The sequence below is a fragment of the Bos indicus x Bos taurus genome, chromosome 20 (genome assembly GCF_003369695.1).
Source record: "Bos indicus x Bos taurus breed Angus x Brahman F1 hybrid chromosome 20, Bos_hybrid_MaternalHap_v2.0, whole genome shotgun sequence".
Lineage (NCBI taxonomy): Eukaryota > Metazoa > Chordata > Mammalia > Artiodactyla > Bovidae > Bos > Bos indicus x Bos taurus.
In genome coordinates, this window is record NC_040095.1 from 22827834 (window position 1) to 22972012 (window position 144179).

The 144179-nt window shown below is 41.7% G+C and overlaps 1 protein-coding gene and 2 long non-coding RNA genes across 8 annotated transcripts; 2 read left to right on the plus strand and 1 right to left on the minus strand.

Moving 5' to 3' along the window:
- The first annotated feature begins 6928 nt into the window (after positions 1-6928).
- On the plus strand, positions 6929-120137 carry ANKRD55 (ankyrin repeat domain 55). Of its 6 annotated transcripts, none has more exons than XM_027520275.1 (12): positions 6929-7124; positions 7394-7484; positions 43739-43861; positions 50759-50889; positions 53941-54050; positions 66518-66578; positions 76633-76761; positions 90326-90510; positions 99034-99201; positions 105593-106254; positions 117372-117464; positions 119568-120137. In XM_027520275.1, the coding sequence occupies exons 2-12, from the start codon at positions 7427-7429 to the stop codon at positions 119687-119689; spliced, it is 1842 nt and encodes a 613-aa protein (XP_027376076.1). In that variant the 5' UTR covers positions 6929-7124; positions 7394-7426; the 3' UTR covers positions 119690-120137. The 6 variants fall into 6 exon arrangements, with proteins under 6 accessions (XP_027376076.1, XP_027376075.1, XP_027376080.1 ...); XM_027520274.1 differs by having other exon boundaries at positions 6929-7091; XM_027520279.1 differs by having other exon boundaries at positions 6929-7091; positions 105593-105819.
- On the minus strand, positions 64318-67701 carry LOC113879026. Its single transcript, XR_003507180.1, has 2 exons — positions 67426-67701; positions 64318-64614 (listed from the first exon to the last, which is right to left on the minus strand). It is a non-coding gene; the product is annotated as an uncharacterized LOC113879026 (long non-coding RNA).
- Positions 120138-127986: 7849 nt separating the features above from the next.
- LOC113879189 lies at positions 127987-137078 on the plus strand. The gene is made up of 3 exons (XR_003507233.1): positions 127987-128078; positions 128377-128515; positions 136588-137078. It is a non-coding gene; the product is annotated as an uncharacterized LOC113879189 (long non-coding RNA).
- Positions 137079-144179: the final 7101 nt, after the last annotated feature.

Sequence of the window (144179 nt, forward strand, 5' to 3'; positions counted from 1 at the left end):
TTTGCAAGTATCTTCTCCCATACAGTGGGATAACCTTTTCCTTTTTTGATAGTTTCCTTCACTGTGCAAAAGATTTTTAGTTTGGATAGTCCCATTTGTTTGATTTTACTTTGGTTTCCTTTGCCTGAAGAGAGAGAGCTAAAAAAGTATTACTATGACCTTTATCAAAGAGAGTACTACCTATGTTTTCTTCACACTTATTTATTTTTAAACTTGCTATTTTCATTCATTTTAATTTTTTCAAGGGTGTTTTAAAACATTTTAGGATAACATTATTATTTAAATTACAGAAATGTATTTTATATTGCTTATTCTTTGAGGTTTGTTGAGATATGATTTAGCAATATTCACCCTATTGAAATGTTTATTTCTCTGAGTTTGTGAAGTGAATAGAGATTGTATAACCATCACCATAATTAAGATAGAGAGTATTCTATCACTGCAGAAGTTCTTTCTGGTCCCTTTGTACTTTTTTCCCTCCCCTATGGAAAACACTCCTCTGATTTCTATTTTCTTTGTATCTTTTACAAGGATTCCTTATAAGTGGAGATATGCAGAATGTAGTGTTTTGAATCAGGCTTCATTCACTCAGTCAAGTGCGTTTTTAATATTCCATCATTCTTTGATGTATAAGGACTCAATTCCTTTTCATTGCTGAGTAGTATTCCAGGATATAGGTGTACCACAGCTTGTTCATTCATTTACTGGTTGTTGAATGTTTGAGCTGTTTCCAGTTTGGGGTGAAAATAAAATGCTATTAACATTCACATATAGGTATTTGTGAAAACATATGTTTTCATTTTTCTTAAGTAAATGCCAGGGACTTGAATTTCTGGGCCATATTTATCTTTACTTTTTAAGAAACAGTCAAACTTTTCTAAAATGGCTGGGTTATTTTGCATTCCCATCAGCAATGTGTCACAGTTCTAGCATCCTCACCAGCAAACAGTATGTTTTTAGCTTTTCAAAGACATTCCAGTAAGTGTGTAGTAGTATTTCATTGTGATTTTGATTTAGCCTTTCCTAATGAGCAATATGAATTGTGAACTTCCTGATTTTAGAAAACGCAGAGGAACCAGAGATCAAATTGCCAACATCCGTTGGATCATAGAAAAAGCAAGAGAGTTCCAGAAAAACATCTATTTCTGCTTTCTTGACTATTCCAAAGCCTTTGACTCTGTGGATCACAATAAACTGTGGAAAATTCTGAAAGAGATGGGAATACCAGACCACCTGATCTGCCTCTTGAGAAATCTGTATGCAGGTCAGGAAGCAACAGTTAGAACTGGACATGGAACAACAGACTGGTTCCAAATAGGAAAAGGAGTACGTCAAGGCTGTATATTGTCACCCCCGTTTATTTAACTTATATGCAGAGTACATCATGAAAAACGCTGGACTGGAAGAAACACAAGCTGGAATCAAGATTGCCGGGAGAAATATCAATAACCTCAGATATGCAGATGACACCACCCTTATGGCAGAAAGTGAAGAGGAACTCAAAAGCCTCTTGATGAAAGTGAAAGTGGAGAGTGAAAAAGTTGGCTTGAAGCTCAACATTCAGAAAACAAAGATCATGGCATCTGGTCCCATCACTTCATGGGAAATAGATTGGAAAACAGTGGGGGCTCCAAAATCACTGCAGATGGTGATTGCAGCCATGAAATTAAAAAATGCTTACTCCTTGGAAGGAAAGTTATGACCAACCTAGATAGCATATTCAAAAGCAGAGACATTACTTTGCCAACAAAGGTCTGTCTAGTCAAGGCTATGGTTTTTCCAGTGGTCATGTATGGATGTAAGAGTTGGACTGTGAAGAAGGCTGAGCACCAAAGAATTGATGCTTTTGAACTGTGGTGTTGGAGAAGACTCTTGAGAGTCCCTTGGACTGCAAGGAGATCCAACCAGTCCATTGTGAAGGAGATCAGCCCTGGGATTTCTTTGGAAGGAATGATGCTAAAGCTGAAACTCCAGTACTTTGGCCACCTCATGCGAAGAGTTGACTCATTGGAAAAGACTCTGATGTTGGGAGGGATTGGGGGCAGGAGGAGAAGGGGACGACAGAGGATGAGATGGCTGGATGGCATCACTGACTCGATGGACATGAGTCTGTGTGAACTCCAGGAGTTGGTGATAGACAGGGAGGCCTGGCGTGCTGCGATTCATGAGGTCGCAGAGTCGGACACGACTGAGTGACTGAACTGAACTGAACTGAATGAGCAATAAGGCTGAGCATGTTTTCATATACTTACTTGCCATTTATATATTTTCTCTGGTGACATCTTTGTTCACATCTTTGTTCTTGAAAATTCTTTGTATATTCTGGATGAAGTGAAGTGAAGTGTTAGTTGTTCAGTCTTGTCTGACTCTTTGCAACTGCATTGAGTGTAGCCCACCAGGCTCCTCCGTCCATGGGATTCTCCAGGCAAGAATACTAGAGTGGGTTGCCATTCCATTCTCCATGGAATCTTCCTGACCCAATAATTGAACCCAAGTATCCTGCATTTCAGGAAGATTCTTTATCCACTGAGCCACTATGGAAGCCCATATTCTGGACACAAATCCTTTATTAGATATGTTTTATAAATATTTTCTTCCTGTTTGTGTTTTGTCTTTTCATTTTCTGACCTGCATCTTTTAAAGAACAAAAGTTTTTAATTATGACAAAATTTAATCACAGTGGCTGCTGTGATTGAGGAAATGATTTTTTAAAATTTCATTTAATTTTAATCAAACTTAAAAAGTCATATGCAGCTAGTGACTACCATATTGGATGGCACAGCATATTAATGACTAACTGAACTTTCAGTGAACAATGTGTACATTTTAAAAGTTCTTTTATTATTCCTTGTTTGGATTACATTTATTGATATAACTTAATGCCTGTTGAATCTAATAATAAAGATTGGGTCTTGCCTTCTATAAATCATTTTTTCTTTTTAAATTATTTTTATCATATTTTATTAATGCATTAGTTTCATGATGGTTTGAAAATTTTAAAAACCTGGTTCTTTACCACACCCCTTCATAGCTCACAGCCTTATCATGGTGAAGGGGCTTGAGTAACTCAGTGAAGCTATAAGCCATGCTATGTAGGACCACCCAAGACAGACGGGTCATAGTGAAGAGTTCTGACCAAAAAAAGTCCCTTTGACTGCAAGGAGATCAAACAGTCAATCCTAAAGGAAATTAACCCTGAATATTCATTGGAAGGACTGATGCTCAAGCTGAAGCACTTTTGGCCACCTAATGCAAAGAGCCAACTCCTCTGAAAAGACTCTGATGCTAGGAAAGATTGAAGGCAAAAGGAGAAGGGGGAAATAGAGGATAAGATGGTTAGACAGCATCTCTGACTCACTGGGCATGAGTTTGGGCAAACTCTGGAAGATAGTGAAGAGAGACTGGCGTGCGGCCGTCCATGGGATAGCAAAGTTGGACATGACTTAGCTACTGAACAACAGCAACCTTTACCATAGGTAGTCAGAGAAGCTCTGGACTAGAGAGATATCATACATGGGCAAAGGCCTGTCTTCCTGGGGAGGGTATTCCTCATTGTTAATCCGCCGTGGCATGCTGAAGAAGGAAGTGACAAATGGGGTGAAGGAATGAAAGACTATTTTAGAAAATGTGGTCAGAGAAAGCCTTGATGTAACAGCGACATTTGAACTGGGGAACAAGCATTCCAAGGGAAGGGAAAAAATAGCAAATTTTGGGAGTTTGGGAAAGGGCATGGCATGACCCAGGAACAGAAAGGAGACCAGTGTGGCCGGATGTGAGAACAGAGGGAGGGTGGTGAGAGATGATCTGGAGAGGGGGCGCAGAGCCAGATTTTGCACAGTCACACAGACCTCCTCTTTTCCCTCCTACGTTACAGATAAGGGTTAGTGAATCACAGGCACCCGATATCTGTGAAAAGTGTGTGAATATGTCTGAATAATGGCCTTATTCAAAACACACTTGACAAAAAACAACCAAATGTTATCTTACACTTGGCTCTGGTTGTACAGAAAAAAATCATCTCTATGTCTGCAGCCTGAGAAGTGGACTGAGCAATAAGAACTCTCACAGGAAGCTAGGGGGTAGGGTACCCATACCACAGATTACGACAGGCTCAAAAAGTTATGTAATTTGCCCAAATCACACAGCTAAAAAAAAACAAACTCGTGTCCTTTATACTCTGACACTTTTCTTTAAAATGAGCCCCAAGTAGCCCTTTTACAAACATGGAATTCTCTGTATTTTCTTTTGGTTTTGGTAATGATATAAATGGGCACAGAAATATCACATTATAGAGACTTGCACCCATTTTGGGAAGTCCCCTTCTGTGTTAGTTTCTTGAAGCTGCTGCAACAAATTGGCACAAACTTGGTGGCTGAGAATATAGAAATTTATTTTCCCACAGGTCTAGAGACCAGAAGTTCAAAATCAAGGTGTCAACAGCACCATACTATCTCTGAAGTCTCTAGCAGGCAATCTGTTCCTGCCTCTTTCAGCTTTTAGTGGCTTCAACTGTACCTTCTTGGCCTGTGGCTGCATCACTGCAATCGCTGGTCACTTGACTTCACTACGTTTGTCTCTTCTAGGGACAACTGTCGTCGAATTCAGGGCCCACTCAGATAATCTAGGAGTTCCCAGGTGGTGCTAGTGGTAAAGAACCCACCTGCCAATGCAGGAGATGTAAGAGACAAGGGTTCGATCCCAGGGTTGGGAAGATTCCCTGGAGGAAGTCTCAGCAACCCACTCCAGTATTCTTGCCTGAAGAATCTCATGGACAGAGGAGCCTGGCAGACTGCAATCCATAGGGTCACAAAGAGTTGGACACAACTGAAGTGACTCAGCACACACAGATAATCTAAGATGAGTTCACCTTGAGCTCCTTAACTTGATTACATAGGCAAAGACCCCTTTTTCAAATAAGGTCACATTCACAGCTTCTGAAAATTAAGAAGCAAATGCATCTTTGTGGTGGGGGCACCATTGAACCCACCACACCCTCCCTGTGCCTCAGCCTGAAAATTCTCGCCAAGCAGCCAGCGAGACTCATCAGACTCAGTTCACTTCTCTTCTCCCAGGGATCTCTGGTCTACATTGCCTGCTGTCTGAAAAATATCATTTCAAATATTTTGCTTAGTTTTCTAATTCTTTGAACTGGAGAGTAAATCCAATCCCTATTCCTGCAGTGTAGCCAGAAGCAGAAGCTACACCCAAAGTGAAGTTCATTGAGCCTGGAAAACTTTCCTATCTTGCTTACAGCTGCATCATTAGTGCCTGTCAAAATAACTGGAGCATAGTAATCTTTCCATAAACATTGATGAGTTAATGAACAAATGAATTAAAAGGAAGTTAATCTAAGTCCTTAATCTTTCTAGTGTTTGGGACCAAGCAGCCACAACTCCTTTTACCTCAGTCAGTTGGGTGAGTTTAGGCCATCTCTCCTTAGCAGAATATCCACTAGCTTATGCCAAAATGTCTTCACCAATTCACTCTTCAGTCCCCAAAGTCTGACTTTCACATTTAATGCAAAAAAAAAAAAAAAAACCACACAGCACTGGGAAATTTAAGAAGTGCATCTATGGAGCACATTTTGGGTAATGATTTATAAGAAGTAGGTTTTGCCTGCTTTTTAAGTAAGATGAACACAGGGCATTTGCGGGGGGAAGACTGATATGAGGACGGTGAGTAAGTCATAGTATTGTCACAGGGAACTGAGGCCAGACACTGTGTTGATGGGGAAAATGTGAGAGGCAAGAGATAAGAAAGAAGTTTGTGTATTGAAGAAAACTGTTGGTTTCTGCTTTTATTTTTATAGTCACACACTAATTAAAATTTTTAAATTATTATCATTATCAACAGCATTTACGAGAGTATCTTCTATGTGACTGTTGGACTTCTCCAAATATCTGATTGTCTTGAATGTAGAGCTTTATTTGTTTTGAATTTATTATATCAGATTTTTAATAACAAATATAAAATAATAGGCTTATTATGATAAGCCTAAAAATACAGAGGTAGAAAAAGAACAAGTTAGAAATCTCCTACTGCAATTGCAATCCCCTGAAAGTGAAATTCACTCACTCGTGTCTGACTCTTTGTGACCCTATGGACTATATAGTCCATGGAATTCTCCAGGCCAGGATACTGGAGTGAATATCTGTTGCCTTCTCCAGGAGATCTTCCCAACCCAGGGATCAAACCCAGGTCTCCCACATTGCAGGCAGATTCCTTACCAGCTGAGCCACCAGGGAAGCCCAAGAATACTGCAGTGGGTAGCCTATCCCTTCTCCAGGGGATCTTCCTGACCCAGGAATTGAACCAGGGTCTCCTACATTGCAGGTGGATTCTTTACCAGCTAAGCTACCCGGGAAGCCCCTGAGGGAACCAATGTTAACAGTATATCTTCATACACCTTCCTCTGTTCCTATGAACATACATAAACATATTTATATATACAGTAGGTGGTTTCTGGTTTAATAAAAATGTAAATAAATGAAATATATAACTTTTTCCATTTGTTAATAGAATCATCCTACCAAATAAATTCACATAGATTTACTTCAGAGTTTTAAATCTAGAGTATGAATTTGCTACCATTTATTCAAGCTGCTCCTCAATTGATACACATTCAGGTGATTTTGAGGCTTTTTTCCCCACCGCGTATAATACTGCTCTAAACACCCTTGCGATTGCACACTGTTTTAATTTTATCGTTATGGATATCTGAGCCCTGAAATGCAACCTTTCAAACGCCGCTTCCTTCCCCCATCCTTCCTGTCATTTGGAGAACAGAATTGAAGGGAGACTAGAGATGAGTGGGGAAAGCCTGTAACGACTCCATACAGCACATGGGCAGCAGCCTCCTGCTACAATATTTACGTGCTATTCCATTGAGATGGCACTCTGCTCACATGACCCAAATGCAGTTCTCACTCCCCCAAGAACACAGCCGAATCCAGACTGCATTGGCAGCTCTGCACATGCTCTGTTTGGCCCTGTGAATCCTCACTCACCCATTGAGATTTCTTTTGGTTTAAAGCAACACACCAGCTGCTGAATCTCCGTGACCTCCAGTATTTTCCTGGCCCAGATCCAAGGCAGGTGGCCCTCCATGAACACCATTTTTCAGGGTTTGAGCTTTTTTTCTCTCTCTCTTTGTTGGGGGCTGGAGAGTGTTTAATAACTTACACACGGGGATAGCTGATGAGTGAGACCATAAGTAAGTCTTTTTCCTGTCAGGTATTAGAGGAATAACATTTACCTATTTTCATTGTTTGCCTTGACAACGACCTGCAGCTCTAATGCACACTGAATTCTCAAACAGAGGGCTTGGCAGGGGCTGCTGTATCTGACTGTTGTGTTGACTGTAACGTGTGAGACGGTGTGTTTTCCTCTCTAGAGACCTGGATCCTTTTTGCCATTCTGATGGTAGATGATGAGACAGGCAACCATGGATTTCAGTACTCCATCTGTGTTTGATCAACAAAAAGGTAAAAACGCTGCTTTAACTCATCCTTTGGTTCTTTGCATCTTTAGTTCAATGTAGGGATTTGCAGTTTACAGGGAGAGTGTGTGTGTGTGTGTGTGTGTGAGATGTGGAAAGAGGATTTCACATAGGAAACAAACCTGTTCTAAATGTTCACTTCTCATTTGATCAGCATTTGCAAGGGAAAAACAAGCTTATGGTCTGTTAGTCTTGTTAAAGTGCTCCTACCTACAAATTTTAAAAATTGGGTTTCAAGAGCACCAGTTATTTCAGATGGTACCATCTTTATTCTCATTAGCTTTTTGTTCAGATCTTTAAAAATACATACATTTAATAAGTAACATAAAAGAAAAAATCATATATATATTTCAATCTACTAACCCAATATCGCATTGCTGTAGTTTTGTAAATATCTCTTAATTCCCTCCAGGAATAGATGTTGCCCAAATTTATCTTGCTGCTGATACATTATCTCCTCTGAGGTTGTGTAATGACTTATCACTATGTTATTATTTGCAGTGAAAGGATATATTTTTCTGATTCCCAATTTCCAATGTGGAGGTAATTTTCCACAGGAAAAAAATTACTGTGAAATTCACCTATTCTTATAAAAAAAAAACATGTATTCAGCCATACAGTTTATGCATGTACATTCTGCATATGAAGTTTGTGTGTGTGTGTGTATGTATATATATATATATATACACACACACCTATGTGTAATCATGCACCTTCTCTCTGTAAGTACAGGAAATTTCCATTCTCTAAGTGTAATAAATATTTTTAGAAGATTTTTTAAAAATATCTGATACCTAAACCACTTGCAATAACATCTGAGTATTCCTCAGAATGCTAAGATCCTTTGATTATTTAATTGTTTTGGCTATACAGTGAAAATGGTGGTCCATGAAAGACTCATTAAGAAAATTCTTTTTTCCCCCCTTTTCCTGCTCTAGGCCATAGTGTATTTACTACCTATTCTTCAAGCTACATCTGGTTTCATGGGTGAATTCTTTTAGTTCAGTGCTTTGTCAAGTTACAGATTTACATTTAGATTTCTGAGTAATTACCTTATGCATATGCTTGTGTGTATCTTCAGAATGTGCCGATTCACACAGAATTTGGATATGAGCACTGTAGACAAAGTGATTGTTACAGCTGTGCCCACTGCAGCCTTTCCCTTTCTTTGTACTACTGATGGCAATCAGCAAGAGTGAAAATACGCTGAAATCCAAAGACCTCAAACTGGCTAAAAAATGGCATTATTGAATTACGTAATCCAAACAGGAACACAATAGGTTTATTTATTAAGACTAATTTGAGGGAGCTAGAACTGAGTATGAAGAACTAACCCTTCATAATGAATTCATCTATTCCAGTATTGTGGCTCCTAACAAGTCTGAGCCCAGAACACAGTTAAAATGTTAATTTATAATATTTATTTTCTTATAGCACCTTTCATGTGAGCAACTCGTGACTATTTCCCCACCGTAGACCTGATTCTCCCCCTTGTAAGCTAACTCTTTCCCTGGGACTTCCATCTTTATTTCTCAATCATTTCTCTCCAGAGGTGTTGTGGTATGGTGGAAAGAGCACGGGCAGAATAGGTTGGAATTGTAGAACTACTTCTTACTGTGTGACCTTAGCAAGTTACCTGACCTCTCTGGGCCTTAATTGCCTCAGCAGTAAAATAGAAGAAATGATGCTTACCTAGCAAGGTTGTTGTGAGAATCTAAAATAACGTATAAAAAGCATCTGTCACTTTGCCTGATGTACATTAGGAAAAAATTGAAGTTGCTCATTCATGTCTGACTCTTTGCAACCCCATGTAGTGTAGCCCACCAGGCTCCTCCGTCCATGGGAATTTCCAGGCAAGAGTACTGAAGTAGGGTGCCATTTCCTTCTCCAGGTGATGTGCATTAAGTACTTTCAAATTGTGGCTGTTTTTGTTATTATTATTAATATTAATATTTATAATTATTAAACCCTGAACTCACCTCTCTAACTCTGGCTCAAATTTAGCAGTCTTCAGGACAAATGAGGATTTAGTTAAGACCAGTTGACTAGATTACATTAATTTTTTATTTTTTTTTAGAACTCCAGGGTACCATTTACAGCAACCCGCAGAATTACAGTTAACTGAATGATAGCTGAATAGTTCTGTTATCATGTTAATCCTGTTATCATGTTAAAAATATATATCCTGTTATAAAAATATATATCCTGTTATCATATAATTCTGTTATCATGTTAAAAACATGAAAGGTCATAACAGATTTAGACAATTGCATAGATTCTAAATATTATATTGTTGGGTAAAACCAGGGTGAAATGATTTTCTCTTGAAAAGCTGAGTGTGGTTGGTGCTTTAGTAGAGGATTTTCCTGGAATTCCTGATATCTGGGGAATCAAAACGCTAGTGGCCACTGGCTTTACATGCAGATATGGACAAAAGACATTACATCTGGAAAGATCTTAGAAGTCGTGTAAGACTGCTGCAACAGCAGTGCCTTTATGGAACTGGCATTTATGTATAACTTTTTGTCCTGTTTTATTTTACCTTCAAAAGAAAAACATATTAAAAACCAAGGAAATCCATGGTGTTCTCCACAAGTGGTTGACATTTGACTGTTTGTTTGAATTACATATGGAAACTCATTGACAGTGTGGGTTGTTCCTGGGGTTGGCTTGATTTTTTATTTTGTTTTTATTTTTGATTTTGAGTCATTGCATCTTCTTTCAGCTGTTAACCATCAACGGGGCAAGGAGCTGGGGAGGAAATAGTGCATTGCTGTTTGTAAGCTTTTTTATTATTTTTTATTATGATTATTAAAGACCTGACTTTCTTTTCTCATTACAATGAGATTATCAGATCAGATCAGTCACTCAGTCGTGTCTGACTCTTTGCGACCACATGAATCGCATCACGCTAGGCCTCTCTGTCCATCACCAACTCCCAGAGTTCACTGAGACTCACGTCCATGGAGTCAGTGATGCCATCCAGCCATCTCATCCTCTGTCGTCCCCTTCTCCTCCTGCCCCCAATCCCTCCCAGCATCAGAGTCTTTTCCAATGAGTCAATTCTTCGCATGAGGTGGCCAAAGTACTGGAGTTTCAGCTTTAGCATCATTCCTTCCAAAGAAATCCCAGGGCTGATCTCCTTCAGAATGGACTGGTTGGATCTCCTTGTAGTCCAAGGGACTCTCAAGAGTCTTCTCCAACACCACAGTTCAAAAGCATCAATTCTTTGGCGCTCAGCCTTCTTCACAGTCCAACTCTCACATCCATACATGACCACTGGAAAAACCATAGCCTTGACTAGATGGACCTTTGTTGGCAAAGTAATGTCTCTGCTTTTGAATATGCTATCTAGGTTGGTCATAACTTTCCTTCCAAGGAGTAAGCGTCTTTTAATTTCATGGCTGCAGGCACCATCTGCAGTGATTTTGGAGCCCAGAAAAATAGTCTGACACTGTTTCCACTGTTACCCCATCTATTTCCCATGAAGTGGTGGGACCAGATGCCATGATCTTCGTTTTCTGAATGTTGAGCTTCAAGCCAACTTTTTCACTCTCCACTTTCACTCTCATCAAGAGGCTTTTGAGTTCCTCTTCACTTTCTGCCATAAGGGTGGTGTCATCTGCATATCTGAGGTTATTGATATTTCTCCCGGCAATCTTGATTCCAGTTTGTGTTTCTTCCAGCCCAGCGTTTCTCATGATGTACTCTGCATATAAGTTAAATAAACAGGGTGACAATATACAGCCTTGACGAACTCCTTTTCCTATTTGGAACCAGTCTGTTGTTCCATGTCCAGTTGGAACTGTTGCTTCCTGACCTGCATACAAATTTCTCAAGAGGCAGATCAGGTGGTCTGGTATTCCCATCTCTTTCAGAATTTCCCACAGTTTATTGTGATCCACAGAGTCAAAGGCTTTGGCATAGTCAAGAAAGCAGAAATAGATGTTTTTCTGGAACTCTCTTGCTTTTTCTATGATCCAGCAGATGTTGGCAATTTGATCTCTGGTTCCTCTGCCTTTTCTAAAACCAGCTTGATCTATCTAAATGAAATGTAACATTGAAAAAAAAAAAAACTTGGTCACATATAAAAATCACCTAGCCAGTTTTTGAAAATGCTTATGCCTGGATCCCATCACTGGATATTCCAGTTTAACTGGTGAGGGACATGGCCTGACAAAGCCCCCCAGGAAGTTCTAATGTACAAAAAATATGGAGAAGCACTCATTCCATCTATCCTCCTAACTTCTCAGATGGGAAAAGTGAAGCACAGAGAGGTTAAAATGTGGGCCCGCTTATGAGAATGGCACACAGCTAAGTAGTAATAGGGGGCTTGCCCGGTGGATCAATCGTAAAGATTCCCCCTGCGTGTTGGAGATGCAGGAGACACAGGTCAATCCCTGGGTCAGGAAGATCCCCGGAGGAGAAAATGGCAACCCACTCCAGTATTCTTGCCTGGAGAGTCCCATGGATAGAGGAGCCTGGCAGGCGACAGTCTATAGGGTTGCAAAGAGTTGGACATGACTAAGTGAGTGAGTGATAGTCACTCAGTCATGTCCAACTCTTTGCGACCCCATGGACTGTCACCCTCCAGGCTCCTTTGTCCATGGAATTCTCCAGGCAAGAATACTGGAGTGGGTTTCCATTGGCTTCTCCAGGACACAACTGAGCACCTGAACAATTAGTAACAGAGGGGACTGAGACCCAGGTGTTCACTATCCAGACAACAGACTACAAGGTTTCTTTTCCAGGCAATCTCTGGTCTTAATAGCTACTTTGAGGTGGGGGTTGGGCTCGGGTAGCTTTGGCCTATGGTTGCCCAGCGAATGGTCAGCAATGAGCACCTGGAATATACTAATGCATAATGACCTTTGGGCTTTCCAGTTGGCTCTCGTGGTAAAGAACCTGACCGCCAGTGCAGGAGACGTAAGAGACCTGGGTTTGATCCCTCACTGGGGAAGATCCCCTGGAGAAGGAAATGGCAACCTACTTCAGTATTCCTGCCTGGAGAATCCCATGGACAAAGGAGCCGGGCAGGTTACAGTCCATAGGGTCACAAAGAGTTGAACATGACTGGAGCGACTTAGCACGCACACATGCACAATGACCTTCAGAGCTCAAATCAAAATCAGGTAGATTTGGAGTCCGTCCAACTGCATTTTTCTATTTTTCTCGTTGGTAGAGGTAAATAAGACAACCCTATGCCAGGGTCTTGGGAACAGATGGATATTTGCTCTAGTCCAGTCTCAATCCTCATCCCAGTTGCGTGAACTTGGACACACTGATGATCTTCTGGTCTGTAAAATGTGGGTAGTGTTCTACATTCACAGGGTAACTGAGAAGCTCAAAGATTGTGTTATCTGTCTGACCAAGGGGGTTCAGGCCACATCTCTGGCTTTCTCTGTGAAGCTGTGAGGAGGAAGCCTGGGTCTTCACAGCTCTCCACTCTGGCTTTGTGCTTCTTGCTCTCACCATGGCAACATCTCTCTGGTCCCACATGCTCCCAGCTGTCTTCCCTCTCAGAGCCCACACGCAGGAAGGACCTGTAGTAAATCATTTACTACAGAACGCAGAGGCTCCTACTGAAGCTGAGACTTCAGTTAAGTAACTGAAGACGTTTGCATGAGGAGGAACCCAGGGCTCCGAGAGAAAATCAAATTGAGAAGGGTGCTCCCAAGGGCCTCACCCAGCACAGCCCAGCCCAGCCCAGCCCAGCCCTTCCTGGCTCTATGAGAAATGTCTGAGCACGGTGTTCACAGGGGCCTGTCGGGGCAGTGCCCCACCCTCACAGGTTTCTCTCTGGTAGGGTTGCTGAGAGAATGTGGGGAGGAGCTCAGCCCTGCAGCCCAGATTAGTGCAGAGTGTCCATGTTCTAGGGCTGCTGTAACAAATTACCACAAATTGGGTGGCTCCAAACAATTGGCATGTAATCTCTCCCAGTCCTGGAGGCCAGAAGTGTGAAATCAAGATGTCAGCAGGCGGTGTGCTCCTTCTGGAGTCTCCAGGGAAGAATCCTTCCCTGCCCCTTCCAGCTTCTAACTGTTTGTGGCTTCATCACTGCAGCCACAGTGATGGCTTCATCACAGTGTGGCTGAAGTGATGCAGCCACGTTACTTATCACTTCTGCCTCTGGTCTTCACGTGGCCTTTTCCTCTGTGTGTGTGTCTCAGAGCTCTCTCTGCCTGGTTCTTATAACAACACATGTGATTGCATTTAGGGCCTACCCAGATATGCCAGGATAAATATCTACTCTCAAGATCCTGAACTCAGGCTTTCGACATGTGAGGTCATAGCCCCCCTTTTGCCTTCTGAGGTAATAATATTCACTGGTCCCAGGGACTGAGACATGGAGATACCTTTAGGGCCCCCAATCAGCCTGCTTTATGGCATGAAAAGAGGTCAGATTTCAAGTTCCTTCTCAGATGTATGCAGCCTCCTCGCTGGGTTTTTGGTAAAATCCACTCCTATTTAAGCTAGAAGGAAGTTTGGCATTTGGGAGATGGGGTGGAAAGAGTATGAGATAAAGTGGCAAAATTGAGATCCAAACCTAAACCTGCATACTTCAAAACCCATCTTCTTTCTACTGCAGTACTCTTCCTTTATCAACCATATATTTTAAGGAAGACATAAGACATTAACAAAAATGAAAATGAATGAAGCCTATGTTTTTACAAGCAAGCTATTATCCCATTGTTTTGTGGAATTTTATGCTCCCACGTACAGATGTCTGGTTTTAATTTCCAACTTTTCATCCAAAATGGGAACTCTAAACAAAATGAACTTAGAGTGCCTAGATAATGCGCTTTGCTGGAAAAGCAAAAGTTAAAATTCTGCTGTGACAATCAGATGCCTCCAAAGGAAGAATAAGCAAATTTTCCCAGGGACTTGGGGAGGGAGTAGAGAAAAGGCAGTCAGAGGAGACTGGAGAGAGAGGGGACAGTTTGGGCTCATCACAGACCTTGAACGAGATGAAACTGGGAACAGTGAGCTGAATTTTGTGATAGATTTTCAGATTGATGGTCCAGACAAAGGAAGATTTGATGGCAAATGACCATTCCAGAGTTTTAAAAGGAGATTATCTGTCATCTTTGGGAAAATACTCAACCTTCTCCCTCTCTTGGTCAAGAAAGAGGAGCCTAAGGAAGAAGAGATGGAAGAAGAATCCTTTTTCCAATCTTCTTGCCCATTCAAGACCTAATCCAGGCAAACGTATTAACAGGAGGCCTGCCCCTCTCCCTCCTCTGCCTCCTTTGTGCGGTCTCTCTGCAGTACGCAGGAGCCTCTTTCCCACCCACCAGCTCCTGGGAAATGATGTGATACATCAGTTCACTCCTGGCTCCTTTGCTGGACCGAGCTAGAGGGAAAGTGAAAGTTGCTCAGTCATGTCTGACTCTTTGCGACCCCATGAACTATACAGTCCATGGAATTCTCCAGGCCAGAATACTGGAGTGGGTAGCCATTCCCTTCTCCAGAGGATCTTCCCAACCCAGGGATAAAACCCAGGTCTCCCACACTGCAGGCAGATTCTTTACCAGCTGAGCCACCAAGGAATCCCAGCTGGAGGGAAGCCCCTGACTGATCTTATCCAAACAATTACTATTCACAGCCTTAGAGAGCCAGGAAACCGACAGTGATTCAGTGAGTGAGGGGTGTGTTGTCATTGTCAGCATTCTCTACCACAGGACAGCCGCAGTGTCCTCCAGAATAGGGCCTCTGGCCTGAGTATGCATCGAAAGAAGGAGAATCTGGGACTGGTATGCAGAGGGAATAAAGGCCCCCCTGGTGAGCCAGATCTCCTGAATCAACCCTGATATGGTGTCCCACAGCTTGGCTAGATCAGCTTCAGAAGGCAAACCCTCAACTTAGCCCCTTGTCTGGAAGTCAGCTGGGTCACCACACTGAGCTTTTCCTACTATTCATTAACATTCATTATATTATTCAAAATCTTCATCATCTCTGTTCATTAACTTCACATTTCATTAGTTACAGCTGTGTTGAGCAACTGATTTCGTGGATTTTCCCGCTGAGGTAACCATTTGGATGCAAGGATATTTTAAAGGAAACTGAAGGAAAATCCACCAAAGTTGTAACTAGTTTTATTACAAAAATAATAGAATAATGAACATTTCAGTCATCCCCAAATATGGGATAAGGTGAGAAGGTAAGGGTCTAGATACACTGAGACCCAAGATTGGTGTAAAAAATGGGTGTGGGCTCTCTACTGTCTTGCACAAAGACCACATCCAACCATACTTATCAGCCTAATATATCCCTGAAAGGGCATGGCAACCCACTCCAGTATTCTTGTCTGGAGAATCTCCATGGACAGAGGAGCCTGGTGGGCTACATCCTTGGGGTCTCAAAGAGTCGGACACGACTGAGTGACTAAGTACACACAAGCCTAATACACAGGTTCGTGTTTTTAGTAAGGGCCCTCAAGTTTGTTTTCTCTATGTAAAAACTTTAAATATCATTTGCTTGTTGATGAGGCCACTCTTATTTTATTGGGTTCATTGGGGGAGGAAATGAAGAGAAATGTTCCAGTCTACATGGGAAATATTTCCATTTCTAAAAGTAGCCTCAGAATTTAAAAATATACACATGTAATATTTAATAACATTCTGATGCTTTTCTAACCTTTTGTTTGAAAACAGTTTTAAACTTAAACATTGTAAGAATGGTAGAAAGAAAACTGTATATCTTTTAACCAGATTCACCTAATATTAACATCGTACCCCATTTACTTTATTGTTAGCTCTTTCTCTGTCTGTCTCTACATCTCTCAGTCTTTGTGTGTTTCTCTCTCTGTTTCTGACTCTCTCTCTGCCTCTTTCTCTATATGTATGTATGAATATGAGAATTTGTGTGTGTACATGAATGTATGCTCTTTTGTCTCATCTGCCTGCATTCCAATTTTGTCTATTGATCCAATAATGTCTTTTACAGCATGCCCCCCTCCCAGCCCCAACCCAGTGCCAGATCCAGTCTAGAATACTGCTATAGACTTTGTCTTTTATGACATTGACATTTTTGACTTACAGTCTCTCTCTCTTTCTTCATACCAAGTTCCTTCTTGTGGGTTTGTCAACACTTCCTCACAACTAGATTAGATTATGCATCTGCAGACAGAACACCACATGGGTGATTTAAATTCTTTTAGAAGGTTATTTGAGGTTACTGGTGTTGCACTGTTAGATATCAGCTGGTTCTTATGGAATTCTTTAAATACTCAAGTTTCTTTCTATATGTAAAACTAGTGTCACCTTCTTCAAAATATTCCAACAATACAAAAAAGAATTCAGTATACAAAGTGTTGTATTCTCTTAACTAGCACAGAGCTCTGTTCTTCCGAGGTTCTCTTGGCCCCAGCCTGTTCCCAGCTTCTCAGCTGCCAGTATGGACCCTAGCAATTCATCTTCCATGTGGGTATGGAGAATAGCTTCTATAGGGAAACAGAGATCAGGACAAGAATATTAACCAGTAGCAATAATCAGAAGAAGAACAATAACTCTGGCTTATTAAGCAGCTCCCATTTATTCATCCAGATACTGTGTGAAACTTTCATGCCTATCATCTTGCTTGATCCTCAACACAGCCCTTGAGAGAGATTCAATTTCTAGTCCACCTGAGGTTATATGATTTATCCAAGGCCACATATGACAAAAACAAAGTTGCGATTTTAACTCTAGTTTCTGACCCTCAAGCCCTCTTCACACTCTTACTTGCCATGAAGTTATACTCTCTGCATTCTTATAACGCACCCCATCAACCCCTTCATGACTCTTAGTACGAAGGAAAATAAAGGTGATGGTGGCTAAATTTGCTCAAGTTTCCCCAGGGCTGGGCTTTCATTTGAAATGAGCTCTGCACAGTGAGTTCAGCTTAGTGACAGGTTGACGTCCTCCATGGTAAGAGTGGATCCATGGCAATCTGCCCTTAGAGCAAAGAAAGATACCAGCCTCCTAGGACGAGGAGGCTGAAAGGGGAGAATTACCCTGGAATATGAGCTGTGGAACTCATGTGATAAGAATTGGGAATTTGCAAGGTCAGGGCTTGGCTTGCATCACAGAAACTTTTGAAATCAGGTTCTTTATCATTTTCCTACTCAATATGTTGATTCTGTGCAAAACAGATTAACATTTCTCCAAGACATAGTTCAGTAAACCCTCATCCTATAATCAAGGTCACAGACAGCAGTTGATAAAGAGGAAAAATAATTATTTTAACCTTGACATCTTAAGCTTTGATCCTGGGTGACACTGAGATCATTTCTCTGTTCTCTAATTCACAACAGTAAATCAGAACACAATCTGGTGTTTGTTCTTAAAAAAACAACTCCCCAAACAACTTTGGGGAACAAAGAGCCTTATTTTTTTAAGAACCGTGAGATGTATATCTGAAATTCATACTTGAAAGTGAAAGTGAAGTCAGTCAATCGTGTCCAACTCTTTTCGACCCCATGGACTGTAGCCTATCAGGCTCCTCCATCCATGGGATTTTCCAGGCAAGAGTGCTGCAGTGGATTGCCATTTCCTCCTCCAGGGGATCTTCCCGACCCAGGAATCAAACCGGGGTCTCCCGCATTGCAGGCAGACGCTTTACCGTCTGAGCCACCAGGGAAGTGCTATTCAAAAATGATGTCCTAGAGTTTTGGCAGCAAGTCGGCTGACTCAGCATGACCACTATGGAGAGGCCTAGAGGTGGGCTTAGACGTGTCTACTTTCAGGCGGTCACTGCCAAAACCAGTTGAAGAAAGGATCCTGGAAGTGTTTTGTCTTAGAATAGCAGTCACTTGTAGAACTGAAAGAAACTCAATGAACGTATAATTCTATGTGAAAACAGAAACAGAAGGATTAGCTATGGTGCAGTAGAGTGAACTGTAATGGCCACTGGGGTCAAACCAAACAGTTCAAATCCCAGTGTTGCCACTCTTGTTACCGACCCTTTCCTGTCAGGCTCCAGCAAGGGTCCTTCTGACCAGTGCCATTGGAGCCAACAGAATGGGACTAACTTTAGTTCAGAAGTAAAGGAGAATTTTATTTTTTGATCAAAGAATGGAGAGGTGCAAGCTCAGGCTCTAGAGCAGCAGTCCCAACATTTTTGGCGCCAGGGACCAATGTCACAGAAGACAGTTTTTCCACCCACAGAAGACAGGGGACAGTTTGGGGATGATTCAAGGGCATTACATTTATTGTGCACTTTATTTCTATTATCATTAATCAGCTCCACGTCGAATCATCAGGCATTAGATTCCAGAGGTTGGGGACCCCTGCTCTGGAGGACATGTTCTCCCCACAGGCCATAGGCAGGGCTGCTTTATAGGGATCTCAGCATCGGGCAGCGGGCAGAGCTCTCACAGGGGAGCCACACAGCTGCGTGGCTCAGGCTCCAGATCACAGTGCCGGGAGTGTCTCTCTGCACAGGGCCCACTGCTGCCATCTTGAATTGAGATGTTGTGCTCAGGGGCGGGAGGAAGAACTCTGAAGTGCCAAGTACCAGTATGAGGCCTCTGTGCAAGGCCCACTGTGATCAAGTGAAAACAGACTAAGCACAAAGGAAAAATAAAAACAGTTAGACTTTATTACCCAAATTCTATCCTTCTGTAAATTGGTAATGGGCACGGCTGCTGCTGCTGCTTACCGCATGACCTAGCGGCTTTAACATCTCTATATCTCACTTTCCTACTTGTAGATTAAGATAGTGCTACCACAAAGGACTGTTTATAGAGACAGGATTAATGAGTACATGCAAGGCTCCTGCAACCACTGCTGGCCCATAGTAATCACTCAGCAACTGCTAGAAGTGGTTATAGGGTTGTTATAAAGATGGTTATAACAATCTTCAGAGCATGGTTATACAGATTTAATGGCATAGTACATACAAAGCACTTGGAGCCATGCCTGGTCCAGAGTAATCATTTAGTGAATGCTAGTGATTCTTACAAATGATCTCCCTAAGGTCACATGGACAACTGGTCTTCCCTGTTCAAGAGACCATCCATCAGTCAAGTTATCTTCCCCTCTATAATGAAGTCATAGCCTAGTACTCCTTTCTAAAAATTATTTTTTAATTTTTATACAATTTTAAAGGTTAATTTCCATGGTGGCTCAGACAGTAAAGAATCTGCCTGCAATGCAGGAGACCTGTGTTCAAACCCTGAGTCAAGAAGATGTGCTGGAGAAGGGAATGGCTACCCACTCCAATATTCTTGCCTGGAGAATTCCGTGAACAGAGGAGCCTTACGTGCTATAGTTCACGGAGTCACAAAGAGTCGGACGTGACTGAAAAACTAACACACCATTATTACAAAATATTGGCAATATTCCCCATGTTGTATAGTACATCCTTGAGCCTGCTGCTGCTGCTGCTGCTGCTAAGTTGCTTCAGTCGTGTCCGACCCTGTGCGACCCCATAGACGGCAGCCCACCAGGCTCCCCCATCCCTGGGATTCTCCAGGCAAGAACACTGGAGTGGGTTGCCATTTCCTTCTCCAATGCATTAAAATGAAAAGTGAAAATGAAGTCGCTCAGTGGTGTCCGACTCAGCGACCCGATGGACTGCAGCCCACCAGGCTCCTCCGTCCATGGGATTCTCCAGGCAAGAGTACTGGAGTGGGGTGCCATTGCCTTCTCCATCCTTGAGCCTATCATATATGTAATAGTTTGTACCTCCGACTCCCCTATTTCTCCTGCCTCACACTGGTAACCACTGGTTTGCTCTCTGTATCTACGAGTCTGCTGCTTTTTCATTATACTCACTAGTTTGTTGTGTCTTTTAGATCCCGCGCGTAAATGATATCGTACACTATTTGTCTTTCTCTGTCTGACTTATTTCATTTAGCCTAATGCCCTCCAAGTCCATCCATGTTGCCACAAATGGCAAAGTTTCATTCCTTTTTGTGGCTGAGTAGTATTCCATTGAATGTATACACCACATCTTTTTATCCATTCATTTGTTGATGGACACTTAGATTGCTTTCAGGTCTTCGAAATCGTAAATAATGCTGCTATGACTATTTCAGTACATGTATCTTTTTGAATTAGTGTTTTTGTTATATTTGAATATAAACTCAGGAGTGGGATTCCTGGATCGTATGGCTCTGTTTTTAGGTTTTTGAGAAACTTCCATATTGTTTTCCACAGTGGCTGCACCAATTTACATTCCCACCAACAGTGTAGGAGGGTTCCCTTTTCTCTACATCCCTGACAACATTTGTTACTTGTGTGCTTTTTGATGATGGCCATTGTGATGGGTGTGAAGTGATACCTCATTGTGGTTCTAGTTTGGATTTCTCTGATGATTAATGATACTGAATATCTTTTCTTTTGTGTGTTTATGTGTGTGATTGCTTTTATAAACAAATTTTAGGCTGGAGTAAGGGGCTCCTAGTTCATCATGTTGGCAATTGTCCTCACTCTGACAGACTCTTGAAGTGTGCCTCCCTTAACATCTGGTTGATGTGGGAGTAATGATCTTGGCATAGTGCATCCATCTCATATAAGGACTGAGGGGTACTCATGCTTGGCTCAACAATGATCTGGTTTAAGCTGGACACGACTGAGCGACTTCCCTTTCACTTTTCACTTTCATACATTGGAGAAGGAAATGGCAACCCACTCCAGTGTTCTTGCCTGGAGAATCCCAAGGACGGGGGAGCCTGGTGGGCTTCCATCTCTGTGGTCGCACAGAGTTGGACACGACTGAAGTGACTGTACTCACTCACTCAAGCTGCTTTCTGGACCAATTATTCTGTCTGGGGAACTAACACTGCTGCTCCTGTTACTGGCACTGCTTGAATATGCACACACTTTGGTTCTTCTTAGTTGGCCTTCCTTTTGTTTTTCATTGCATACTGAGATTCCTGGAAGATAGTTTCTCTTACACTTTTTGGGCTGGAGAGAATGGTGATTATCTTCTTTATTATCATTCCTTTTTCTTTCCTTCTTATTGTGCACTGACTATGTTCCTAATTCCAATAGCATGTTGGTAATTGGGCCCTACATTCCTATTTAGGATAAGAGAATGCATTAGTACTAACTGAAGTGGCCCTGGCAACATTGGTTGAAGAAGCAAAATGGGATGGTGAGGACCAGAGATGGGCCAGTTACAGGCCGAAGTGACTCTGAAAAACCGTCCTGGCATGGCAGACTTCCTTTAATCCTGGCCCAGAATTACAGAAATCTTCATGTACCTTCATGCATCTTTTCATGTACTTGTTGGCCATCTGCATTTCTTCTTTGGAAAAATGTCTACTCAGTTTTTCAGCCCATTTTTTAACCAGTTTTTTGTTTTGTTTTTCTTTGACGATGAATTGTATGAACTGTTGTATATGTTTATATATGTTGGATACAAATCCCTCATCAACCATGTCATTTTCAAATATTTTCTCCCATTCAGTAGGTTGTTTTCACTTTGTTGATGGTTTCCTTTGCTGTGCAAAAGCTTTTAAGTTTAATTAGGTCCCATTTGTTTAATTTTTGCTCTTATTTCCTTTACTTTAGGAGACAGACCCAAAAAATTATTGCTGCGATTTATGCAAAGAGTGTTCTGCCTATATTTTCTGCTAGAAATTTTATAGTATCCGGTCTTACATTCAGATCTTTAATTCACTTTGAGCGTTTTTTGTTTGTTTGTTGTTTTTTGTATATGGTGTTAGAGAAAGTTCCAATTTCACTATTTTACATGTATCTGTCCAGTTTTCCCAGCACCACTTATTGAAGACTGTCTTTTCCCCAATGTATTTTCTTTCCTCCTTTGTCATGGATTAACTGACTGAAAGTGAGTGGGTTTATTTCTGGGCTTTCTATTCTATTCCAGTGGTCTAAGAGTCTATTTTTGATAGCACCCCTTTTTACTTGGAAATTGGAAAAGGCAGAATTTGCCTAGCAGGAAAACCACATCAGAGGGAAAATAATTCACCAGGAAAGCTCACAGGTCTTGGAGTACTTCTACTTTCCCTTTCCTCTTTTTATGGGATTCTATCTTCTCAATCTAAGACTTGCCTTTTAGACATAACTCATTCCATTGCTTACAAGCCAGTCTATATGTGAGCTTCTACTTTCCATGCTGGTGACAGGCAGGTTTCTAGACTTTCTATGTTGTTCTAGGGACTGATCTAGTCTTAAAGCATAATCTTACTTTTTAAACTATTACAGTTTCATAACATTTCTTTATTTGATAAGAAGAATCCTCCCTCAATACTTTTTTCAAAAAATTTTGTTGGTTTTTTACAATTTGATGAGGGTGGTTCCTCTTTTTGCTTGTTTCTTCTTTTGGTATAATAATACATTCACATGATTTCAAGGTATAAAACAATATATAGCGAAAAATCTCCCCTCACACCAACCCCTCCAGCCATCCAGATGCCCTACTGGAAGCAAAACATTGTAAGCAGTTTCTTTTTTTTTTTTTTTTTTTACCATGTTCTCAAGCAGTTTATTTATTTTTTTTTTTTGATAAATTTAACGCCTTTTATTGCCATACCTCATTTTACTGTGCTTTGCTTTAGTGAACTTTATAGATACATGTTTTTTTTTTTTTTTTTCCCTTGTTAATTTTCTGTTTAGTTGATCTATCCATAGGTGTGAGTGGGGTATTAAAGTCTCCCACTATTATTGTGTTATTGTTAATTTCTCCTTTCATACTTGTTAGCATTTGTCTTACATACTGCCGTGCTCCCATGTTGGGTGGATATATATTTATAATTGTTGTATCTTCTTCTTGGATTGATCCTTTGATCATTATGTAGTGACCTTCTTTGTCTCTTTTCACAGGCTTTGTTTTAAAGTCTAATTTATCTGATACGAGTATTGTGACTCCTGCTTTCTTTTGGTCCCAATTTGCATGGAAAATCTTTTTCCAGCCCTTCACTTTCAGTCTGTATGTGTCCCCTGTTTTGAGGTGGGTCTCTTGTAGACAACATATGTAGGGATCTTGTTTTTGTATCCATTCAGCCAGTCTTTGTCTTTTGGTTGGGGCATTCAACCCATTTACGTTTAAGGTAATTACTGATAAGTATGATCCCGTTGCCATTTACTTTATTGTTTTGGGTTCGAGTTTATACACCATTTTTGTGTTTCCTGTCTAGAGAATATCCTTTAGTATTTGTTGGAGAGCTGGTTTGGTGGTGCAGAATTCTCTCAGCTTTTGCTTGTCTGAAAAGCTTTTGATTTCTCCTTCATACTTGAATGAGATCCTTGCTGGGTACAATAATCTGGGCTGTAGGTTATTTTCTTTCATCATTTTAAGTATGTCTTGCCATTCCCTCCTGGCTTGAAGAGTTTCTATTGAAAGATCAGCTGTTATCCTTATGGGAATTCCCTTGTGTGTTATTTGTTGTTTTTCCCTTGCTGCTTTTAATATTTGTTCTTTGTGTTTGATCTTTGTTAATTTGATTAATATGTGTCTTGGGGTGTTTCTCCTTGGGTTTATCCTGTTTGGGACTCTCTGGGTTTCTTGGACTTGGGTGATTATTTCCTTCCCCATTTTAGGGAAGTTTTCAACTATTATCTCCTCAAGTATTTTCTCATGGTCTTTCTTTTTGTCTTCTTCTTCTGGAACCCCTATGATTCGAATGTTGTAGCGTTTAATATTGTCCTGGAGGTCTCTGAGATTGTCCTCATTTCTTTTAATTCGTTTTTCTTTTATCCTCTCTGATTCATTTATTTCTACCATTCTATCTTCTAATTCACTAATCCTATCTTCTGCCTCTGTTATTCTACTATTTGTTGCCTCCAGAGTGTTTTTAATTTCATTTATTGCATTATTCATTATATATTGACTCTTTTTTATTTCTTCTAGGTCCTTGTTAAACCTTTCTTGCATCTTCTCAATGCTTGTCTCCAGGCTATTTATCTGTGATTCCATTTTAATTTCAAGATTTGGGATCAATTTCACTATCATTATTTGGAATTCTTTATCAGGTAGATTCCCTATCTCTTCCTCTTTTGTTTGGTTTGGTGGGCATTTATCCTGTTCCTTTATCTGCTGGGTATTCCTCTGTCTCTTCATCTTGTTTAAATTGCTGAGTTTGGGAGTCCTTTCTGTATTCTGGCAGTTTGTGGAGTTCTCTTTATTGTGGCGTTTCCTCACTGTGTGTGGGTATGTAGAGGTGGCTTGTCAAGGTTTCCTGGTTAGGGAAGCTTGTGTCGGTGTTCTGGTGGGTGGAGCTGTATTTCTTCTCTTTGTTCAGTCGCGCTGTGGGGAGGGAGGGAGGGATGCTGCAAACAAATGACACTGGCGTGCGCTCGTAGTGCCTCAGCCACACTGGGTCTGCCCCCGCTCATGGCGCGTGTAGCCTCCCTGCCCACACTGCTCAGGCTCTAGGTTGTTCCGCCGGGAACAATCCGAGGCTGGCCCTGGGTTGCATGCACCTCCCAGGTCCAAGCCGCTCAGGTTCAGGCACTCAGGTAGTCCTCAGAGGCGCAGACTCAGTTGGGGCTGCGTTTTGTGCTCTTCCCAGGTCCGAGCAGCTCAGGTGATGAGGTGTTTGGCGAGCGCCAATGCTGCGACTTATCGCCTCCCCGCCACTCGGTTATCTGGATGTAAAACCGGCGCACCTTCTCAGGCAGATGTTGACCGTCCAGACCCCCAATAAGTTTTAGTTAGCAAAGAAGCCAGTTTTATAGATAATGTCTCTCTGGGGCTGCGATTGCCCCCTTCCGGCTCTGGCTGCCTGTCACCGGAGGGGGAAGGTCTGCAGCCGGCTACCTCTGTTTAGTCCTTTGTTCCGTGCGCGGGCTGGCGGTGTCTTAGGTTAGGGCTGGCTTTTCCCATGGTAGATATCCCACAGTCTGGTTTGCTAGCCCAAATTATTTCGCTCAGATAGTGCTCAGGGTATTCAGGCCAGATTCTTACTCTCAGTGATGCAGCCCGCGCCGCGCCTCCCTGCCCAGCCCCCGCTTGCTAATGGCGGATGCAGGCGTCTGCGCTGCTTCTCCGCTGGGGGAGTTACCATAGGGCTCGCAATCTGCGAATTTTAATTGTTTATTTATTTTTTCTCCCTGTTATGTTGCCCTCTGTGCTTCCAAAGCTCGGCACGGATTCGGCAGTGAGAAGGTTTCCTGGTGTTTGGAAACTTCTCTCTTTTTAAGACTCCCTTCCCGGGACGGAACTCCGTCCCTCCCTCTTTTGTCTCTTTTATTGTCTTTAATATTTTTTCCTACCTCCTTTCGAGGAGTTGGGTTGCTTTTCTGGGTGCCTGATGTCCTCTGCCGGCATTCAGAAGTTGTTTTGTGGAATTTACTCGACGTTTAAATGCTCTTTTGATGAATTTGTGGGGGAGAAAGTGTTTTCCCCGTCCTACTCCTCCGCCATCTTGGCGCCTTCCCCCCTGTAAGCAGTTTCTTATGCATCCTGACAGAGAGATTCTGTAAGGTGAGCAAATACTTAAGTATATTGTTTTTTCCCTTCTTTAAAATACAACGTTATCCATTTGTTTTCACAAATGAAAGTTAATATCATTTTTCTGCACCTGCCCCCCACCAAGAACTGTTGGAACTTTTATTGAAATGACAGTAAACTTAAAAATGGATCTGTGTAAAAATTAAAATTGGTTATGCTATTTAGATCACCTGTCTGGAAGCATGGCATGTATCTTCATGAATCCAACTCTTTTCTTAGTTCTGTAGTTTTCCTTATTTAGATTCTGAATATTTATTAATGGGCATTTTATATTTTCATTTTAATGAGTTATTTTCAATGAAAGGAGTTAGTTTCCTCATATTTAATAGAGGAGAACTATTTAGTTTCATATTTATTTTAAAATCTGGCTAACATTAATTCTAAACATGATGAAACCAGATTGACTGGTTTCAAATCCTGCTCTGACATTTAATAGTGGTACAACTTTGGGGAAATTATTAAATTTCTCTCTGCTTCAGTACTCTCATCTGTTAACAGGGGTAAAGATACTACCTACATCATAAAGTTGTTGAAACAAATAATAATTTAAAGGAAGCTGTTAGGACAGTGCACAGAACATGAGTCATCTTTAAAAGTTAGCCTTGATTAAATTCTGATAATTGTCTTCTTTCTTTATGACTGTCATCTCATTTCTTTTTGTTTCATATATTACTGAGTTTTCCAGGTGGCTCAGTGGTAAAAAATCCACCTGCCAATGCAGGAGATGTGAGTTTGATCCCTGGAGAAGGAAATAGCAACCCACTCCAATATTTTTGCCTGAGAAGTCTCATGGACAGAGCTTGGCAACCTATTGTTCATGGGGTCACAAAAGAATCAGACACAACTGAGAAACTGAACAACAACATTACTGCATTAGATAAAGCTTGTCTTCTTTCTTTCTCTATTGTTTCACTCTTAGGGGTGATGTTTGTAATTGGTTAGAAATAGATGTAATCATATTGAGAATGAAATCTTTTATTCCTAGTTGTTAAGCAGTTTTAAAGAAGATATCAAATTTTATTAAATGCCTTTCTATTCTTTATTTATGTAATCCTGTATTTCCCCTTTGTTCTACTGATGTGATATAACTTATTAATAGGCACTGGAAAACTTAAAACATCTATATTCTAGAATAAACTCTGTCCAGTCATGGTGTATTATTCTTTCAACATCCAACTGAATCTAATCTGACAGAATTTAATTTAAACCCTAGAATTCAGAATTTACAAATTGGGTCCACATAGGTGCCTGTATGCATGTGTCTTGAGCAGTGTATATTAGCCTTAGAAAATAAATTAGAAAAATTTCACTCTCTTTCTGAGTTTCAGTATGTTATTTGTTCCTTGGTCATATGACATTTATCTTAATGTTTTAAAAGAATTCGCTAATCCCCATTTTAGAATCTTTATGCTATTATCACTAATGTCAATTCTCTCTCTCTCGGGTGTAGAAGCAGCTCTTTGTAGATGCATTACCAATTTTCAGTTAATGTGTAGATTTTATTTAAGTATAAACTCCAGCACAATAATGCCTGTCAAGGAGATTGCTGAGCTACACAGCTTGTGAACAGTTTGGTATAGGCTGCTGTGAGTAAGAGAGAATGGCATGTGGAATATTGTCCAGTGCCAGGGAAGATCATGAGTTCACTGAAACACGTGAAGGTTTGCCTCCTGAGCCAACAGGCAGTGACAGACAATAGTGCACATTGGTCAGAGGGTCCAGTCTCAGGCCTGACAGCCTGCAGGCTTATCTGAGCTTCACTGCTCACTACTACCTGTGTGACTTTGGGGAAGTTACTTTCCTGCTTGGTGCCTCAGTTTCCTCATCCATAAAATGGGAATCATTCTCATAAGTGAAAGTGAAAATCTCTGAGTTGTGTCTGACTCTTTGCTACCCCATGGACTATACAGTCCATGGAATTCTCTAGGCCAGAATACTGGAGTGGGTAGCCTTTCCCTTCTCCAGGGGATCTTCCCAACCCAGGGATCAAACCCAGGTCTCTTGCATTGCAGGTGACCCATGCAGCTGGGCCACAAAGCATTAAATGAGTTGATTTCTACAAAAGGCTTAGTACAGAGCCTGGTAATAATAAGCATGGTATAATCATTGACCATCATTATGATTGCTCTTCAGACAATGACAGAGGCCCCTTGGGGACAGGCAAATAACAGTGGATGCTTTCACAGTTGCTGGGGACATTGTTGTGCCATGGAAGTGATTGTATCAATGTTTTTGCTAACTTTAGGATTGTTCTGAGTTTAATTCCTTCAAATAGGCTAGCAAAAATTCTAGAACTCAAAACCGTACAGGAAACACTAAACAAGCTAAGAACCTTGACTATGGGCAGACGACAAGACTGTATGGAATGGGAGTGAGGTGCACTTTGGCCACTTTTCCACATTCATGCGTGTACCACTGCAGAGAAATGGTTCTTGGATCCCTGCGTTCCAGGCTTCAGTTCCAATGAGTGGGCTGTAGGAGGCACCTCCTCCAAGGTGTTAATTATGTGTTAACTAGATGTAAGGTTGCCCTTACAAACAACTGAGGAAAAGGAGAATTATCTGATATTGGGGGAAAAGGTAATTATGGCACACAAAAATAAAGTTTAAAAGTTCCATATGTAAAAATAAATAAATTTTTTAAAACTTAAAAAATATAAAACACTTGAGGATTAAAAAAAAGGTTTCATATCAATTATACTTAAATGTTAACAGAGGGTTTCCCTGATAGCTCAGTTGGTATAGAATCCGCCTGCAATGCAGGAGAGCCCGGTTTGATTCCTGGGTCAGGAAGATCTGCTGGAGAAGGGATATGTTATCCTCTCCAGTTTTCTGGGGCTTCCCTTGTGGCTCAGCTGATAAAGAATCTGCCTGCAATGTGGGATACCTGGGCTTGATCCCTGGGTTGGGGAGATCCCCTGGAGAAGGGAAAGGCTACCTATTCCAATATTCTGGCCTAGAAAATTCCATGGACTGTATAATCCATGGGGTCGCAAAGAGTCAGACACGACTGAATGTTAACACTTAAGTATAAGGTTCCATGGGTTATGACCTTTCTAATCATAAAAACAATGAATCATCAATGCAATATCCATAGGTTTTGACAATGTATTTTTCAAAATCCAACAAAACAAACTGAGGACTTAAGTGGCAAACAGGGAAAAGTAACTGCAGCCTAGATAACAGATGAAGAGTTAATATCCTTACTGAAAACAGAGCTCTTTCAAATCAATCAGATAAAGACAAATGCCTTAAAATAATATATAAAGGACACCTATGAGTAATTCATGCAATGGCCATAAATATATGAAAAACTTCTCTCTCAGGAACAGTAAAAGAAATGACCTTTGGAAATTATGTACTCGTTTCCTTCTGTCAGACCAGCATTGAAAAAAAAGAAAATAAAATAATGCAGTGTCAAGAATGAGGCGAGGGCTTCCCTGGTGGTCCAGAGATTAAGAATCTTGCAATGCAGAGGATGCTGTTTCAATCCCTGCTGGTCCAGGAAGATCCCACATATTGCTGGGCCACTAAGCTTGAGTGCTTAAACTACTGAGCCCGCTTGCAGCAACCACTGAAGCCCACGCCCTAGAGTCTGTGCCCTGCAAAAAAGAAGCTCCGGTGATGAAAAGCCTGCATACCACAACGAGAGAGTGGCCCGGATTCTCCACAGCTAAAGCACACATACAGAAATGAAGGCCCGTGCAGTTAAAAAAATAAATAGTAAAAAAAGAATGAAGTGAAATGTTTGCTGTCAGGCCCTGCTTGGGGAGGGTGAGTTGGGCCAACCTTTCAGGAGGGCAATTTGACAAAGAGTCAAAAATTCATTGCTTCATAAGTTCACTTCTAGAAATGTGTCCAAAGAAAATAATCAAAGATTCACAGAAAGACATATGTGCAAGAATGTAATAGTATTATTTGGAATAGCCACAGAATTAATAATTCCCTCCAAAAGTGAAAGGATTTAAATGTTTAATATTAAGAGAATGATTAAATCAATAGTGTTAAGTCCAGTCAATGGAATTTTATGCCACATTTTACAAATAACATTTTCAAATCTTACCTTATGGCATGGGAAAATATTTACGATCCAATAATTAAATGTTTGGGCTTCCTACGTAGCACTAGTGGTAAAAAAAAAAATCTGCCAGCCAACACAGTTAACACAAGAGACACAGGTTCAATCCCTAGGTCAGGACGATCCCCTAAAATGGGAAATGGCACCCCACTCCAGCATTCTTGCCTGGAAAATTCCATGGGCAGAGAAGTCTGGTGGACTATGGTCCATGGGGCCACAAATAGTCAGACACGTCTGAGCGAGCAACTGAGCACACATTAAATGTTTAAAAAAGAGAAAACATCAAATGAAAAATCAGCATGATCTCTATTTTCTTTGTAAAATGTAACTCTGGCACTATGCTAAGGACTATTAGTCACTGGGTGTTACAATCTTAATATATCTCTATATCCTCAGATCAATAGAGATTATATTAATCATTCCCCAGAAATACACACAAGCCACCATACAGCAGCTTAAAAAGTTATCAACCCTTCTTCAGCTGTTAGGCCTGCCTCCAGTCTGATATGGGACCTGACAAGCCAGTCATTGCATCCTTTTAATATTACTCTTGATCTGGTCCCTTTTTGATTCTTTATTTTGTTGTTGTTGAGTTGTATAAACTGTTTGTTTATTTTGGAAATGAAACCCTTGCCAGTTGCATCATTTGCAAACATTTTCTCCCTTTCCATAGGTTGTGTTTTTGTTTTGTTTATGGTTTCCTTTGCTGTGGTGTCACTTTTTTTAGACTTCACAATATTATATACTAACAGCTAGATGGCACAGTTTGAATCAGCCTTAGGTAATCATATGCCCATAATATATGAGAGCTGAAGAAAGCTACTTATTTAGTTCAACTCTACCTGAAATGCTAGTGATATGCTTTATACAATTATTTAAAGGAGCAGAAGACTCTTTTCCTAATTCTATTTCTAAGGATTGGGAAGGATGAGACTTCATTTCCTATATCTACTTCTCTTCAATTTGTCAATTGGAAAATAATATGATAATTAAATCAATTTATCAATATATACAATATTGGAGAAGGGTATGGCAACCCACTCCAGTATACTTGCCTGGAGAATTCCAACAGAGGAGCCTGGCAGGCTAGAGTTCATGGAGTCACAAAGCGTCAGGCACAAGTGAGTGACTAACCCATTAACACAGACTCAGTGTATCCAGCACTTTCTATCTACTTCTACTATCTAACGTTCAAGATAATTTTTTCTGCAATAAGAGGAAAGCCATACTGACAATATTCTAGTGAGGTCACATGAAGGGTGATTATTCACCAGTTTGGGTTTTATTCTGTGCCTTTTATAAAGCGACAAGCCCAATATAGTGAGTGATTCTTGATTCCATTTCAACTACATTAAGGAATCCATGAGATTATTGTGAGGAGGGAGAAAGCAGAGTCCAGACAATGAAGACAGCCACAGGAGCCCAGATGACAGAAGGGAACTGTATCAGGGCTTCAGGAGCCATGGAATCTCAAGGACTGCAGAGAGATTGATTCAATCTCTAAACTTGGACCAATCACCCAAACTGCATTTGTTTTCTTAAAATATTTTCAGGCTATCAAGGCTCTTGGGGCAGTTTTACAAGTGACCACAGTGGAAGGCCAATAGGAGGATGCATTTTAAAGAACCCAAGGAAGACCCACTTCTCCAAATCCTTTTCAGCCTAATTGTCACTGTCCGTCAAGAGTAAGTGATTCATTATTTGGTTCTACACAGATGTGAGAAAGACACATAGAATCTCAATCACAGAGGGAACCTTAGAGCTCAACCTTCTAGTCAATACAGACATCTCCTCAAGTGCATCCCAAGATATGCTTGATAAGAATCTCCTTAGACATGGGTAGTGAGAAAGAACACATACAGCACAAGATAATCCTTTCCAATTATGAACAGCTCTAGTCATTAAAAGTCTTGATTTTGCCAATTTCTATCCACCATAACTAGCTCTGCCCTCTGGGCTTCCATGGTGGCTCAGCTGTTAAAGAATCCACCTGCAATGCCAGAGACCCTGGGTCAAGAAGATCCTATGGAGAAGGGAATGGCTATCCACCAGTATTCTTGACTGGAGAAGTTCATGGACAGAGGAACCTGGCAGGCTACAGTCCATGAGGTCACAAAGAGTCAGACACAACTCAGTGACTGGATCAACTTTCACTGGATCTGCAGAACACAAATCTAAACTCTCCTCTAGCTTTTCCGATGTTTGAAAACAGCTCTCTTGTCCAACTGAGTCTTCTCTTCCCCAAACTGAACAAACTCTGCTTCTTCACCTATTCCTCACCTTTCAAAGTCCCAGGTTAAAATGGCAAATTCCTGACATGAACATCTCCCATTTCTTGAAAGTAAGAGAGGTGAGTGGTGTCATACGTTTGATCCAGGCGAAAATGAGGAAGACTGAAAGTACAGTGGTCAAAGTAACATGTGGATTATTCCGTTTCCAAAAACCAGCTAGGCTAACACAATCCTTCATAAAAGTCATTTAAGACTTATACTTGCCTACTTACAAAGAACTTCTTGACACAACATTGTTGACATCAGTGAGATTTACACAAGGCTCTAATGGGTGAGAAAGCCCATTGAACATGAAAACTATACCAATCAATCAATTCATTCATTGTACATACACTAAAGGTCCTATGTGTTAAAAGTTGAGATCTTTTTAAGAACTAGTATTATTAAAATGGGGTCTTCCCAAGTGGTGCTAGTGGTAAAGATCTCACCTGCCAATGCAAGAGACATAAGAGACCCAGGTTCAATCCTTAGGTTGGGAAGACTCCCCTGGAGAAGGAAATGGCAACCCACTGCATATTTTGCCTGGAGAACCCCATGGGCAGAGCGGCTTGGTAGGCTACAGTCCATGGGGTTGCAAAGAGTCGGACACGATTGGACTAATTGAGCACATTATTAAAACGAAGTTCCTTTTATGAAAATGCTTTCTAGATATTCATCATTACTGAAGTTCAACACAGACATGCTTCTTAGAACAGCAAATTCCATTTCCCAGCACTACTCCCCACCCCATGTCCAATAGAGATGCTAACTGTGGAATGGAATTCGCAGGTCAGAGGAATCACCCAGAGAAACACAGTGATTTTGAGATTCACAACATGTGTTGCATCACAAGTTTGGTTATGAAGAAAGGTCTGATTGTGGCCAGATATTTACCCTTGAGATAATATTGTTGCAAGACTTCCTTCCCACAGAATGAAATCCCTTCTTTTCCACTCCCACAGCAAGAAGGTTGCTTTGAATATCTTTTCTCAGCTGGTACATGCAGAAAGCTTGGAGCTATTTTTCTCTTTAAAATGTTAGAAAGAAACTCTTTTTTTATACTCCCATATGACTGGCACTTTATAAAACACTCTTAAAACCTCAGCCAATACACCCTGAGGGACTAAAGGAGAAAACAGGCAAAATAGCAAAGTGTTTCAGCTGACAAAATCTCTACAGTCTGTTGAGCAAGACTCATTATGGGGAAAGAAGACAGAGGTTCCTATCCCTATCAAAGTAGCAATAGTGAGGGCTTCCTTGGTGGCTCAGTGATTAAGAATTCGCCTGCTAATGCAGGAGACATGAGTTTGATCCCTGGTCTGGGAAGGTCCCATGTGCTGTAGGGCAACTAAGCCTATGTGCCACAACTACTGAGCCCACACACCCTAGACCCTGTGCTCTGCAGCGAGAGAAGCCACCACAAGGGGAAACACGCGCACCCCAGCTAGAGAAAGCCCCTGCTCCCTGCAGCCAGAGAAAGCCTGCACAGCAGCAAAGACCCACCACAGTCAAATGAGTAAACACATACTTTTTAAAGTAGTAATAGTGATAGCACATGATTATCGACATAATTTGAATACTTTGTGCCAGGCATTGTTCTTTATGTGGATGAACCCATTTAGCTCCCCAAAACAACCCTGTGAAGTAAATACTGTTTTTACCCATTTGACAAATGAAGAACGGGAATAAAAGAAGTTAAGTAACTCACCCAAGATCATACAGCTAGCAGGAAACTGGCAGTGCTAGGATTCAAAATCTGGAGGCTGGGTTCTTACTATTTTTCTATATCACTTCCATATCTGTATGCTGTGTGTCACATGAGGTATAAGATGAGTCACATGAAACTCATTTGAGTTCAATGCCAGCAACTGTATCAGTGACCTTAAACTTGTTCCTGCATGGCCAGAGTATTCCCAGCTGGCTTTTAATTCTATCCAGCAGAACTGGCACCATCCTGGCTCAGAGCCCAGGTCAAGGCCCAGAGAGACTCTTATCACCAGTGGGTGGCAATATTGTTACATGGAGCCATTGGGGTGTGATGAAGGCCTGACATCTTCCCTGAAAGTGGAAAGGCCTCACCACTTTATGGACAGATCACTCCAGGTAGCCCCCCAAAGACAATGTCTCAACTGTCCCCAAAGCACCTAGGACAATCCTCCAGGAGGATAGATGGGTCTGGATTATGAGAAGGCCCAGGAAACTATTCATTCAAATCATTTTTCCTCAGTCCTGCCATAATATGCCTGGTGTATCTCAATAATAAACGACACACTCCTTTTCGCATTAGAGCATGTCTTCCTCCTGCTTCCTTAGGAGCAGTGACTCTCCAATCTGTGTACCTGCAATTTCACTAACCTAGGGTAGATGTTAAGTAAATGGATGAATTAATAACTCTCAGTTCTTCAGATGCAATCAATTCCACTCTAAAAAAACAATCTAAGAAATAACTGTGGAAGCCTCTATAGTTGCCTAAAATGAAGCCTGACTTCACTGGTGACTCTAGGCTTGGTTTAGCCATCCAGGGATCTTCAGAATAGAATGAACCCAAGAAATCCTCCCAACGCCCTCTGGTCTGGACATTTGAAACTGCAGTACCTGATCTGTCTTTACATTGACCTTGTTCCACAAAACAGTCTCAATTTAAGCAGAACAAATGCCAAGCTGACCTTGGGGTAATTCCAACAAAGTAGGTTCAGTAACTGATGCCATCAAGGACTTTTCCAAGGAAGTCCACAAGAAACCAGGAACAGAGCCTTTATGTGAAAGAACCCACATTTGTGTAAAATCTGAGAAGCTTTGACTTTTTGTTTTTTCCCCCTAATCCAAAACATTTCTAGCAGACTGTCATATGTCTACAATCCTATTATTAAAAAGCTGGGCCCTTGAAATTCGGTAGATAATGTATGACACATGCAAAAAACTGTTACAAGGTTTTTAACCATGAAAAATGAGGGAAACAGATGACTTTTTTTTTAAATCTACCCTTTTAATTTTAAGTAAAAATTAATAAAATTTAAAATATTTTCCTATTTTTTAAAAAATTTGCTAGGGTATTTATAAAGGTTGGAATTTTTAAAATACGTGTATGTCTTTCCTTTCTCAGCACTTTGTCAAATATCAAGGACTTGTTTTCTCACTCAGGCGGTCACTCAGGCCATGTCTACCCTTCTAGTAGTAACACACTAATATAAATATAATATATTTATAATCTAATTAATATAAATATTAATATAAAGCTAGTAAGACTCTCTTCTCTCTCATCATTTAAAATTTGGTTTATTTTGATGATTATTAAAAATATCTAAGGGCTTCCCAGGTGGCTTGAGGGTTAAGAATCAACCTGCCAATACCTGCCAATTCAAGAGATCTGGGTTCGATCCCTGGCTCAGGAAGACCCACTGGAGAAGGAAATGGCAACCCAATCCAGTATTCTTGCCTGAAAAATCCCACAGACAGAGGAGACTGGAGGGCTACAGTCCATGGGATCTCAAAAGAATCAGACATGACTTAACGACTAAACAACAACAAAATATATAAATTCATTGTGGAGAATTGGTAAAATATAGAAAGTACTGAATAATATGTAAGAAATTATCTCTATTTTTGATGCATAGTCTTCTTGTCTTATATTTTTCATTTATATACACATATACAGATAATTTTTTATAAATATATAATCTACATCTGTTCATGGTAGCTCAGTTGGTAAAGAATCTGCCTGCAGCGCAGAAGACCCGGGTTTGATCCCTGGGTCAGGAAGACCCCCTGGAGAAGGAAATGGTAGCTACTCCAGTATTCCTGCCTGGAAAATCCTATGGACAGAGGAACTTGGTGGGCTACAGTCCATGGGGTCACAAGAGTCAAACACGACTTAGCGACTAAACCACATCTGTTCACATACTTCATTCTTTCTATTCTTTAATGTCTGTTTTCCATTTTCTCTATTTCAGTCTCTTTCCCTCTGTGAATTATAGAGTTTTTATTCATGCATCTATATATACGTCTATCTGTTTAACTCTTACACAGTTGGAGAGACAAAAGCCATTCAAACCATGCTCCTCCTCTAAAGTTAAATGGAAAAAAAGATAAACAGATGATAAATAGCTGATTGATAGATAAACAGACAAAAAAATAGATAGTAGATAACAAGAGGATAAAGAAAGAAGGAAAGAGAGAAGGAAGAATGTATGTATCGTTTGTTTATGTAGATCTTCTGCATATCTTAAATGGCTTTGTGACTTCTGAAAAGAATTTTTCTTGCCTCTATTTTAGATTCCATCAGGACCATCAGTTGTTCTTGTCATACTTGTTATTTCTAAATCACCCTTCCTCATATCTACAGAAATTCTTTGTACTATCTCAGGTTTAGGCATAATTATTTGCATTGACTGCAATTTAAATTGACTGTTTCTACACAATTTCCTTGGAAGTTCGTTCCTTTCCTATTTCCTAATCATTTTGTAATTTAGTACATTATCTTATGAGCCAGTGGTAAAGAATCCACCTGCCAAGCAGGAGATTCAAGAGGCACAGTTTCAATCCCTGGGTCGGGAAGATCCCTTGGAAGAGGAAATGGCAACCCACTCCAGTATACTTGCCTAAAATATCCCATGGACAGAGGAGCCTGGTGGGCTGTAGTATGTGAGGTCATAAGAGTTAGACATGACTGAGCACACACACATAGGACTAGAAGAAATTCTGAAATACATTCTGTTTTGCCTCACACGTCTTCCCTTCCCCATACCTTGTGCATCTCTCTGTGTCTGAATTCCTTCTGAAACACACCCCCTTGGTGAACACCTAGCCAAGATAGACATCTTTAACAACAAAAGTTCACAACTACCTCTTGAGGTGACCCAGGACATTTTTACAGTGCTCTGACAATTAAAATACCCTCTGTCATTCTCACCATTGCTATTTCTAACTGCTGGAATTTCACAGGAAAGTTTAACCATAAACTTCTCTGCCTAAAAGCTCTTTGAAAAATAATTCTGTTTATAGTAGCATCAAGCAGAATAAAACACTTAGGAAAAAAGTCAGGAAGGCAAAAGACTTACCCATTGAAAACTATAAAACCCTGTTGAAAGAAATTAGACACCAATAAATGGAAACATGTCTTGTGTTTCATGGATTAAAAGACAATGTTGTTAAGATGTCAATACTACCCAGAGATTTACAGATTTGATGCAGTCCCAAACCAAATCCTGGTGATGTTTTTGTAGAAATATAAAAATCCATCTTAAAATTCATGTGGAATTTCAAAGGACCCCAAATGACCAAAAAGAAAAAAAAAAAAAACTTACAAATGCAAAGCAAAGTTGGAGGTCTCACACCTCCTGATTTCAAACCATACTGTAAAGCTGCAGCAATCAAAACAGTATAGTACTGGCATGGAGACAGACATACGGATCCGTGGAATAGAACTGAGTCTAGAAATAATCTCATACATCTGCGATCAACTTAGGAGGCAACAGGAGTCAACACGGGTGCCAAGACCATTCAGTGGAGGGAAGAATTGTCTTTTCAACAAATAATTCAGAAACAACTGGACAGACAAGTGCAAAAGGATGAAGTCAGACCCTTAACACCATCTACAACAAATACCTTAAAATGGATCAAAGACCTAAACATGAGACCTAAACCTATAAAACTCTTAGAAGAAAATGTAGAGGGAAAATGATATTGAATTTGGCAATAATCTCTCAGATGTAATGACAAAAGCACAGACAATGAAAGACAGACAATTTGAACTACATTAAAGTTAAATGCTTTAATTAAGACACTGTCAACAGTGGTAAGGCAACCCACACAATAGGAGAAAATGTATACAAATTATATATCTGATAAGGAGTTAATATCAAGAACATAAAAAAGAATTTCTACAACTGAACAGAAAAAAAAACAATGAAAAATGGACAAAGGACTTAGATATTACTCCAGAGAAGATATACAAACACCAAAAAAACATGAAAAAAAAAAAGAAAAGATGCTCCGCATCACTAATCATAGGGAAATGCAAATCAAAACCACAAAACATTACTTCACACCCATCAGGCTAGCTATTATTAAAACAAACCAACACAAGAAGCAAAAAACAGGAAATAACAAGTGTTGGTAAAGACGAGGGAAACTGGAACCTTTGAGCACTGTTGGTAAGAATATAAACTGTAGGAGCCACATTGGAAAACAGTATGGTGTTTCCTTAAAAAAATTAAAAATAGAATTACCATGTAATCCTGCAATTTCACTTCTAAGTATATACTTGAAAGAATTGAAAGCAGAATCTAAAAAAATTATTTGTATACCAATGTTTGCAGCAGCATTACTCACAATAGCCAAAAGGTGGAAACAACCCAAGTGCCCACCAATAGATGAATGAATAAACAGAATGTGTTACATACACACAACAGATTATTCAGCCTTTAAAAAGAAGGAAATTCTGAGACATGCCACAATGTGAGTGAATCTCCAGGACATTCTGTTAAGTGAAATAAGCCAGTAACAAAAGGACAGACAATGTTGATTCCACTTAAATGAGATATCTAGATTGATCAAATTCATAGAGACAGAAAATGGAATGGTTTCCAGGAGACGGAGGGGAAGGAAGAGTGGAGAGTTTTTGTCTAATGAATACAGAATTTGAGTTTTGGAAGATTAAAAGAATTGTGGAGATGGATAGTGGTAATATACATCATCCTGCTGAACTCTACACTTAAAAATGGTTAAAATGCAAACTTTATGTTATAAATATTTACCACAATTTTTTTACTTGAAAAAAATCCTCAAATAAATGAAGGCCACCAACATGGCCTCACAAAGGAATCTCACAGCCATCGCCTTCTGCTGTTCATCCTATTACATAAAGTCCAGTCATCCTCAGGTCACTCTCCTCTGAATATCCTTCAACTACCTGCCTATAACCCATTTAGTCCATGGGCCATAGACCTCGGCATGACAATGACCAGTTGGCTAAGAAGAGAAAAAGCCAAGACTTCCCTGGTGGTCCAGTGGTTAAGACTCTGTGCTCCCAGTGAAGAGGGGCTGGGTTTGACCCCAGTCTAGGAACTAGGTCCCACATACCACAGAAAAGATCCCGCATGCAGCAACGAAGATTCTGAGTGCTACAAGTAAGGCTCAGCACGGTGAAAAAAAAGGAAAAAACCCATTAGCTCCTACACTTCTGTTACTAGACTATTATTACTACAGCCAGAGACCTACTAGTTGATTGTCACGTTGTTAATTCCTATAGCGTTAACTGCCCAACTACTAAAGTCTATGTGCTTTTCTAATGTGCCACCACTAAAAACCTTTTGTCAGTTAAACTCTTTCAGTGATTAAAAAGAAAAACAAATACATGAAATCTGTGCAAAAAACTTAAGCAAAAACAAGATATGTATTGGTTCATGTAAATGTTCCCAAAATGGTGCTGGCTTAAGGTATGGCTTGATTCAGGGATTTAAACAATGTCACCAGGTATCAATTATTTTCTTCTCTTAGAGCTCTGCTCTTCTCTTGTCTTCATTCTTAGGCCCTCCATCCATGAGATGTCCCCCATAACTCCTGGCTTCAGGGGTGGTAGAACAAAACTTGCTCCCAGCAATCCCAAAATATCCCACGGGCTTTCATGGGCTCTGATTGGGGCACATCCCTGAACCAGTCTCTGTGGCCAGGATAGTGCTGGTGTTGATTGGCTTAGTTCAGTCCCATGTGCCAGCCCTGAGCAACTGGTTAACTCCATGGGCTGAAAGAGGAGAGGAGATAGTCCATAGAGGATAATAAGGTTAAGGTCACCAGCAGGGTATGTTGAGGAACAAAAACTACAAGTTCGGGCTTCCCTTGCAGTCTGCTGCTTAAGAATCCCCCTTGGAATACAGGGAAGACGGATTTGTTCCCTTGTCTGGGAAGATACCACATGCTTTGGGACAACTGGGCCCATGTGCCACAACTACCGAACCTGCACTCTAGAACCCACAAGCTGCAAATGCTGAGCCCCAAGGCAGCAACTAACTGAAACCCGCATGGCTAGAGCCCGTGCTGTACAACAAGAGAATCCACTGCAATGAGAAGCCTGCGCACTACAACTGGAGAGTAGCCCCTGCTCTCTGCAGCTAGAGAAAGCCCTCGCACGGCAGTGAAGACCCAGGGCAGCCGAAAATTAACAACAACAACAAAAAAAACACTACAGGCTCAAAGTGAAAGTGTTAGTCACTCAGTAGTGTCAGACTCTTTGCAACCCCATGGACTGTAGCCCACCAGGCTCCTCCATCCTTGGGATTTTCCAGGCAAGGAATACTGAAGCGGGTTGCCATTTCCTTCTCCCGGGTATCTTCCCGACCCAGGGATCGAACCTGGGTCTCCCAAATTGCAGGCAGATTCTTTACCATCTGAACCACCAGACAGGTTCAACCACCATTCAGTTAGTTCAACCAAATATTTTATGGACTAAAAGATATTACCTTTAGTTTATCTCTATTAAATACAATGTTGTTAGAATCCTTCTGGTAAATTATTTGGAATTCTATCAGGCAATGCATTCCTTGTTTCTCTCAGCTATGTGTACATAACAGTGTGATGAATGTGCCTTTCAGATTTCATTACACTCAGTGATGAGTATATATTTATGTATCACATTTATACATGTGATATAAACAGGTTATAAACACCATGTATCTCAGGCCACCACCACGACCTTCCTTTTGAAGTGACATCTCCAGCATCTTTGGTATCAAGTTGTACAAGCTGACACCAGGCCCATCTTTATGCTTAAGTGTTGGCCCTGTTTCTTGTGTCCAGAGATATTATGAACGATCCTCACATAATGTCTGTGCTCCTGGGAGGGCTTCTAGTAGAGAGTGAATGTTCTATGCAATCTATGCATCCTTCATCTAGCCATCATCAGAAAGACCTTTTTCTTTACATCCCCCAGATTCCAAATGTTCTTGAAATATTCACACTCTCAAGAAAAAGCAGTAACAGTAGTAGTAGCCGAGTATATACAGCATTTACAACACACTATGCCCTGTTCTTGGAGAAGGCAATGGCAACCCACTCCAGTACTCTTGCCCGGAAAATCCCATGGACAGAGGAGCCTCGTAGGCTGCAATCCATGGGGTCACGACTTCACTTTCACTTTTCACTTTCATGCATTGGAGGAGGAAATGGCAACCCACTCCAGTGTTCTTGCCTGGAGAATCCCAGGGATGGGGGAGCCTGGTGGGCTGCAGTCTATGGGGTCACACAGAGTTGGACACGACTGAAGTGACTTAGCAGCATGCCCTGTTCTAAAAGCATATAGGGTTAAATATTAACTCATTTATTCCTCACAGCAACCTTATGAGGTACATGGTTATTATCATCATCATCTCCATCTTGAAGACAAGGAAACTAAGACCCAGAGAGTGTAACTGGCCCAAATTTACACAGCTGGTTAGTACAAACCAGGAATTGAACCCCACTGTTGCAGATCCAGAGTCCTTACACTTACACAGAAGTGGCACTTGCCTTTCACATCCGTCACCACTCAGTCCTAGGCTTCAGTCAAATGTGAGTTGGCTTTGAAAGCAGCTCCTTCAGTAACAAATCTGCCGTGGTTAAATTAGGGAGCAGCTACTCACTTCACAAGGCAGTTTGTTGTCGCAAGCGAATCATTTTTAGTGACAAGCTTCTCCTGGAACAGGTCAGCTGGTTAAAAAGTCATTAGTGACTTCCCAGAAGTACTGGGACAAGGAAACCAAGCCAAAGGTTTAGGACCACTGCCAGCTAAAGATCCATTAGAACTATAAAGTGTCTCTAGCATAACGTCCACATTAGTAGAAAAACACAATTTTAAGAACTTTTCTAATACATGTATATTTTCCCTGAACCATGACCACGTGTGGGAGATATGAAGTAGGGGGCCTCGGCACAGCACTTCACAAGAGGTGTCCTCATAAACAAAACTTCTCTCTCAGCCCTTCCATTGCTTCCCTGGGGTCACGACCCACAGTTCTCTTGTCACTTTTGGCAATACTATTAGTTGGTTCAAACATGCAAAAAGGTATAATCCAAGTGGCTAAGAAGAGGAGGAGAAAGAGATGGGGCATTTCCTCTTGCCCTCCCCTAGTACAGAGTCTAGCAGCAGCTGCTTCTCTTTCAGCAGGAGGGTCCTTTCCCCAGAACCAGACTTCACTGGGCTCACAGGTAAAGAATCTGCCTGCTAGCTCAGGGGATGCAAGAGATGAGGTTCAGTCCCTGAATCAGGAAGATCCTTTGGAGGACGAAGTGACAACCTACTCCAGTATTCTTGCCTGGAAAACTCCCTGGAGAGAGGAGCCTGGCGGGCTACAGTCCATGGGACCACAAAGAATTGGACACAACCGGGTAACTGAGCACACATCAAATTCAAAGGAGATGCATATAGCTCTGTTTCTGTTAATTAAAAAACTTTTATTAGAATACAATTGCTTTACAATATTGTGTAAGTTTCTTCTATACAGCAGAGTGAATCAGCTATATGCATACATATATCCCCTCTTTTGTGGATTCCCTCCCCATTTAGGTCACCACAGAGCACTGAGTACAGTTCCCTGTGCTCTACAGTAGGTTCTCATCTCATTAGTTATCCATTTTATACATAGCATCAATAGTGTATATGTGTGAATCTCAATCTCCCCATTCATCCTCCACCCCCCCTCCCCATTGGTGTCTGTACATTTGCTCCCTATGTTTGTGTGATGTAGCTCTGTTTCTTTTGGATTCACCATGTCATGAAACCCCAGATGGTTCAAATGAAGGGCTTTTGTGAAGGGACTGCATGCAGAGATGAGGCAGGATAGAAAGGACAATGTTTGTTACCACTGGGAGCCCAGTGAGGTCTGGTTCTGGGGAAAGGACCCTCCTGCGGAAAGAGAAGCAGCTGCTGCCAAACTCTGTACTAGGGGAAGGCAAGAGGAGATGCCCGATCTCTTTCTCCTCCTCTTCTCCTGCCATTGCCGCCCCTGGACACTGAGGGCCAGGAGGCCTGGGTGATGTGCTCATTAATGTTAGCTCGCAGGATTCAGAGCAAGAAGAAAGGGTAGAGAGCCCATCTAGAGGGCAGAGAATAAGGAGCACATTATCTCCTTCAAAGGTGGGTAAACTGAATCACTGAAAAGGAAAGTAACATATTTCAGATCAAAAAGGGAAACCCAGACCCAAGATAAAGGCTCCACTTTCCAATCTGTTCTCACTGGTTTCAAGTAGTCTGAATGCTTGGAGAGAATCATTAAATCTCAGAGGACAGCTATTCCCTCAAGCTCCTTCCCCATATATGATGACGTTACAAGGCAGCCCACTGGGGCCCACCATTCTTCAGAAGTAGTGAAGTTGTGTGTGATCAGTATGACTCAGCCTTCTGCCTAGATTCGCCAGAGAGATTTTCATGAATCACTTGTGTGGGTGACCCCCTGGGTGCTGTTACTCTTTCAGTGAATTCTCTTCACATACTAAGTTTGTCTCTGTTTGATTCATGAAGGTGATTCATCTGAAGAAGTTGACCTGACCATGGTTTATCAGGCAGCGTCTAATGGAGATGTCAGTGCTCTGACTGCTGTGATTCGGGAAGACCCTTCCATCCTAGAATGCTGTGACAGTGAAGGTGAGCTATTTATTCACTTTGGATCCTACAGAATATCCTGATCTGTCCCTTCAGAAATGGCCTCCAGAGGTGAGCAATGTTAATAAAATGATATTTGAAAGGCTACTTTGATACTGAAGGGTCAAGGAATATCCTGCCTGTAACCATGTACAGTTCCCTCAGTATTACATTTAATGAGAATCATGAACACAAATCTTCAAACTCTTTTATATCACCTCTTCTCATAAAGCTGTTCAGTCTGAGTTTGTTTTCAACTTCTTTGTATGAGTGACAAAAGTAGATAGGCCAAGTAGATGACATTAGAAGAAGTATATGAAAAGAAGAGGCTATTTTTGGTAGCAGTGGATGTTAGGGAAAGTGTGATTATTAAAGCCAGAGAGCTAGGACTTCTGCTTCTGGGAAGACGGGGCAGAAGTAGGACTTTTTTTTTTTTATTCTTTCTGCTAAATACAACTAAAAATCCTGAATATTGTATATAGCATAAACATAAGAACACTCTGGAAGGTAGAGAGAAAATGACAAACTAGCTAGGACCTTGAGACCCAAGGAATGACACAGTGATGAGTTTCCTGGGCTTCCTTTTGCCCCAAATTTCCAAGACTTAGAACTGAAGAAGCTGACAATGTAGAAATGTCAATGGACAGAGAGCAAAAAAGCCCCCAACAAAAGCCTGCCCTCTAGTCAAAGAACCAAGAAAGGGATCACATAGCAAGACAGAAAACTTTTAGACAATAATGAGTCTACTCCACCAAACACTCCCACCAACCTCAACCCCATTCATTCTAGCAAAGACCAAGCTGGGAGCCTGCACCTCCACCTTCACCTGGTAATGAAGTCCCCACGTCGCCAACACTGAGGCAGTGTCAGGGGATTCCTTCTTCAGAATTAGGACTCTCACCACCACCCAGTAATGAAGAGTCTTCTCCCTTAGATGTCAATTAAGGCTAAGTAAGGGACTTAGACCTCTAATCTTACCTGGCACTGCTGAGGTGGTGTCCCCCCTTCATTTCCCCTCTGGAGCAGTATCAGGAAAAAACAGCTAAAATAGAGGATTTAAGCAAGACTTAGGCAACTCATAATGCAATACTCCAAATGTCCAAGTTTCAAAGAAAATCACTTGACATACCAAGTATCAATAAGACCTCAAACTAAATGGAAAAAAACAATCAATAGATGCCAACACTAAGATGACAGATGTTAGAATTATCTGGCAAAGATTTTCAAGTAACCACGGAAAAGTGCTTTAACAAGCAATTACAAGTATGCTTGAAACAAACAAACAAACAAAAAATAGAAAGGCTCAGCAAAGAAATAACAGATATAAAGAAGAATCAAATGGAAAATTTTTAAACTGAAAAATACAATAATTACAATTAAAAAGTCAACGGCTAAGCTCAGCAGCAGAATGAGGAAGCAGAGGAAAGGATCAGTGAAGTTGAAAATAGAACAATAGCAATGAGGCAATCTGAACAACTGAAAGAAAAAAGAGTTAAAAGATGAAGAGGAAGACTAAGAAGAAGAAAGAGGAAGAGAAGAAAAACAAAAAGGAGGAGAGGAAGAGGTGGCAGCCTCAAGGACCTATAGAACTATAACAAAGAATTTATCATTGGTTTCTCTATCCTAGTATTTCTGCGAAGTAATTAATCCTTTTTAACCAGTTGACTTGTCCTAAGAGGAGCTTAGAATTCCCTTATCATGACAAAAAAATGTTTTGTAAAGTGTGTGGTTGCTCCCTAATTTATCCATGGTAGTTTTTTCATTCATTTGTTTTTTAAAGAAGAATTACTTATACATCTGCTTTGGGGTTAGAAGTTGGAAATGAGAGAAAATAGAGAAAATCAATGAATCAAGAAACTAATTCTTTGAAGAGGTCAATAAAGCTTATAAACCTCTACCAATAAGGACAAAAAAGAAAATGAAAGAGATCCAAGTTATCACTATCAGGAATAACCCTGCAAAAAAAAAAAAGAATAACCCTGCAGACATTTAAAGGATAATAAGAAAATATAGCAAACAGCTCTATACATGTAATTTGACTATTTAGATGAAATGGAGCAATTCCTCAAAAAAGATAAATGACCACAGTTCGCCCAATAGGACATTATTTGAATAGTTCTATAACTATGAAGGAACTTAAATTCATAATTTTAAAATTCCCAGAAAAAGACATCATCAGGCCTAGATGATTTCACTGGGGACTTCGAGAAACTTTTAAGTAAAATTAACACCAACTCTACACAGTCTCTTTCAGAAGAGGAGGAAACTTTTCTGAGTTATGATTATGAAACTAATATTACTCTGATATCAACAAATGACAAAGATGATATAAAAAATAAACCTATAGACCAATACTCCACATGAATACAGATATAGACAGACATCCTTAGCAAAATATCAGCAAATAGGGATTTTTCTAATGGTCCAGTGGTTAAGACTCTGCACTTCCAATGCAGGGGGCACAAGTTCAATCCCTGATTGGGGAACTAAGATTCTACATGCAGTGAGGTACAGCCAAAAAATAAAAAGTAAATAAAAAATTTTAAAAACCAGCAAACAGAATCCAGTAATATATAAAAAAGAATTATATACCATGACCAAATGTGGCTTGTTCTAGGAATGTAAGTCCATTTCAACCCTTGAAAATTTAGGCTTTCCTGGTGGCTCAGTAGTAAAGAATCTGCCTGCCAGTGCAGGAGACATGGGTTCGATCCCTGGTCCAAGAAGATCCCACATCCTATGGAACAACTAAGCCCATGCACCACAACTATTGAGCCTGTGCTCTAGAGCAGCAGCAAGAGAAGCCACTGCAATGAGAAGCCAGTGCACTCCACCTAGAGAATAGCCCCCTCTTGCCACAACTGGAGAAAAGCCCATGCAGCAGTGAAGACCCAGCATAGTCAAAAATCAGTTCAGTTCAGTCGCTCAGTCGTGTCCGACTCTTTGCGACCCCATGAATCACAGCACACCAGGCCTCCCTGTTCATCACCAACTCCCGGAGTTCACTCAGACTCAAGTCCATTGAGTCAGTGATGCCATCCAGCCATCTCATCCTCTGTCATCCCCTTCTCCTTCTGCCCTCTATCCCTCCCAGCATCAGAGTCTTTTCCAATGAGTCAACTCTTCACATGAGGTGGCCAAAGTACTGGAGTTTCAGCTTTAGCATCATTCCTTCCAAAGAAATCCCAGGGCTTATCTCCTTCAGAATGGACTGGTTGGATCTCCTTGCAGTCCAAGGGACTCTCAAGAGTCTTCTCCAACACCACAGTTCAAAAGCATCAATTCTTCGGTGCTCAGCCTTCTTCACAGTCCAACTCTCACATCCATACATGACCACAGGAAAAACCATAGCCTTGACTAGATGGACCTTTGCTGGCAAAGTAATGTCTCTGCTTTTGAATATGCTATCTAGGTTGGTCATAACTTTTCTTCCAGAGTAAGCGTCTCTTAATTTTATGGCTGCAATCACCATCTGCAGTGATTCTGGAGCCCAAAAAAATAAAGTCTGACATTGTTTCCACTGTTTCCCCATCTATTTCCCATGAAGTGATGGGACCAGATGCCATGATCTTCGTTTTCTGAGTGTTGAGCTTTAAGCCAACTTTTTCACTCTCCACTTTCACTTTCATCAAGAGGCTTTTTAGTTCCTCTTCACTTTCTGCCATAAGAGGGGTGTCATCTGCATATCTGAGGTTATTGATATTTCTCCCGGCAATCTTGATTCCAGCTTGTGCTTCTTCCAGCCCAGCATTTCTCATGATGTACTCTGCATATAAGTTAAATAAGCAGGGTGACAATATACAGCCTTGATGTACTCCTTTTCCTATTTGGAACCAGTCTGTTGTTCCATGTCCAGTTCTAACTGTTACTTCCTGACCTTGAAAAAAAAAAAAACTTGAAAAATTAAGCAATGTATCATTTTAACCAGCTAAGAAGAAAACCCACGTGATCATATCAATTGATGCAGAAAAAGCATTTGACAAAATTTAGCACACATTCATTATTAAAAACTCTCAGAAAGATAGGAGTGGAGGGGATCTTCCTCAATTTGATAGATAGTATCTACAAAAAACACTAGAGCTAACGTTTTACTTACTGGTGAAAGACTGAATGCTTTACCCCTGAGATGGGCAACAAAGCAAAAAAGTTCATTCTTTCTCATATTCAACATAGCCCTGGGAGTTCTAGCCAGTGCAAAAAGGCAAGAAAAGAAAAAAAAAAAAAAGCATACATATTGAAAAAGAAAACTGTTCCTTTCTTTGCACAACTTGATTGTCTACATAGAAAATACTAAAAAACCTATCAAAAACTCAAACTAATGAGTTGAGCAAGGTCCCAGGATACAAAATCAATATACAAAACCAAATTTATTTCTATTAATATATACTAGAAATGAACACATGGACATCAACATTAAAACCACAATACCAAGTAAAACCACTCAATAAAAAATATTTTAGGTGTGAATAAAACAAAATACATTCAAGACTTACATACTCTAAACTATAAAATGCTTATGAAAGAAATCAAAGATCTAAAATAAATGGAGAGATCATGTTCATGGATTAGAAGATTCAATATAGTAAACATGAAATGCTCCCCAAATTCATATACAAGTTTAATGCAATTTCTATCAAACTCAAGTAAGACATCTTTTGTGGATATAGACAAAATTATCTAAAATTTATATAGAAAGCAAAGAAACTAAGAGAGTTAAAACAATTTTGAAAAAGAAGAATGAAGTAGGGGAGTATTCAGTTCAGTCGCTCAGTTGTGTCTGACTCTTTGCGACTCCGTGGACTGCAGCACGCCAGGCTTCCCTGTCCATCACCAACTCCTGGAGCTTACTCAGACTCATGTCCATTGAGTCGGTGATGCCATCCAACCATCTCATCTTCTGTCGTCCCCTTCTCCTCCTGCCCTCAATCTTTCCCAGCATCAGAGTATTTTCAAATAAGTCAGTTCTTTGCATCAGGTGGCCAAAGCTTTGGAGTTTCAGCTTCAGTATCAGTCCTTCCAATGAACACCCAGGACTGATCTCCTTTAGAATGGACTGGTTGGATCTCCTTTCATCCAAGGGATGCTCAAGAGTCTTCTCCAACACCACAGTTCAAAGGCATCAATTCTTCGGTGCTCAGCTTTCTTTATAGTCCAACTCTCTCATCCATACATGACCACTGGAAAAACCTTGTCTTTGACTAGACGGACCTTTGTTGGAGAAGTAATGTCTCTGCTTTTTAATATGCTGCCTAAGTTCATCATAACTTTTCTTCCAAGGAGTGAGCATCTTTTAATTTCGTGACTTCAGTCACCATCTGCAGTGATTTTGTATCACTAATCACCTCCAATAAGTGTGTGCTGTACCTGTCTGCCTAGTTGGCATTGCTTTCTAAAGATACTTCCAGATTCTGCATTGTTCAAACCAACTCAGGCTTAACCCTGCCTGTTATGTCCCAAATTATGCTGATTCCCAAGGTAGTAATAAACAAACTTTATCATCTGCACAAAATGTTTTAATCAAGCAATTACAGCAAGATTACAAAAGATTTAATAGGGTCTAAAAATACATAATTTATATTAGGCTGGCTAAAAAGTTCCTTCAGTTTTTAAATAAAAACTCTCTTATGTATTTTCTGCTGACTAATTCCAGACACTTTTCATCAAGTGCTGTTTTCAGTCGGTCTATTGGAGAGCAATAGAAAGTGAAAGTCAAGTCACTCAATCATGTCCAACTCTTTGCAACCCCATGGACTGTAGCCTACCAGGCTCCTCAGTCCATGGAATTTTCCAGGCAAGAGTACTGGAGTGGGTTGCCATTTCCTTCTCCAGGAGATCTTGCCGACCCAGGGATCAAACCCAGATCTCCCATATTGCAGGCAGACACTTTACCATCTGAGCCACCAGGGAAACCCTGGGAGCATTAGTTGGAATTAATTGTTTGGTTTTTCCAGGAGCTCATAATAGAGGACGTCCTTCCTATCCCACCATATACATGTCACCTTCTTTGGATGAAGACTGGCCTGTGGTGTGGTTGGTGGTGGTTCATTTCACTTGTCCCATAATCTTTTATGTTCCCACATTATTGTACAGAATCCACTTGTCATTACCCATCACAATTTGCTTCAAAAACAAAATGTTTTTGTTATGTTTAAGTAGAGAATCACATGCAGAAATATGGTCAAAAGAGTTTTTTTGCTTAACTTATGTGGAATCCAAACATCAAAGTGATTAACATAACCAAGCAGGTGCAAATGATTTTCCATACTTGATTTGGATATTTTGATATATCAGCTACCTTCTGTGTGGTATAATGTTGATAGTTCTCAGTTAATGTCTTGGTTTGATCGTTATCAGCTTCAACTGGTCTACCCAACTGTGGAACATCATACAGCAAGAAATCTCCAGCATGAAACTTCACAAAATACTTTTGACATGTTTGATCAGTCACAGCACCTTTCCCATACACTGCACAAATCTTTTTTTGAGTTTCAGTTGAGCTTTTATCTTTGTTGAAATAATAAAGCATAATATGCTGAAAATGTTTTTTTCTTCCATCTTCAATATTAAAATAGCTACAAAAATTCACCAATTTTGATAATTTTTTTTAAATGCACACTGATGTGACAGCTATCACAGTACAACCAAACAATTTGTTTAGAATGAAGTTAGAAACAAGTAAGCACTACTAGAGACGGCTTATAGAAAAAAAAAAAAAAAAAACTTTTGGCCAACCCAATATAAATGCAGCAAGAATCATCATCTCTCTTCAACTCAACAGCTGAATTTGTGTTGAGGGTAGTTCATCTGCAAAGAGCATAATAAATGAACAGGCAAATAAAGTTGACTTATAAATTTCACAAGCCAAACATTTTTAAAAGCTGTTGAAATGTCTCATTCCAGGATGTACACCCTTAATGCATGCGGTTTCTGGACGTCAAGTGGACACAGTGAAGCTGCTGTTGAAGATGGGAGCCAATATTAACACACAGGACGCTTATGGCCGCACGAGTCTCTGCCTGGCAACCTACCTGGTACCAACTGTATCTGTGGCGGGTGTGAAGGAGTGGGGTGGACTAGATGTGTTGTTACGGGGCCCCCACTTGCAGAAGAGTGATCTTCAATTTGTGCAGCTGGTCAATAGAAATAGAAGTTAAGAAATTTTGCCTTAATCATCTCCAGCATTTATATAATCACTTAGAATTGGTAACATGGATTTAAGTCATTTTGGATCTTCCTAATAAGCCTCTAGGAGCTTCCCTGGTGGCTCAGTGATAAAAAAAAAAAAAAAAAAAAAAATCCGCCTGTCAATGCAGGAGATGCAGGATTGATCCATGGGTAGGGAAGATCCCCTGGAGAAGCAAATGGCAACCCACTCCAGTATTCTTGCCTAGAGAATCCCATGGACAGAGGAGCCTGACGGGTGACAGGCTATAGTCCATGGGGTTGCAAAAGAGTCAGACGTGACTAAGCAACTAAACAACGACAACAAGCAAACAGAATACACTGAAATCAAGGCACACGTCTTCTAAAATTCAAAATTTCACATTTCTTGGGCTAGATAGCCACTTAAGAGACAGGGAAGAAGTTCTCTAGATCACGGTGAGGTTAGCAGTGAGCTTAGTGAGTTGCCACCGTTGCATACTACTCTTTCTGGGAACGCATTCTACAGGGTTGCATAGGAAAGTATGCATGCATGACAGCATGGCATTACCCTCTACTGTTGACACCACCTCTGTTGGAAGCCCAAGGCAGGGCCCCTCACTGGCTCTTCTGAGTTTCCCTGGAGGTGAGAATAGACAGCGTCTTAGCGATTACACTGTGAAGCCCGCCACTCTCTCTGGCAATGTTTGAATTAAAGTATTAAAGAGAAATTTGACAAAGGGAACATTCAGAAATTGTCTCAGTCACAGAGTCAAACTCAATATACAAATAAACTTACCATAGAGGTGTAGTCCTAGGCAAATTTATTCACCTCTTTACACCTCTTTCCTCATTTGTAAAATGTAGTAAAAATAATACCCTAAGTTGGTCACAACTGAAGGAGAACCACATGCAGTCACCCAGCACATAGTAGTACAAAACCCAGTTTTTTGGTTCTAAATAATGACTGTGAGATTCAGATGTAGTCAATAGTTCTCTGATTTCTTTTCTGAGGAAGAAAAAAAGAAAACCACATACATAGTTCCACGGACTGTTGCAAAATGATAAAAATGCTTAAAATCCTCCTCCATCAGAAGATTTGTTTTTCAAAAGCTATAAAACTTTGGCAACTCTAAAATTTGGCAACCCTGAAATTTGTCCAGTATGCTTTTCTTTTGGTCTCCTGCTCATATTTTTCCTTTTAATCAGAGAACTTGATGATTTAGGCATTAGGAATTAAAACCAGATTTAATATCTTAGTAAACTATGACTCAAGACTGAAAACTATTTGCCTCTATTTAACACTCAGATATTATTGGTCAGCTCTACAAAGCCATATTCAATCTTAGAACCTATGAATTTTACTGTGTTTTGTTGAAAGTTTTTTTTTCTAGACTTTTCAGAACTGAAAGGTCTTATCATTAGCTTTCTTTCTTTTCCATGCATTTAGTAACATTTTTATTACTACCAGTATTGCAAGGGAAAATATTCAGTAATCTTTCTCTTGTTACTGGGTAATCTTGAAGCTTAACTATACAAGAATGGAATAAAGCAGGGAAAGAAATAGAGTTTTATTATATTATTATTCATAATCATAACTGAATTTACTTATAAACGTATTTATAATTAGGTGGGAAACCCAAGTGATTCTGGATGAATGTTGGAGGTAGTCTCCTTGGCATGTGAGCCAAGCTCAGTTATCAGCAGGGTTGGGACAGTTACTTAAAGTATTAATGAACAGAAAGGAAGGACTAGCCTGCAGTTATATTTTCCCTTTGAAATCAGAGGGAGAGTGGAGAAATGACCCAATTTTAAGTGCTAACCAAGGAGGAGTCAAGCATCAAGATGTGGCAATATCAGGTCTCAATCCGGTGAATTTGTAGGCAACAGAGAGTTCACAGGAGAGGTCTTGGGGAATTCAGAGGTGGATAAAACAACATTGGGAACACATAAGAGGGTGCTGGTAATAGATCCATATTCGAGAGCAGAAAGGGCAGTCAGTGGCTGACAGGGCCCCAGCCGTTGGAGTAGAGCTCAGTTTAGAATCCTAGGGATCAGAAAAGAGACTGACTAGAGTAACAAAGATATTATCTTTGGGGTTTCTAGAAAGAGAACTCGCAAAAGAGGATGAAGGGCCATATTTCAGATGTAGGTGAACTGAGGCATAGAGTGAAGTCTGGGACATAAAGACTTAGGGACTTCTGTGGTGGTCCAGTGGTTAAGAATCCTCCTGCCAAATCAGGGGACACAGATTCAATCCCTGGTGTGGGAAGATTCCACGTGCTGATGGGCAACTAAGCCCATGCACCACAACTGCTGAGTCCAAGCTCCACCACTGCTGAAGCCCTCCCACTCTGGACCCCATGCTCCACAGCAAGAGAAGCCACCTCACTGAGAAGCCTGCACACTGTAGCTAGAGAGTAGCCCCACTCGCTGCAACTAGAGAAGCCCTTGTGCAGCAACAGAGACCCAGGGAAGCCAAAAATAAATACATTAAATTAAATAATGACGTAGGAGCCCAGTTTTGAAATCGGACAATGGCATCCAGTTTTGGAATTAGCATGATTTGAAGTTAAGCCCAAAAGGGTCTAGAGTTGACTAATCATCCTCATCACTTGCCACCTTTGGCTCTGGAAACTGAGTATAAAAGGGGAATGAATCTCAGCGAGTGGCCCTAGAATTGGGGAGACAGAGGCAGAAGACTCTAGGGTCCATCTGCCCCAGATGTCCTCCAGAAAACTCAAGAATCCACATCTCAAGACCTTCAGTCCTCTGCTGTCTGAATGGGAGGTATGGGCCTTAACCAACCACTTCAGGTCAAATAGAATATGTTTTTAGCCAAACCAAAAGAAGAGAGGGAAAGAAAACTGGAGAAAGTTTGTTGGACTCTGTTACTATGTCATGCGGGATTGTGTTATATAACATTGCTTTTGCTCTTCCAGGGATGGCTGGAAGGCTGTGTGAGTCTACTCAGAAATGGTGCCAAGCACAATATCCCAGATAAAAATGGCCGTCTGCCACTGCACGCCGCCACCGCTGAGCCCGACGTGAGGTACGTCTGTAGCCAGGTTCACGCGACATTCAAACCGGGATGCATCCAAGTTGGATTAGAGGCTCACCTAATCCAACCCTTGTAGCAAATAAAAACAAAATCTATCCATTTCTTTGGCATTTGCAGCACACAGGACCACATCTCAGTGAATCAAAATAGCCTGGAATAATCTCAACTCTAATATCACTCTCAATTTGACTTCGATAAAACCCTTTTCTCCTAGTCTCTGATTTAATAAGAAATGCTATGTGTCACCATCTGAATTTGTATATTCATTCACTCAGTCAGCCAATGATTAATTGAATATTTATTGCATGCTTAGAGTGATTATTATGGACCAAGCATTGCTCTAGGCCCTAGATTCCCACTTGAGCAAGACAGTGGCTCTGACTTCACAGATCTTACTTTTGGGTGAAGGAGTTAAGTGACACACTAGCAAACAAATAAATAGTATAATTTCAAGTAGTGATGAGGGCTATGACGGAAATCAAACAAGGTAAGAGAACATTACTGCCTGAACTCAGAGTCATGCCAACATTTAAGGGCGGTGTCAGCTACAAATTGGCACTTGTCACTGGCACTTGCCATCTATCTCTGGGTATTTCCCAACTGGCACTAGTGATAAAGAATCCACCTGCCAATGTAGGAGATGCAAAAGATGAGGGTTTTATCCTTAGGTCAGGAATATCCCCTGGAGTAGGAAATGGCAACTCGCTTCAGTATTCTTGCCTAGAAAATTCCATGGACAGAGGAGCCTGGTGGGCTACAATCCATGGGGTCACAAAGAGTTGGACATGACTGAGTAACTGAGCACACATCTACCTCTATAAAGATTAAATCATGTGCTGCTATAGCTGCTGATTTTCAAATCCCAACCCCACCCCTCTCCCACCCACCCCTTACCTCCCCACAACCAGGAAAGGAGTTCAGGAGTCCAGAGCAGAAATGAGACATGTTGTGCTCAGGGGAAAACTGGCAGAACAGGTCTTCAGATGGTTAGATATTTTCAGGAGCCAATGTTATGAGCCCAGTTCTTATATCTTCTCATATCTAGAAAAGCACTAAAATCCTCCATGGCGATGACTGCTCGCTCCTTGTGACTAGCAAAAGCTTCATGAGACTGGAATAAACCTTCTGGAAAAATGAGCACTGGACTGCATATATTCCCCCCTCCCCAAAATCTTGTATATACGCTGACCTTCCCCGCTTCTTTTCTGGAGTAGTTTCTCAGAGCTACCTGAGTTCTCCCCAGCTGCAGTCCTCATTTGGCCCCCAAATAAAACTTAATTCACAAGTCTCATGTTGTGCATTTTTTTAAGTCAACAGCTGGAAGGAGGCAAAGATCCAGCAAAGGAGGCTGAGAGGGCAGGGGGGAACCAGTGGGTTAGCAGGAAAACCAGGAGTGTGTGATCCTGGAGGCCATGCAAAGGAAAGTCCTCACATAGTTACTTTCTTGTAAGATGATTGTGCAACAAAGGAAAAAGCTTTGCCGGACAGTCCTCTGTACTGAGTGGCCTGGATCCCCAATCTTTCAAAAGCCCCTCCTAGCAGCTTGATAACAAAGTTTCCCAGTATGGAATCAGCAACACTCCAGGCAGTTCCTGAACCTTTGCTGACAGAGCAGACCTCTGACAGGAATTTCATATCCCAGAGCTAGGCAGTAGGCCAGCATCGCAGGGGCTGCCTTCTGCTGTCTCCTCCACACCCTGTGTCCAGAAGTAAATTGAAGCCTGTGGGGGTTGAGGAGACCAAGGCCCCTTCCAGGTTGAGAGGTGATAGGGTTTCTTCATTTCAGTCTGGTTTACACTAAAGTAAGAGGACTTGGGAAATTCCAGGACTATTCCCAACCAAGTCTTGCCTCTTATTATCATTGGATCATATCCAGCAATAATAAAAAACTAAGATTTACTCAAAGCCCAACAAAACAAGGAAGTTTAGAGAAGAAACAGCAAGGCCAGAGCTAACAATCTGTGGACATCAGAAAAAGATGACTACCTTTTGATGAAAAAAGAATGACTTTTCCAGACAACCCACAAAAATATTTAGTCACAAAAAAACTGTTTTCCCAAGAGTGTGTGTGTTAATCACATCTGCAACCCCATGGACTGTAGACTGCCAGGCTCCTCTGTCAATGGGATTTTTCAGGCAAGAATACTGGATTGTGTAGCCATTCCCTTCTCCAGGGGATATTTCCCAAGCAGGGATCGAACCCCAGGTCTCCTGCATTGCAAGCAGATTCTTTACCATCTGAGCCATCATTTTAAAGACTACTCTGCATTGATTTACTCCACTTAGGTGCCTTTTACCTATCTCACTCAGAGCAGTCATTTCAAAATCTACATAACTAATTTTGGAAAATGAACACCTGCTTTAGTTATGGTAATCATAGCTGTTGTAAAAAATAAAACCCAAGTCTTCAGTGTATATATATATATATATATTTTTTTTTTTTTTTTGGCTGTGCTGGGTCTCTATTGTTGCACATTAACTTTCTCTAGTTGAGGTGAGCAGGGACTACACTCTAGTTGCGGTTCAGGGCTTGTTATCATAGTGGTTCCTCTTGTTTCGGAGGATAAGCTCTAAGGTATAGGCTCAGTAGTTGTGGCTCATGGGCTTAGTTGCTCTGCGATATGTGGAATGTTCCTGGACCAGAGATCGAACCCATGTCCCCTGCTTTGGCAGGTGGATTCTTAACCGCTAGACCACCAGGGAAAGGGAAAGGGAAAGTGTTGGTGGCTCAGTTGTGTCCAATTCTTTTTTTTTTTTTTAACTTTATATAATTGTATTAGTTTTGCCAAATATCAAAATGAATCCGCCACAGGTATACATGTGTTCCCCATCCTAGATGGGGTCCAATTCTTTGCGACCCCATGGACTGTAGCCCACCAGGCTCCTCTGTCCATGGAATTCTCCAGGCAAGCATACTGGAGTGGGTTGCCATTTCCTACTCCGGGGGATCTTCCTGACCCAGGGATTGAACCTGGGTCTCCTACATTATAGGCAGATTCTTTACCATCTGAGCCACCATAGAAGCCTTGCTGCTGCTGCTGCTAAGTCGCTCAGTCGTGTCCGACTCTGTACGACCCCATAGACGGAAGTCAACCAGGCTCCCCCATCCCTGGGATTCTCCAGGCAAGAACACTGGAGTGGGTTGCCATCTCCTTCTCCAATGCATGAAAGTAAAAAGTGAAAGCATTTTAACATAATATAAGTTTATTCCAATGTAGGTTTCCTGGACTGGGAGCAGGGGAGGTGGCTCCCCTCCACAGATGATTCAGAGATGCCAGCTTGTGGCTTCATTATTTCCTAGGATCACAGAATCCTTTTGTTCAGCCTGCAGACAGGGTAAGAGGAGAGTAGACAAGCCTCACTTATTTCTTTAAAATCTCAGCCTGTAAATGACACAGTTCACTTCTGCTCACATTCCATTAATAAGGATGAGTCATTCGGCCAGAAGGAGCACTAGGGAACATAGTCCCTGACCAAGAAAGAATCCACATCCTGGCAATGACTCCAATCCAAGAAAGGGGGACAAGAATTTTGGTGTGAAGCTGGCTCTGCCATTAAATTATTGCACCTGATGCGTGAACTAAGCCTTTGCATCAAAATCCTCAATTTGGTCAATAGAGTAGGCTTATCATCTGAAATCACTGCAATAATATATTCAAAAACAATCTAAGCATACTTCCTCTTTTGTGGATTTGTCAGACTAGTTCTTATTATGACTCTAGACTCTCTAGGACTTACATTACATCACTGTAATTGGGAGAACACAGAGCTGTGGTTTCCCCTTCTCATGAAACTGTCCCAAATGACCCAGTCACCACCTTTGGAAGAGCTGAAGCCAAAAAAATAAAATTTTCTTTGTACTAATGATATAGTTTTATTGTCCTAGATGGACAGTTTGCTGATTCTGGAAGATAAAATCTGCTTTAATTATGGTAATGCTAGCTGCTGTAAGTAGTAAAACCCAAAGGGTAAGATTAAATGTTCCAAAACCAAAATTAGCATTTCTGATAAATGTTATCCAAAAATGAATTGGGTTAAACCTTAACAACTATTGAGAGAAGAAAATTATACAATGTAAGAGTTGTGAATTAAGTTTTATTTGGGGCAAAATGAGGACTATAGCCCAGGAGATAGCATTTCAGATAGCTCTGAGAAACTACTACAAAGAGGTAGAGGGAAGGTCAGTGTCTATGTGATTTTGGTGAAGGGAGAGTACATACATTAACCACGTATTTTTGTAGAAGGTTACTGCAAGTCACGAGAAGCAGTTGTTATCCTGAAAGATTTTAGTGCTTTTCTAGATATGAAGAGATGTAAGAATTGGGCTCATAAAACCTTCTTCTGAAAATATCTAACTCCATGCAGGCCTATTCTGCCAGTTTTTTTTCCCCAGAGCACGGGGTGGCTCATTCCTGATCTCCACCCTGAACCCCTTTCAGGGGGTTAAGTCAGCAATTTCAGCAGTTTGGACTGAATCTTTGTAGAGGAAGATGGCAAGGGCCAACCTTTAGTTTTGTACAACCGATATAACAAATCAGCTGACTTTGTTACCTAGAGAACATTTCAAAACTAGCTTGATTGAAAGGATTTCTTATGGAATTACATTGCTTAAAACTAGATACTTTTATCATTGTTTTATTGAGAAATCTTATGGCTGTGGAAGAGTTTGATAACATCTGCTTTAAATGTTTCAAGGCAACACTAACCAAGCCAAAGAACTTGGGCTTGAACATAGCCCAAGAACATAGCCCATTTATGTGTCTGTTTGAACTCAGAATCACTTTCTAAGAAAAAATCTTAGTCTGCCTTACAGGCACTTTTTAATTCTAAAATAATAATGCAGAAGGGAGTGACCTTCCATTAAGTCATATAAATCTGTTCAACTATTTAATTTTCTAAATGGATACAACTTTAGGCCAGCTTGTCTGACCATTGAAGCATAGAGGTCTATAGTTATAACAAGCATGATGATGACAAGCAACACTGATTATTTATCATGTTCTGAGCAAAATTCTGAGGACTTTCTATGTGCTATCTCATCTAACCTTTACCACACCTCTGCTGCTGCTGCTAAGTCGCTTCAGTCATGTCTGACTCTGTGCGACCCCATAGATGGCAGCCTACCAGGCTCCCCCGTCCCTGGGATTCTCCAGGCAAGAACACTGGAGTGGGTTGCCATTTCCTTCTCCAATGCATGAAAGTGAAAAGTGAAAGGGAAGTCACTCAGTCGTGTCCGACTCTTAGCAACCCCATGGACTGCAGCCCACCAGGCTCCTCCGTCCATGGGATTTCCAGGCAAGAGTACTGGAGTGGGGTGCCATTGCCTTCTCCGTTACCACACCTCTATGTGGTAGGTAATATTTCTATCCCCATTTTACAGAGAAAACTAAGGCATCAAGAAGACAACTAATTGCCTAATGCTTGTGTGAAGATAATTAACCTGCCCAACGGGTCTGCCGTGCTCCTGGAGTCCACTGCTGTGGATCCTGTTGAATTCATTTTAATGGCCACACTTTGTCATTAAGCCCTCAGTCTACCCTGAGAGGCCTTATGCGAAATAGTCTTATGGGACTTCCCTGGTAGTCCAGTAAATAAGATTCCGCTCTTCCAGTGCAGGAGACACAGGTTCAATCCTTGGTCCAAGAAGTTCTGCATACCATGTAGTCAAAACAAAAAAAGAAACAGCCTTACAGAACTCCTTATTGTCTGATTGTCAGGAAATATTTTGTTCTGTGTCCAAAAACAATCTTTTCTGAAAAACCACACAAGAAAAAGTTCTACTAAAGGAGGAATTCCTGTGCTTCTTCCAATGAATTATTTTTACTATGTGGACACTGTGACTTACGATCAGGTTTCTCTCTTTATATATTTAGAAAACTCAAAACCCAATTTGTGTCTCACCTCTGGCATGCACATAGGACCATAATTATGTGTGCTCTATCCTGCCCTCGTTTTCTCTCTGCCTACTTTCCTCTTGTGATCTTGTCTTACTATATGTATCTGAAAACCACCTAAAATCCTTTTTTTGGATGGAGGTAAAGGGTGGGCAGGAGTGCCAGCCCAGGCGTCAGACTGGCTGAGGATGAATCTGGCTCCATCTCTTATAGACACGATTATCTTGGGCAAGTTAACATATTAAGGTCCAGCTTCCTGTTTTAGAAAGTAGGAGTAATACAGTACTTACCTCCTAGGTAAGGAGGCAGAGGTAAACGAGAAAATATGTGAGAAAGCACTGAACAGCATCAACTGTCAGTGTTCACTGAGCGTTAGCGATGATGATGAGAGTGAGGATATTGATGATGATGAAAGACAGAAATAAAAAGGTGCAATTGATCAGCACTAAAGAATGAAACCCCGATACCGCCACTTACCAGCCTTCACCCTGGCCTTTTCCACCTTAGCACACACAGGTCCACAAAAAATACAACCACACAGGTACGTGTACACACAGTCCTGTACTCACTGACAGGAGCACACGTTTCCGGTGAATTCATCAGGGTATGAACAGCACTCCCGTTTGTTTTAACCTTGGGACGTAGAGCATTGCAAGATTTTAGAACCCAGTGGACATTAAACTCAACCATTAGCTCCTCTGGAACTCCCTTCTCTGCCTTTGTCAGTGTACATACATGTATATTTTCCCTCTAATCATAAGCATATGTGCTGGCCACATTGTGAACTTGTACTCAGGCACTCAGACTCCTTTTAAAATCTACTCACCCCTAGATTTCCAAACAGCACACACTCCTTCCACTCGGTGCTTGCTGGAGAGTATTTAGGGTGAAGTCTCAAACTGAAGCAGCTTGTAAACTAGCCAAGGGGACACTTCAATTAGCCCTTTGCCTCCAGAGAGATTTTGGTTCTCTGATGGAAACAACTCGCTAGCAAACCAACCAGTCAATGTGCAGCCTTAGCCAAGCGATAGCTCAGTGGGGAATCTAAGCTCCTGCAGGGAGGAAGGACCTATCATTAAGAACACGAGGGCACGCTGGATGGACAAAAGCAAAGGAGCACAAGTTTCATCTCATGAGTTCCCTTCCTGCTTTGAATACTCCACTCCTCAGCAGGTCTGAATTTTCTCCCTTTCAGCTCCCCATGGCTCTTCTTGCTTCCTTGGCTAGGACATTCAGAGGGCGCCGATGTGAAAGAAGGGGCATGATCATTAACAAAGCTGCAAAGAGCATGCAGTTCTGTTTGTACAATGTTGTGCATGCTAGAGTTGGAAGGCAAGCAGCGATTTCCTCTGAAAGCAGTCACAGGGCTCTCTGAAAGTCATTTTCATCGTCTCCATGGTTACCAGCAGATTTTTTTTTTTTTTTTCCTTGCCAAAGTGCCGGCAGCTCTGCCTCTTTTTATTCTCTTGATTGCAGCTAGAGGGAGGAAGGAAATCATTTCTTCGGGGTCCTGCTCTCTAGTTTCGAGATGATGCATCCTAATCTGCAGTGGATATTTCATGGCAGCTTACTCCCACCACTGGGCAGATTCCGGGACAAGAGCAGACGGCAGCCTTGGGGACCCTTTTCCTCAGTCATCCCCAGGCTGAGCCAGCTTTAGGACTGTGAGACCAAGGGGCCAGCAAAACAGAGAAGCTCCAGGAGACAAGCCTCCCTTCTTTCCAGGATACTTCTAACTGAGCTCTCCCTGGCCAACAAGTCACCTCATGGCAATCAGGGGACCCCAAGATATAAGGGGTAGGACCTTTTTGTAATAAGAAATCAATCATTATATAGAATTTATTATAGTATATAAAGTCCATTCTAAGAGCCTTATGGGCATTGACTCATTTACAGTTACAACAGATCTTTAGAAAAGAGGTGTTATGTTTATTTTGCAGGTAGGAAAATGTGCGCACTGAGAGTTTCCTAACGAGTCCAAGGTCTGGCTGATTGGTGAGGGAGCAGGGGATCTCACAGAGGCAGTCTGGCCCCAGCCTCTGTGCTCTCGTCACCCCCACTCTGCCTGTCTGCTGGGACCTGGGTCTGCTGTCCTGACAGCTGGGAGGAGGTGGGCCTGATGCTGTGGCTGGAGATCTGAGAGACGGACAGAGTTTTAGCTAGTGGTAATAGATGGACTTGGGGGTTATGGGATAAATACTCCTGGGTCAGCTTAGCACATAACAGGAGCACTAAGAAAACAAAACTAAGAGGTCTGCAAGCCCACTGGTCATTAAGACAGATGTGGGACAAGTGTTTTGCAGACTGCCTCTGAACCACGGAACAGTATAGAAGCACCAGGCTGAAACCAGACACCTGGGTTCTGTCCAAGCTGGATAACCAAGGCAATGTGTGCTGGCCTTGGCAAGCAATATAGTGCACTGGGTCATTTGTTCTCATAAAATGGGAGAGAGAGAGAGAGAATACTCATCTATAAATCTGTACCAGCTTTAAGATTGATGAGTCTTAGTGACTTAGGAATCAAATGGAAGCAAGCGGAATACATTTGCATATATCACTCAGAGTCATGACAGGGAAAACATGAAATAGGGATGACTAAGAAAGTTTAATGAAAGGCTATTTGAAATTAGGGCTTCCCTAGTGACTCAGATGATAAAGAATCTGCCTGCAATGCAGGAAACCCGGGTTCAATCTTTGGGTTGGGAAGATCCCTTGGAGAAGCGAATGGTGTATTCTTGCCTGGAGAATTCCATGAACAGAGGAACCTGGAGTGCTACAGTCCATGGGGTCACAAAGAGCTGGACACGACTGAGTGAGTAACACATTTGAAATCAACTAACAAGAGATGGTGACAATCTCCACCCCACTCTCCTCCTAACGCAGGAAAATGTTTCACCCTGAGCTCACAAGAGGTGAGGAAGGAAGCTCTTACTGGAAACTGTGTTGTAGTTGTAATTGGAGTGCAGGAGAGGGGCCACCTGGCAGGAGCCCAGGCCTTTTGTAGAGGAAAAACAGTCCTTGTCAGAAAGGGAAGTGGCTCCTCTCCTTCCTCCTGCAGGTTCTCCCACTGACCAAACCCAATGGAAGTCAGAGGGCAGGAGACCTGCATGATGACATTGTTGGAGGTCAGCCTTCAAAGCAGGAATCTGCAGGGCAGAGGCTGGATCTGAGAGGCAAACAGAAATATCCAGGATAGGGCTCACCCCGTGATCTTTGGAGGCTCACCCAGGATGTGAGAAGAGTTCTTGATCTCCCCACCCCCATTCCCATCTGGGTAGAGTTCACTTCTCCCAGTGTGATCACGCTGCTCTGGAGCAGCCCCAGAAAAGCTGTCTCACTGCAGATGATCTCAGTCTGCTCAGGGTCAGCCAAGGATAACCAGACTGGACACAACTAACCTCCTGCTCCTTCTCACTCTCCTTCACTCAGCACTTACACCAGATGTACCCTAGACATCAGACCAGGGCCATCAATGAGACACAGAGAGAGAGAGGAAGGGAAGAGAAGAGAGAACAGGGGAGGGGAGGAGAAAGGAGGAGAGAGAAAGAGAAAAAGAAAGAGAGAAAGAAAGATAATCACCAGTTACCCTCCCCTCATAAAGAAGCTGTAAAGGAAAACATAAAAAACAATGTTAACTATAATGCAATTATTTTTGTGGCATCTTCCCACCTGATGGAAGAATTCTAGAATTCAGAAAGGATATGGCACATTTATTTTATCAATATAGTAAAGTAAAAAAAAATAATAATAAAGGTACAGATATATTCACTCATAAAAAAATAATAAAAATAAATATGCTATTTTCAGTCATAGCCACTGTTCCTTTAAAATCTGTATACTAGGATCTGTATACTTTAAAATCTGTATACTTTACACCTGTTGCATTATTTAACTCTCACCACCACCATCACTGTTGTTATCCTTTTTACAGCAGTGAGGACCAGAAGCTCAGAAAGGTCATACAGTGGTGAAACCAGATTTAAATCACAGCATTGTCCTGGCTCCCCCAAAACAGTGATAAGACTAGATTTAACACAAGGAGCCCAGTCCGTTGCTCTGTGATGACCTAGAGGGGTGGGTGAGGGGAGGGAAGGAGACTCAAAAGGGAGGGAATATATGTATAATTACGGCTGATTTACATTGTTTTAGAGCAGAAACCAACACAACACTGTAAAAATTAAAAAAGAAAAAAAGCCAACCACCACTTAAGCTTCCTGTTTATATCACCCTCACTGAAGAAGTCTATCCCCATTTAAGTACTCTTTGTAATGAATGCAGCATGATCAATCCCTCTGATCAGTATTAAGCAATTTAATACTTAGGACCTTAGGTGTAACCTAAGCTGAGCAACAATGAAAATCTGATTCAGCAGAAAGACAAGCCATTTTATTCTTCAAATAATTCTTCCAAAATAATTTCTGAATTTTTAAATTGTTTCCACATAGACAACAGTTTATTGTCTTGGTGAGTTTAGTTTGCTGTTGGGATGATCGTAACAAAGTACCACAGGCTGGGTGGCTTAAACAACAGAAATTTATTTTTTCACAGCTCTGAAGACTGGTAGTCCAACATCAAAGTGCCAATAGGTTTGGTTTCCTCTGAGACTCTCTCCTTGGCTTTCAATTACCATCCTCTTGCTGTCTCTCCAAATGGTCATTCCACTGCAAAAGTGAAGTGAAAGTGTTAGTCACTCAGTCATGTCCAATTCTTTGGGACCCTATGGACTATAGCCTGCCAGGCTGCTCTGTCCATAGGATTCTCCAGGCAAAAATACTGGAGTGGGTGGCCATTCCCTTCTCCAGAGGATCCTCCCAAGCCAGGGATCAAACCTGGGTCTCTTGCATTGCAGGCAGATTCTTTACCATCTAAGCCACCAGGGAAGCCCACCACTAATCAAATGGGATTAGGGCCCACTGGAATCATCCTTCATTTTAACTTGTATGTATGTGTGTATATGTGTGTGTTAGTTGCCCAGCTGTGTCTGACTCTTTTGAACCCGTGGACTATATGGAATTCACCAGGCGAGAGTACTGGAGTGGATTCCCATTTTCTCCTGCAGAGGATCTTCCTGAACCAAGGATTGAAGCCAGGTCTCCTGCATTGCAGGTGGATTCTTTACCATCTGAGCCACCGGGGAAGCCCCCATTTTAGCTACCTCTTTAAAGGCTCTGTCTCCAAATACAGTCACATTTTAGAGCACTGGGGGCCTTAGAGGGGCTTCCCAAGTAGCACTAGTGGTAAAGAACCTGCCTGCCTATGCAATAGACACAAGAGACTCAGGTTCCATCCCTGGGTCAGGAAGATCCCCTGGAGTAGGGCATGGCAACCCACTCCAGTATTCTTGCCTGGAGAATTCCATGGACTGGGGAGCCTGGTGGGCTACAGTCCATATGGTCGCAAAGAGTCGGATACAACTAAGGCAGCTGAGCATGCACACACACTAGGTTAGAGCTTTAACATATAAATTGGGGGGCCGGGGACACAATTCTATGACAATGAATATTCATTGATTAATTCGTTCAGCATCGTCCTCAGTAGTTTCCAAATTTGATTGTTTACAAGAATTTCCTGAACAGTTTATTTAAACAGTAGAAGCCGGGCTTCTCTCCAGACCTACTGAGTCAGAAACCTTGAATATACAACCCAGGTATTTGTGGTTTTTAAAAAATCTCCTCAGGGAATTCTGAGATGGAGCCTGGGCTAAAACTTCCATGGTTAAGAATTCTAGAAAAAACACTGTGCTCCAGGCATGCCTAAAATGCTGTCTGCATATTAACTCATTTAATCCTCACCCTGAGCTATAATGTAGGCACTTTCATTCCCCCCATTTTACAGATGAGGATGCATAAGCACAGAGAAGTTAAGTTACTTGCCTGTGGTCACAGAGTTGGTCAGTGTCAGAACTGGAATGTGAACCCAGGCAGTCTGGCTCCAGAGTCTGGGATCCTAAGTACTAAACTCAATTGCTTCTCTCCCACAGATGGAGTGTTAACCTCAGTCAACCAAGTATGTGGCCCAAGTGGGATAAGAATTTGAACTTGGGAATCATCAGCAGTTGTTTCACACTGATAACTACGACTGCATGCTTAGATATTTTGTGTTTTAGAAAGAATAAGCAAAATTGTAAATGCTGACTGCCTCCAGGTATAACCTATACATTTAGAAGGTATGACACAGGTTCCAAGTGGTGAAGCAATTTGAAAGCACTTGAAGTTTATGGAAAACGAATAAAGAATAAGCACTAGACAACTTTGCTTCTTAGAGTGAACCCAAAGGGATACAGGTCTGGTGAATAAGGTAAGCCTGAGGATTTGCTTTCTGCATTCCCTTTCACTCTTCAGAAGCACTAAGATAGGGAGGAAGGGAGAGAAGAGACAGAGGTCTTCCTCCTACCTGCCTTCCTGGGCCTTCTTACCAATCACCCTGGCTTCTTTCCTATAGATCTCTCCCCTAGTAAATGCAAAGGGTGTCTGGTCATTTGGAGGCCTTCAGCAGATTGTATTTCTAATGTCATGTTCTCATACAGGTTCTGTTCTTTAAAGACACTTCTGTTTTTCTTTACAGGCTCCTAACAGTCCTGGTGCAACAGTCAAACCTCAATGAGATTAATCACCAGGACAATGAGGTGAGCCTGCCCTTGCAAGAAATTGTTGGACATTGTGCAGGTTAGAGTAGAAGAAGGGTTTTCTGAACCACAGAGCTTCCTCTCTTAAAGGTACAAGGAGGAGATGGAGCAGATTTGTGTTTCTACCCTGAGAGGGAAGCCTGTGTCTCTATTATTAATTCTCAGGCAGAAATTTATCCCACTGCGGATAGCTTTTAATCGGGTAGGATTTATTGCATTAAGTATTTAAGCATTTATCTACCACTGAGATTTTGTAATTTCCCTTTGGACATTGAAAAATAAATATTGCTCTTTCCTGTCTTCTCGAGAACCAAAAATTTCGATGGCTGCTGATGCTCTCTCTTTGAGTGGAAGATGACAGATAGATAATAACTCTAGGCTCCCTGATCCAGAAGCCACACTATTAATGCCAATGATCACAACTGCTGTTTCCTTTACGTTGCAAGGCAAGCCTGTGCCAGGTGTCCAAGAAGACAGAGCAACACTCTCAACAAAGTTCCTGAGGGAAGGTAGATCAGACCAGGCAGAGCTGCCCCAGAGACACTGAGGGGCTTGTATCTATTTAAATTAAAAAAACAAAAAACAAAAAAAAAACAGGGCTGGTTTTTATTAGCCAGGTTAATTTCTTTAACCAGCTTCTTAAAATGGATTTAAATATCTGATTTTTAATGGAATTTTTAAATGTAAACTTAATTTGACTTTACTAAGAATGTCTGATAACTTTAAGAAAGCCTGATAGTATTGAAAACGTATATGCCCCAAAATGTGAAATAACTCTGTTTTCAAGGAGACCAGCTGGCTATAGACAGAGTGGGAGGGAGCCCCCTACCAGGGACTGGGCCCCTACCTCTTATTTCTCCTGGGCTGCACCTCTTGTCTTCCTTGAGCCTTTGAATCAAAGGCCTCCTTCCAACTGGCTTGGCATTAATGAGCGCATCAAAAGTCCCCACTTCACAGTCTGGGTCTGAGGATGGACACCTCTCTGACTTGGTGGTCACATGCTGCTTCCACCTACCCCTTGTCTTCAGTAGTTTAAAACAAAACCCCACATGAGAGAATATTGCACTGTTTTAAACTTCTGCTTTAAAAATGAGAACCAGAGATGAGAAAGTGCCCTTCGTGTGAAAGCAGGGAGCCTGGGGGCTTGCAGTCTGTGTCAGCTGATGAAGAACTTCTAGACTTTGGGCAACTTGCCAACCACTTCTTACACCTTCAGCTTCTTCCTTCAGCCCCACCCCACACTGGGACTTATTAAATGAAAGGGGGCAAATTCAGTCATTTACACCCTAAAGTTAAATTTCTCTTATAGACATCCAACTTTCTGTCCCCAACTCAGTGGAGCTAAACATCCCCTAGCAAAGTGACAGTTCCCTATTTTTCCCCACCCTGGGAGGCCCCTGGCTGGTTGGTGAGAATGAAAGTAGACAGAGATCTTTCTAACAGTGGTAGTTGTAACACTTTCCAGACAATATGTGGTTAATATTGGAAAAGTCTGTAGTTCCTTTTTGTGCAAAGCAACCTCCCAGAGAAGACTCCTCTTGGTCTCACACCAGCACTGGACCTATTGGCTTTTTTGAGCAGATGCCTCAACAAGGACACTTGCCTTCGGTGTCATAGCTTCCTCTTCACACCATATCACAGCATGTCTGAAACCCATCTGAATCCAACTACTAATGCTTGCCTGTGTTTTTCTTTAGTATATATGTTGCTGTGTGTGCACGTTAGTCGCTCAGTCATGTCTAACTGTTTATGACCCCATGGTAGCCCGCCATGCTCCTCTGTCTATGGAATTCTCCAGGCAAGAATACTGGAGTGGGTTGCCACTCCCTTCTCCAAGGGATCTTCCCAACCCAGGGATCAAACGTGGGTCTCCTGCATTGCAGGCAGAGTCTTTATTATCTGAGCCACCAGGGAAGCCCATATATATTGCTGGTGTGAGCCAATCCATATAAATTTGCAAGGGCTAAATTGCTCTTTGCCATTGGGAAATAAGGATAGTTCTGAAATGGAAAGAACACAACCCAGGCTTTCCTTTCCATTTATTACCTTGGTAGAGTTCCTGCATTTGGCTTCTCAGTGTTCTGAATAAGCAGTCACCTTCGGCCCCACCCCCACCCCATAATCACTTTTCCAATGAGTTCCAAGTAGAGTCTCCATTATATATGAAGGAGTAACAGTTAAAACACACACACTGTACATCTGTTAAATAGCAGGAAGCGAAACAGCAAAGGCAAAAGAAATCAGGGAAAAGGTAAGCTAGTGCTGGCGAAGCATTATGGCTTCCTGATGACAAGAGGAAAGAGCAAGACATATCCCCTATGGAGTTTGAATAAAATTATTTCCCAAGAATAACTAAAGGACTCCCAAGCTTGTCATAATAATGCTTAAAGATTAAATGATCAATTAACAGAAATCTAACTTAATTGAGACAGACTGTTAACTGAAACTAAAGAATGGAGAGGGGGAGAGAAGGAAAAAAAAAAATGTTTTCTGCAGCCATCCTCTAATTGCTCATGTAAAACAAAACATAATATGTACCACTTTATATCAGAGATGACTGTCACTCTAGAGGCTATCCTGTTCTGAGCTCAGTGACTTGAAACATTTTTTGTACTATTAGTTTTTACTTGAATAAGTAATACATGAACACATTTGCTTCTTAAAAAGTTAAATATTACAATACTAGAAGTCCTTGATTACTTCCACCCTACCACCTTGGCCCCCAGGTAATTGTTCTTTTGTGTATATATATAGTATGTATATACATGCTTTCTCAATCTTTTGTATGTATTACCACATCTTCTTAATCCAGTCATCTATTGATAGGAACTCATTGCTTCCATGTCTTGGCTATTGTAAAAAAATACTGCTATGAACATTGGGGTGCATGTGTCATTTCAAATAAGTGTTTTCGTTTTTTCTGGATATATATACCCAGGAATGGAGCTACTGGATCATATGGTAGTTCTATTATTAGTTTTTTAAGGACCCTCCATACTGTTTTCTGTAGTAGCTGCACCAATTTACAGTCCCACCACCAGTGTACGAGGGTTCCCTATTTCAATTTTTAGTATGCATGCGTGGTTGTTCTTCAAAACAACTGCATCAATTTATAGCTCCACTCATAGTGTAAAACGTGCTTACCACCGTTTTCTTGTTGTTGGATTTTCTTATTATTGTTTTAATTTGCATTTCCCTAATAGCCAATGAAAACGAGCATAATTTCATAGGTACAATGGGCATTTTTAGATCTTCTGTGAATTGCCTGTTTATTTAGATCCTTTGTCCATTCACCTTTTCTTACATATTCATAGGAGTATTTTTTTTTTTTTTTTTTGACCACACCACACGGTTTTCAGGATCTTAGTTTCCCGACCAGCGATCAAACCTGTACCCTCTGCAGTGGAAGTGCAGAGTCTTAACCTTTGGACTGCCGAGGAAGTTCCCATAGGAGTTTATTTTATATTCCAACCAATCCTTTGTCTGCTATTGAATTGCAAATGCTTTTTCATAGTCTATTCTTTATTTTAGAACTGTTTGTGATGTCTTTTCCTCAAAATATGATATAATCAAGATGATCGTTCTTGTCCATTATTGTTTTTGTTTTTGGTATCCTTTTTAAAGGTCTTTCCTACCCCTAGGGACATAACTACATCATGCTAAATTTTCTTTTAGTTTGTTACGAGATTTTTTTTTTTTAATATGTGGTTTCATTTCTGAACTCTGTTCTCATTCCAACGATCTATTTGTTTTTCTTGTTTTATTAACCACACTGCTTAATTATAAAGTGACTTGTTTGGAAGCTATCCACACTGCAGGATTTAACACTGTGGGAAAGGCACCCTGGGTCAGATGGCCAGATGTCCTGTGCCTTTGTTCTTTGGGACCTCAGGGGAATCTCTGACAAAGAGAGGGGCTTGTCTGTTGCAGCCACAGAGAATTAAGTTGCTAAATTCCTGGAATCTAACCTCTCCTGCTTTCGTTTTAGCTCTGGCAGGAAGAGCACCCCATGAAGAGGGACTATAAAATATTGGCATCTGCATTAGAATTTTGAATGTGTTTATCCAGAAAAGCATTGTGATGCATGGTATTTAAAATAGATAGTTGATCCTATATTAATGCACATTCTGGTATAAGTAGATTTTTATGAGTGGCCTGACAGTCCAAACTTACATTACAATAGCACTCACAGAAAATAAATCCAAGTTGCAAAAACAGATGTAAATCTTTGGATATAATTCTTAGCAATAAAATCTAATTACAACATTCCCAAGATTCAAGCACAAGCAAGGACTGTTTGTTAAAAAAGGCAAAATCAATAGAAACAGTCCCTGATTTTAGAAATCTTTTTGCTCTACAGCTGGCAGAAAGTAAAATAATAAAGTCAAAAAAATTTAATGCACCAGAATTTTTATTCTAAAAATGAACACCTTAACAAATAAGAGTCCTGTGCTACTTAGGAGCTCTCACTTCCTCTCTCCTCAGACCCTCCTTTCCCCATAAGGTCCTAGAGGCAGATCATATATTTTTTTATCTCTATATCCCTAGAATCTAGTTCAGTAACTTGCACATAGTAGAGTGTCCCTAAAATACATATTTAGATAAAGAATTAAATTATTAAATTCAAGAAATAGGCATATGATTTTATTTTATTGTCCTTTCCCTCTTTGTTGTGTTGACTCAACTCAATGAATGACTCATTTTATTTACCAGATTTGACTCCCTGTGACTTTTAATTATTTCCAAATCTACTCTCAAAAAAATAAGATTTTATATCATTTGAGAGCTTCAAAAATGTAGATTTTAGGGCAGGAGTCCTTGTCCATTTTCACGACATGGACACATCTGGCATACTGGAGAAGGCTGTGGATCCCTTCTCAGAAAAATGTTTGAAGTTACATAATATAAAATACATAGCATTACAAAAAATTATATTGAAAAACAGATACCAAAATATTTTAAAGAAGAAATTTGCAATATCTACATGCAAGCTTTTTTTGCTAATGCCTTACTAATCTTTGTGATCTATAATTGTAAGTTTTTACCCACATAAATTTGAAGAAAATGGCTTTCATTACTGCATTTCTTATCTTGTTTTAGAATTTCTTTTAGACTCTTTTAAATTATATCCTTTATTCCATTTTTTTGTGCACAGAAGACCCTCTGTAACTTTTGTGAGGGGTAGTCACAAAATTAATAGTATGTGAATATAAAAATGTCACACAGAGCTAAACTGGACTCCTGTGAACTTCTAGATCCTTCAAATGACCTAGAATTGTTTTGCTGATCTCGCAAACACCTGCTAGAATTCTATCGCCCGGTGCACCAAGATGCGGGATGAACGAAGCAGCCAGCCACATCACACGTTTCTGTCTCTGTGCCTTTTAGCATCTGCAGGAGCTGGTCTAAAAGTGCAGTTCTGAAACAGAAAACGACTGAACACTGAATCAGATTTCTGCTTCATAAAGCACAAAAGTTACAGTGGTTTTGGAAAAAAAGAAAGAAGTTCTGAGAAGACGATAGGACTTAAAAGCCCTTAACTGAAATGTTGGTGGCACAGGCTCAAGGCACAGAATTACTCATGTGCACCAGAGTGTGTTCCAAAGCCAGCCTGCCATGCACACAACAGCTATCACACACAGCTGTTTCTATCAACAATCTCGAAATGGCTCCTAAGTCAACCAAAACTTAACATCTCCCTCCAAAACTTTCTAGAGAGCTATGTTCTTAAATGAATGTAAGTTACTCTTCACTCAGAGCCAGCATACCTTCTTTTTCAAAGAAGTAGAATTCTACTGTCACCAGGGCCATCTGGGTATGTGTTGCAACATATCTTCCAGAGACTCCTAGACTTTCAGCTCTCAGATTCTTTGAAGGCCCAGTTGGGTCCTCAATGTGGGGCGTCACACTTTAGACACAGGTGGCTGGCTTGCATTCAGCAGACTCTGGTGTTTTATACTCCCTGTGAATCCAAGGGAACCTGGATAACCTGCGATTCACTGATTAACTCTTCCTGTGAACGTTTCTCAAATACATACCATGTTCTTGGGTATATCAGTAGTGAATAAGCCACAGCCTCTGCCATTAAAGTGCATCACAGCTAAATCTTAATTCTTGTCACAGCTCAGGGCAGACACAAATTGCCAAGCTGGAAGTCTGCCCCTTAAATGGCCACCAGTCTTAACATAACACGACTAGGATGTGCTAGCAGTGTTAAAAAAGCTGAAAGGAGGAGGACACAGTTGTAGAAAACAGTTCCTGAACAAAGTGTGTTGTGCAATACAAAGAGTTGCATTTGAGCTGATTTTGAAAGTTTTGGTTTTCATATTACTAACTCTAAGAGGGTGTATTTTTATTTCTCATTAGCCCAACTGAAAACAATAGCAACAGGAAATTTCTCTTGACTTGAATGAATGTTTGAAGGCTGTTTGTATTGTAAGATAAATATACAACATATTTATATTATATATTATAATGGATTATTATTTAGAGACTAATTGAGTAATTCAGGTCTTGACTTGGGGCCACTCAGAGGATCAACAGCGATTTATAACACTGATCCCAAATTCCAAGGTAGAGGATGGGTGGGAGGGATTATATATATATATATGTATATATATTTTAATAGCTTACTAAACTAAATATTTGCCAGCTGCACTTTCAGAAGAAAACTAGAAGTGATGCCAAATGAAATAAATAATAATACAGGGTGGCAACCCTTATGCTTGAGAATCACCATTCTAAAAAGTGAGAAGATCCCAAATCCAGCTAAAATCACAAAGAAAAAAAATTTTCCAGTATCTGAGCTCATTTCCAAAATGAAATCTACTAGCTTGATGTGTGGAACAAGCAATTTCCTCCAGAGTGGGAGGGACCGCAATTTGAATCCCAGCCTGTCTTATACCCAGTCAGTGACCTTAGGGAAATCATTTACCCTGTGTTTCAGTTTCCTCACCTGTAAAATGAGTCTAAAAATACCTGTCTCTCAGGATCGTTGTAAAGATTCAATGAAGTGAATGAACTTGGCACAAGTAGGTATATGAAAAATAGTAGTAGCCCTTTGCACTGGTTTTTAAAATATGCAGGAGCTGATGTTTTTTTGTTTTCATTTTTGTTGTTGTTGTTTGGTTTTTCAACAGGGAGTTAAGGACGGGTGGTGGTTGCTTTAAGAGAAAAACTCTTAAAGCCTAGAAACTCTTTAGGAGACAAGGATTAACAGTGTCCTAACAAGGATTAAATTAATTCACAATTTCATGCCGAATTCTCACCTGGCTAAATCAGTCTCTCTGCATATAGTGATTGCCATCTACCTCATTTGGAGGACTCATCAAGAATTCTAACAGGTTTCAACAGGTTTCAACTGAACAGTTGATAACAATGATTATAGCAGACAAGTTCATTTTCTATAACGAAGTCATGTTCTGTCTTTCTTGTGTGAATGATTTTAGAAAGCAAAGCCAAATTTTACAAAAGCAAAAAAATCCGTCACGAAGAATAAGAAGTCGCTCATTCATTTAATAAGCTTTTGCTGAGCGTTTACAATATGCCTGGCACCGTTCTAGGTTCCAGGGCGGAAAAGGGCCCTGCCTTCATGAGCTTATACTCCAGTAACTCAGAATCGTCTCTGATGTCTGTAGTCTTGGAGCTGGTGGCACTTTATAATGAAGCCCATGATTCTAAAGCAAACCGTACTCAGCTCTGGGAAAGGGGTAATCACTGCACAATAAAAAGAATCTGATTCCCTGGAGTCCAAATTTCTAATTCCAGAGGGCCAAATTAAAAATAAAGACCCACTGAAATGCTTTGAGCTATTCTGAACCCCAAGTAAATATTCAGCTGCAGGAATAAGAACAAGAAGTTCCACTGTTGTTAGACGGTCATTATTTTCCATATTTCTTGAAATATCTTTAAGAGTATCTGGAGGCTCAGTTTTATATGACACTTGAAACTGGAAAGCAGGCCATAATGTAATGATTTAGAATGTGGAACTGGTCAAGGGGACTTACATTCTAATCTCACTGCCCCACAAACCTCAAACCCTAGATTCAGTTTTGTGCTCAGTCACAGGCTTGAGAACTTCCCTAGAACTCAACTTCCTCTTGCATAAAATGGGAAGGACAGTGACACCTCTCAGAGTTGACCAACTGCTGTAGCAAAAGCTCGAAACCTCAGTGTCCGACATAATAAAAGCTTTTTCCTGCTCGCTTCATTGTTCAGTGCTGGTTGATGAGGTGACCCTGTCCTGCCTCATCAACCAGGGTCCTGGACTTTTTAATCACTCGATTCCAGCATCTTCTTGAGACTTAGCCTCCCCTCTATTCAGTTGCCAGGTGAGGAAAGAAAATATATAAAAGACTACACAGTTTTTATTTTCTAGGCAGGCCTTGGAGGAGTGGGGGCTTCCATTCTTCCATCCTTTCTATTCACACGGCAATGGTCAGGACTCAGTCTCATGGCCGCACCTATCTGCCGGGAAATTGGGGCATGTAGACTGAGTATGTGCCCTGGAGTAAGAGGAAATAGAATTTGGTGAGTACCACAGACTTCACCACAATATTTAATCCAAAAGCTTATTTGGAGGATTGAGATGATATACAGAAGAACTCATAAAGCTCTCTCAGTTCAGTTCAGTTCAGTCGCTCAATCATGTCCGACTCTTTGCAACCCCATGAATCGCAGCATGCCAGGCCTCCCTGTCCATCACCAACTCTAGAGCAATACATATTCATGTATTATCTGTGTGTCAGTCACTCAGTCGTGTCTGACTCTTTGTGACCCCATGGACTATAGACTGCCAGGCTCCTCTGTCCATGGGATTCTCCAGGCAAGAATACTGGAGTGGGTTGCCATTCAATTCTCCAGGGAATGTATTATCTGGAACATTATTAATGTATTATCTGGAATAATAATAGCTCTGCCCTTCTAGCAAGGCTGCAGCCCGTCTCCTCCACTCAGCTCATCTTGGATAGGCAGAGAAGGCCAAGGTGGTAACACTGTGTTATATGCAGAAACAACTGCAAAAAGAGAAAGCTGTCCACTTCCTTTGCTCCCTTTACCAGGCATCTTAATCTAGAATCATCTCAGATATATTTCATGTAATTGTGAGCTATATGCAGTGAGAAGAGGCCATCTTTTCATAGTCCACTCTCAAATACTACTGGTTCTTTTTGGCAAATGTTTCCCAGCAGAAGTTCATTTTATTATGAAACCATACCTAACATGTGAGCTTAAGCTAGGAAAGAAGGTGGAATTCACCAGATTGGCTCATCCAGATCTGATTTCCAGGCTGCCACGGAGTGATTTCTTCTAAACAGTGTAAATCAGGTCATGTTAACACCTGCTTAAAATCCTTCCTGTCTTTCTATTGACTTCAGAATAAAATCCAAATGCCTTATATAGGTTATTGCCCATCCCATGCTCCAAGGATCAGCCGTGCCTCTTTCTCCAGCTGCATCTCGCATGGCTCTCCTCCTCTCCCTATTCATTCATTCATCCATCCAACTGCTTTTCATCTAGCCTGGGTCAGTCTCTGGGGATACTTTAGTAAACAGACAGTGTTCTGGTCTGGTGGTGGGAGATGGCATCCCAGCGTACTCTGATCACAAGTGTCTGCCTCTGTGACTTGCTCGCTGGTTTCTACCTTCAGTTTACCTCGACTCCCAGAGGCCCATGTAGAACAGTCCCTACCTCCGGGGTGGTTACTCTGTCATGGCACCCCAGGTGCATTCTTTATAGCATTCAACAATCCTGAAAATCCTTTGGCTTGTTTGTGTTATTATTTGCATTTATTATCTATCTTCCTCTACCACAGTGGAGTTCCCACGAGGACATGGATCTCATTGATCTTATTCCCTATAGTATCCTTGACACCTGTTTGCCTGACATCAAGCAGGAACCCAAGGAGTATCAGTTGAATGAATGATTTAAGGAACAAGTGAACTGACAGACAGCAACCAACGCATCTGGTGATGCCTTTGGGCCTGGGGAGAAAGTACTCCACTTTCCTTCCTAATAGCCTGTGCTCATCTCGGCCCCTCTGACTGTGGTTTTGCAGGGGATGACAGCACTCCACTGGGCAGCTTTCCACAACCGGCCTCAGCACACCCAAATGCTGCTGAAGAAGGGGGCAGACCCCACCCTTGTGGATAAAGACTTTAAAACAGCTCTCCACTGGGCAGTCCAGGTGAGAAACTAGCCAGTGGGCTTGTCTCAAGTGTAAATGGTGTAAAGCAATGTTAATAGTTCTGAGTAGGTCAGACTGGTAAGGCACAGTCCCAGCATTGATGTGGGCTTTGTATGTATGAAGGACTTCCCTTGTGGCTCAGCTGGTAAGGAATCTTCCTGCAATTCGGGAGACCTGGGTTTGATCCCTGGGTTGGGAAGATCCCCTGGAGAAAGGAAAGGCTACCCACTCCAATATTCTGGCCTGGAGAATTCCATGGACCATATAATCCATGGGGTTGCAATGAGTTGGACACGACTGACTGACTTTCACTTCACTTCACTTATACGTATGACAGAGCAAGCAAGATACATACATGCTGCCCTCCTCCCTCCATCCATACCCAGAGGGACAACAGCAGATCGGTCACTTTGGAGCATTTGGGTACATCAGTTGCTGAGAAGACATCCTACTAAGGTAAAGAGGAGGAGGAGTCACAGAATATCAGGCAGTGCCCACCTTGGCTATTACACACACACATACACATATATACATACCTCACTCTCTCCAGCAGTGCTTGCTGAGGGCTCACAGTGCTCCATGATAATTCTTCGAAGAATTACTAGGAAGTCCCTTCAGAGTCTTTGGACCATGAATCTCTTCTTCTTTCCAAATCCTCTGAAGCAGAATAATTCCAGGTGACCCTGAGTTCTACTCTGAATCCTGAAAACAGAGGCTCATGGCACCCTACCTCGCTATCCCAAAAGGGAGTCTGTATCAGTACATATAACTGGAGAAAACATAAATCTACAGCCCAAAGAGAGGAAAACTGAGACTGAGGTGAAAGAATGACCATTAGTAACATTTATTGAGGTGTTGTCTAGGGAAATCTTTCAAAGGGATTGATTAAGAGTTATCTCTTCTGTCCTTGAGAGCAGTACTATGCATCCTTTGAACAAAACTGCCAGCCTCTTCTGTCTTTTGATGCCTGATGTAGACATCCCCACTGTTTATTTCCATCAGCCCTATAAAGGGACCCCTGCTGAACTGCAGTCAGCATGCCCCTGATTCTATGCGCCCTGACAGTAGTTTCACTTAGGTGTTTTCACGTGCCACACATGGCAGAGAAGGGCACCTGGCACTTTCAGGGTTGACATGTGGGCCTGAGATCAAGGGGAAATAGAAGTGATTTGGAAACTACTCTGTTTTTGTTCTTGCAAGCTTGGCTTCAGTTACTCTGTAGCAGGGCCAGCCCTGGCAAAACTCTGAAATGAACAAAGCTTGTTTTTGTCATCCCACCTGCCCTTAGCACCCTCCTACATACTTTCAGTATTTAATCAGCTGCCTCGCCCCCCCATGCCAGTCCCTGTCCAGCACCCAGTCCTCTGGCCAGGGGTCACCACTGCAGCAGTGGCCCCAGGGCAATATGGCTGGGCAAGCAAGAAACATCCCACGTGTGTTGGTTCTCAGCTGGGGTGACGTTTGGTATCGGAATCAAGCATTTTCTGTATCTTCACTCTCATCACCCCTGTTCTCTGATTCCATCGATCTAGGATGGGGCTCCTGTACGTGCATTTAACAAAATCTCCCCAAGGAATTCTTACCTGTACGCCGCCTCTGCTCCACCTTCATCCACTGCACCCACAGTTTAGAGCTACTGCTTGGGATGCAGGCTTGCAATTGAATCAGCAGTGCTTGTAAAATGACAAATTCCCAGACCCCACTCCAGATCTAATGAGTTGGGCTCTTTGTGGGTGGGAACCCCTGTTTTTATCCTCCAAGAGGCAATTTTGCAAAATCAAAAGAAAAATGTCCTCAGCTCAGAGGATCTGAGTTTGCGTTAACAGAACCGGATTTGTTCTGAGAAAAGTCACCAATGCCTGCTTGGCTTAACTATTGGTGTATCTTTGGGGTATGAATGAGACTGTGCACATGAAGTGATATGTAACATTCTATGTAACTGGAAGAGATTATAGTTTTTATTACGGTTCCCAATTTCCTCTATGAAAGCTTAGTTAACATACTATCTACATAATCTTTCTCTCTACTAAATGGTGTGGTTTTTATCTGCTATATTGATTTTAATCCTGCCTGCACATTAGAACTTACCTGCACATTAGGACCTCCCTGATGGCTCAGAGGGTAAATCGTCTGTCTGCAATGCAGGAGACCCGGGTTCGATCCCTGGGTCGGGAAGATGCCCTGGAGAAGGAAATGGCAACCCACTCCAGTACTACTGCCTGGAAAATCCCATGGACAGAGGAGCCTGGTAGGCTACAGTCCATGGAGTCGCAAAGAGTTGGACACAACTGAGCGACTTCACTTCACTTCACTTGCACATTAGAATCAACTGAAGAGCTTTTAAGCAATACTGATACTCAAGCCCCACACCTATTTTCAGTCAATTATTTTGGGGTGCAACCCAGGTGTTAATATTTTTGTAACGTTTATCCCTTCCTCTAGGAGCTTGTAATGCCCAGCTAGGGTTGAAAACCACTATGATAAATGAATTCATATCTTGCTGCTGCTGCTGCTAAGTTGCTTCAGTCATGTCCGACTCTGTGCGACCCCATAGACGGCAGTCCACCAGGCTCCCCCGTCCCTGGGATTCTCCAGGCAAGATCACTGGAGTGGGTTGCCATTTCCTCTTAGCTACTCCTACCTAAGATATTTGCATTCTGACCTGTGATTTTGTAAACTAACTATAATGCCTCACACATGTTCATACTCATTAACTTAATAAATGCTTAGCGAGCACCTACTTTGTATGTGGCATGGGAAGGGGGAGAGATTAACATGACAGATCCCTTCTAGGACGCCCATAATCACATGTGATATTGCATGGGTGGGTCTGTGAGGATGTTAGCATACGTTTTTCTGAGGAAGGTGTCCACTATTTCTTCAACTCTTCAATGAGGATCTGTAACCAGACTCCAAAAGATTTAGAATCTTACTCTGGAGGAACCATGCACCCTCTCACTCCCTGTGGTTAGTACTAAAATTCAGAAGTGATGTGCTTTGACCTTTACTCTTCAGAGAAGACCAAGGGTAATTCCAAATGTCAGCCAAAACCAGGATTACACGTGCCTCCTTTAGCCATCCTCTTCATTTATACCACGGGGACAGCACTCTGCTCCTCTTGAAGTTTTTCCATATGAATAGGTCTATTTCCTGTTGTTGTTGTCATTTATTCCTTTCATTTGAACTTAGGGCTTTTCTCTGTGACTATATGAGACAATACTTAAAGTGACAGTACTTTGGGTTAATAAAGCCCCTGTATTTGACCCAGGTAATCAAAGCAGTAAAGATTTGAAACACTGGGCCCGGAAAGTAAGGCCTTCCCAGGTGGTGCTAGTGGTAAAGAACCCGCCTGCCAATACAGGAAACATAAGAGGTATGGGTTCAGTCCCTGGCTCTGGAAGATCCCCTGGAGAATGAAATAGCAACCCACTCCAGTGTTCTGGCCTGGAGAATCCCCATGGACAGAGGAGCCTGGTGGGCTACAGTCCATGGGATCTCAAAGAGTCAGACACAACAGAAAAACTAACACTGTCTTGCAAGCGGGCACTCCCAGAATGTTTGACTTCTGCCCTCATTTCTCAGGTCCCTCCTGTGGGCCCATTGCCCTCATTCACCTTCCCCATCTGCCCAGGAGACTCCACTGCTTGGCTCTCTCTGGGCTAACACTGAGCAGAACCCTGTCCCTGTCTGCATCCAGTCTGCCCTGATGAAATCTCAGTCGCTTCAGGGAATGTTCCCACCTGTTTGTGATGGGACTCACTTATCAGGAGTCTACACAGGTCTCTCTCAGCTTCATCTCCCTCTCACTCCTCAACACTGCAGAAATCATAGATCTTACATTTCCAGCTCTACCAGGCATCTTCCCATCATTTCCCATGGATGTGTCAAAGTCAACGCATTCAAACTGAATCCACAGTCTCTCCTTCCCATCACATTTCCATCCTCCCAGCAGTCCAAGACAAAGGCCTCCAGGTGGCCCATGAACACTCCTTCCTTATCATCATTCACGTCCAGGTGGTTGTCAAGACCTCTTCCTTCCACACCTCAGGTCTCCCAGTTGCCTCTTTTCTATTCCCACTGTATAGATCAGGGTCCTAGCACGAAGCAGCCCACTTGGATGGGATTAATTGAGCATAGATTCATAAAAAGGCTATTTACACACAACCACAGGTTGCCATTAGGGAATCTAGGCCTAACAGAGCCTGGAAGGGAGAGGTTACTAAGACACAGCAAAAGTTGTAGTTGTAGGAGAGGGCCCAGGACAGAAACTGTAGCCCTGGATGGAATAATCAACTTGTGATCTAGCAGGGAGAGAACTGGACGATAAATGCCCCAGTCACTAGTTCCTCCTCTGTCCATCTCCTGTCAGTGCCACTCACTGGACAATCCCAACTAGAAGCCAAAGGGCCAAGGAGCCCATTTAATGCAACTCATACATGCTGAGAGCAGGTTGAAAAAAGGGAGTTGACCAGGAAGAACAAATGGAGATGATGAAGTACACCCACCATCACTGCCTTAGGTCAAGCCTCCCCTATCTCTCACGGGAACAGTTTCAGTCTCGGTATTTCTACTTCAGCGCTTTCTTTCTCTACTCTATTCTCACATTACCGCCAGGTGCTCTTTCTACAAATCACAAAGGAATGTACTCACATAACCGTTACCGCACCAAAACAATTATGGTCACCCTTGGTTCTTGGCTTAAAAACCTGCAGCAAGTGCTGTTTTTTGGTAAAGAGCAAACTCTTTGATTTCCACTGACTGCTGTGAACAACCCTCCCCACCCCACCCTACTCCCTGCCTTTCCTCTTCAATCTGTATAGACATTAATCCAATCATACTAGAATATTGATAATCCCCTCAATACATGAGAAAGATTCATCCAACCTTCCGGACTTGGTCATCCTCTTCCCCTTTGGTGAAACATTTCTTTCTACTTTAAATGGTATATACTTAACAGTAATCTTATTGATTTATTTGGCCGTATCAGGTCTTAGCTGTGGTATGCAGAATCTTTCTTTATGGTGTTCTGGCTCAGCAGTTGAGGCTCAAAGGTTAATTTGCCCCATCACATGTGGGATCTTAGTTCCTCAGTCAGGGATTAAACCCGAATCCCCTGCATTAGAAGGCAGATTCTTAACCACTGGACCATCAAGAAAGTCCCAATACTTTTTTCTTCTTGCCTTCCCTGTCTGATCCCTTCTAACTGCAGAATTTATACTTGTTCCTCCTTATTTCTCAAGGCTCAACTAAGTTTACCCTCGTTGCTGAACTCCCTTTTAGAATTTTCCCCTCTGTCTAGTACTTCCTTCCTTCTATTGCTGGTGTTACTATCAGTGGGTTGCCTACATCTCCTCTTCTAGACCACATGCTTAAGTAAACATGCCTTACTCATCCAGATGTCTCTCAAGACCCAAAACAGACCTTTGTGAATCTTTGTGAATACCAAAAAAGTTTTCACTGAATTCAGTTCAACAAGCTTATCCATTGAAAGCCACTGGAATTGGAATTAGTGCTTTATTGGGTTCTTTCTGTGATATACCATTTTCAGCTTAATCGAGACCTCCAGGAATGCATTGCCTTAGTATCAAGGAGTTTTTCCTAATGATATGTAATCTAGGATAACTATGATGACAGGTCAGCGAGAGGGCCAAGTATCTACTGCCCCTCAAATCTCACCTCTAGCTCCTTCCTCCTAATCCTAGCTAATGTATTTAGAAGCTTCCTCAGTAGGTACTCTTCTTGCAGTGCATTTTTCAGGGGTGGGTAGAAAGAAAAGAACTGCCCTAATGTAAAGCAACTATTTCATGTTTGTTCATTCAGTATGTGATTAAGGAAATTATACACACACCCCTGGAGCTCTGGAATGTAACCATGAAGCCACCAGTGTCTGAGACTGATTTGGTCCAGCATGAAATTCTCCTCCTTCCTGTGGTGGCCAAGATATGTGATCACTGTTTGAATTGTGTCAAAATTCTATAAATATACTTTAAATATATTCAGAGTGCCAAAGGATAATTATAAATGTCATAGGCCAGTGGATCCAGACCATAGATGAAAGAACCTTAGAGCTGGGAGGGACCACACAAAGTCATTTAATGCAACCCCTCTGTTCACACGTGGAAAACCAGTGCACAGGGAGGTTACCATTGTCCAGGCTCAGCCTACACCCACAGGTGCCCAGACCACACAACTCCCAGTGCTTGATTAAAGGACATAAGCCCAGAATAATCAAAGAGAAAGTCAAATTTACTAAATCAACTCCCAGTACCTTGGAAGCAAAGATGGAATTATCTTAAAGGATAGCCTAAATTAAAGTGACCTGCATGTGTCAGCTCCCCAGGGCTTGGCTGCAGAGAGGGAAGGAGATGGGTAGACAGCCGAAAAATAGGAACTCACCTAGGAGTAAACACAAGTAAAGAAAGAAGTGAAAAGATAGTGAAAGGTGGGAGACAGTGAGAAAAAGAGAGGAAAGCTAAGAAAAGAACGGGTGTAATTCTAGTTTGGCTTTGCCCATAGTTTGTAAGGCTTGTTTTATTTATTTATTTATGCTATGTTCAGCCAATATTTATTACAAGTTACTCTTTATTAGGCTCCATTTCAGCAGAAAGACAGTGTTTCTACACATGACCACAGCAAGGAAGGAGGTTTCGTGGGGGTGTTTTCCATATTAATCATTAGAACACCTGTGAAATGATGTAGTTCAGCAGCTGAGGGTCACAGTTCCTCATTGCCTCTCCCCCACCATTTCTATCTTACAGTAGCCCTCCAGGGGGGTCAGCCCCAAGTTTTGGGATACAGAAGACTCTGGTATCAGGCCAAGCAGAAAGCCTGGGTCCAAATGGGCTAACTATGAAGAGGGTCCTGACTCCAAGCTACGATATTGGGCACCTTTCTCTTCTAGTCAGGCTTCTCTGATAGCTCAGTTGGTAAAGAATCCACCTGCAATGCAGGAGACCTCAGTTCAATTCCTGGGTCGGGAAGATCTGCTGGAGAAGGGATAGGCTACCCACTCCAGTATTCTTGGGCTTCTTTTGTGGCTCGGCTGGTAAAGATTCTGCCTGCAATGTGGTAGACCTGGGTTTGAGCCCTGGGTTGGGAAGATCCCCTGGAGAAGGGAAAGTCTACCCACTTCAGTATTCTGACCTAGAAAATTCCATGGACTGTGTAGTCCATGGGGGTTGCAAAGAGTTGGACACAACTAAGCGACTTTCACTTCACTTCCCTTCTAGTCAGCCACAAACCCTCAACTCTCATGTGTTCACAGTCTACTGGTTCACAAGCTAGTAGGTTTTCCCCTCCAGCTCCATTCCAGTCTAACACATTTTGGCTCCAGATGAACTTAAGAGCCAGCGTTCTTCTCACAGCACAAAACCACCTAGCCCTTTAAAAGGGCCACATGACCTAAAACCCTTTCCTCTCCTTTGTGCAGTCACTGTCATGTGACAAACAGACTCCTACTTCCAAGAGAAGGACAGAGATCGGGGTTCCCTTCCTGAAGAACCCACCGTAGAACTAATTTCCCCAACACGTTAACAAATAAACAACTAATCCTAAATCTTGCACTAAGATTTCTCGGGAAGTCACTAGAATAAAAAGGGTCTACAATAAGTATATTGAAATCTTGTTTTTTATCAGTCTCTGATAACAAAATTCCTGTACGTTAATCTAACTTTCTTCTTGGCAAGGCTTCTTATGAGTTCTTCTCCTTCATGAGGTGTAAAGAGAAAATGACTAGGACTCAGTGGTTCCCGGCAGCCTTTAGGTTACATGGAGGCAATTTCATGGATTACCCACAGACAAAAACAACACAATAAAAGAAAAAGAAACCCACAATCTCATTTGGCCACCCAATGCAGAATCCTGCTGCTGCTACCGCTGCTAAGTCACTTCAGTCGTGTCCGACTCTGTGCGACCCCATAGACGGCAGCCCACCAGGCTCCCCCATCCCTGGGATTCTCCAGGCAAGAACACTGGAGTGGGTTGCCATTTCCTTCTCCAATGCATGAAAGTGAAAAGTGAAAGTGAAGTCGCTCAGTTGTGTCCGACCCTCAGCAACCCCATGGGCTGCAGCCTTCCAGGCTCCTCCATCCATGGGATTTTCCAGGCAAGAGTACTAGAGTGGGGTTCCATTGCCTTCTCCGAATGCAGAATCCTAGAGCTCCATAATAAGATCTATACAATATTCTTACCCTGTTGAAAAATATTCCCACCAAATGAAAACTCACTCTCCAATTTTCCTAGGGCCCGTTGTGGGCAACACCCATTTCTTCTCTCCTGGTGCTTCCTGGTGTCTGTGACCGAGGCTTCCCAGGCCTGGAGATTCCACCTGATGGAGGTGGAGAGAGAATGTTGCTGGCAGGAGACCGCTGAGCCGGGGCCTCTATTCATAAACTAGGGACCTCTCTTTGTTGTTGTTGTTTAGTTGTTCAGTCGTGTCCAACTCTTCCGAAACCCCATGGACTATAACCTGCCAGGCTCCTCTGTTCATGAGATTTCCCAGGCAAAAATACTGGAGTGGGTTGCCATACCCTTCTCCAGGGAATCTTCTTGACCCAGGGATCAAACCCGTATCTCCTGCTTCTCCTGTATTGCAGGCAGATTCTTTACCACTGAGCCACCAGGGAAGCCCTAGGGACCCCTCTAGGGCTCTCTCAAATTCTTATGAGGATGCACCATGGCAACCGTCCTAGGCGAGGCTTTTAAAGCACCAAATGTGGAGAGAAGGTCTCAGTTGGTAAGACACCCTTCACTGCTACTGATGCTGCTGATACCAACAGCAGTTTTCACTTTAATTCCTCCCATGTGAACATGCAGGATCAAATAAATAAACCATTTCTTTAACTGAAGACAAAATAGTATAACAGTGAAGTGTCAGGGCTCTGCAGTCAATCCCAGCCTTGCCACCTCATGGCTGTGACACTGGACAATGAATCTGCCTGTGATGCAGAAGACCTGGGTTCGATCCCTGGGTTGGGAAGATGCCCTGGAGAAAGAAACAGCAACCCATTCCAGTACTCTAGACTAGGAAATCCCATGGGCAGAGGAGCCTGGCAGGCTACAGTCCATGGGGTCACAAAGAGTCAGACACAACCGAGCAACTCACTGACAGACAGAATCCCTCTGTGCCTCCAATTTCTCCTCTATAATATGAGGATGATAAGAGCACCTATCTTATGCTACTCGTGCCACGGAGTTGTTGTCAGGATTAAACAGGCCGTGCTGGGCACAGAACATTCACTCGGTAAACATCACTATCACCATTATTCTTGGGAGGATATTATTATAAAAACAATGGTGATGTAAATGAGGGTGGGATTTGGAGACAAAGGAATTGTCTGAAAGATTCAGGACAAAGGCATTTTGGAGGAAAGGGGTAAGCGGGTGAAATTTCTCTTATCCAGAAAAGCCATGTAAGAGTCCAGCTCGCAAGGGAAATGCTGACTGGGACTGTCTGCTCAGGAAGTCAGAAGGGGCCCACTCAGATGTGCCAGACTACAGCCCACCCCCACCCCGCATCTAAGCTGGCTGCTTCCAAAATGGCTCCTGCATGGGTCAGGCAAGGAGGGAGGAAGACAGTATGTAAGATCCGGGTTCTGTTTTTTCCGTCTGTGCTTGACGCTCCATTCCACACAGAAGGAGAACCCGTGACAGGCTGTTTTGCTGTTTAAAACACTTTGGCAAGCTGAATTCCTTTACTCTTCCAGGAAACTGTAAACAAAATCAATTCATTGGGTGGACACTCTTTTTTGCTTCTATTTTACTTCTCCAGTGGCTAGTGCTTCTTAAAAGGGGAGAGGGGCTTCTTGATTGTCTTAAATATACATATGTCAGACACCTCAAAATATGTTTAAGTAACATTAGGTGAAAGAATCTTAGAAAAGCTGATAAAGCAGGCATGAAAGCTTAGATGTGTTCACTGTAGCAACCTTTTGATGACAGGCATGCCGTGGAACTGAACTCATTGATCCAAATTATTTAAAAGTCATTGTGAGACAAAGGAAGGACAGAGGGAGAAGAGGATGTAGGGGGAAGGTGAGACGGAGGGAAGGCTAAAGTTGGCAGGCAGGGACTAGGTTATGGGTGTGTCCTCAGTCCCCCGGCAGGGCTCTGGGGATAGACTCAGAGAGGATCCCGACGGCAAACCAGAGCCCTGGGCACCTGGGAGGGCTTGCACTCACGGGGAGGATGCCCAGCCCAAGGGAGTGTGAGTTCGAGCCCGCTCAGTCACTTCAGTAATGTTCCACTCTGCAACCCTAAGGACTGTAGCCCACCGGGCTCTTGTGTCCATGGGATTCTCCAGGCAACCCAGGAGTAAGCTGCCATGCCCTCCTCAAGGGACCTAGTGTGACACTAAATAGCAAATAAAAATCTTCATGACAGGTCAAAAGAGATACCACAGAAGAAAGGAACACGTCATTCCTCTGGCATGTGAGCAGAGGGCTCCACATTTTTCCTGGGCCCCACAGATTATGTAGCTGGCCATGGTTATAGCATTTAAAAACCACTCAGCACTCTTCCTGGGGCTCAAAGTTGAGAGTTTTGCTGCCCTCAGCCTTTGTTCCTGCAAGAGCTTTCAGAACTGGTCCATGCAGCAGCTGTCCCCAGTACAGGGGGCAAGCACTCCAGGGTTCACTGTGTAGTGGTTCTCTGAGAAGCCATGCTGAGTCACAGGATATCCGGAGAGTTCTTGGTGCAAACAGGGAGAGGGGAGGGAAAGGAAGAGGAAAAGCCAAAATGAATGGGTTCTGTTCCACGGAATTGTGCAAACTGACTCAGAGGTTCTAAAACACAACCCTGGGGTCAAATAATCAAGTGGGAAGAATGCCAAAATAAATGTTACATACTTGGAAAATGTATTATGAGATGGCTGTTGAACAGCATTTGGAGTGTATTAGAATTGCAGCTTTTAAAAAGTTCAGTACTCCCTTTCAGCCCAGGGACCCTGAGTCTGGCATGTGACCTGGCTCCTGGCCCCCAGAACTACAGCTTACCTCTCCCATTTCTTTAAACTGCTCCTCATGCCTCCTAGGGGAGAAGGCAATGGCACCCCACTCCACTACTCTTGCATGGAAAATCCCATGGACGGAGGAGCTTGGTAGGCTGTAGTCGATGCGGTCGCGAAGAGTGGGACATGACTGAGCAACTTCACTTTCACTTTTCACTTTCATGTATTGGAGAAGGAAATGGCAACCCATTTTCTTGCCTGGAGAATCCCAGAGACTGCGGAGCCTGGTGGGCTGCCGTCTATGGGGCAGCACAGAGTTGGACACGACTGAAGCGACCTAGCAGCAGCAGCAGCATGCCTCCTAGGGACCTCCATTCTACCCATAAGACCTGCCGCCTAGAGATTCAGGGTGTCTGTGGATTCATTGAGAAAATGCAGATGAATTATTATTATTATAATATTTACTCAAATATCAGTAGAAAACTGAAAGATAAGACTTTCCACAGTGTGAGACAGAATGACTATTTTATTGGCCTTTGAGGATTTATGGTTATCTTAAATTGCAAATGCTTATGTAGTGCAGGCATGCTAAGCTGCTTCAGTCATGTCCAACTCTTTGTGATCCCATGGACTACGTGGCCTGCCAGGCTCCTTTGTCCGTAAGATTCTCCAGGCAAGAATACTGGAGTGGGTTGCCGTGCCCAGGATCTTCCCAACCCAGGGATTGAATCTTAGTCTCCTGCATCTCCTGAATCAGCAAGCAGTTTCTTTACCACTAGAACCACCTGGGAAGCGCTTATGTAGTGCTTTTTTGTATTTTTCAGTCCAGTGAAAAATAACATGCACAATATTTACTTACTTGCTTATTCAAGCTAAAGAGATATAGGACACTCTCCTGGAAGAGCTGGTGATTTTTAAGGTTGGGACAGGTTGCTAAAAAAACTATAGAGCAATCTCATTCCAAAGATAAGATAAAAACTTATAGATCTACACAGAAAGAGGGATCCGATTTAAATGGTTTCCTGAAGCTCTTTCCTTTTCATACTTGTTTTATTTCTTCATTGATTAGCTACTAAATTATGACCCACTTCTGTTTAAAAAAGATTTTTGACAATTAAATTACATGCAACTTCTAGCAATTTGACTATTACCAGATCATTTTGGTCATCATTATGCCACTAGTCAGTATTCATCATTGTCATTTTGTTAATATTAAAATTAATTCTGCCAGCTTCTCAGGGGTCAACCTCTACAGTAAGCAGGATACAAGAAGCATATATTTAATGAGGAAGTTATCTAGGTAACCCACCCATCATGCTAGCTCTGATGTCAGTCAATTACACACATTTATTTTTTTAATATAAATTTATTTATTTTAATTGGAGGCTAATTACTTTACAATATTGTATTGGTTTTGCCATACATCAACATGAATCTGCCACAGGTGTACATGTGTTCCCCATCCTGAACCCCCCTCCCACCTCCCTCCCCATCCCATCCCTCTGGGTCATCCCAGTGCACCAGCCCCGACCATCCTGTATCATGCATCGAACCTGGACTGGTGATTTGTTTCACATATGATAATATACATGTTTCAATGCCATTCTCCCAAATCATCCCACCCTCGCCCTCTCCCACAGAGTCCAAAAGACTATTCTATACATCTGTGTCTCTTTTGCTGTCTCACATACAGGGTTGTCGTTACCATCTTTCTAAATTCCATATATATGCGTTAGTATACTGTATTGGTGTTTTTCTTTCTGGCTTACTTCACTCTGTATAATAGGCTCCAGTTTCATCCACCTCATTAGAACTGATTCAAATGTATTCTTTTTAATGGCTGAGTAATACTCCATTGTGTATATGTACCTCAGCTTTCTTATCCATTGTCTGCTGATGGACATTTAGGTTGCCTCCATGTCCTGGCTATTATAAACAGTGCTGCAATGAACATTGGGGTACATGTATCTCTTTCAGTTCTGGTTTCCTCGGTGTGTATGCCCAGCAGTGGGATTGCTGGGTCGTATGGCAGTTCTATTTCCAGTTTTTTAAGGAATCTCCACACTATTCTCCATAGTGGCTGTACTAGTTTGCATTCCCACCAACAGTGTAAGAGGGTTCCCTTTTCTCCACACCCTCTGCAGCATTTATTGCTTGTAGACGTTCCTCCCTGGACTTCCTGGGTGATCAATGGTAAAGAATCTGCCTGCCAGTGCAGGAGACTCAGGAGACACTGGTTCGATCCCTGGGTGGGGAAGACCCCCTGGAGGAGGAAATGGCAGCCCACTCAAGTATTCTTGCCTGGAGAATCCCATGGACAGAGGAGCCTAGTGGGCTACAGTCCATATGATCCAAAGAGTCAGACCAGACTAAGCACCCACATACCTTAAGTCCTCCTTAGTTCACTAATTATGGAAGACAACTTAGCTCTTACAGGAGACAAAAACCCCTGCCAGGACTTGAGACAAGTTGGTGGGTTTAATAAAATGCATTTTATTTTAGTGTGTGTTAGTTTTGAATTTTTTTTTTTTTTTGCTTTGAATTTTTATCTTAATTTGCATAGACAGGGAAGAGCACTGGATCATACATAATGAGCTTTTTTTGACTCTGTTTTTCCAGAGTGGAAATAGAATTCTGTGTTCCATCATTCTGAGCCATCACCAGGGTCCGTCCATAATCAACTACGACGATGAGAGTGGCAAGACATGCGTGCACATCGCTGCAGCAGCAGGTTTCTGCGACATCATCAATGAGCTGGCAAGAGTCCCTGAGTGCAACCTGCAGGCTCTGGATGTGGACGACAGGTATCCGTGGCCACGCTGTCACCTTTTCCAAATTTTAATCTCAAAACAAAGAAGATGTTTAAGGAGTTATCTTATATGACTGTGTCCTTACTGCCAGTAATATTAATATTTATACCTGGGCTTGTGACAATAAAAACTGCTCTATATTAGTCAGGACAGGAAAAACCATTGTTATGAAGAGAAACGCTGTGACTGTATTGTCAGACTTTCCACTTTTTGCTAACTGTTCTCAGAAGGCTTTCTGTATATCAGCTTCCTGCTATATGCACTTTTTGTTCTTAACAGTAAGTCTTATTTTTTTCCTTCATTCCTGGATTATGTCATAAAATCAACAAGCTCTTGTTATCCAGAGAAGAGCACAATAGAGGCTTTGTGTTCAGAACTAGACATGACCTTACCAGGGTTCTGTTTTGGTTTTCTTTAGTCATTAAAGATGTATTTACATAGATAAGGAAGCTGAGTCCAGAAAGGTGAAGAGACTTGCCTAAGAGGTAATTAGCAACTAAGTGAAAACTTGTTGTTCAATCTGAGTCCAGCTCTTTGCGACCCCATGGACTTCAGCACGCCAGGCTTCTCTGTCCTTCAGTATTTCCCACAGTTTTCTCGAATTTATGTCCATTGTGTTGGTGATGCTATTCAGCCATCTCATCGTCTGTTGTCCCCTTCTCTTCCTGCCCTCAATTTTTCCCAGCATCATGGTCTTTTCCACTGAGTTGGCTCTTCGCATCTGGTGGCCAAAGTGTTAGAGCTTCAGCCTCAGCATCAGTCCTTCCACTGAGTATTCAGAGTTAATTTCCTTTAGGATTGTCTGGTTTGATCTCCTTTCTGTCCAAGGGACTCTTAAGAGTCTTTTCCAGCACCACAGTTGTAAAGTATCAATTCTTTGATGCTCAGACTTCTTGATGGTCCAACTCTCACATCCATACATGACTACGGGTTTTGACTAGACAGACCTTTGATGGCAAAGTGATGTCTTTGCTTTTTAATATGCTGACAGAAGAAGTGAGAACAACAATCCCATGGCCTCCAAAATGAAAACCCAATCACAGAAAACTAACCAAAATGATCACATGGATCACAGCCTTGTGTAACTCAAAGAAAACTTGTACCCTTGTCTTTTAAATGTAGAGCTTTTCATCTACTGGCCCTTCATCCATAATCAACTATTAGAATTTTTCAATTACAATGCTTATCTAACCTTTGCTTCAGTTAGGCATAGACTCAATGAAAATATAAGAATAATATAAAAACAAATAAGACTGTTGAAAACAAGTATAAGGCTTGTACCTTATATATAGTTTTGTTTAAACCTTTTTCTATTGAAGTGCAATTTAGCCACCTACTTCCATGATTTTAGATTCCCCAAGAAGCACTTCCTACTACTTCCTGATACCTGAAACCCTTATCACACAGGAGAAAGAAATCTTGGGTTCCATGTAAGTCTCAGAAGCTGGAGACAGTTAACAGGATGACTTTAATTAAAATTAATATATAAATCATTGAAAGTAGACCTTTTCTGAAGAGTAGATATTGAACTTGAGCAGGTACAAAAGTAGAAGGATTTTGTTACATGAAGAGAAAAGGTGAATGATCCAAAAAGAGAAGAAAAAAACACATGTAAGGCAATGGCACCCCACTCCAGTACTCTTGCCTGGAAAATCCCATGGGTGGAGTAGCCTGGTGGGCTGCAGTCCATGAGGTTGCTAACAGTTGGACACAACTGAGCAACGTCACTTTTCACTTTCATGCATTAGAGGGGGAAATGGCAACCCACTCCAGTGTTCTTGCCTGGAGAATCCCAGGGATGGGGGAGCCTGGTGGGCTGCCGTCTATGGGGTTGCACAGAGTCAGACACGACTGAAGCAACTTAGCAGCAGCCGCAGCAGCAGGGGGACTTGCCTGGTGGTCCAGTGGTTAGGATACCTTGTTTCCAATGCAGGGGGTGGTGGGTTGAACTTTGGTCAAGGAATACATGCCATGTGGCCAAATAAATAAAAGTAGAAAAATATATACATTTTTAAAGAACACATTTAGGAAAAGAGGGTTGGAAAAAAGTTTGCCTACTTCAAAATACTTCTAGAAGCAGCTCTAATACAGTGTTTCCCACTTGAATTATCACATGCTTCAGTTCAGTTCAGTTTAGTTGCTCAGTCATGTCCGACTCTTTGTGACCTCATGGAGCACAGCACACCAAGCCTCCCTGTCCATCGCCAACTCCCAGAGTTTACTCAAACTCATGTCCATTGAGTCGGTGATGCCATCCAACCATCTCATCCTCTGTCGTCCCCTTCTCCACCTGCCCTCAATCTTTCCCAGCATCAGGGTCTTTTTAAATGAGTCGGCTCTTTGCATCAGGTGGCCAAAGTATTGGAGTTTGAGCTTCAACATCAGTCCTTCCAATGAACACCCAGGACTGATCTCCTTTAGGATGGACTGGTTGGATTTCCTTGCAGTCCCAGGGACTCTCAAGAGTCTTCTCCAACTCCACAGTTCAAAAGCATCAATTGTTCAGTGCTCAGCTTTCTTTACAGTCCAGCTTTCACATCTATACATGACCACTGAAAAACCATAGCCTTGACTAGACGGACCTTTGTTGGCAAAGTAATGTCTCTGCTTTTTAATACGCTGTTTAAATTGGTCATAACTTTCCTTCCAAGGAGTAAGTGTCTTTTAATTTCATGGCTGCAGTCACCATCTGCAGGGATTTTGGAGCCCAAAAAAATAAAGTCAGCCATTGTTTCCACTGTTTCCCTATCAATTTGCCCTGAAGTGATGGGACTGGATGCCATGATCTTTGTTTTCTGAATGTTGAGCTTTAAGCCAACTTTTTCACTCTCCTCTTTCACTTTCATCAAGAGGCTCTTTAGTTCTTCACTTTCTGCCATAAGGGTGGTATTATCTGCTTATCTGTGGTTATTGATATTTCTCCCATGCTTAGGAGAGAAAATTTAGTTCCCCCAGTCTCAGGGAAGAAAGTATATCCAAAGAGAGTAAGAAAGTGCAAAAGATGGGGCCCTACAAGGGTTCAAAGTGAAGTAAAATCTCAAGACGGGTCTAGTTTCTGCTCCAGAGCTCAGCTCAGCCTGCTCTGCATTTTGTTTCAGTTTCTGCATCCTGCACTGGATAGCTCTGCCTTCACATTGACACTGTAAGCTTGTGTCGGTAGAGAATTTTTCAAAATTTTCATAGGTTTAAGTATTGAAGCATTTGCAACAATTGTGGCTTCACTTCCCGTCTTTTTTTTTCCAGATAGAAAGTTTTTGAGAAAAGGGAAGAAAAATAAGGCAATGATTTTAAAAAATAAAAAAAAAAGAGGATGAGGGAAAATATGAGGGAACTAGTCCTCCTAAATTATTAAAACACATCATAAATCTATGACATTTTAAAACATGTTGGTCCTAGCCTAAGATTGATGGTACAGAACACATAACTCATAAATAGCTTGTATAGCTTAAAGGGCCCAAATTTCACCAGTCTATGAAGTCATGCTTTCCTTTAGCATCCAAGTCATTTATCTTCAGGAAGGAGAGTCTTTAATCAAACTCTCCTCCCTACATACTTATGGGAATTATCTAGGGAATGTTTGCATTTTCCATAAGTGGTTCCTTGGCTTCTGACACCTTACCAACACTGCATTCTTGTACCTATCATCTCCTGTCATTCAGAGACTGCCTCCTCAGCCCACTGCTTGTCTCTGATGAATTTCTTCTGAATCATGGGCCCTGGTTCTCCAGCTCCTTACTGTGATAACTGAGTCCAATCTGCTGTGTTTGAAGACTATCCTGAAGCGTAGAGATAAGAAAGGGACTGCGGCTTACATAACTTGAAACTAGATACTACATATTGCCCACAAAGGCTTTATGTGTATTAGTTAGAAATTATCTATGCTTCTCTTGTTTCTGCAAAATAATTTTTTCCCTGAGTCCTTCTGGACCTCTTCTTCCATGCTGATGTTCTGAATGATCTCAGGTTGCCTCAGCCTGCCTCACTTGAAGCAGGGCTTCAGTTCCTGGCTAGAGATTGAGGTTGGGTTGCGTTGCAGTAGTGAGAGAGCTGAATCCTAGCCACTAGACCAAAGACCAGGGACAAGGCCCTGGCCCTTCAACGTGCAGAAAAATAATTCCCACAAAGATAGAAAGTAGTGGAATAGGTAAAGTATTTATTAGGAGGAAAAAGAGTACAGTATATGAGGATAGACACACAGGCGGACTCAGAGGAAGAATTGCACCCTCAGGGCAGTTCACGTTACTTATATGGGGCATTTCCTCCAGGTTTCCTTGGCCAATCATTTTAATTTGCCTGGTTCAGAGTTCATATCTGTTACATCTCAGGATCCTCCCATGTGTACACACACATCTCTTAGCCAAGATGAAAGAGGTCTAGGGGTGGGTGGCATCAGCATCACTCCTGTTTTGACCTCCAAGAAGCCTTTCTTTGCATGTGCAGTTGGGAGGTCTCCTGACTTCAAAAAATGAGAAATATGTGGGCTCTTATCTTCTGTGTGGGCAGGGCCCAGCCTCCTCTCTCGGCTGTCCTGATATTGATAGTTTGTAGTTTCTGTCCACAGGGAATGACTCTCTAAACTTTACCCTGGGGACCATCTACCTCCTGCCTCAAGAGAAATTAATAGTCACTCTTCAGTTCAGTTCAGTCACTCAGTCGTGTCCGACTCTTTGCAACACCATGGACTGCAGCACGCCAGGCTTCCCTGTCCATCACCAACTCCCAGAGCTTGCTCAAACTCTTGTCCATAGACTCAATGATACCATCCAACCATCTCATCCTTTGTCATCCCCTTCTCCTGCCTTCAATCTTTCCCAGCAACAGGGACTTTTCCAATGAATCACTTCTCATCAGGTAGCCAAAGTATTGGAGTTTCAGCTTCAGCATCAGTCCTTCCAATGAATATTCAGGACTGATTTCCTTTAGGATTGACTGGTTGGATTTCCTTGCAGTCCAAGAAACTCTCAAGAGTCTTCTGCAACACCACAGTTCAAAAGCATCAATTCTTCAGTGCTCAGCTTTCTTCATAGTCCAGCTCTCACATCCATACATGACTACTGGAAAAACCATAACTTTGACTAGATGGACCTTTGTTGACAAAGTAATGTTTCTGCTTTTTAATATGCTGTCTAGGTTGGTGATAGCTTTTCTTCCAAGGAGAAAGCATCTTTTAATTTCATGACTGCAGTCACCATCTGCAGTGATTTTGGAGCCCCCCCAAAATAAAGTATTTCACTGTTTAAATTGTTTCCCCTTCTATTTGCCATGAAGTTATGGGACCATTAGTACAGTCACTCAGCAATTGTCATAAAGGAGTATTTCACAATGTGCCAAAGAGAATTGTCATGTGTTGATAAATCTGACTGCATTGATGTTCAACCCTCCATCTATTGAATTCATTGGCAATATATTCTCTAATCAGGAGGGTATAATATGGCTGGTGCCTCATCTTGTTTCATAATAAATATTGTCTGGAGACCTCTCAAATAGAATGGAATGAATCATATCTTGTACAAGCTCAAATAGGCAGTGCAATTGATGACAATGTTGAAAAAATATATGGTCCTATATTAAGTGTCCTCAAATTGCTGTCCATATCATAACATGAGGAGGATGCTTGATTGACACAGGACACAGTCACCCATGGGGACTCTGGTCATACTGTGGACATGGCTGCTGCTGCTGCTGCTGAGTCGCTTCAGTCATATCCGACTTTGTGCGACCCCATAGACGGCCTCCTACCAGGCTCCTCTGTTTCTGGGATTCTCCAGGCAAGAACACTGGAGTGGGTTGCCATTTCCTTCTCCAATGCATGAAAGTGAAAAGTGAACATGGCTACACTCCCAGTACTAAGTCCTGAGCCCCTTCAGACAGATAGACCCAACTGAGTCCTTCTCTGTCTCACCCACAGACTGCCTCCATGTCTGAGAGACTTCCTGGCTCTCCAGGGGTGGTCATCTGCCAGGGGTCAAGCCCCAGAATGAAGCCAAAGAGAGGACTCCCATGCCTTCTTTTCCTGCCCCAGGATTGATCCTCTCCCAGACTGACTGACAGGAAGAATAGCCCTTCTCTTCATGGGAAACCCCATTCACAGGAATGTCATCTATCACCATTCCCCGCTTTAGCCTCCCAGGGTCCCACTGTCCAGACACACCACACAGACATCCCCAACCACCTACTTCCCAGCATCTCTGCCAAAGAAGCAAGGTTCAGGTCCCCTTTGTTGTTGAGTCCAATGGTCCTTTATGCTCTTATCACCTTCTTGTCCCATTTGCCTTGATGGTTCTTTCTACAGCTGGGGAACTGTTTTGCTCCACATCTGCTCTCAGTTCTGGGCTTGGCTTTTGGAAACAGGAAGACACTATTTCTCTTATCTACCCTGCTATATCCCTCCCTTCAAGTTGGGCATAAAGTCAACCATATCCTTATATGGAGGAAAGGGGACAGGTAGAAAAGTATGTATACAGTTCAGGATCTTAAAATTTGATCCCACTGCATTAATAAATGGTGTTGAGAAAAGCTGGCTATGTAACTGGAAAAATGGTCAGATTGGCTCCACACCTCACCACACATATCAGAATACACATTCAGATACATGTGCAGTTTTGTTTAAATCCAAATAAATCTAGAATAAAATATTAGTTTCCTATTTATTTACATTCAGTAAATTTGCTTTTTTTGGATGTATAGTTCTATGAATTTTAACACATACATAGATTCATGCAATCACCACAAGGCAGACCCAAAACAATGCCATCAATTCCAACACCAACTCAGATTGTCCTTCTATAGTCAAGGCTTCCCCCATCTCCAAGCTCTGGCAGCCATGGATTAGTTCTCTCTTTTGGGTTTTGCCTTTTCCAGAATGTCATGCAAATGGAAATATACAATATGTAATCTTTTGAGATTGCTTTATTTCACCTGGTAGAATGCACTTGAGATTTATCTATGTTCCATATACCAGTAGGCTATTCTTTTTACTGCTGAGTAGTATTCCATTTTGTGGATAAATTATGGTTTGTCTACCCACCCATTGAAGAATATTGGGCTGTTTATACTTTTGGATGGTTACAAACAGTACAGCTATAAACATTTGTGTACAAGTTTTTGTGTAAATGTCAGTTTTCATTTCTCTAGCTATAGATATAGACATGAGATTGCTTGGCCATATGGTAAGTATGCTTAACTTTAGAAGGAATTGACAAACTATTTTCTGGTGTGGCTGCTTCTAAAAAATGTATAAAAGTTCCAGTTGCCCTGAATCTTCATCCATACATGTATTGCCAGGTTTTGGTTTTTTTTTAACTTTTTTTTTTCATTGAAGTATAGTTGATTTACAATGTTGTGTCCATCTCTGCTATCAGCAAAGTGACTCAGTTATACACATATAGAAAGCCTTTTTTTTTTAAATTTAGCCATTTAAATAAGTATGTAGTGGTATCCCATGTAGTTTTAATTTGCATTTCTCTGAATGAAAAATGTTACTGAGCATCTTTTCATGTGCTTGTTTACCAATTACACACTTTCTTTGATAAAGTCTTCAATCTTTTGCTAGTTTTTTAAATCGATTTGTATATATTTTTTTTATTGTTCAGTTTTTAAATACTTTACATACTCTCTTTGTTGGATGTGTAATTTGCAAATATTTTCTCCCAGTCTCTGGCTTTTTTTTTTTTTTTTTAAGAAAATGATGGTTTTGCCACTTATCAAAAGTTTAAACACTGGTGAGTATGTATCTACCTTCTGGCTAATGAAGAACTTTCTAAAATATAAAAGCATGAAACAAATAAAAAATGAAGAGGTAAATAAATGTGGTAATTTCTTAAAATTTTTATGGAAAACCACTAAAAAAAATTAAAAGCTAAGTAACAAATTAGAGGAAATGTTTTCATAAACCTAAGTAGAAAAAACCCAATACCTTAAATATTTTAAAAGCTTATATGAGTTAGTAAGAAAAGCTAACAACCTAATAGAAAATGGACATAGGGCATTAAGGCTCATTTCAATGAAGAAACTAAAATGTCAAATAAAATGTATTTCCAAGGTTCTTCCTCATGTTATTTAAAGAAATGCAGATTCAAACAACACTGAAGTACTAATTTTGCCTACCAAGTTGGCAAAGATTTTTAAAGATGTTGATAACACTTCATATTAGGAAGGAGTAGGAACGCAGCTGGTAGGAGGAAAAATTGAGTCAGTTTTCTTGGAAGGCAATCCTGGCACTATGTATAAAGAGCCTTCAAATTGTTCATATCCTTTGACCCACTACTTCCTTTTTGAGGAAATTCGCAGAAAGACCAAAGAAGGGGAAAGGCCGCAGAGTATCAGAATTAGAGGAGAGGCCTCTGCACACATACACCATCACCCTGAAACCCCATTTAGTGCATACCATTTCCACACTGTAAGTAGCAACAAGTCTGTCCTGCCAGGACCCAACTTTGAGCAGGAGCTGTTGTCAGCTGGGTCATCTGTATCATTCATGTACTCAGACACTTGTGCTGTCCCCCTGTGGTCCCCCAGGACACCTCTGCACTGGGCTGCAGCTGCAGGGAAAGCAGACTGTGTGCAGTCACTGCTGGAGCTGGGAATGGACAGCAACCTGCGAGACATCAATGAGAGCACGCCCCTGGCCTATGCCCTGTACTGCGGCCACACGGACTGTGTCAAGCTCCTCTCCCAAGAGAGCAGGTGAGCGCACCAGGAGGCACTCATTTTTTTCTTCGTCTCAAAGATTTATAAAATTGGATGCAATTGTCTAAACTGCCAAAACCAGCACAAAACGATCTATAACTTAATAATTGTGTTTGACATTGCCAACTACAAATTGGTACTTGCCATCTACCTCTACAAGGATTAAACAGTGTGCTGCTGCAGCTGCTGACTTTCAACAGCCCCCCCCACTGAAAGGCTCTCAAGGTGGAGAGCAGAAATGAAGCTCTCTGTGCTCTAGAATAACTGACAGAACAGGTCTCTAGATAGTTAGATGTTTTCAAGAACCAATTTTATGAGCCCAATTCTTGCATCTCTTTGTATCTAGAAAAGCACAAAAATCTTTCATGGTGACAACTGTTCCTCATGACTAGCAGTTCAGTTCAGTTCCTCAGTCACGTCTGACTCTCTGCGACCCCATGAATCGCAGCATGCCAGGCCTCCCTGTCCATCACCATCTCCCGGAGTTCACTCAAACTCACATCCATCGAGTCGGTGATGCCATCCAGCCATCTCATCCTCTGTCGTCCCCTTCTCCTCCTGCCCCCAATCCCTCCCAGCATCAGAGTCTTTTCCAATGAGTCAACTCTTTGCATGAGGTGGCCAAAGTACTGGAGTTTCAGCTTCAGCATCATTCCTTCCAAAGAAATCCCAGGGCTGATCTCCTTCAGAATGGACTGGTTGGATCTCCTTGCAGTCCAAGGGACTCTCAAGAGTCTTCTCCAACACCACAGTTCAAAAGCATCAATTCTTCGGCCTTCTTCACAGTCCAACTCTCACATCCATACATGACCACTGGAAAAACCACAGCCTTGACTAGACAGACCTTTGTTGGCAAAGTAATGTCTCTGCTTTTTATTATGCTATCTAAGTTGGTCATAACTTTCCTTCCAAGGAATAAGCGTCTTTTAATTTCATGGCTGCAATCACCATCTGCAGTGATTTTGGAGCCCCAAAAAATAAAGTTTTCCACTGTTTCCCCATCTATTTGCCATGAAGTAGTGGGACCGGATGCCATGATCTTTGTTTTCTGAATGTTGAGCTTTAAGCCAACTTTTTCACTCTCCACTTTCACTTTCATCAAGAGGCTTTTTAGTTCCTCTTCACTTCCTACCATAAGGGTGGTGTCATCTGCATATCTGAGGTTATTGATATTTCTCCTGGCAATCTTGATTCCAGCTTGTGCTTCTTCCAGCCCAGAGTTTCTCATGATATACTCTGCATGTAAGTTAAATAAGCAGGGTGACAATATACAGCCTTGATGTATTCCTTTTCCTATTTGGAACCAGTCTGTTGTTCCATGTCCAGTTCTAACTGTTGCTTCCTGACCTGTGTATAGGTTTCTCAAGAGGCAGGTCAGGTGGTCTGGTAGTAAGCTCCTGCAAAAAGTATGTGCTTGATTGCATGTACTTCCCCTTCACCAAAACCCTCCCAGCCACCTCTGCTCACCACTCTGAGCAGTTTCTCAGAGTGATCAGAAATGATGTCTCTTGGGCTATAATCCTCATTTTCCCCCAAATAAATAGTGACTCACAACTCTCATGTTGTGCATGTTTTTTCAGTTGACACCATTATCTAACAATGATATGTCCTTGAATCTGTGGAGCAAAATGGTAGTAGTAAGCCTGAATGTATCAGCCTAACATTTACTGAACTCTAATCTCTTCTGTTTTCTCCCTTTCCACATCCATTTAAGCAATATGCTAATTGCTCTTTTGCCTAAATCAGCATTTCTCCAACTCCTTGTTCTCAGGACCCGTTTATACTCAAAAATTATGGAGGACCCAAAAAAGCTTTTGTTTATGTGAGTTACACCTATCAATATTTATGGCATGAAACTAAAACTGAGACACTTTTGATAAAATATTTAGTTAGTAATTTAAAGTGATAATAATCCATTATAAGTTAAGATTAATACCATATTTTTACTTAAAAATAAACTATTCTTCAAAACCAACCAGAAAAAGTGTAATGAAAAGAGCAGCTTTATTTTACTTTGCTCTTCAAGTCTCCTTGATAACTTTATAGAAGTTTAGTAGAATACAGCGGGATTCCCACATCTGCGTCTGCATTCAATCTATTGCAACATGACTGTTTTGACTAAAGGGTATGAAAATAATCTGGCCTCACATAGACACATAGGTAAAAAAGGGAGGTGTATTTCAATAGACTTTTCAGATAACTATGGATACTTTTCCTCGGATAGTACACCAAAACTTGACAAGTAGTATTAGGTTGGTACAAAAGTAATTGCAGTTTTACACTGTTGAACTTTGCCATTTGATATTGGGATACATTCTTAAATAAATGTGGTTATGTTATACAACATTTTAATGTGCATTTCTCACTTTATGTCTTTTTTCTAATGACTTATTATTTGCTGTTTCTTTTATATTTATTTTGACTATAGAAACGTTGTTAGACAAAAAGCAAATTCGAATGATTTTTTTATTCAAGTCAAAAATGGGTTGCAAAGAAGCAGAAACAACTTGCAACATCAACAACACATTTGGGCTAGGAACAGCTAATGAATGTATAGTGCAGTGGCGGTTCAAGAAGTTTTGCAAAGGAGATGAGAGCCTTGAAGATAAGGAACACAGTGGTCGACCATCAGAAGTTGACAATGAGCAACTGAGAGCCATCATCAAAACTGATCCTACAACTACATGAGAGGTCACAAAGAATTCAATATTGACCATTCTACGGCTATTTGGCATTTGAAGCAAATTGGAAAGGTGAAAAAGCTCAATAATTGGATGCCTCATGAGCTGACAGGAAATTAAAAAAAAAAAATTGTCATCTTGAAGTGTCATCTTCTTTTATTCTATGCAACAACAAGAAACCATTTCTTGATCAGATTATGACATGCAAGAAAAGTGCATTTCAGATGACAACCAGTGGTGACCAGCTCAGTGGTTGGACCAAGAAGAAGCTCCAAGATCAGATCAGTCACTCAGTCATGTCCAACTCTTTGCGACCCCATGAATCACAGCATGCCAGGCCTCCCTGTCCATCACCAACTCCCGGAGTTCACTCAGACTCACGTCCATCAAGTCAGTGATGCCATCCAGCCATCTCATCCTCTGTCGTCCCCTTCTCCTCCTGCCCCCAATCCCTCCCAGCATCAGAGTCTTTTCCAATGAGTCAACTCTTCGCATGAGGTGGCCAAAATACTGGAGTTTCAGCTTTAGCATCATTCCTTCCAAAGAAATCCCAGCTTCCCAAACCCAAATATGCACTAAAAAAGGGTCATGGTCACTGTTTGGTGGTCTGCTGCTCTAGTGATCCACGACAGCTTTCTGAATCCCAACAAAACCATTACATCTGAGACGTACGCTCAGGAAATCAATGAGATTCACTGAAAATGGCAATGCCTACAGCCGACACTGATCAACAGAAAGAGCCCAGTTTTTCTCTATGACAATGCCCAACCACATGTCACACAACCACCGCTTCAAAAGTTGAATGAATTGGGCTACAAGAGTTTAGCCTCATCTGCAGTATACACCCGACCTCTTGCCAACCGACTACGACTTCAAGCATCTCAACTTTTCCTAGAGGAAATGCTTCCACAGCCAGCAGGAGGCAGAAGATGCTTTCCAACGGTTCATAGAATCCCAAAGCATGGATTTTTATGCTACAGGAATAAACAAACTTATTTCTCATTGGCAAAAATGTGTTGATTTTAATGGTTGTTATTTTGATTAATAATGATGGGTTTGAGCCTAGTTATAATGACTTAAAATTTATGGTCTGAAATCACAATTATTTTTGTACCAATCTAATAGTTTCCCAAAGATCAGTTGCAGTGTGGACTTTGTCACCTTATCCGTGAACTTTTTGAATTCTGTTACATTAAAATCCATTCATCTCTCTAGCACCTTAAATGTGTCTTATACCTATGCATGATTTTATATCTTGCATTGGTCATTTGAAAAACATTGGTTTGCTTAGTTATGAAGATCTTCCATTAAATAATACATTTCATTTTACAACATTAGAAAAAAAATCACATTTATTAATGTCACCACTGATCTCATCAGAAAAGGTTTTATGTATCAGGAAGCTATCAAGCTCAAAGTATGCATACAAATTTTCCAAAATTTCTCATTTTTGCATGAAAGCTAGATTTTTGTCATTGGCAACAATTACTGTCAATTGTTTACCTTGAATGACAGACTCACTCTGTTCATTTTTGAAAAATCAAATGCCCTACTCCAAATAACCATAGCTTGCCTAGAAGCCATTGAAATGATGGTTCATGGGGGAAAAAAGTATCTAGTTCAGCTCAAACAATTCCACAAATATTTTACCTCACAACATCCATCATGTATTAGTATAGAGTTGTTGTTTAGTCCCTCAGTCACGTCCAGCTCTTTGTGAACCCATGCACTGCAGCACTCCAGGCTCCCCTGTAGTTCACCACCTCCCAGAGTTTGCTCAGACTCATGTCCATTGAGTCGGTGATGCCAGTATATAGCAGAATTGCTTATGAGTACTTTCTATTTTGTCCAGGAAAAAAAAAAAAGCATCTCAAGAATCAATATTTAGTAAAATGAGTAAGTTTTACTGGGCATTATTAAATTAAGTGGCAGTTTTGTTTTAATGAAAGTCTATTGTTACTACTGGAGAAGGCAATGGCACCCCACTCCAGTACTTTTGCCTGGCAAATCCCATGGGCCGAGGAGCCTGGTAGGCTGCAGTCCATGTGGTCTCAAAGAGTTGGACACGACTGAGCAACTTCACTTTCACTTTTCACTTTGATGCATTGGAGAAGGAAATGGCAACCCACTCCAGTGTTCTTGCCTGGAGAATCCCAGGGATGGCGGAGCCTGGTGGGCTACCGTCTCTGGGGTCTCACAGAGTCGGACACGACTGAAGTGACAGCAGCAGCAGCATTGTTAGTACTACCTTGATTTGTGCCAAGGAGCCCATTGTTTTGCCCATTTGCTCTCTTGCATGCTTGGTGTAAAAAGCAGTCCAGTGAAAAAGACAACATCTTGATATTATTATGAATATGGTTTTAACTTCATGAGGCCTGTCAGAGACCTCACCTCCAGGGTTCAATGGACCACACTTTGAGACCCACTGGCCAAAATCACAACCTTACTAGGAAAAGGAAATTGATTGTAGAAGATGCTAAAGTAGCATTAGCATTTACTTAATTTAGTTAGCACAGGGACATATTCTATATGGGAAAACTTGCAGGAATGCTAGAGATTTGGGGTTCTCTCTCTGGTAGTGTCAGGAGTGCAGAATCTGTGTTTCATATTTCATAAAGCCTTTTGGAAGGTGAAAGGAGGAAGACAAAAATTCATCACAGGAATAAAGATTCAATTATACACTGTGTGACCTACTGGAAAAAGAAAAAATTTCATTATATGTGGCCAAAATGAGGAGTGATACTTTCCAAACCACAGGTTACAATATCTCACTGCAAAGAGAAATGTTGCAATATTGCTTTTAGGGCATGCACACAGGTCCGGTTTCATCATTAACTCATACCGCAGAAAGCACTAATCAATTGTGGCCTCAAAAGAGAATAATACAGAAATTTCCAAGCAAAAAAAACAGCATAGTGCCTCAGGGAAACTCCACACAAGAAGAGCCAGCCGGACAGCTGCAGATCTTTTTCCCCTGCAGAATTTGCCTGCCCATTGGACATTGCTCACTTTTTTTCTGCTGCCACGCCCAAATTCTGGCATACACACTTCCTGTTCTGCAGCCCAAGCCCAGACAAAAGCTTCTCTCCTTGGCTTCTTTTAGTATGTTTTATTTTAAGTGTTTTTCAATAGGAAATTTAGTAAAAACTCAACAGGAAACAAATAACACACAAACTGTAAAATGGGCAGGCTTCCTGAGGTGGATAATGTCAGAGCTCTGCCCTTATCTCCAGGGAGCCTTTACAGAGAACACCTGAAAAAAATTAGACTCCCCTCCCCCAGCTCTGCAGCCTCCACCCAGCTGCTAGCTAAAGCTTGAACACAACATGTGGCCTTTATTTCTTTGACTTAAAGCTGGCGCTCCTACTGACTGGCCTTAAGAAGTGAGTAAACAGTAATCCCTGAAGGTATTTGGTATTTTCAGCTTACTTGATCCCCTGGCAAAAACAAATTTTGAAAGGATAGTTCCTGAGGGAACAAGCAAAATCTAACTAAGAAATATTCTAATTATGGACAGTAGACTGACCATGCCAAGGAAGGGGGTGGCATGTGAGTAGCTTTTGCACATCACCTTTAACTTGAGAGGGCGCTGAATGACTTTGAATGATCTCCTTCCTGGAGATGGAATAGAGGGAGGTATGTTGTTTGATGACTGCTGTTGCGCCACTTCCTGTTCTCACAGAGCATCCTTATTTTATATCCTATAGAACAGAGCCTCCTAGACCCCTTCCTGCCCAGAACAGTAGGCCCCAGAAGAAGGAGGGACGATTCGGCATGCTCAATCAAATCTTCTGCAGGAACAGAAAGGAAGAGCAGAGGGCCTATCAGAAGGACCCCAGCAGGGACTGGCACAGGGGGGAGCACACCTCGGAAGTCGATGACATCATCACCACCTTTGACAGCAACGTGGATACCAACTGCCAAGAGCAGCCTGGTGAGCAGGTGGCTATGGTTGACTTTAAGAAGAGGACCTCAGAAAACTCAAAATATCACTTACCAGAAAAGAAGCCTCTGGCCCGTAAAGGGCTTCCACCAATCAGAACACAGAGCCTCCCACCCATCACCCTGGGCCATAACTTCCTGACAGCCTCCCAGGGGGCCACTTCCCATGCTGGCCTGAGCTCTGGTACTCATCATGCGGCTCAGCGATCTCAGAAAAGCCGAAGTGAGCAAGATTTGTTGAATAACAGAACTGGCTGCCAGGCATTGCTAGATAACCCTTGGAAAGGTGATTCTCACCCGGTGTTCTATAAAGCCTGGACTATGTCTTCATCTGACAAGCTGCTAGACAGGTTGCTCACCAGCAGATCTGGCCACCAGGAAGTATCAGGGCCCCCACATCTTCCTCATCTACATAATCCTTCATCAGGTAATGTCCTCCCTCATTCCTGACAGATTCTGTACAAGAAACATGTCATACAGTCCTGAGTGAGGAGGGAGAGTAGATAGCTTGGAGGACTTCCCTTTAGTCCACTGGATTCAGGGTATCTAGGCTATGTAAGGAGAAGGAAATGGCAACCCACTCCAGTGTTCTTGCCTGGAGAATCCCATGGACGGAGAAGCCTGGTAGGCTGCAGTCCATGGGGTCGCACAGAGTCGGACACAACTGAAGCGACTTAGCAGCAGCAGCAGCAGGCTATGTAAACAGTCTGCTTTTCCAACCTGAGGACAGTCATCAAGTAGAAGCATGTGCCTTCTCATCTTATCCCATCCCACCAAATACGTGTGGTGACTGGCAGGTTGGAGCAGGAATGTTATTATTTCCACCAGCAAGGATTCTTAAGCAGGGATCCTTGCCGATATCACCTACAAGGCGTTGATTTGTTTGTGTGACTGTTTGCTTTTAAATCAGGTGTTCAATGCCCACTCTGGGCCCACTGAACCAAAATTTTGGTGAGGCAGAAGGGAAAAGAGTAATGCCTTCCACGTGTATGAGTAGAAAGGGAACATTTCACACATTTATGGATCAAGACTCCAAACACGTCAAAGGATTGATTACCTGGCAGATTACCTGTGTCTGCCCGCAGCTATGTAGCCCCTCATCCGAAGCAAACTATGTTATTAATTTTTTGCTTGTCCTTCCAGAAGTATTTTATACATATTTAAGTATTTGTATATATACATATATATATATACATTTTAAATAAATAAGCACATCACACTAAAGAATCTATATTTTTGTACACATACAAGCAATATATATGTGTCTACTTTTCACCTGTTTAAACAAACATATCACACTAAAACTTTTATTTATATTTTTTAAAATCACCCACAGGGGATTCTGAGGTACAGTAGAGACTAAGATCTATTGTTCTAAAGTGCAGGCTTCAGAACAGCTGCCAAAATCAGGTCATTACTATAACAGCTTATTTTGTTATGAAGTGAATTAATCACTAACATTTAAAAATCATGAAGTTTTTACATAAAAGTTTAAATTTCTAGCTTCTCTTGAGAAATTGAGAAATCCAGCAACACTAAACACAAATACCTTTTGGCAATAATTGGCTAGATCTGAGTAACCAGTATCCCTCTGGACACCACTTGGACATCACTGTCCCCAGTTTAGCCCAGTCCACACCACTCTCTAGTCTCTGTCCATGGAGTGTCTGTTGTTCTTTAACAATAAGTTTCTGTTGCTTTTCTTATAGTGGGGTTAAGAGGGAAAAGGATATGTTTCTTGAACCCATGCTTCTTTCAAAAGTAGAAAAGTGAAAGACCAAGAGGGTGTATGTATATTTTAAGAACTAGATGAGATCAATATATCTTTAGAGGTAAGAACTATTCCTTCCCATTTAATATGCAGCATGAGCCTGGCTCTCCTCACTCATTTACACGTGCCTGGTGTCTGAAACCTGTGAGGCAGCGTAAGACTTCTCTCATACATATTCATTTGTATTTAAATATATTTATTTGAATAAATACCTGACAGCTATTTCCTGAGAAGAACTTCCCGCAAGGTCTTACTTCCTCCTCAGAGCACTGGAGTGTGGGTAGTTTCCCTGTGTTCTGTGGAGGGGTAAGGAAGCAAAGATATTGGTTTGCTGTCTTTTAACACTTTGATGGCCTCCAGGGCCTTGACTCAGCCTGCTTTCTGGAGTTAGTCCTGTCCTGGCTAATATCTCCTTTTTAGGGAAAAAAAAAATTTTTTTTTTTTTTAATTTTGAGTCTTGTTCTTTTTCTGTTCCCAGGACAGCCTGGGGCTGTTTTTTCTTTATCAGTTAGAATTGGTTCATCTGTTGTAACAGAAACCCAAAGTAACAGTGGTTTAAGCAACATAGAAGTTTATTCCTCTCATATGAAAGAAGTTGAACGTTATGGTTCCCAGTGCTTGGTGAACCATGATCCTTCCATTTGTATTCTCTACAACTTAACCTATGGCTTTCATCCTTTGGAGAAAGAGAAGGAGAAAGGAGAGAGGGGAGAGGAAAATGGATGTCCCCAAACTGAATTATCTCCCATTAATAAGTTATCTCCCATTGCTTCTAGGCCTTTTGGCTAAGATCAAGTGTAATAAGTTATTGACCATAAGTCCTAGAGTCTGCTCCCATCTCATTGGCCAGAACTTTGGTCACATGACTGCCTGTCTGCAAGGGAGACTGGGAATTGTTGTGTTTTAGTTGATCACATGACTGTACCTCCAAAACTGGATTTTCATTTCTAAGAGAAATAAGGGAGTAGATATTGAATAGAGAATTCATAGATTCTGTCACATGTGCCATCTAAAACTTTCCGTATTTCGTAAAATAAAAGAAAATTCAATAAAGTTGGTTTTAGGATTGATTTCACTTTTCCAGTGAAGTAACTTGAAAAGTCCCTAGGGGCAGGAAAGCAGAAAAGAACTAGCAGAATTCTCCAAGGGAATGTTAAATGATTAGCTGTGCCTGGATCAAAGCTTTTATTTTTTTCAACCAATGTTTTTGAGTGCTGATTATAACTAGGAGCCGTTCTAGGTAACTGAGTCATGATAAGATAAATATCCCAAGAATCTTCAGTCTATAAATGAACTTTCAGGAACATGGATTTTTCTAAGTTGATTATACAACTCACTTTAAATTGATTTTCTTCTCATGTTTACATATGAAAATCATAAGGGTTTTAAATGGAAAGGACCCTAGTCTTCACTCATTCTTTAAATGATTATTGTGTGTCTATTATTATAATTTATCAAGAGGCAGCATATCCAGTGGTTAAGAGAAAAATTCTTTTTTTTTTTCTTTTTTTGGCTACCACATGGCTTATAGGATCTTAGTTCCCCAGAGAAGAACTGAACCCGGGTCAATAGCAATCGAAGACCTGAGTCCTAACCACCGGACCACCAGGGAATTCCCCAAGAGGTCTTTTAAAGTCACATTTTTGTTGTTGTTTTGTCAATAAGCCCTGGCTCTCTTTTACTTGCTGTTAATGAATCTCTCTAAACCTTTGTTTCCTCGTGTCAAAAATGGGACGAAATACCCAACTTTTAGGGTTGTGAATTGATAGTAAGGTTAAATGAATTGATACATTTATAATACTTAAAATAGTGACTTTAACATAGTACTATACAAATACACACAAATTTGTGGGCTTTTTTTAAAACTATGTGCCAGGCCCTACGCTAAGCCCAGTGCCTTAGACACAAGCTATAGGTGATGACATTTAACTGCCTTTTTGCTCTCAGATCTAATCTCTTACTTCTAACTCTATTCTGTATCTCTGGAAACTATCCCTCCCAGGCTCCCTGGAAGCTGCCTCCAGGTACTTTTGCTAAAGTGCCAGGAGGCATTGGCAAGAGTACGAGCAGGAGAAAGAGGAAAACCAGTGTAGTTCTCCTCAATGTCCCTCTGCTTCCTATGGAATTTCCAGTAGGGGTTTCACTCCTCCTACTTCCTCCACACAGCCCCTCACTTGTGGTTCTGGCTCCCACTAGCTTCTGGACCTTGGTAATACCAGCTTTTTCTCTTGTACTCCAGACTAGAAGTGGTTGCATCCTCCTTCTGTGGTTAATTTCTGGATGTCCTTTAACCTTGTCATCTGGCTTCTCAGCTTTTCCACCACCAGTATAATGAAATTTCCATATGAAATTGCCTCTCTTTCAGAGGCCTAAAGAGGTCTCCATTTTCCTGAATGAGCCCTGATGGATAAGGCAAGACATGTCATCTCTCTGAGCTACAATTTTCCTACTCTCTGGATACACAGTCTGGGGCCGTTTTGTTCCATGAAGGCCTTTCCAGTTATAATGTACATAGCCTAGAAAAGTTAAAACAACTTGTTCAGTCTTAACAACTAATGAGTGACATATTCATAACTTTAACCCAGCTCTCCTAAGAAGTTACCACACAGCCTCCTGGTGGCTCAGAGGTAACAGTCCACCTGCAATGCAGGTAGATGTGGGTTCAGTCCCTAGGTTGGGAAGATCCCCTGGAGGAGGAGATGGCCACCCACTTCAGTATCCTTGCCAGGGATAATACCATGGACAGGGGAGCCTGGTGGGTTACCGTCCACTGGGTCACGAAGAGTCGGGCTGCTCACATATACAATGGTGTGGAAGTGGTTCAGTCGCTAAGTCATGTCTGACTCTGCAACCCCATGGACTGTAGCCCGCCAGGCTCCTCTGTCCATGGGATTTTCCGAGCAAGAATACTGGAGTGGGTTGCTATTTCCTTCTCCAGGGGATCTTCCCGACCCAGGGATTGAACCCACAAAATAAGGGCTTCCCTTATTTCTGTCTTTATATCTCAAAGTCCAGTTGATAGCATGCTTACCAAATTATTTACGATGTGATTTTCTTAGAAACTACACCATCCTCCCCCAAAGAAAAATATTTCTGCCTTATGGATTTTATTTTTGCAAATATTTTTAACCCAATTTGAGTTTTGTTTATTTTTTTTAATGACTACTGAAACTTCCAGACTACAGTTGAGAGAGTTCACTTAAGTGGTTTAAATTGTTAGTTTAGGCGGGTTGAAACTCAGCAGATTTCTGCACTGAGCTCCCATACTTGATGTGAAAACCTAATGTGGTAAAGCAATTGGGTACTATAAATCATACCACTGCACCACTGGCTTGAACTTGGATCGTCTCTCTCCCCTGGATTTTTTCTTTTCCTGCCCTGGGTTTAGTAGAAATAATATGGGCTAGCAGTGATTACTACCGTTTGAATTCCTGGAAGCTAATATCCTGTGCTGACTTCAGCAACCCTGAACATTTAGCTGTAATGATTATTGCTTAACATTTATTGAGACCTGTCAATGGGCTAGATGGAGAGGATGGGGGATAAGGCACTTAACCAAAATGAGGGAATTTGGAGCACATCAGCTTAATTCATTGCAAGCAGCTTTCAGAGAAAATGGAACAGAGAGTTCTGTGGTATTTGCTACCAGCCTGGTTATTTACAAGTCATCACAAGGAACCTAAGAAAGTGCTTGCTTCCTTTCTCCCTCAAGAGAGAACTTGCTTCTCCAGAATTTTCTAGACTATCCCAGCAACAACTCCCTCTCCTCCCTGCATAGGTCTGATGTCATGACCACCACTGTTTAAACCCATCAGCAATGGGTTTAACCCACTCTAGTACTCTTGCCTGGAAAATCCCATGGATGGAGGAGCCTGGTAGGCTGCAGTCCATGGGGTCGCTAAGAGTCAGACACAACTGAACGACTTCACTTTCACTTTTCACTTTCATGCATTAGAGAAGGAAATGGCAACCCACTCCAGTGTTCTTGCCTGGAGAATCCCAGGGATGGGGGAGCCTGATGGGCTGCCATCTATGGGTTCACACAGAGTCGGACATGACTGAAGCAATTTAGCAACAGGACAAAGGCCAGATTCTTCAGCTGGCAAAGTCCTCCCAACGTAGCCTGGCCTCACTTACCTTTCTCAACTTCTGCACCTCCCATTTCAATCTTTCCCCCTGCCCCCTCCCCTTGAACAGTTCCTTGAATATCTCTAAGCTCTTGAGGAACCCATACCTTTTACTCTACGACATCTTTGCCCGTGTTTCGTTTTGTTTTTCTTTTAACCTTTCATCCACTGAGTCTTGATAGAGTCCTACAATCTTTTAAGAACCAGCCCAAACTTGCCTCCTATGCAGAAGGCTCCTCACTGCTGTAGGAGGTGTGGCCCGTTTTTACTATCCATCATGAAAGAATCCCTCCTCTGCCTTGTTAAGCCTTCTCGGGGGCAGTGAACCACAGACTTCCCCTTCAACAGCACTGCAGGAGAGGAGTTTTTAATCCCCATTTTAGAGATGAAGAAATTGGAGGATTGGAGTGGTTACCCCACCCACCTAAGGTCATAAGGTAGCTAGGAAGTGGCAGAGCAGATGTTTAAGCAAGGTCTGTGGGATTCAAGACACACTGATCTCTCTGGGCCCTTCTTTCCTGTGATAGCTTCACAGCACTACTCATGGCCTTCAAAAGTACTTTATCTGTTTCTATTCCCATCAGCCACTTTGAGCACCTTGCCTTCTCTTTGTACTCTAGTCTCTGGAATGCAAAGAGTTTGCAATAGATGAGTGCTGAATATATTTGTTATTATTATTAATCTTCATTCTCTTCTATTTCCTCATTTAACTGTGAAAATTTTTTCTGCCTTTTTATTCTAAGACAGTGGTCATCCTCCACAGGCTGGACACCCCTTGAAAGCTCCCGCAGCACAGATAGATCTTTAAACTATGCACATTCTACCTTGTTCTTCAAAACTGAGCAAAATGTCAGGGTGGCAAAAAGTTTAACTCTCCTCCCACCTCCTCCCAAATCACTGCTGAAGTCCGTCTCTGCCACTTCTCCCATCCTATCTATACCATTTTGGCCTCTAAGGAGGCAACATGGTGTGCATTTTAGGTCCAGACAGACCTGGGTTGGGTCCAGATTCTGTCACCTCCTGTCATATGACCTTGAGCTCCATTCAGAACTCCTCCAAATCACAGTGTCCTCATTTGGAGACTGGGCATGATAGTACCTCTCTCACAAGGGAAAGTGACTGTTAGGATTAAATGAGATTACATATATAGAAACTAGTCCAGTGCTTGACCACAGTAAGTGCTCAATAGTGTTACCCGTAATTATCATCTCATTTTTGGTTTTTCAAATTTCTGCTCCAGTGTTCATGGATAAATAATCGAATATGAGTTGATATAGGTTTTACTGTAATTCTACTCAGGAATTTTTTTTTAAAACAATGGCTTATGAGCTTCCCTCATGGCTCAGATGGTAAAAGCATCTGCTTGCAATGCAGGAGACCCAGTTCTATCCCTGGGTAGGGAAGATCCTCTGGAGAAGGAAATGGCAACCCACTCCAGTACTCTTGCCTGGAAAATTCCATGGATGGAGGAGCCTTGTAGGCTACAGTTCATGGGGTCAGACAGGACTGAGCGATTTCACTTTCACTTATGAGGTTATTTAACCTTCAAAGTTCAAAGGAATAAAAATATAAAGGCAAAATGTACACCCAGGAGACTGGAAATTTTGCTTAATATTCATCAAATGACACTGTTCAGATGACCACCCCTAAAAATCTACCACTGGACTCACCGAAGCAGATAGGGGGTGGATCTTTCCCCCCTGTTCTAAGGACTGCTTTACCCAAACAGAAGACTTAAACCCTATGGGCCTCACTATAATGACTCTTGTTCCTACTAGACTGCTAAGTAAAAGGTTCCTACTAGACTGCTAAGTAAAAGATCAAATGAATACATGCCCCACTCTCTAGGAGATCATATTTAAAAATGCCACGTAGTAGCACTGTAATAATTGCTAATGTTTATTATTTACTTTATAAGCTAAATGCTTTACCTTTGTTCTCCTAGTTAATCTTTATAACAACTGGAAAAGACAGAAAGCTATTATCCACTTTTTACATATGAGGAAGTTGAGATTTAAAGAGAGAACATCACTTGCTCAAGTTGGGAATTAAGCCTAATCCTGTCTGATCCTGTTGTTCTTGTTCATTCACTCAGTTGTGTCCAACTCTTTGAGACCTCATGGACTGCAGCATGCCAGGCTTCCCTGTCCTTCACCATCCCTCAGACCTTGCTCAAACTCATGTCTATTGAGTCAGTGATGCTATCCAACTGTCTCGCCTGTCATCCCCTTCTCCTGCCTTCAACCTTACCCAGCATCAGGGTCTTTTCCAATGAGTAGGCTCTTTGCATCAGGTGGTCAAAGTATTGGAGCTTCAGCTTCAGCCTCAGTCCCTTCAAAGAATATTTAGGACTGATTTCCTTTAGGATTGACTGGTTTGATATCCTTGTAGTCCAAGGCACTCTCAAGAGTCTTCTCCAACACCACAGTTCAAAAGCATCAATTTTTGGTGCTCAGCCTGCTTTATGGTCCAACTTTCATATCCATACATGTCTACTGGAAAAACCATAGCTTTGACTAGACAGACCTTTGTTGGCAAAGTAATGTCTCTGCTTTTTAATATGCTGTCTAGGTTGGTCATAGCTTTTCTTCCAAGGAGCAAGCGTCTTTTAATTTCATGGCTACAGTCACCATCTGTGGCGATTTTGGAGGCTAGAAAAATAAATACTGTCACTGTTTCCATTGTTTCCCCATCTATTTGCATAGAGTGATAGGACTGGATGCAATGATCTTAGTTTCCTGAATGTTGAGTTTTAAGCCAACTTTTTCATTCTCCTCTTTCATTTTCATCAAGAGGCTCTTTAGTTTTTCTTCGTTTTCTGCCATAAGGGTGGTGTCATCTGCATATCTGAGGTTATTGATATTTCTCCCGGCAATCTTGATTCCAGCTTGTGCTTAATCCAGCCCGGCATTTCTCATGATGTACTCTGCATACAAGTTAAATAAGCAGGGTGACAGTATACAGCCTTGACTTACTCCTTTCCCAATTTGGAACCAGTCTGTTCTTCCATGTCCAGTGCTAACTGTTGCTACTTGACTTGCATACAGACTTCTCAAGAGGCAGGTCAGGTGGTCTGGTATTCCCTTCTCTTGAAGAATTCTCCAGTTTGTTGTGATCCACAGAGTCAAAGGCTTTGGCATAGTCAATGATCAGAAGTAGATGTTTTTCTGGAACTCTTTTGCTTTTTCTATGATCCAACAGATATTGGCAATTTGATCTTTGGTTCCTCTGTCTTTTCTAAATCCAGCATGAACATCTGGAAGTTCACGGTTCATGTACTATTGAAGCCTGGCTTGGAGAATTTTGAGCATTACTTTGCTAGTGTGTGCAATGAGTGCAATTGTGTGGTAGTTTGAGCATTCTTTGGCATTGCTTTTCTTTGGGATTGGAATGAACACTGACCTTTTCCAGTCCTGTGGCCACTGCTGAGTTTTCCAAATTTGTTGGCATATTGACTGCAGCCCTTTCACAGCATCATCTTTTAGGATTTGAAAAAGTTCAACTGGAATTCCATCACCTCCACTAGCTTTGTTTGTAGTAATGCTTCCTAGGCCCACTTGACTTCACATTCCAGGATGTCTGGCTGTAGGTGAGTGGTCACAGTATCGTGGTTATCTGGGTCATGAAGATCTTTTTTGTATAGTTCTTCTGTGTATTCTTGCCACCTCTTCTTAATATCTTCTGCTTCTGTTAGGTCCATACGATTTCTGTCCTTATTGAGCCCATCTTTGCATGAAATGATCCCTTGGTATCTAACTTTCTTGAAGAGATCTCTAGTCTTTCCCATTCTATATGTTTTCCTCTATTTCTTTGCATTGATCACTGAGGAAGGCTTTCTTATCTCTCCTTGCTGTTCTTAGGAACTCTGCATTCAAATGGGTATATCTTTCCTTTTCTCCTTTGCCTTTCGCATCTTTTCTTTTCTCAGCTACCTGCCTCAGGCAACCATTTTGCCTTTTTGCGTTTCTTTTTCTTGGGGATGATCTTGATCACTGCCTTCTATACAATGTCATGAACCTCCGTACGTAGTTCTTCAGGCACTCTGGATGTAATCCCTTGAATCTATTTGTCACTTCCACTCTATAATTGTAAGGGATTTGATTTAGGTCATACCTAAATGGTCTAGTGGTTTTTCCCTACTTTCTTCAATTTAAGTTTGAATTTGGCTATAAGGAGTTCATGGTCCGAGTCACAGTTAGCTCCCGGTCTTGTTTTTGTTGACCGTATAGAGCTTCTCCATCTTTGGCTGCAAAGAATATAATCAATCTGATTTTGGTATTGACCATCTGGTGATGTCCATGTGTAGTGTCTTCTCTTGTATTGTTGAAAGAAGGTGTTTGCTATGACCAGTACATTCTCTTGGCAAATCTCTGTTAGCCTTTGCCCTTCTTCATTTTGTACTTCAAGGCCAAATTTGCCTGTTACTCCAGTTATCTCTTGACTTCCTACTTTTGCATCCCAGTCTCCTAACTTTTGCATTCCAGTCCGCATGTGTTTAATAAATGTTTAATGTTCAGAGAAAAATCAGTGCTTGTTGATTTCTCTGATGTAAGTACTCCCACCATTGCTGATGTCAAGCCACTAAGTGTGATGTCAACCATCTCACAAAATTCCTGAAAATTGGTATGCACAGCTCCAGCATAGCACTACTGGTCATTTAAATGATATATTCCAGGTCTCCAAAATGCTTTCATTCACCTCTCATCTTCCATCTCATGATTCTCAATCCTGGATTCATATTAGAATCACCTGGGAGCTGAAACAAATCTAGCATCCTATCCAGCCCCTGAGATACTCATTTAATCAATGTGGTTGGTGTTTAGTCAGAGTAGCATCTTTTTTTTTTTTTTTTTTAACTCCTCAGATAATTTCTCAGTGCAGCCAGGACTGAGAAACACTGATCTTGAAGATTATGTCCTACTCATCACCCACTCTTCAACACAGATTCACGAATACACGATACATTAATACCCTATTTTATTTTTCAAACTTTTCAGTTTTGTGCAGTATATGACCAACTGAGCTTGGTTTTTTGTTTTTTAATTTGTATTTATTTTGGCTGCACTGGGTGTTTGTTGCTTTGTTGGAGTTTTCTCTAGTTGCCACGAGTGGGGTCTAGTCTTCATTGCAGTGCGCGTGCTTCTCTTTGCAGCAGCTCGTCTTGTTGCAGAGCACAGGCTCTAAGTGTGGGTTTCAGTAGCTGCAGCACACAGGCTCAGTAGTTGCGACTCCCAGGCCATAGAGTGTGTGGCCTCAGTTTGCTCTAGAACTCAGGCTCAGTGTTGTGGCGCCCAGCCTTGATTGCTGCGGAGCATGTGGAGTCTTCCCTAACCAGGATTCAAACCCATGTCCCCCGCCTTAGCAGGTGGATTCTTATCCACTGTGCCACAGGCGAAGTCCCTAATTGTGCTTGTTTATAATTTTTTTAAAGCTAGTTTACTCAAGAAATGATTTTGGATACATTTTTCCTTTCACTTAAATGGTGACTGGCATGTGATAGAAACGGAATATGGTGTAGTTATTTTGTTGTTAACATCATAAATTTCACAATCTATAACAACTTGTATGATTCTCTAATCCACTGGATTTTATAATTTGCACTTGGTTGAGTCTCAAATGATTGACACAAATTATGTTTGTCCCCAGGACAAAATTTTCAGCATCTGTCCCCAAACAGACCCAAAATCAGGGATCTTCCTTATACTCGGAACAACCTAGCTCCCCTACCAGACCAAAAATGTAAGTATTTTCAATCTTCCTCAGCTTCCTTTGCAAATAGTAGTGCTGTTATTAGGACTAAATGTTATTTCGGTTTACTTTCATTTTTCCAAGAGAACATCAAGTACCAAAACTTGAAAATTATAGGAAAATAGACTAGAGACAGTCTTTAAAGCTCCATCCAAAATGGTAATGCTTATTTAAAAGAAATACTTGCTTCCTTGAGGAATTTTTATGTTTGGACTATAAAGACAATAACAGAAGTTTATTTTGCTATGTACTATTTAATGTCTTTAATGCTTCAAAAATTATTCTAAGACTGGCTTCCTGGCATTGTTTTCCTTACTATGTTGGACAGATAGAAATGTGTGTTACCTCTGTACTCACAGGCTCTGCAGTCCTTGGCAGAAAGGAATAATCAAGTATAATGTTCATCAGGTTTACTTTTGGCATTATTTTATACAAAACTTCTCACAATATAAACTGTTAATATATTCTATTCACCAAGTGATCAAGTTTGCCTGTGTCTAAGTGTTATCTGGGGTGCTTGTTATAAAATGGATTCCAGGGCCCCACACTCAGAAATTCTGAGTTTGTGTATGCTTATGTCTGTACTCTGAGACAGTGTAGATTAGAAAACTGATTCAGAGAGGTCACATGACTCACCCATTATTATTTAGGCAATAAGTTGCAGAGGTACAGGATACTGAGTCAGCTGCTTCAAGAAACAAATAATACTCACTGGATTCTAATTTCCTTTCTTCCTGTTCTTCCTACCCCAACACACTGGTTTATAACACGTGCACAAGCACTCGCATGCACATGTACACATATACTCTCTACATCATCTTAATTGCAGAGATTAGATGATTTAGAAGCTGCTTTATTTAAGACAAGTCCCTTACCCTTTCTTTACTTCAGTTCCTTCAGCCTGTAAGAGTGGTGCCACCTGATAAGATTGTTGAGAGGATTAAATGAGGTGACACATGCAAAATCCTTGGCAACCATTTGCACAGAGTAAATATCCAATATATCTTTTCTGCCCCAGACAGCAGTTCAAATGGGACAAGTCAAGAGTTCTAGAACCTTTTAGTTAAAAACCAAGAACCATGGGGTCTTAGGACAACTCTGTCTTTTTTTTCAGATAAGGAAAGGGAGAAGTGGAGATTGTCCAAAGTCACACACAGACTTAGTAGCAGAAACCAAGACCTCTTTCTTGACAGATTATTTTCCTTGCCCTTACTAATTTGTCTAAAGAGAGAGTTTTGGATGGTGTGAATTCAATCACTGAATGAAATTCAAGTCTGACCTTGTCTTTAAGCAGAAATGTAGTCACAAAGACATCTAAGGAAAGAGTCACTTAGCCTTAAATCCAGTATGGCCTAGAGAAGCCAAAGAGAGGGGATTTTCTTTGGCAGAGCTCAGCAGCTTTGCTTTTCATGATTAAATTTAAGGAGACAGGAAAAGATAAAGATCTTTGACCGACTATAGCTCTATGAAAAAGAAATGGAAAGGTACAGCGCCTGTCCTGAAAGAAACCTGAGAACCTTTTGAGGTTTGCATAAAAGCACAGTACAAACATCTTGGGGCTTATTTAGGGCCTTGTGCTGACTTGGCTTTCAAGGGCTGCTCCACCCAAGGAAAAGAGAACTTTGCCAGGCACGCACAGTCTGATCATGTTTTCACCAAACTCAGCCCCACCTCGTATTGCACATATTTGACTTCCCTGACTGGAGCTTCCTAGGTTGCTCCAGTGGTAAAAAACCTGCCTGCCGATACAGGAGACATAAGAGATGCAGATTCAGTCCCTGGGTCAGGAAGATCCCCTGGAGATGGGCATGGCAACCCACTCCAGTATTCTTGCCTGGAGAATCCCATGGACAGAGGAGGCTGACAAAGAGTCAGACACGACTGAAGCAACTTAGCATGCACACACAACATCCCTGACTACGTGTAAGCTTGATAGGTAGATACACATGACTATCTCCTGAAGTTAAGCTCTCTGCAAGAAAAACTTCTTAGAAGCGCCTGTATTCCTTCAGATATAACACAGTTCTTCTACCACCATTCCATTCCTAAGAGAAGAAAACCCTGAAAGTCTTTCCTTCTATTCTTTCCTCCCAGTTCTGTCTGGAGAACCTCTACGGACCAACCGAGTGCTTCCTGCTATTCCAAGCCAGCGGGGACACAGTCCACCAGCTGAAGAGAGTGAAAACTCTGCCAGTTCCACCAATGATGAAAACTAGCTATGGGTCACTGATTGTGAAAATATAGACAAGATCTATTTTCAACTGTCAAAGAACAAGATTACTCTAGTTCGTAAGAACAAAGACTGATCTAGTAAATTGCATTCTATAAGCCATTCATGGTTTTATAACTCAAAGTTCTTTGTTCCGCATAAGCACTTAGAATCTTTGATTGTGTATATATTGTAAGTCTGTGAGTTTCTGTGACCTCTACAAGCCTAAATAAAAAGTCACAGTATATTATCAGCAGGGAACCTTAGTTATGTTTGGTTTGTTTTGTGGCATGTTTGCTGATTTTTTTTTTTTAATGATTTTCTGTTTTTAAAAAATGTATGCTTTGCTGAATAAAAAAGAAAGCACATTCCACATGTGTTATTTACATTGATTGCAATTCCACTTTGGGTTAACAAAACTTAATTAAAATTAAAACAGTAAATTTCTTTCATCAGTCAGTGTTTATGGCTTTTAAGTGTACAATCATCTACAAAATATTTTCCAACACTGTCAGTTCCTGGCTAGAGATGAAATCATTCAACAATGTTTATGTATCTTCTTTGTTATAAGATTATTTCCACCTATTGTCATTTTCAGATATGATTGTTTGTTCTAATAGAGAAGATTATGTGAGTTAGAAAGGTCTACATCTTGACCCAATGGAATGAAATAGATATTTCTCATGCATTCCTCAAACACTCTACATATTTAATCTTTTTTTTTCTGTTTCAAAATAATGGTCTCTGTCTACTCAAGATATTCCCACTTATGACGTAGCAAATTTCAAAAAGACTAACTACAGATCTCCTTACTAAATGGTTTGTGTATTCTTTGGATTAATTGAAAGTTCAAAATTTAGCCATATAAGATCATACTCACTCCATGTTATTACCAAGCCTGCCTGTTATTCAGCAGGCTTGGTAGTAGTACATTTACTATTCTGTTAGTATTATTAATATTTATTTAGGGAGGTCAGACTGTGCCATTAACTAGATAGAAGCTGCTTTGAGGCCAAATCATAGTAACTTGGCTTTACACATCTAGAAATGTGTACAGTAACTGGAACATACTTAGGCACTCAATCATCTTTTTTTCTTTAGGAAAGAAGGAAGGGAAGAAAATAGAGAGATAGAGAGGTAGTTGGCAAGGTAGAGAGATGTAAGAAGTGATAATGAAAGAAGTTACTAGTCCATAGTCTCATTTTGCTAACGATAGTTATATGTATCAGGGATTATAAAAGAATAAACCTATCAACCTCCCAAGCTAGACAGTAGCTAGAGGGAGAGCAGTTTCTGGTGCAAATGGAAGAGCTCCCAGGACAGATTCTGAAGGGTTTTCTTTGTGTGTGTGTGCGGAGAGGGGGCTATTTTTGTCTTTGAATAATCATTCTTTGTAAATATCAGGCTATTCAGTTGTGTCACTTAGCTACTTGTGAATCCATGAGTGGATACCTTGGCCCTACACTGCCTCCACTAGCCAGGATAGTCTAGTCTCTGCTTCAGTAATAAGCAACTCCAGAATCTCATTGGGTAACACAATATTTTTTTTTTTCTCATTCACAATACATCTCTCATTTCTAGCTGGCAGAGTTGGCTGATGTAGATTCCCCTTCAGTTTGCACTTCCTTAGTCACCAAAATGGAGAAAATCCGAGGTGAGTCTCAGCACTTCCTCTCACATTTTATTTGCTAAATTAAGTCATATGGACATGCCTAACTTCAAAGCAGATATAGAAATGCAATCCTTCTGTTTGCGTCAGGAAGGGAGAAATTCAACTCTTTATGAATTATCCAGAAGATTACCACACTAACCAAAACTCAGGCCCTAAGAGATCACCGAGTGGAGAGTTAAGAGGTCAAAACAATAAAAGAAAACAAAACACCCTTTATAAAACCCAACATCCCCCAACACTTGCACTTACATATATGCACATGGAATCTTCTAATGTTGGGCCTTTCCATCCAAGTTGATTTAAGAATCTTTGCTTAGCTAAAAAGAAGTAACATGCTGCCTATTACCACCTCTTTAAATAGAGCAACTATCCTTTTGCCTCTAGATAAATTTGCTTGCTTGGTGTAGGATATTCCTCAGCCAATATTTTACTGACCATATCAGATAGAGATATTCACCAATTTGTGCCTAATTTTTTTCAAGCAAGTTTTTCTTCTAAAATTATTTTTTGTTCTTCTACCACTTATATTCCCCTTTATTGCAAAGCACATAAAAATAGTAACTTTGCACACATTATTTCATTTGGATCCTTACAACAACCTGTATTTTCCAAGTACCGACAAGGTACCAACACAGAGAAGTTAAATAGTTTGCTCAAAGTCACAGAGCTAATACCAGCATATCTTGGCAACATCGCAGATCCAGCTCTGCAATAAAGTAAATAGTGCTCTCATTTTTCCTAGTCTGTGGACCACCAGCAATTGCAAGATGATTTACCATTCGCCAGAGATTTAATAATTAACACGCTATTTCCTGGTTTTTACATATTAATATTAGGGCCACCTTTGTCCTTCTAGTAACAAGTATGCCAGAATAACATGGCTGACAGGAAACTCTTCAGCTTTTCATACAATTTACTGACCTCCTAGATTTGACCTCTGGAAATATCCTGGAACTCATTCAGCTGCCCAAAAGACCAAGGTTGGACTAAAATGGAGGTCAGAATGGGAATGTATTTGCTCTGAAGAACAAGTTTTGATAGAGACCTACAGTTTGTTGACAGTATTCATCTACCAGTATTAATATTTTTATCTCAATGTCTAGGGAGTATGTGATTCTGATAAAATTTTCTGATTCTAAAATAAAATTTGCCTTGAAAGCAATGAGTCTAGCTACTGCATGTGAGAGCTGTTATCATGTTCCTTTAATTTAGTGTTTGGCTTGAGTGTTATATTTCATGTTGATGGGCTTCCCAGTTGGCTCAGTGGTAAAGAATCCGCCTGCCAAATCATCAGCCAAAAGAGACAAAGGTTTGATCCCTGCCTGGTCCAGCAAGATCCCCTGGAGGAGGAAATGGCAACCCACTCCAGAATTCTTGCTTGGACACAGAAGCCTGGCAGGCTATGGTCCATGAGGTCACAAAGAGTTGGACACAACTAAACAACTGAACACACACACTCACACACACACACACACACACACACACACACGGTCAAATATGTTCCATCTTAATTACCTCATTTAAGCCTATGGTGGATTCCAAAGGGTTATTTTCAAAAGACCATCTTTAAGGCACAAGGATACACTTGCTTGAAGACATGTATCAGTACAGTTTAAAGAGTACAGTACAGTTTAAAGAGGGGCAAAATCAAAATCAATGGTTATGTTTGTTTTGGGAGGAAGTGCTATATTTCTAATCAGTCATTTAGTGAGATTTTCTAAAATCGTATTATGTGTCAAGCTGTGACCTAATAGACTTGGAAGGGATAATAAGCTGGAGTAACAGAAATCTATTTATATTGGCTTAATTCTAGGGAGATGAGAGCCTTGGAATTAAGTGTTTACTGGAAAAAAATTACATCTGTGTTAAACCAGGTAATTACTGAAGGAAACTAAGGAAAATGAGGAGGGTGGGGAACTATACCTTCCAAAAACTAATTTAGCGAAAATTACTGGGTTGGTGGGCTTTTTGTACAAGTGTTAACTGTAGATCCACTTTGCTTGAATGACAGATAGGCTGAATAAATAAATTCAGAAAGGAGGCTATGCCAAAGGTATGCCACACTTACAAAGTTTCTAAAACAGGAATACACTTGTTGGGGAATTATGTATGTGGACTATGGGACTAGAGGCACTTCACACACTTGTTGGGGAATTATGTATGTGGACTATGGGACTAGAGGCACTTCACACACTTGTTGGGGAATTATGTATGTGGACTATGGGACTAGAGGCACTTCACACACTTGTTGGGGAATTATGTATGTGGACTATGGGACTAGAGGCACTTCACTGCTAAGCCCTCCTCTGCCATTTGTGTTGTATTGAGCCAAACATCAACTGCAATTTAAAGTATAACTTAAACTGCTGAGCTAGATGACAAAAGCAGGGTTTCTCAAAGTATGTAAGAGAACAGAAAACAGAAGGTGAAGCCAATCAGCGATATAGTTTATAGCTAGAAGGAGCCTATTAGAGGAGTTTTGTCAGATCTATATGAAAAAGCCAAGCAAACCTTTGAATTTAAGAAAAGCTGAAAACCAAGGCACTCTTCTCATGTGTCTAAATAGTTCGCTCAACGAAATCAATCCCAGTGTTCTCCGAACAAGTGACTTGGGGCAAGGTGGGAGGGGGGTGTATTACAAAGGAAAAATGAATTGAAGAGATTTAAGATATCTTCCCTCAAACTTTGAGAGCTAGACCATTAAATCTCCATCTTAGGGAGCTTAGCAAGCACCACCTTCCCTTTGCCATATCCTGTCTTCATCTATGGACAAAGATCAAGCTTCCATAATGCTCTTTGTATGATTCTAATAAAGGCTTACAAAGTGAGTAAGATTTTGCTTCAATGAATGTGCTAGAGTTAGCTCTTACCAGCTTGCAAGATTTGATTGTTGAATCTAACATTCAGGAATTTGGTGAACTGGTTTTTCAACTATTGGTGGCTTGAAATTGGCCATGGTGGGAACATTTACACCATGAAAACTGGCAAGCACTACAAATCAGGGCATGCATTTTTTTTTTTTTTTTGAAATGTGGTTTACCAGTACACCACTGGATATAACATCTGGGGGAAGGGGGAAATCTTTCAGAATTAAAAGCACATAAGAAAATGTTTCTTCTGCAAAGTGCTTAATTGTTCCTATTTGGTCCACAACTTGGGAGAGAGCTTCAGGTGGTTTCAAAGGTGCCTCCTGACTGCAGTGTGCATGTATGCTCCATTGCTTAATCATGTCTGACTCTTTGCAACCCCATGGACTGTAGTCTGCCAGGCTCTATGCACATGTGTGTGCAGTGTGCATGTGTGCTCAGGATGTGAATGTGTTCTCAGTCGCTCAATTGTGTCTGACTCTTTGTGACCTCACAAATTGTGGCCCACCAGCCTCCTCTGTCCATGGAATTGCCAAGCAAGAATATTGGAGTGGGTTGCCATTTTCTACTCCAGAGTATCTTCCCCACCCAGGGGTCCAACCTGAGGCTCCTATGTCTACTCCATTGGCAGGAGGATTCTTTAACACTGTGCCACCTGGGAAGATCCCGGGCATGCAGATCCAAAAGGGCCTGGTTTGGGTATTTCTCCAGGATCATGGCAGCTTCCACAGAATTCAGGGTTTTACCAGGAGGTCTTGGGACCTCCTGGAAGAGGGCAAAACTATGGCACTGGTTTTTTGCATCTGTAAGAGATTCATGGAGCCCTCAGCATCTCCTAAGCCAAATTATGGAAGAAGTGATTCTACAGCCATGTCATCAAGGTCAAAATAGATGCGTAGAGAGAGGTAAATGTAGGAGACTTGCAGATGCAGGTTGACCAGGCCATTGGTGTGGCCTGCACCTCAGAGGAATAATTCTGGCACATCTAGTAGCTCATGGTTGATCTGCAATCAGGAACTAAGCTCAAAACCAGTGTTAGTTGATGATGGAGGCAGACAATGGACAAGAAGATGGTTCCAAAGGTTGTGCCTAGAAAAGAGGATGGAGGATGGTCAGAGGCTAGGAAAAGACACATCCCCTGGTCTGTTCTGTCCAAACACTGTTGAAGCAAGAGATTGCATGCAGAACTGCAGGGGTACCTCTTTGCTAACACTGATTTTACCTGTTGTTGTTTAGTCACCGAGTTGCATTTGACTTTTTGTGACCCCATGGACTGCAGCATGCCAGGCCTCCCTGTTCCTCATCATTTCCCAGAGTTTGCCCAAGTGCATGTCCATTTAATTGGTGATTTTGTCTAGGTTTCACTATATTAAATTATAACCTTTAATATGATGTACTTTAATCCGAGTGTTAATGAAACTCAGGTCATATATGCATGCATGAATGACTCAACACAGCAGAATGGGATTCCCCTCAGAATTCATCCTGAGCCAAATCATACCTGAATGAATATTCTCCAATAAATGCTGTCTCTCCCTGATGACTTGTGAGCCTAATTAACAGTTTACAGATGAATTTAGTCAGTTTTTCTGTTCAGGTTCAGTTCAGTTCAGTTGCTCAGTCATGTCCGACTCTTTGCAACCCTATGGACTGCAGCACACCAGGTTTCCCTGTCCATCATCAACTCCCGGAGCCTACTCAAACTCATGTCCATCACATTGGTAATGCCATCCAACCATCTCATCCTCTGTCATCTCCTTCTCCTCCCACCTTTGATCTTTCCCAGCATCAGGATCTTTTTCAGTGAGTTGGTTCTTCTCATCAGGTGGCCAGAGTATTGGAGTTTCAGCTTCAACTTCAGTCCTTCAATGAATATTCAGGACTGTTTCCTTTAGGATTGACTGGTTGAATCTCCTTGCAGTCCAAGAGACTCTCAAGAGTCTTCTCCAACTCCACAGTTCAAAAGCATCAATTCTTTGGCGCTCAGCTTTCTTTATAGTACAACTCTCATGTCCATACATGACTACTGGAAAAACCATAGCTTTGACTAGACAGACCTTTGTTGGCAAAGGAATGTCTCCGCTTTTTAATAGGCTGTCTAGGTTGCTCATAGCTTTTCTTCCAAGGAGCAAGCGTCTTTTAATTTTGTGGCTGCAGTCACCATCTGCAGTGATTTTGGAGCCCAAGAAAATAAAGTCTGTCACTGTTTCCATTGTTTCCCTATCTTTGCCTTAGCTTGTTGTGAATCAATAGCCATTCATTCTTTCAACAAACATTCTTTGATGCTTGCATTGGAGTAGATGCTGCAGGAAAAAAAAACCAGACATACAAAGTATAAAAGATATAACAAGCTCATATGATGTTAAATGATAAGGATTTCCCTATATTTCTTAGAGAAAACATGGTTATTATTTGAGCTATATACTCTCTGTTTTGATTCTTTATCTTTTTGTGATTTGAAACCAGTAAATTATCTTCTAATAAAACCACGTCTTGTCTCAACTTTATTTCACTATTTTTATTCCTCCTAGAGTCACACTCTCTGAGCCTAAAACTAAATAAATAAAAAGACTCTAGACATGAGTAAATAAATTTGAAGGAAAAACTGAAATGATAACTCATAGTATCAACATTGTACCGCTTTAAGATCCTGACACTAAAAACCAGAATCTTTTTTTTTTTTTGAGTAAAAACTAGAGTCTTTTTGTAGGTGGTACAAGGGGTCAGAGTATGAAGAAATCTGGACTGGTTCTTATAAAGTGGTAACCTTACTGGTTAGGCAGAAAAGAAAACATATTTGACAAAACAGCACCAATATCAAAAGTTTTGGCATTGCTGACTTTTTCTTCCTCAAACTGATACTTCATGCTAATTTAACCACATTTCTTCATCAGTAGACCTATTCAGGAAAGAGAGTCAACTTCAGAAACTCTGTGGGAAGTAAAGAATAAGATTGGGGTAGGAGGTGATGAAGCTGATCCTTTTGCCAGCCAATCCTGAACCCAGTCAGGAGTGGAGATTAGAGTTTCTTAGGGTGGAGGGGCAGGAAGAACACGATCCACCAATTTTCCTTTACAAGAATTACACTAGTCGAAAGTGAGAGCTGTTGATGGTACTCCATCAATGGGCAGTGTTTTAATGAGTTATCCATTACTTTCTCTCTCTTCTCTCAAACCTTGTAACACCCACAGCTCACAAGAAGCAAAACAAACTGATTTCTGTGTTCTCATTTCTCTTAACCATTTACCCATCCTGTGTCTGGGCTCTTGGACTCTGGAAGGGGGAGAAGGAAAGAAAGAGGTGAGGCCTAGACCCATCAACTTTCAGTTTCTGATAATGGAGAACTGGCTGTGTGTAGCTCAGACCAATGTATGCGCACACACAGACATGAAGCATTGGGTAAAAACAATCCACCTCTTGACAGGTTCTCAGTTAAATGCTGGTTCTTACAAGAAATGAAACTTAAAACATAAAGAAGCTTCTCGTGTGTTTTATCTTCAACATTTGAAAGGTAATTTTACAAATCATAATAATATAATAGAATGTAATGCTTTGCTCTAATTTTAGTTACTTTAAAATTTCACCAACATGAACATAAAGCTCCAGTACTTTGACCAACTGATGTGAAGAGCCGACTCATTGGGAAAGACCCTGATGTTGGGAAAGATTGAGGGTAAAAGGAGAAGGAGGTAGCAGAGGATGAGATGATTAAACAACATTACTGACTCAGTGGACATGAATTTGAGCAAACTCCAGGAGATTGTGAAGGACAAGGGAGCCTGGTGTGCTGCAGTCCATGAGATATCAAAGAATCGGACATGACTTAGCAGCTGAACAACAAACAACAATGTGAATATGTGAGTAATTGCTTTTTTCCAATTAAACTGTATCTGAAGAATATGTCTTCCTGACAATTTTTACAAGAAAATGAATTAATATGATGAAGAATGGCCATTTAGACCCAAAACACATGCTTTTATAAAATACGCTAGTCCTTCCAACTTTGATAGTGTCTTTGATGGATGAAAAGAACTTGTTAAAATAACTTTACTCTTTTAATTAAAAATTCATAAAAAGTGGTGATAGAGAATAATCTTTAATAAATGCTGTCTTGTTCTCATTTACCATTTACCAATTCCCTTCTGCTGCTAACAGTTAAGTGGAAAAAAGAAGTTGTGAACATGCATTAGGTGCACTGTTCCAGTGAGGGAACTACAGCTATGAAAAAACAAAATGCCTACTCTCATTGTCTGTGAGGATGCCAACCCAAATTCTCCAGATTGCATTTATACAGGTAAAGAAATTATGAACACTGTTAATTATCTTAGGTTCTGTTTTCTGACTTTATCCCTTCAATATTCCAGAAAGTCCATAGAATCTGATTCCCAATTACTGGCATTGCTGCTGCTAATAGCCCAGATTCTGCTAGTTTCCTCTGAGAATTGATACAATAATAAAAGGAGGGGGAAATAGAAAAGCAGAGGGCACCACTCCACTTAATTTAGACTGATTCTTTAAGTGGGCAATAAAGACAAGGTTTCATTAGAAGGAACTTTTCAGGAGGTATTTGATGGCGGGCAGGGGACTGGAGGCCAGAGTCAGGCATAAATAAAGGAGACTTTTACAGCCGGAGGGTACATGGTGGAGGAGAAAGGAATAAAAATCAGGGACAGAGATAGCCACCCAAAATTTCAGCAAAGAAGAGAACAAAAAAGAAAAGGAGAAGCAGGTGGAGGTCAGTGGAGGACACTGAACATGTTATAAAATTACATTCGGGGACTTCCTTGGTGATCCAGGGGTTAAGACTCTGTGCTTCCACTGTAAGGGGCATGGGTTCCAGCCCTGGTTGGGGAACTAAGATCCTGCATGCTGCATGGGGCAGCCAAAAAAAAAAAAATGACATTTGTAGTTGAAGTCACAATAAAAGAAAGGAGAAGTGATACAGCTACTGCTCTCTGGCATCCTCTTATCAGATCTGGTCTAAGTGTTCTCATTCATGATCAGCACTGAATATTCCTCAGGCATTTACCATGTACCACCATTGTTCTGAGTTCAGTACATACTTACAGGAGTCATCTTGTTTAACCCTCACAACAGCCTGAAAAGGTAAGTACCATTGTTATGGCTGTTTTACAAAGAAGGCGACACAGCTGCAAGTGGCAGGGCTGGGATTCCGGTGCAGACAGCCTGGATCGAGAACTGTGGTCACTGTATTTGGATTCAGATCACATCCAGCAAATGGCTCCAAGAGAGAATAAACTGATGGGTAGTCATTCAATTAATTCAGTCATTTTATTATATTCTGTTCTAAGGGCAGGAAGGTTTTTGTTGTTAAATCTCTTTTTTCTGGAAAAGTTCCTTGTCATCTATAGCTATAAAGGAAAATATCAGCAAAACAACAGAGTGGTTATTGGCCTTGCTTTAGAACTTATGTTTCTTCAGAATTCTTGGTAATCAGCAACCCAAATGGGAAACCTGGTGTTCTTACAGGCCAGGAAGGCTTATTAGCCCAGAGCTGGTACAAGCTGAGTCTCCTAGTACAGTCAACCTGAAACTGTGCTGGGGAATCCCCAAGGCTGAAGCAGAGCTCTTTTGCTCAAACCTTCTTCTCCTTCAATCCCCAGGCCATTGAGATGCTGGACTCCTGGGTTCTATCAATTCATATTGCCCAAGGGATTTCTCCAGGGAAGTTCCACACACACTTGTTACTGCTTTCAGTGTTTGTCTGAATATGCAAGACCCTGACACACAACCCACCTCCAGACAATGGCCTCTCTGCTCTGAGACTAACCACTCAGTCACTGCTGCTTCTTCAAAACCACTGAGGGCTTAAGAAGAGAAAGGGAGTGCTACTAGCATCGTTAGGGCTCTATCAACCATGGAATGCTCGCCAAACTGCAATAGAAGATGCCTTCTCTTCCCACCTCCTTCCAGTCGTATTCTACACATAAGTGATTCCTGAGTAGTAAGGGAGAGGCAATTTGGTGAGGTTAAATGGAGAACTCAGAAGGAAATGTGACTAATGGAGTGTGGCCATAGCCTACTGCTCTCTTTTCCTACCTAAAAGTCCTTGAAAGACCCCCCGCCCGATTGGCCTCTGCTGCTAGAGTGGAGAGAAAAACCCGAGGATGCAGAACCAACACTCTATGGAAAGGCTGACATCTTGGAAGCCTAAATCTCTGAACCAAACATTCTCTGAAGGTAAATAGGAATGATCTTGTCTAAAACAAGGGCAATCTTTGGACTCTGTCTTTGGCCTCCCAGGCTGGGCTCTTGGTCAAGCACTGTAGTTATTTAAGCTGGCAGATCCCCAGTCAACATTAAAAAAAAAAAAAAAGCAATCAGCCTTATGTTCTTTTCAGAAACAGTGAACCAACCGGTATCCCGAGTGCCTCCCCAACACCAGAGGCTACTTCATTCTGCTTTACAACGGTCTAATGCATGTCCTTAAGACAGCAGTGTTGTTTCTACATCTTCTATGAGTGATTATCAATACCAAAAAATCTTAGAGAACTTTGGAACTGAAAGAGATCCTAATGAAACAATTTTCCTATGTACAGAGTGCTTTGGACTAGAATATCTCTAAATGTCCTTCAACTGTGCAAGTAAGTCTATGATTATGTATCTGTGATATGTCCATACACAAGAAAAGAGGCCATAAAGTATTGAGCTGAATTTTTTTTTAGCCAACATTCTAAATGTGTATGTAACCCATTTTTCTAAGGAGTCGTCATACCAGAGTATGAACATGAAAGCACTTTTCATCTTGCCCACCACTCCATAGTAAACACGGACCACTGTTTCAGGCCCTAGATAAAAACTCAAGCAGGTTCCGTAGGTGTTCCAGGCCCAAGAACAGCCTGTCATTTTAAAAGTTCAGAACAGTTTAACATCGAAACTCCAACCCAATTCTTATCTAAATTTCTAGATCAAGTTGTCTTCAAGGTTGAGAGCCTGCAACCGAAAACTAGGTGTTGTTGGCTTCTTCTCTCCTCCTTTATCCACCTTTTCTCCAACTCCCTAGCAAAGTTTTAGACCCCTCGGGGTCAGAGTCAGGGAAAGAGAGTGGAGGCATGAATAAAGAAACAGTCTAGGAAGACGGATAGAGCTGTGCTCCGGCCTCTGCCCTCTGGTGCTAGCCGTGGTGCAGCTGCCTCTTTCCCCAGTGGGACTTCTTAAAGCTTATCTCACTCTGTCTCCATTGCCATATCTCCCTACCTACCCCAAGATTCTGATCACCTGCCTTTCTCTTAGGGTCCTTTCTCTACCCTAGGAAGCTCTCTTGGACAGGATCCATTTACCTTGTTCCATTCAGGCTGCTATAGCAAAATATCACAGACTAGGTGGCTTATAAACAACAAAAATATATTTCTCACAATTCTTGGGGCTGGAAATCTGAGATCAGGGTGCCAGCATGGTTGGGTGAGGGCCTTCTTCTGGGTTGCAGACTAGTGACTTCCCACTGGTACTTCACATGGTGGAAGGCGCCAGGGAGCTCTGTGGGGTTTCTTTTACAAGAGCACTAATTCCAGGCATGAGGGCTTCACTCTCCTAACCTAATCACTAATTACCTCCAAAAGGCCCCACTTACTAATACCATCACCCCTGACTAGGTCATGGGAGTAGAGCCCTCATGAATGGGATTAGTGTCCCTATAAAAGCACCCCAGAGAGCTCCTTTGCACCATCTACTGTGTGAGAACATAGGGAGAAGACAGCCATCTCTGATCCAGGAAGCTGGCACTCACCAGACACCAAAACTGTTGGCACCTTGATCTTGAACTTCCCAGCCTCAGACCCGTGAGAAACAAATTTCTATTGTTATAAGCCACCCTGCCTCTGGTACTTTTTTACAGCAGCCCAAGTGAACTAAGATACCTTTTCTCCCTAGTCTGAATGGTGGTTTAAGGAAGCATTAAATAATGCAATTTCTTCTCTATGAAGAAGAAATGTAATAACTTAGTCCAGGAATGCCTGGCTCTTCCTATGAGGCCTTTGCAAAATGTTCTATGACAAATGTGGGTAGACTCGTGGGTTGGCAACTGCAAGTTCAGAAATGCAAGATACATTGTTTTTTTCATCCTCTGCCAGATATGCTCAAAAGCTCAGACATGTAAATATCTGTTTGCTCTAGTAAACCAACAAAAATTCCACTCACTCATAAGTAATGACATCATCAGTCCCCACAATGACCTCCTTTTTCCCCAGTACATATTAGCAATTGCGTGCCTACAAACAAACCAAAAGATAGATTATTAGCTCACTATTCATTTAATTATTAGAGATGGGAAACACATGGTCCAACTCAACAAGTTAAAAGACAGTCTCGAAACAAGCACATTTTTAAGTGGTGATGATTTGGCATTGACATTCCCAGGCATCTAATGAATGGCTATATGCATGTGGCCAAAATATATCATGGATAATCCATCACCCTGAGGTCAGTGTTGCTTCAAGCCAATGATTAGTCCTTGGGGGTTTTATGCACCAATCTCTACAAAAATGATCTCAGCTTTAATCACCACTGGAATAAAAGAAAAGAAAAATGAAAGTGAGTTTATTTAAATGTCATTTCAATGGAAGAATAAGGAAGTGGTTTGGCTTCTTTCCTTACCCCTGGAAAATTGCATGACACACAATTAGTGCTCAATGAATGCTATTCCTGATGACGAAGGAAGTGTGAGGACAATCATCTTAGTGTTCTCAGGACAGACAGCCTCACTGAAGCACTCTTGTCCACAAGCACTGGTTGGAATCACAGTCATTTATTTAGCAACTATTTATGCCAGCACTGGGCAGGGTGTTGGAAATGGTCCAGTTAAGGAGACATGGGGCTGCCCTCAAGGTGCTTGGAACAATTAGGGAAACAAGCAAGAAGACAGGCACTGACAATAGAGTGCGGTGAGATTTTTGGTGGAGGGACTCTATTGCCTCCCAGAGCACCTGAAACTCAGAAAAGGCTTTAATTAGGGACTTACGTCTCTAACCTGGGATCTAAGAAATAAGCTTGAGTTAGCCAGGAAGAGGAGAAGGAACGGAGAAGGCAATGGCAACCCACTCTAGTACTCTCGCCTGGAAAATCCCATGGATGGAGGAGCCTGGTAGGCTTCAGTCCATGGGGTCGCTGAGTCAAACATGACTGAGCGACTTCACTTTCACTTTTCACTTTCATGCATTGGAGAAGGAAATGGCAACCCACTCCAGTGTTCTTGCCTAGAGAATCCCAGGGACGGGGGAGCCTGGTGGGTTGCACAGAGTTGGACACGACTGACGTGACTTAGCAGTAGCAGGAGAAGGAAAGGGAGTCCAGGAACTGCACAAAGGCTAGGAGTTGAGAAAGGGTATCCAGGATACTGGAAACAGTTCAGTATGATGGGGTGGGGGTAGGGACGATGAGGCAAGAGACCAGGGAGGCTCACCAAGAGCACAAGATGAAGGTCCTTGAAGGGCATGCAGGGAAATCTGGACTTTGTCCTAACATCGTCAGGATAATGAGGCATCATCAAAATGGTGTAAAGTAGGGAGAGCAGGTTGTACATGCCCTGATGCGAATGCACAGAAAGAGCTCCAGCTGCAATATGAAGGATGGAAGGAAGAGGACAAAAATGGAGTCAGGGAGACTAGTTGGGAGTTTGCTGCATTAACCAGGTGAGAGATATAGTAACTCAAATGAACACAGAGGCATTGGGGATAGATAGAAATAAATGGATTTTAAATATTTAAGACGTAAAATGAATGGGTCTTGGTGATTGACTGGATCTGGGGTATGTGGAGGGAGGAGCTGAGGATGACATCAGGATTCTGACTAGGACAACTCAAAGATGATGTCGCTATTTACTAAGAAAGGGAGCACAGGGTGGGGTGGGGAGGGGTGGGGCATTGGGGACAGGCTCAAGGGTGGAGATGATGAGCTCAGTTTAGGAAGTTCCCAATCTAAAATGCCAATAGGATATCCATGTGGAGATGACAGCACATTACTGAATTTTCTGTGTCTTCTATGATGAACAGAAATAGAACCCACAAAGGATTCTAAGAAATTATAGTGGAAAAGATGAATATCACTAAACCAAGGGAAGACAGTTTCAAGGAGATAGTGGTCACTAGTGTCGGATGATGCTTAAAGCTCAAATCAGATAACGTCAGGGAAAAAAAACCTTAAAGTTTATCAACAGTGTTATTACTTGTCTGGGTAGGAGAAGCAGCAGAGGATGTTGGAACAGAGGCTAGATTTCAAGAATTTCAGAGTGAAGGATAAGCAAGTGGTGATGGTGAGTATAGACACGTGTTTTAATACACTTGACTGCAGCCAGAGAGAAGCAATAAGGAAGTAAACTTCCCCAGTGGTAAAGAACCCGCCTGCCAAGGTAGGAGATACAGGTTTGATCCCTGGGTCAGGAAGATCCCCTGAAGAAGGAAACGTCAACCCACTCCAATATCCTTGCCTGGGAAACGCCATGGACAAAGGAGCCTGGCAGGCTATAGTCCATGGGGTCTCAAAGGAGTCGGACACAACTTAGCGATTAAATGACAAGAAAGTAGGTGAATGTTTTAAAATATAGGTTTTATTATTATTCTAGTAATGTGAGATCAGGAGGGCTCCAGACCTCACAGGGTCTTACAGGGAAGCCCCAGGAGGCAGAAAAAGAGGGAAAACATAGACAGGAGATTTGATTATGGTTTTTACAGGAAAGAAAAGCAACACAGGGTAAGAAGGTTTAGGATTGGTTAGTTGAAAAAATTTTAGTAGGCTCTCATAGAGGCTGTTTCCAGTCCTCTGGTATCTGGCCCTGGGGTGATTAAGGCAGGAGGATAATGGGCCAAATGTAAGGACCCTGTGAAAACCAATAAAGGAGGTGGTTGGGGTATGGGCTCTGGAACTGGTTTCTTTGCATAGAAAAAGTACACTCTCAGGTGAGTAGTGTTACATCTCTAGGAATTCGTTATCCCTGTGGGGGTGAGGGAGGGGCAAGTAAAGCCTTCCCTGGTCAGCAAGGCTTCAAATGCCAGAGTATCAAAAATATAGAAGTATCTGGCATGATGTAATATACCACTGAATGACCTCTCTGCTAACACCCTTTATGTTTCAATAAATTTATCTAGATCTCAAAAAAAAAAAAAAAAAAGAATATAGAATTGTGAAAATATCATTAATACATTGGAAAGGAATGTAGAAGCTGCGGAAGATATTATTTTTAGGCTAGAAGAAATAACTTTAAACAACTTGGGCTTGTTTAAATACTGATGAAAGGAATCAGTAGCAAGTGAGGCAGCAGGAGAGAGGAGGGATCTGCAGTGGAACAAAGTCTATCAGACTGCAAGAGAAATATAGAACCTTACAGTGACCTTGGCGAGGAGCAATCACTTCAACTATGATGGAAGGAAAGGAGGAAGATAAGTATCCTTGCAGATGTGTGGCAAGATTTTTGAGGGAGTTATTCTCTAGTGGCTTTTATTTTCTCTTACAAAGTAAAAGAAAGATTGCCCAATAGATTATACGTTGGGCTTCCCTGGTGACTCAGTGGTAAAGAATCTGTCTGCCAATGCAGGAGAGCTGGATTTCCGGGGTCCAGAAGATCCCCTGGAAAAGGAAACGGCAACCCACTCCAGTATTCTTGCCTGGGAAATCACATGGACAGAGGAGCCTGGCGGGCTACAGGCTGTAGCCTGCCAGGCTCCTCTGTCCATAGGATTGAAAAAGAGTTGGACGTGACTTAGCGATTTGGGGCTTCCCTTGTGGCTCAGCTGGTAAAGAGTCTGCCTACAATTCGGGATACCTGGGTTCAATCCCTGGGTTGGGAAGATCCCCTGGAGAAGGGAAAGGCTACCCACTCCAGTATTCTGGCGTGGATAATTCCATGGATCTATGCAGTCCATCAGAGAAGGCAATGGCAGCCCACTGCAGTACTCTTGCCTGGAAAATCCCATGGGCGGAGGAGTCTGGTAGGCTGCAGTCCATGGGGTCGCTAAGAGTCGGACACAACTGAGCGACTTCACTTTCACTTTTCACTTTCATGCATAGGAGAAGGAAATGGCAACCCACTCCAGTGTTCTTGCCTGGAGAATCCCAGGGACCCGGGAGCCTAGTGGGCTGCTGTCTAGGGGGTCGCACAGAGTCGGACACGACTGAAGCAACTTAGCAGCAGCAGCAGCAGCATGCAGTCCATGGGGTCACATAGAGTTGGACACTACTGAGCAACTTTCACTTAGTGACTAAACAATAACTTTGTGTGTGTGTGTGTGTATTGGGAGACAGAAAGATGCCAACTTTACAGTCAAAATTTTTCTCTGATAATGATTTCACTTATAACTAGAAAATAAGACAAAACAACACTTGTCATTAAGTGCTTCTCTTTCCTTCCTTTAACAGGTAGGTCTTATGTCCTAGCCACAGCTGTAGGCCCAGGAGATGCCTTCCAAGCTCCAGGGAGCAGCGTGGGGCCCAGCACAGCTCCTGATGACTCCCGGGCACTAGCTCAGATCATAGGAATGATTGCTGTGTGCCCAGTGAGCCTTCAGTCACTGGAACACTGGGCAAGGACAGAGAAGGGAGGGTTTTCTAAAGCCCAAGAAGCTCTGGTGGCCCAGGAAAGAATTACTGAAGAAGTAGGGGGCTGACCTCAGAGAAGCAGAGGCTAAAGAGCAGGAAGAAAGAATCTAAAGACAGAAGTCCAGAAAGGGCCAGTGCAATTCACATAGACAACCAAGTCAACTTCCTGAAACTCACACTGCAGATTATCCAGAACTTAAAGACACTAACTCCAACCACTCTCTCCCTCCCTCTCCCACCAACACCCTTTTTGTTGTTTTGCAAAATCTTTAGACTGTTTTCCGTATTCATTGCCTTCAATTAAAGTATTAATCTGCTTTAAAGCTCAAGTGATGATTTCCAGTTACTTAGTCAGCTTCCTAATGTACTTCCAGAAAGCCGAAGCTGTTTGAAACTCCGAGGCCCCACTTCCCACCGTGGCTTCACACAGGAAAGGGAATTTCTGTCCCACATGGCTGACACCAGAAAGTGGTAGGGCCCTCTGCATGCCCATGTGATCCAGATCCATCCCTGATTGTGCGTTAGGAAGGCCCTCACATAAAAGCGATTTTCAAGGTTCCAGCTTTCCTTGCTGTTCTCAGCAATCTGCTTTCCAAATCAACCATGTAGCAAAGTGAAGGCCAAGTGACCTGCCAAAAAGCCCAGCCTCCCACTGGATCTTGAGGAGGGAACACAGAAGTTTCTACCGCTCCTGCCCTCTCTCCCTACTCTGGGGATCAAGTTGCTATTGTGCCACCAAGACGGGAGTCCTTGAGGGGTCACCTGATCTCTCACCAGCACCCTCCCCCAGCTCTCCCTAAGCTGTTGCAAAAGAGACAGGCTCAGATCCGCCTTCATGAAACCTCTAGAGAAAAGATTTCATAAACTTCTGCAGTGACTATTTCAAAACCAAATAATGTTCTGATTTTGCCAGAGAGTGGAATGTGTCTGTGTGTAGGAGGGCAGGGAAGGGAGCACCACAGCAAAAGGGAAAACAGGAAACAGAGTTAGGAAAAGGAAAAGCCAGGAAATGAAAAGGTTTAACTATAATCTCCCAGTTGAGAATTTTGTGTAAAAGCATAGCTCTTTGCAACCCCATGGACCGTAGCCCACCAGGCTCCTCTGTCAATGGAATTTTCCAGGCAAGAATACTGGAGTGGGTTGCTATTTCCCTCTCCAGGGGAATCTTCCTGACCCAGGGGTCGAACTCAGATCTCTTGCATCTCTGGCATTGGCAGGCGGGTTCTTTACCAGCTGAGCTCCCAGGGAAGCCTGTGAAATTATAAAGTCCTCTTGTTTCTCCTCTTTGGTATCAGGCAGTTTACCACGTTCAGGAAGAATAAAACAGGACCTACTCCACCACTAGATATGAGTTGTTGGAGAGTTTTTTCCTGGTTAAAAAAATAAACAACTAGAAATTCCATGGAGCCAAAGTAAACAGATATTCATATCAGGCCGACTGGAACTGTCCCTCCAGGAGTTCCAGCCCACACCCTCTGCTGCCATGACTGTCCTCCTCCACTTCTCTCTTCCCCTAAAGAGGGATCAACACTTTCAGGAATCCTCTGTATGCCTGAATTTTCATGTTCTCTGACTGCCTGTGGCCTAGGACTTCCAATTTAAACTCACAGCTATTCCCAGCCTCCCCACCAACTTCATTCTTTCTCTCCACTCCAAGCTGCCCACCACCTCCCCCCTCCACCCATCCCTCTGAAATGGAAAGTAGATCCTGCTCTTCCCGGGTGATTTGCTGGAGCATCTCAGCCAAGACAATTGTCTATTGACTTTACAGCAGAGACTAAATCCCATCATGTTTCTCCATCAAATCAGTGGAAATCTCTTTGTTGCCAGCAGGAGTCAGTGGGAATGATTTTCTGCCTGGAGACAGACTATCTGGGGCAAGAGAGTGGTGGTGGCTACTAGACCTGACATCACTTAGAAAACAGGCTCTTCTCCTGGGATGAATTTAAGAGGTTTAATGACTTCGTGGAAAAGGAAATGGCAACCCATTCCAGTTTTCTTGCCTGGGAAACCCCATGGATAGAGGAGCCTGGAGGGCTACAGTTCATGGGCTCATAAGAGTTGGACATGACTTACTGACTAAACAGCATTGACTTCATGAAAGTTGAAGGAGAGCTTGTTGTTCAGTCACTCAGTCGTGTCTGACTCTTTGATACCCCCATGAACTGCAGCACACCAGGCTTCCCTGTCCTTCACTATATCCTGGAGTTTGCTCAAATTCATGTCTCATTACCATGACACAGTCATGCCATCTAACCATCTCATCCTCTGCTGCCCTCTTCTCCTTTTGCCTTAAATCTTTCCCAGCATCAGGGTCTTTTCCAATAATTTGGCTCTTCCCATTAGATGGCCAAAGTATTGGAGCTTCAGCATCAGTCCTTCCAATGAATATTCAGGGTTGATTTCCTTTAGGATTGACTGGTTTGATTTCCCTTGCAGTCCAAGGGACTCTCAAGAGTTTTCTCCAGCACCACAATTTGAAAGCATCAGTTCTTCAATGTTCAGCTTTCTTTATAATCGAACTCTCACATCTGTACATGACTATTGGAAAAGTCATAGCTTTGACTATATGGATCTTTGTCAGCAATGTCATCTCTCTGCTTTTTAATATGCTGTCTAGGTTTGTCATAATTTTTCTTCCAACGAGCAAGTGTCTTTTAATTTCATGGCTGCAGTCACCATCTGCAGTGATTTTGGAGCCAAAGAAAATAATATCTGTCACTCCTTCCACTATTTCCCCTTCTATTTGCCATAAAATGATGGGATCAGATGCCATGATCTTAGTTGTTTGACTGTTGAGTTTTAAGCCAGGTTTTTCACTCTCCTCTTTCACCCTCATCAAAGGACTCTTTAGTTCCTCTTCACTTTCTGCCATTAGAGATCATCTGCATATCTTAGGTTGTTGATATTTCTCCTGGCAATCTTGACTCCAGCTTGTGATTCATTCGGCCTGGCATTTTGCATGATCTATATAGAAGTTAAATAAATAGGATGACAATATACAGCCTTGTCATACTCCCTTCCCAATTTTGAAGCAGTCAGTTGAAGCCCCTTCATGGATCATAGCCTTGTCATGGTGAAGGAGCTTGAGTAACTCAATAAAGCTATGAGCCATGCCACTCAGGGCAACCCAAGATGGATGGGTCATAGCAGAGAGTTCTGACAGAATGTGGTCCACTGGAGGACAGAATGGCAAACCACTCCAGTATTCTTGTCTGGAGAACCCCATGAATAGCATAAAAAGAGAGACTTTAACTTCATTCAAAATGGTGGCTGCTGGTTGCTGCTACTGATAATGAAAAGATTCATTCATGGGGACTCAAGATTCCTAGGTTCAAAGACTTTCTCCCCAGCATGTTTTATGGGTGCCAGGGTCTCGTGTGGTTGTTGCTGGCAGTGATGGGAGAGCTGTGCAGACCCCTGCTTGGTTGGAAGGCTCACATTAGATGACAGCAAGGACAGGAAAGGGACACCCAAGCAGAAGGCGTGAGAGCACAGGGTAAGTCTCCAGTCTTGATGCCTCAAAGGTTTGTGCTGAGATGATGAGAACAAAGAAGAGGATAGAGTGGGAGGCCCCTGACAAGGAGGAGACTCCTGCAGGGGTGCCTGTGGTTCTTCCTTAGGTCAGCTCACCTCGGAAGTCTGGCAAAGTTAAACAACACCAAGAAAGTAGGACTTTTGATAGAATTGGCTGGATTTCTTCAACAAGTCCATAAACATGGGGAAGAGGGGAAGGGACTGTTGAAAGTTAAAAGAGATTTAGGAACGTAATAGCTGAATGTCTCCAACTGGTTGGTCAAGGACCTACCAAGGTATACCTGAAGTGGATTCTAAGAAATCTTCTGGGGACAATGGTGACATTTGGGAACTATTTTTAGGTATGATAATATGAATATGTGTGAAAATGGTATTATGGTTCTGTCAGAAAATGTCATTATTTTCAGAGATGTATGAGTATTTAGGGGTAAAATGTTATTAAATCTGAAATTCACTTTGAAATAGTTGAGCAAAAAAGAACAAGTGAAGTAAATATGGCAAGGTGTAAGCAATTAGTAAAACGGTACATCTAGATAAATGAGTATTCACTGTGTACTGTTCTATTTTTCTGTTTATATGAAAATGTATGAAAGTGTAAAAATGTGAGAGCTGAGGAAAATAAGAAGAGAAAAACTCCCCAGGCAGGTTAATTATCCCCCAAAACACTACTTGCAGGAACTGTGGGGAAGGATGAATAAAACCCAGTTGTTGAGGTAACAGCTCAGGGTGAAAGGCAGACAAGTAGACAGACCAGGTCCCACACAGATCAATGTATCAGGCAGGTGCCGTGTGAGCGAGAGAGGAGTATGGTCTCAGGTGGGTGGGAATTGGGAATTGCATTTGAGGGGGTGGCGGCCTCCTAAAGGAAGCTACGCTTGGGCTGAGGCTTGATAAACGGAAGGCTGACTGGGCAGTCCTATAACTGGCCCACCTCGCTTATCAAGAAAGCACATTCAGATCTGGGGGACAAGAGTTGTGAGACTGGGTGGAAAGCAAGGTATGGGGAAGGAAATTGTCAGAGGATATGGCTTTTTAAGCCCATTCATGGTAATATGCCCCTGAGAAGGGGAATGAAAGTTTAACCAAGGGTCTCTGGATAGTGTGTCAAGAAAACCATTTTTCAACAAAGTTAGAAATGAGTCACAACAAGGCAAAACAGCTTTAAAGAGACACGGAGACTGTTAGGCAGCTCCAAACATCGAGGCAAGGGCTGGTAGCCTTCCCCTGCAAGTTTTCCTCAACCATTCTGCTGCTGCTGCTAAGTCACTTCAGTCGTGTCCGACTCTGTGCGACCCCATAGATGGCAGCCCACCAGGCTCCGCCGTCCCTGGGATTCTCCAGGCAAGAACACTGGAGTGGGTTGCCATTTCCTTCTCCAATGCATTAAAGTGAAAAGTGAAAGTGAAGTCACTCAGTCGTGTCTGACTAGCGACCCCATGGACTGTAGCCTACCAGGCTCCTCCGTCCATGGGATTTTCCAGGCAAAAGTACTGGAGTGGGGTGCCATTGCCTTCTCCACAACTGTGCTGGTGTCCTGCTTTTCTGACTAGAGACCCTGTGCTCAAAGTCTAGAAGTCTGTTCTGCTTTCAGAGGGCTCCAGAGTAGACCTCTACCCCTGCCTGGGGTTCCAGGATACAAATATTCACAAATAACACTTAATCTTCCTTAAATTTAACTATCTACTTGTGGTTACACTGATCTAACAAAAGGCAGACAAGAGCAGTTAGTAACTGGGCACACCCCAAAATCATCAAGTTAAATATGTCCCTGCAGGTCTGAGCAGTAGTTCCCACAGCCCTGCAAAGTGGCCCAAAGTGCAGCTGATGATCCAGCTACCAAAGGAACTGAAGGGTCTGGACAGCAGCTAATGTGCTTGGTTAAAGGAAAGAGACCATCAAGTATTCAGAAAACTTTGTTCTAGTAAATTTAGGGCTGCTGGAATATCATTACAGAGTGAGAGGTTTGGGAGGAAACTTGGAGAACTTCTAACCCAATATTCCACCCAGCAGGGGTTCCTTTTACTTGGAAGTTTATGCTAAGTTGACTTATCAGAGGGTGTTGTTGTCTGTTTCTTAAGCAAAGGCCTCACCCATGATGAGAGTTAATTTGCAAGTTGAGACAATGTCACTGGAAAGAGAAAAGGCAAACTAATACAAAACAAAAACAACCTCATTTCACACAGAGATCTTTTTTAACTGTGGAAAGTAGTTTTCAAATTTATTTGCCCAATATTGGAGCAAGTAAACGAAAAGGATCTGAAGTTTTTCTGGCTAGGGACCATCTTTGTCCTTAGATACAAAGTACAGTGTTGTAGCATCTTAAACTGCAGCTGGGTTCCAAAAGTAGAAACTCTTTAGTTTTCTTAAAAGAAGGATATATAGTTGGATTATCTTCTAGCGTTTGAACTCAGTTCAGTGTCCTCAGTTAAACACCAGATAAACTTGTATTTAAAGGCTGTGTTGTATAAATATTTAAAAACACACAAAAAATAAACAAAACCAGCACAGCACAGTAGAAGCAATAGAACCACATTCAGAGGGAAGGTAACATGCACCACACTCTGAGAAGCCCTTGGAATGGAGACCCATCCAGCAGAGGAGGCTGCAGGGTCCTGCTGCTCGCCCACAGATAGAATCACTGCACTCTCTAAACTGACTTTTTTCATCTCACTTTCTCTGGTGTTCATTGATTTCATTTTTCAAAAGTTAAATATGCTGATGACACAATTCTAGACAGAAGTTTAAAGAGCTCATTTTCATTAGTCCATTTTCTATTTTGTAAGATCTCATTAGGATTTCTACAACTACTCACAAGAAGCTAAGATATTTTTTAATAATAAAACACCAATTGTGTATTGTGAGCTTACCGTTCACCAGGCACTTGCTAAGCATAATTGACTGAGCATTAAAAATAGAGTTTTTGCTCTCCAGGGGTGGACAGCAAAGTTGAAAGAGAAGATTCTAGAATGCTAAGTTGCAGAGAATAATACAGGATGATTTGCTAGCTGATACCATGTTGGTTTGTGAGGAGAAGTGTTGGGGTTTTCTGAGAGGAGTGAAACACAGCAGGTCGGGGAGAGCTTTGTGAGGGTGAGCGAGTCTGAGCTGGGAGGCAAGGGCCTCAACCAGACCGTCCTGGGTTACTCTGGCCTCTGCCGCTTCTGAGCTGTGTGACTTTCTAAGCCTCAGTTTCACTTCTGTTAAGTGAGGATAATAATAACACATGCCTCACAGGGCTCAGTGAGGATTAAATAAGATTGTGTGTGTTTGTGTAAGGGCCTGGTAAACAGAAAGCACTCAGTAAATGCCAGTAGTAGAAGTAGTATGACCAGGGTCCTGAAGGATTAGTAGGATTTAGACAAGAGGGTAAAGGAGAGAGACAGTAGAGTCCAGGCTTGGAGGCCATCTGGAGTGAAGATAGCAGGAAGGAAGTACTGTAGTGAGGAAACTGCTGTGAATTCTGATCCTGCTTCTCCTACTTGTGGTGTGGGGCAAGTTCGCACTGTGCTTCAGTTTCCTCATCTATTAATAAAAATGATAATAATAGTTACTACATAGGGTTGTGGTGAGGATAAAATGAAATAGTATATCTTAAATGCTCGGCACAATAACTTGGAAGGCAAACAGAAGAGACTGGTGAGCCTGCTGGATTCTGGGGGAAAGATTAGGGAACAAGAAAGCAGAATTACTTTTGGTACTTCTCACTCTATGTTCTTCAATTTCTTGTACATTTTTTAGTGGGTGGAGATGACCAATTTAAAAAAACAATGTAATCTCAAAAAGCATATACAGGGATTTCCCTGGCAGTCCAGTGGTTAAGATTCTATGCTTCCGTCGTAGGGGGTACAGATTCAATACCTGGTCAGGGAAGTAGG

Bases quoted from the DNA above. Each gene is read 5' to 3' on its own strand.
- ANKRD55 (XM_027520275.1), top strand. From the start codon at position 7,427: ATGATGAGACAGGCAACCATGGATTTCAGTACTCCATCTGTGTTTGAT. The intron at 7,485-43,738 runs GTAAAAACGCTG...TGATTCATGAAG, and splicing joins TGTGTTTGATCAACAAAAAG to GTGATTCATCTGAAGAAGTT. The intron at 50,890-53,940 runs GTACCAACTGTA...TTGCTCTTCCAG, and splicing joins TCTGCCTGGCAACCTACCTG to GGATGGCTGGAAGGCTGTGT.